General features: G+C 46.1%; 2 protein-coding genes across 2 annotated transcripts; both read right to left on the bottom strand.

Annotated features, from left to right (window-relative positions):
• Nucleotides 1-2730: 2730 nt before the first annotated feature.
• On the bottom strand, nucleotides 2731-35071 carry SYPL1 (synaptophysin like 1). The gene is made up of 5 exons (XM_038741260.1): nucleotides 34915-35071; nucleotides 16191-16309; nucleotides 11115-11319; nucleotides 6699-6881; nucleotides 2731-4291 (listed from the first exon to the last, which is right to left on the bottom strand). Exons 1-5 carry the CDS (start codon nucleotides 34981-34983, stop codon nucleotides 4163-4165), a joined length of 705 nt encoding a protein of 234 aa, XP_038597188.1. The 5' UTR covers nucleotides 34984-35071; the 3' UTR covers nucleotides 2731-4162.
• A 16363-nt stretch (nucleotides 35072-51434) lies between these two features.
• Nucleotides 51435-115142, bottom strand: NAMPT (nicotinamide phosphoribosyltransferase). Its single transcript, XM_038741214.1, has 11 exons — nucleotides 115044-115142; nucleotides 92380-92536; nucleotides 90123-90226; nucleotides 86157-86285; nucleotides 72387-72545; nucleotides 70935-71071; nucleotides 68828-69053; nucleotides 66476-66595; nucleotides 57663-57803; nucleotides 57305-57439; nucleotides 51435-53106 (listed from the first exon to the last, which is right to left on the bottom strand). The coding sequence occupies exons 1-11, from the start codon at nucleotides 115098-115100 to the stop codon at nucleotides 52993-52995; spliced, it is 1479 nt and encodes a 492-aa protein (XP_038597142.1). The 5' UTR covers nucleotides 115101-115142; the 3' UTR covers nucleotides 51435-52992.
• Between the last annotated feature and the right edge of the window lie 29037 nt (nucleotides 115143-144179).

Raw genomic sequence — 144179 nt, 5'->3', positions numbered from 1 at the left:
GTTGTATTTGTTAAGCGTTTACTAAGTACTAAGCGCTGGGATAGATACAGGGCGACAGGATTGGACACAGACTCTGTCAGTCTCACAAATCCTTAGTTTCTTAATCCCCAATTCACGAATGAGGTAACTGAGGCCCAGAAAAGCAAAGTGACTTTCCCAAGACCACCCGGCAGACAAGTGGCAGGGCCGGGATTAGAACCCAGGTCCTTCTGACTCCCGGGTCTGTGTCCTACCCACTAGGCCACGCTGACTGACTGTTTTTAAACCAACGGCGAGGAAGCGGCGCCGCTTCTCCAAGGGGAAGTCACTGCTTGCCGGGGGGATGGAGTAACAACGATGACTGTGGTCAGCCCTCAAAGGAAATGCGGCGTTGTGGAGGAACGGCCCGCCACCCCCAAGCCGGCTCCAAAATGCCATGGAGACCAAGCTGCGGGCTGAGGCCGGCCCCAACGCTGAACCACGGGCTCACGTTTGGCCACCTGAGAGGGGCAAGAGGTCCTTCCCAGGGCTTTATTTCAGGAGGAACGCCGAGTAACCGCACCTTGTCCGTCCTGATGCATCCCTGCCCCACTCGGACTGGAAGCGCTGAAGTCCCACGGTGCTCAGGAGGCCGGTCCGCTTCTGCCGGGTCGGAGAAGCACTGACCTGGATCAGACTCCTCCTTCGGACCGGTTCTGTCGCGAGGAAATGGCCACGGTCCCAGCGTGCGCAACACGGGCCGTGCCACCTCGCAGGCTCAGCTCTGCCCTGGTTCGGGCAGAGGACGGAGGTACTGAGGAAACTGAGGCCCAGAGAAGCGAAGTGACTAGCCCGAGGTCACACAGCAGACAAGTGGTGGAGGGGCAGTGGCGGCCCTGGGGAGTCAGGCCCTCTCCTCTAGACTGTAAGCTCACTGTGGGCAGCGAATGTGTCTTTACTGTTATACTGTAAACTCCACAGCATTTAGTACAGTTATCTGCACACAGTAAGCACTCAATAAATAGGATATTTTGACAAACTCACAGGTTCTGGCGGCCACCAGACGCAGCCTAGCATCCATTTGTATGTTCATTCATTCATTCAATCATATTTACTGAACGCTTACTGTGTGCAAAGCACCGCACTAGGCGTTTGGGAGAGTTTAATACAACAGACACATTCCTGCACACAATGAGCTCTCAGTCTAGAGGGGGAGACAGACATTAATATAAAATAAATAAATTACAGATTTATTGATTTTATATCATTGATAATAGTATATATTATTATAATATTATACATTAGTATATTATATAATATTATATTATTATACTATAATACACTATTATGATGCTATATATTAATATTATATATTAGTATGTGTGTAAATTATAATGATTTATTATTTACAGATTGCTGTGGGGGTGGGAGGGAGGATGAATGAAGGAGCAAGTACGAGTGGCACAGAAGGGAGTGGGAGAAGAGGAGGGAGGGCTTAGTCAGGGAAGGCTTCTTGGAGGAGATGGGCCTTCGATAAGGTTTTGAAGTCGGGGAGAGCAATTATCAGTCTGGTATGAGGAGGAAGGGCATTCAGGCCAAAGGTAGGATGTGGGTGAGAGGTCCGGCTGTGAGGTAAACGAGGTTAGCATTACAGGAAGCAAGTGTGGGGCTGGGTGGTATTTTTTAGTACAGTGCTTAGTACTAAATCTGTATGTTAATGAACGCCTTCCCGGGCTCCACCAATCCGAATTCTGTCTTTTGATCCCTCCCTGGCTGGCTGGTGCCTAAGGAAAATTTCTTCATTAGAATCAGATGTAGATGTAGTGAGATGTAGTGTTAACCCATTATGGGTTGGGGAAAGGTTTTCATTGACTTCCATGGGGCTGATCCCAGGATCAATTTAGGCCTGACTTTCCAATGCCTCTTTCTCCCATGCAGGGGTACTAGATGCCTTGAAAATCTGGCTGTCTCGTGAACAGCTGTATCAAGGGGCATGCTTTTCCACGGCTATCAACAGGGGCCCATTTCCAAACCTCTAGCAAAATACGAAATCCCTCTGTGCGCTGTACATGCTGTTGGTTGAGCAACGCCAAACTACCACTGAATCTTGATGAAACAGACTCCAAGTAAAACACCACAACATTAACCACATGAGGCACTGAAAGTGAAATTATGAAACTTCGCAGGAGGAGGTTAAAGTCGACAGTCGCTCTGCCGACTGTGGTATTCATCCCCCTCTCCCAGCCCCGCATCACTTAGGTACCTATCTGTAATTTGTCTATTGCTGTTAATGTCTGTCTCCCCCTCTAGACTGTAAGCTAGTTGTGGGCGGGGAATGTGTCTGTTCAACTGCATGGTCCGGCTGATTGAAAAACTGCCTTCCAGTCTTTATAGAGAACCTTACAGCAGGCCAATGCCTTCAGAACACCATCACATCTTTAAACTCCTCTCTCTCAGACCGGACTGCCGCCCCGCTACCCTCCCCAAGGCCTCTTGATTCTAACATGCCCTGAGTCTGTGGAGCGGGGAGAGGAATAATTAACAGCAGCAACCTCTACAAATTTTACAACACTGGTAAGGTTCTGGTTGTCCTGGACTTTGGATTATCCTGGCTGGGGGTGGGAGAGGGGAGCCCTCGCTACTGGTTTCCTTTACCACTGGACTCCAAACTTTGTCTCTTATTTCTAAGTAGGGGTGTCTCCAATCCCAGATGCTCCAGGTCATGTGTACAGGCTTCACGTGCTTCAAGAAACCGAGGCTTTAGTCACTGCGCTAATTTTCCTTCAACATTTAATTACGTGGTATGCATAAACGACATCCATTTTTCATTGACAGTCGTCAAGGATAAAGGCAACAAAAACGAAAACAAAGTGAGATGTGCTTCTCCAGATGAACAATCATGGGGGAAGGGAGTGTCATTTTCCTGCACAAACAAGCGTAAAGGTGACCAAAACTCTGAAGGGACGTGTTCATACTCTGGATAACCCCCAAATGAGTTTGCAAAGAATGGGTCCTCCTCATAAGGCTTATCTATTGTGCTCCTGTTTACTTTGAGGCCATAATCGAGGGAAAAAAAAATCTGTTTCTGTAATAAGAATACTAGCATTAAGAAATGTGAAACTTGAATCCCATTCTTCTCTCATAATAAGCGCTAAATTTCTCACAGTAACTTAATTGGCTAGGCTCTGAAATACGCTTAGCGCTTTCAAAGAGCTGTCCACCATTCCTAAAACGATCTGTAATTTCCCCTCCCCACCCCAGGGTTGTGTCAAAAACGGCAGCTTGCCATGCTAAACTAATCTGGAAATCGCATTTCACCCTGCACAAGAGTAGCACACCCAGGACACCACACCAATCAAACTAAGAGTATGCTGGCAGAGTTAGAAAGTGCCCAGTCAAATTATATCCCAATTAAATGGGCTTCTAGAAACCTATCGCTCCCCACGGCACAATGGAACACCCTCCCCAGCCTCAAAGACAGAATTGCTGAACTCACCTTATTCAGAAAGCATACCCACACACACACAAGAAAATTTCCAAACCTCTCTCCCCAAACAGCTTTTTGTACAACTAATGAAGTATTGCAGGCTATTAAGATACCCATCTTTGCATTTCAAGAATTGTCCTCCAGCTCTGCATTTCAAGAATTTTCCTACCACCACATGAACTTTGTTTAGATTAAAGTTGAACCAAATGCTCTGTGGCAAGACTATACATTTATGCGATCAAGCCTTTAAAAAAAAAACCAAAAAACAAAAAAAACCCAAAAACCAAAAAAAAAAAAAAAAACCCCAAACAGGTTTTTAAGGCGAGTGAACTGTACAAACTTACAGTAGTGCTTAATCCAAATGCAGTTTCTCCTTGTGAATATTCCGTTAAGGACAGTACACAACCTCTTCCTGAATCAACATGCTTGTCAAAGCTCAGGAAGTGAACATTTTGCTATGCAAACATCTTGAAGAAACTGCATTTTTAAAAAGGTATACAATCTCAACCGACCCCTGTACTTCCAAGGTTATAAAGTGTGGAACATTTACATCTTGAATTTCTAAGGCACATGCTTTTAAGTAAAAAAAGCAATTTTTTTTTTCCACCAACCAATTTACTGAAAAAGCCAGTTCTTTCATTAGAAACAAATTTGACGCTTCAAGATGTCGGCCCTAGGCTGTAAAGCGGATCCTCCGCCCAGTAGATCTCTCTCACATTACATCCCTGCAGGAGGAACCCCTCCGGATCCATGAGTGGCAGCGTTTGATGGATTATGGAAGCTGGTCTCCTTGTACACGAACCAAGCATTTCCTCCCCAGAGTATCATGTTCAGAAACCCAAAGACCTAGAAGCAAATCAGAAGAGTGGCAGATCTCAGACCGGCATTTTGGGGCATGCAGGCATCTTAATTTCATTTTCGGGCTCACCTTTTCCCTATCCCAGTTGGGTCTGATTGCTTTACTGAGAGTTTGAGAGCATTTATGGAGTCTACTCTCCCCTCTAAAGGATTGGAAACGCTGCTTCTTCCAAAACGCTCGTTCTCGCTGTGGGTTTTGCAGGAGAATGAGGAAAAACAACTCTCCAAAAACACCAGCCTGCCTGGGGAACGGGCACGATGCGGTGTCAGAAGCGAGTCTGGCACTATGGTCTGAGTTTTCCTTCTTCCCCAGGCTTCTCCAAGAAGGTAAACCCCTGGCTCTAGGAGAACTGGGAGTGACCTGCTCCGAAACCACACCCGAGAAGTTTCAGTCCCCCACCTTCCGCCCTGCCAAAATGAGAATGGGGAAATGGAACGGTGACCGCGGATTTCGGCTTTTCCTGCTCTGGGCTTTCTGCAGCATCAGATGTTTTGTTTTGTTGTCTGTCTCCCCCTTCTAGACTGTGAGCCCGTTGTTGGGTAGGGACCGTCTCTATATGCTGCCAACTTGTACTTCCCAAGCGCTTAGTACAGTGCTCTGCACACAGTAAGCGCTCAATAAATGCAATTGAATGAATGCCCTCGTCGGTTACCCTTTAATCAGAAAAGAAAGTCGAGTGGTGCTTTTCCTGATTCGGGGGATGGGGAGGTGGAGGAAGAGTGGATGGAAAGTGGCGGAGATGGAGTCATTCTCTCCCCCTGGGGCGTTAAATGAACTGAAATGCGGATTCTGGAAAAGGCACATCTATTGATCCCCAGCCAGTGGTGTTTACCCCCCAAATGAATCTCTAACAATACCCTTACTAGAGTCTCACAAGACTCAAAAAAAAAAAAATTTGCCAGGCAGTCCGTCTCGTCTAGCTGACAGTGCCCTTTGAGATGCCAGGACAATGGTGGCTTGTGAAGCACCCAGTCGGGAGAGAAGCTGCAACACAACATTCCCCAGTGTCGACACGGGGGGTGGCTGCACCAGTTTCCTCCTGCCCATCCAAGTCGGAGGGGCGACGCTCTCCACAGGGGCACCGCGAACCTCACATCACCTGACGGACGGGAGAAATGTGGAGCGCAAGGAGGATTCCCAAACACTCGGCTCTGAAATCAAAGACGAGGGAAGCGGCGTGGCCTAGTGGAAAGATCACCGGCCTGGCAGAGGACCTGGGTTCTAACCCCGGCTCTGCCACGTGCCTGCTGTGGGACCTTGGGCAAGTCACTTCGCTTCCCTACGCTTCAGATTCCTCAACTGTACAACGGGCATACCTGCTCTCCCTCCTACTGTGAACCCCTTCGGGGACAGGAACTGTGTCCGACCCGGTTAACTTTTATCTACTCCAGCACTTAGAAGAGTGCTTGTCGCTTAACAAGTACCATTACAAAAAACCCACCCAAAATACATAATAGCACCAAGAGGTCCCTTGAAAAAAAAAAAAAACCCATGTCAAGCTGTCCCAAAACGATACAATTCCAGTACAGCTTGGCTACTACTACTACTATTCAGGAGCATTTTCCATTTACTACTTGGACTGACTATGAAACATCAACAATGAAAATACGAACCCCTTATACTGACAACAAAATGGCAGCCAACCCCAGCATGGTAATTTTCAAAATACACTTCCGTCCTATAGTCTTCCAATAAAAGCAGCGATGTCTAGAAATTCAAAAAGATGCAGAAGACACTTTCCCACCTGATTCTGAGGGGCTTTGGGGGGTACAGGGGGGTGGTATAGTGCCTTTCCTACACTAGAGAAGCATCGTAGCCTAGTGGAAAGAGCACAGGCCCGGAAACCAAAGGACCTGGGTTCTAACCCTGGCTCTGCCACTTGCCTGCTTTGGGACGTTGGGCAAGCCCCTCAAATTGGCTCCCTCAACTGTAAAACGGGGAGTCGTTACCTGTTCTCCCTGCCGCTGAGAACGTGAGCCCCGAGTGTACCTGACCTGATTTCTTCTATCTACCCCTACACTTAGGACAGTGATGAATAAATACCATTATTACCATTATTACACGTAACACAGGTTCTTCTTTCTAAAGGGGATCTCGCTACAAGGTGGCTTTACTGACTGTCTACAATACCTTATTCTGCCCGCGCAATTACAAAGCATATTACTGTGACTCAGGACAATACCGAGCTGACGTCGTGGCCGTTGTAGAGCTCCCGGTGTCTTTCTTTTTGTTTTCTTGGCGGCTCAGAGCAACCGTTAAACTTCCACAACTGCACGCAAACAACTATGTTGCCAACTTGTACTTCAAGCGCTTAGTACAGTGCCCTGCACACAGTAAGCGCTCAATAAATACGACTGAATGAATGAATGAACCTTAGAAGTAATCCATACGTACCACGGACACGTTCAGGGATCCCATGCTGGACACCGAGTCGAAGAGACAGACGATTCCCTTACAAGGGTCAAGCTCGTGAAGCACACTTTCCCCCGTGGCTATTTTAATATCCGTGAGCGCCTTAGCCCAGGCGGCAGTGCTCACCAACCACAGAAAGGTAGCGATAAGTGTAATACCAAAGTCCTAAACCAAAAACGATTATTTTAGTAAACACAAGAATACTCTTGAATAGGACATTTTCAAAAGCACAAATCCACAACCTTAAGCGGAATTGATTAAAAAATATGAAAATGGAATGAGAAAATGCCTAGTGAAACCTGTGAGGTGCTTTGTATTGAAAAAAAATTCCCGTGATGCATGACGATCATCCCAGACAAGTAGAAATTTGGGACTCGGGGAAGGAGAAAAACGTATGCATTTCACCCTTGACTGAATTAGATAGATATAGGCAGCTTCGCACGTTTGTCATGAGAAACCCCAAACCAGAAAAGAATCAGGCCTTTATGCACTTTCCTCTTAAACTCTTACAATAAAAGTACCAAAGTCTGGACGTCTGAGTAAGATGCATTAGACACTGATTTCAAGTTGCTTGTGATTTTTAAGTCCAGTGAGGAACCTAGTTCTAGTTGTTAAAATTACAATAATTTACAATATATATATTTTGCTGGTACTTTAGGGCAAGTTGCATCAAGCTACTGGAGGGAAGGGACTGGGACTATTTAAAACAGAGCCCGGCATTGATGCAATCGTATTTATTGAGCGCTTACTGTGTGCAGAGCACTGTATTAAGCGCTTGGGAAGTACAAGTTGGCAACATATGGGGATGGTCCCAACCCACCAACGGGCTCACACACCTTGTATAGTTGGACACTTAGAGAAGCAGTGTGGCCTGATGGAAAGAGCTTGAGCCTGGGAGTTAGAGGACCTGGGTTCTAATCCTGACTCCACCACTTACCTGCTGTGTGACCTTGGGCAAATCACTTCATTGTCCTGAGCCTGTTTCCTCACTTCTGCAAAACTGAGATTCAACCCCTGTTCTCCCTCCTACTTAGTTAGCCCCATGTGAATATCTGGTATCTACCCCAGCGCTTAATACGGTACTTGGCACCCAGTTAGCACTTAATACCAAAATTACTACTTTGATGATTATTAAACGTACCCCACCCTTTCTCTGTGCTGAGAACCAGTTAAAGCGCTAGGGAGAGTGGACAGAGCCTGGATGGGATCCTTGTCCTCAAGGCGTTTTCAATCTAGTTTCTGACTGAGGAGGAAGTGACAATGATTTAACAAGAAGGCTCCTTTCTCTTGGCCAGGTGATCACTACATATGAAAAGGGGAAGGAGGCGGTTATCCTTTAGAGCAGGGCTAGAGAGATGGCAGCATATGTGGCAGGGTAAGGACAGGAGCAGGCCTGGGCCCAGCACGGCAGACATTCCCATCCTATCCCAAAGAAGGCCACCAAGGCCAGGGCACCTGTAGCTTCTCGTCTTCCTTGCTCTTGTCACTGATGCTCCACATTCTGCAGGGCTCAATAATAATAATAATAACAATAATGACGACGATGGTACCTGTTAAGCACTTACTATGTGCCAAGCACTGTTCTAAAAACTGGGGTGGATAGGAGAATCAGGTTGGACACAGTCCCTGTCCCACATGGGGGGGGGGGGGTCACACTCTTAATCCCCACTTTACAGGTGAGGGAACTGAGGCCCAGAGAAGTGAAGTGACTTGACCAAGGTCACACAGCAGCCATGTGGCGGAAACGGGGTTAGAACCCAAATCCTCCTGACTTTCAGGCCTGTGCTGTACCCACTAAGCCACGCTGTTTCCTCCTTCCTTCTTCAGAGTTCTTGCCTTTGCTGGGAAGGTGATTTCATTCCCCTAGAGCCTTTCGCTATTTGCTCCGGAGAAGGCCTGCCTGGGCAGCTCAAGTCATGTGATTTTCAGCGGCGCTTTCACCCCCACCACCTTGGGAGGCAGTGGGGAAAGGAGCAGCCCAGGGGAAAGGGAGGGAGCCCTGTGGCCCCTGCCCACTTCCCGGTGCAGACAAACGGTATTTGAAGCTCAATTCCATTTTGGTACTTAAAAAGAACACTTTGAACTCATTCAGTTAAAATAAGGGACAGAGCTGTTCTTAAAAATGGCAAAATGGCAATCTCAGGGCTGAGCCCTTGGACTAAAATCCCATCTCAACACAATTACCATGCAGGTGCTAAATGCTGGGAAAATGGATTTGAACACTACTTCAAAAACCAGCGTTACGTGCAGGCGGGCAAGGAGTCGACAATAACGAAACAGGCTAGTAGAAAATGTTCAAAGATCGACTTGGCCCCAAATAAAAATGGAGGGAAATTGAGAAAACCATAATGGAATATGTCTGTTTTCACTTTCCCAACACTTAGCATGGTGCCACCCTCAACCTGCCCTACCTAGGAGTCGTTTTCACTAACACAAAACGGGAGGCTTTAATTGGCCCAGGATAAGAAAGGGGAACACAAGGCCAGGCATGTGGGGTTTTAGCTCTGGCCTCCAAAATCCCAGGACCACTTGGGGGGGTCCCACAAAAGCTTCACTTCTTTGAAGCCTTTCTAAATGTGGGAGGCTTAAACTCATCAGAACTGATGAGAAAATTCCAAATTCACTGTTCTTGGCTGAACATCTTTTCCGCCAACTCAAGTTTGAAACGGACATTTTGCGCGCTCCCATCTCTCCCAATCAACAGCCAAGGTGCTGAATTTGTTCAAAAACAGAAAAAAAAGAAGTTGATCCAAAAAGACATCTATGACAGGGTACTTTCCGCATACCCATCATGGAGAAAATGGACAAAGACAGGCAGTGAAGGTTTCACACACTTACCAGAGATATTTGCTTTCAAGATCCTTGCAGCAAAAACACAAAAAGAAGTTTTACTGCCTCGCCCTCACCAACACCTTCAGCTTTCACATTAATTCAACTTCTCCTTCAAAGAAAGGTTTGAGCTAACCAGAGCCTCAAACCTGGTACCTGAACGGAGCTACCAATCCTCCGACTTTCCTATAAGTCGATGATTCTTATGACAAAGCATAGCGATTGCCAGTAGCTGGTGACTTGAGGGGTTCTGAGAATATCAGAGGAGCGTGGCCCCGGCATTGAAAACTGGCCAGCTCTGTTAGTATTTTGGGAGGGAGGGCGAGGGTGAGAGAATCCACTGCCCTTTTCAAGGCCCATCTCACTGGGGCGGTAATTCCTCCAACGTGGACGGCAAGCCCTTTCTGGCCCTGGGAGATGAGACGACGGAACCCATCTCCACAGCGGAAGCAGCAGCCTCTCTGCCTTTCTGTCGTGCAGGGTTCCCAGCCTGTTAGCCTCCTGGGGAGGAGGAGGAGGAGCCCCTGTAGTCTTCCGAAGCTAGTTTAGACGGGAGGGTAAGGCTGAAATCACCGGGGAACAGTGACCCCCCAGAGGTTTGGTCGAGTGGGTGGGTGGGCGGCCCTGCTCTGGCATCCCTAGAGCCATTTCTGGCCTGGAGGACCTAGCACCATGTGAAGACCGACCTAAAGGTGCTCGGCTACCCTGCGAGGCCAAAAACATCCCAAGAGCACTAGACTGGGCCAGCTGGAGAACTTCCTCAGCCCTGGCTTCGGCTCAGGAAGAGCAGGGAGTTCAAGGGCGAAACGGTAGTGAGGCCTCCTGGCAGAGAATTAGGGGGATGCCCAGGCCAGCTCACAGGCTGATTCTGATGAAATTTAAAGAGTCTGGACACCTTTCACCCTGGTCTAATTTTTAGACTTAAAATGTGTTACTTTATTGACAAAAGCAATCCAGACAAGAGATCCACACACAAAGTAGGATGGTCTCTGTCTTTGGGGGACGGGGTCAACTGCGGGGCACCATCTCAGAGCCAGTCACTGTCTGGGAGGCTGGGAGAAGTAGGGACAGGAGCTTGCCTTGCTGGAGCGGGTAGCTGGGGAGGCTGGAGAGCCAGGGACCGCTAAGAAAGGTTGGGGAGAAAAGAACTCCCTGATGTGAGTGAGGGGCCAGGGGAACCAACAGGGACAATGGTAGGTCGAAGGACAAGGATATTCAGGGACTGACGGGGAATTTCTGTGACGTGACACTGGGCCGAATAACAAGATTTGCTCTCTACCAAAAGTAAATACTAAATAAAGGGCTAAGGGCATTGGAAAATTAAGATCAGAACATTTCTGCTTTTAAAAATGTTTACAGGGATGACAGATGCTTTTTTAAAGGATCTGTTTTATAGTGAGCGAGTGACTGGGCAGTTGTCAGACCTCAATAATCACTCCTCACTAGGGGCTTCCATTCAGAGTCTCCAGCATTCCACAAGTAACATCGAAAACCGCTGCTTTATCCCGACAAAATGTACACTTAGCCCCCCTTCTCCACCCCCATAGAGAGAGTGGAAATAGGACTTACGATCATCGGCATCTTGCGATTCTCCCGATAAAGGTTCATGTAACCAACATACAGCACGAGGGCAGCCATGCAGTAGAGGAAAACAAAGACTGCAAAAGTTACAAAGAACTGGGCAGAGGAAGAGAAGTCTCCTATCAGAACAAACTTACTCCAGGTTCTGTTACACAGCATTGTCGGTTCCGAATGAAAGTTGGCCTGATTCAACCTGAAAAAGAAGAGACAACAAGTAGGGTCCCAGAGTTCTTCCGAGGGGCTCTAGGATTTTCCTCCTCTCTCTCCTACGTAAATAGGAATTCAAAGAACCTGCACCCACCTGGTCAAAAATGATTTTCACTACGCTTTTTCCCCCCACAAATCTGCTCCAACTTAAAGAGTCCAATATCTGAACTTGAGAAAAAGCGATTACGCTTCAGCAAGATGGTTCAGAGGAAATTTCCGACTGAAAGACTGATTAAATCCTGTACCGTGTAAGGGTGATTATATCCTATAATATAGGATATTAGGATATAGGATAGGATATAGGATAATATAGGATATCCAGGGCAGAGGCAACCTCCTTCCCCGGGGATTTTTTTACAGTAACTCCAGACGAGGACCTGTCCTGGAGCTTTAGGTTTTCAATTGCTTGAAGACAGCCAAGTCTCTTCCGGCTCTAGATTCTATTAAGGATGTTGAAATAATTTCAAAATGCATTCACGTGAAGCGTTTAAGTGCACTTTTTATTAAGTTGGTTTGGTTAGAATGACTCACGCTTTTGAACTGCTCTGGCCACGTGACGGTGTTCCCGGGTATTCCCCTCCCCCAGCCCCGCCTGGGCCCCTGGGAAAGGGTCTTCTCGGAGCAGGACTTTCGGGGGGTGGGGAGGAGGGACACTCAGTGTTCGTGCTGAGCGCCCACTCCGAACCTTCTCGGCAGCAGGCAGTGGGGAGGTTTCTGGGTTGAACCGAGGGGCTGAGTACTCCAGTCAAATCAGAAATCTGACTGGGACCTGCCCTCTCCTTTCCCCGCCCCGAAATCCTGGCTCTCGACAGGACGCCACCTGAAGCAGAAATCCCCCGGGCCCTCTGGGAACTTGTCGAGTGGGAGTGACTCGAGAGCCACGCTGACACCTGAGGGGAGCACATGAAAACTGGGGTCCAAATGAAAATGTGACTTTCGTACTCTCCCCGCCATCCTTAGGTGACAAAGCACAAACAGATCTGGGGCCATCAGACGAACAGTGTACAATTTGAGAGTGGGGTCAGGGGTTCCGGAGGACAACCACGTCCTGCCTTTGGCCTGGAATGCCGTCCCGCCTCATATCCGACAGACAGTGACTCTTCCCGTCCTCAAAGCCTTATCGAAAGCACATCTCCTCCAAGACATCTTCTTTGACTAACCCCTCCTTTCCGTTCCTCCCATTCCCTTCTGCGCCACTCTGACCTACTCCCTTTATTCATCCCCCTCTCCCAGCCCCACATCACTTGTGTACCTTTCTGTAATTTATTTATTGCTATAAACGTCTGTCTCCAACTCTAGAGTGTATGCTCGTTGTGGGAAGGGAATGTGTCTATTAATTGGTGTACTGTATTCTACCAAGCGCTTAGTACAGTGATCTGCACACATTAAGCATTCAATAAATTTGACTGACCGTCTGACAAGGCACCAGGCTGGGGGTGAGGAGGCGGCTGGAACAACGACTCAAGGTGATTCCGCAAATTAGCCACTCATTCCCCAGACCTAAGTTTCCACATCTGTCAAATGTTGGCCAACAACTCTTGCCCCTAAATGTCTCCTGGCTAGATCCTTTGAGGACCAAATAATGGAAAAGCAATTAATAAGAGCACTCCCCCCAACTGGCTTTTCTGATTAAAAGGACTACTGTATTTCAACATACTCTTTGGAGGGCGGGGAGGGAAGGCAATTAACTCTTGAAACAGGATGAGTGGGAGCCCCCTGAGCCAGGGCAAGCTTAAAGAGAGAGGGTGTCTCTGGGGTTCTGGTGGTGCACTCCTTGCTGCGTGGCCCAGTGGATAGGGTACGGGCCTAAAAGTCAGAAGGACCTGGGTTCTAATCCCGCCACTTGTTTGCTGTGTGATCTTGGACAAGTCACTTCACTTCTCTGGGCTTCAGTTACCTCGTCTGCAAAATGGGGATTAGGACTGCGAGCCCCATGTGGGACAGGGACTTTGTCCAATCTTGATTTACTTGTATCTCCCCCGGCACGTAGTACAGTGCCTGGCACATAATAGATGCTTAATAAATACCACCATTATTATTAAGGCGGCACTCTGGGCAGTTCATGAGTCCACCTCCAGCCAGGGCAGAAGTAGGGCAGGCTGGTAATGGAGCAGCGGTAAAGGAAAAAGTGCCAGATCACCTGGTTCCAAGTGGCACCAGGCTCTGTTCAATGCTGTGGGCCAGGCATAGGCTGCAGTGGGCCGGGAGCTCCCGCGGTGAGGCGGCTTGGGTCCAGCCAGGGTGGGCACTACGGGGGAAGCCGGCCCATGTTCCTGCTCTTTGGTAGGTAGGAATCGGCCTCCGGCCAGGAGATTTGTTGGGGGATGCACAGGGATGCAGTATAAACCACAGTCTGGCCACCTCTGCAGCTTTGAACGCCTCACTCTGCCCCCACTTCCCACCCCAGGCAGAATAAGCCAGACATTAAACCTGCCCCCCTTGGACTTGCCCCCCAAGTCAAATTTGATTTTCATCCCTGCCTCCAGCCTTGGCCTGTATCTGACCTAGGTGGGTTCAAGGACCTCCCAGAGTCAGAATGGGGACCCTAAAACACGCATTATGACTCGCCCCCTCACCTTCCAAATCCCTATTTTTGACGCTTCTCTAGGGTCTCATTGTAGACTACCTCTGCACATATGATAATCAATTTTGTTTGGGGATTAATGCTCAAAAAGAAAAAAAAGTGTCTTTTTTTTATGGCATTTGTTACGTGCTCACTATGTGCCAGGCACTGTACTAAGTGCTGGGTTAGATACGAAGTATTCAGGTTGGACACAGTTCATACCCCCATTTCAGAGATGAAGTAACTGAGGCCTAGAGAAGTGACTTGCCCAAGGTCACGCAGCAGACAAGTGGCAGAGCCACTTAGAAGAAGAAAAAAAATCCCCTTTCTCCCAAAAGGCGAAATCCTGCAAAAAGGAATATGTTCTCAGTTCTTGGGTAAAAAGTAAAAGAATTAGAAATCTTATCCCGTTAGCTGCTGAAACGGAGCAGAAACTTGACTGCAAGATGCAGAAAAGAAAAAACTTAGAAACAGGGCAGTCGCAACATATATTTTGCCAACAGTTTTGGTCTTCAAAACGAAAACAAGAAACCCTGGGACCCATCCAATTTTGATCCAAAATGTTTCCACATCTGGGAAAGCACAGAGCTTTCGAAAGTGTTTTTCCCTTCAGCTTAAAAAGGCCTCACAGAGCAGAGCCCAGTCAGAGACCGCCCTCTTGGGAAGCTCTTCATCGATGAGGGTGACGTCGCTTCTGGGGGACTTAACTGCCTCTCTTCCTGGGGCGTAAATGACTCCCAACCTCACGGGCTCAAGCCCCCGTTGGGTTCTCCATCTTCACACCTTACTGGTCCCCCAACCTCCCCTCCGACGACCTCTCTGATGCCCTGGCCACTTTCCTCCAGGTTTCGTCGCCTCTTCGCCACCGCCTTCCTCGAGAGCTCGGCAAGGGCAAAGAAGAGCCCCATCATGAGGAACTCAGCCTTGCCCTAAACAGCAACGTTGACTTTTCCCTCCCTAGAATGTTTCTACAGAAAGGTGACCAGGAAACTCTTGCTTTAAGGGCTTCAGGGGATCCTAGAATCCACATCTGGTAATCGGAAAATCTGTTAGGCTGCTACGACGCAGAAGGCGTGGCTGAAGAACCCATACAGAAATGCGCGTCTTAAAATTTCATCCAAAACGAAGAGCTTCCCAAGGTTCAAGATGCTAAGGCCACAGCTGGACGGAACGTGGCCCAGTGGATAAAGCACGGGCCTGGGAGCCGAAGGACCACGGTTCCAATCCCACCCCCCACCGCTTGCCTGCTGTGTGACCTTGGGCAAGTCACTTCACGTCTCTGTGTCTCAGTTTCCTCAAGTGCAAAATGGAAACTCAATACCTGTTTTCCCTCCCACTTCACAGTGTGAGCCCTAGGTGAGACAAGGGACCCTGTCTTATCTGATTAGCTTGTAGCTATAATCAATCAATCAATTGTATTTATTGAGCGCTTACTGTGTGCAGAGCAAGCGCCTTACCAGCGCTTAGAACAGTGCTTGACACATAGTAAACGCTTAATAAATACCATTTAAAAAAGAAAAAAACAACTGCTAGCCCAAGAGGGACCAACATACCAAAAACCTTACTTTGGAAAACGCACGATGAAACGTACAAGAAACCGTGCAATTCATGAGCCCATTGTTGGGTAGGGACCGTCTCTATATGCTGCCGACTTGTGCTTCCCAAGCGCTTAGCACAGTGCTCTGCACACAGTAAGCGCTCAATAAATACGATTGAATGAATGAACCAATGCCCTGCGATTCACCTGATGCCCCGAGACTGTGAGCTCACTGCGGGCAGAGAACGTGTCTATCACCTGTGTTGTACTGTTCTCTCGAGTGCTTAGTACAGTGCTCTGCCCACAGTAAGCGCTCAATAAATAACGTCGATGACGATGCTGATGATGTTTCCCCAAGAGCCGACAGATGATAAAATCAGTGAAGGCTGGAGCTCTGGAGGAAGCATCGTAAGAGGAAGGGAAACGGCTGGCAACTGGAGAAGCAGCGTGGCTCAGTGGAAAGAGCACAGGCTTTGGAGTCCCAGGTCATGGGTTCAAATCCCGGCTCCGCCAAATGTCAGCTGTGTGACTTTGGGCAAGTCACTTCACTTCTCTGTGCTTCAGTTACCTCATCTGTAAAATGGGGATGAAGACTGTGAGCCCCCCGTGGGACAACCTGATCACCTTGTATCCTCCCCAGCGCTTAGAACAGTGCTTTGCACATAGTAAGCACTTAATAAATGCCATTATTATTATTATTATTATTATTGTTATTATCAGCAGAGATGAAAACCGAAGGGATGGATCCCATACTCACCTGAACGGATAGGCAAAATCAGCAGAAACAGATCGATTAGCAAAGCCTTGACAGGAAACCAAGATTCTGGTTGAGCCACGAAATCCTCCACAGGTGGCAAAAGCAAAGATGGATGAGACCTATTCAAAAGGGAGACAAAAGCCAGAGTTTGACTTCTTAGACTGGTGCTGCAATAGGCCCAGGGGCTTTAAAAAGAAAAAAGATATTAAGTACCTACTATGTGCCAGGCACTGTACTGAGCGCTGGGGTAGGTACAAGCTAATTAGGTTGGACATAGTCCATGTCCCTCACGGGGCTCAGAGTCTTAAGTTCCATTTTACAGGTGAGGTAACCGAGGCCCAGAGAAGTGAAGTGACTTGCCCGAGGTCACACAGCGAGCATGTGGTGGAGCCGGGACTAGAACCCAGATCCTTCTGACTCCCAAGCCGATGCTCTTTCCACTAGACCACACTGCCTTTCCCCACTTTTTAAATTTGGTTTTGCCCAGTGGATTCTACTGGGGGGCCAGACACACAGATGACCACTTAGGTTAGACTAACAATGCTAAACAATACTTGCACAAAACGCATTCATTCACTCAATCATATTTATTGAGCGCTTACTGTGTGCAGAGCACTGTACTAAGAGCTTGGGAAGTCCAAGTTGGCAACAGACAGAGACGGTCCCGACCCATCAACGGGATCACAGTCTAGAAGGGGGAGACAGACAACAAAACCTGTAGAAAGGTGTCAAAGTTGTCAGAACAAATAGAATTAAAGCTAAATGCATGCTGTTCTAAGAAACGCATATTAATGTTTCCAAAGCATTTGAGTTTAAAGACACACTCGGTTCTGTCTCAGGGGTAGTGCTGTCTTCCTGTACCTGCGCCTTGACCCGGGATGCCTCGTGCGCTTCCAGATAGGGAATGCACTTCCAGATAGGGAATGTTCTTCCGACGGTCCCAGGCAAACCCAGGGCAAAATCCCATGCTGTGGAAGAATGGGGTGAACTCGCTGGGCCCCCACCCTACGATGTAAGCTCGTTGTGGGCAGGGAAAGTGTCTGTTCTATTGTTGTGTGGTACCCTCCCGAGCGCTCAGTACAGTGCTCTGCACACAGTAGGTGCTCAATCAATGACTGATTGCCTCCCACCTGCCACAGAACATTTAAAGGTGGGGCTGGGGGGAGAAGGGCAGTGCTGGCTGCAGGGCAGAGGTTCCCTTCACTCCCTGGCACAAGAGAAGGCACCTCTTTGTCATCAGAGGGCTACAATGACTGCACCTACATGGCCTCCTAAGAACGAGGACACTTAAAGGGGAGATGAAAGCTTAAGGCTGTCCGGGCTGGGAGGACGTCCAGGTAACCGACCAGCAGGTTTTGGAAGACTTTCAAATTTACACTGAATGTCCGGTAATCTGGTTCATCGGCGCATCAAGTTATTTCTCATAACCGTCTTCATCCTGACTCAATCTGGAAGGGCGGCAGTTCATTTTAAAACCGATCTAATCGAGGCACGAGTGACCATAAGACGTTGGCTTCCTTTTTAATACATACAACCACCGAGTTACAAGGACTCCGTTTGGCTCATTTTGGGTGTGAAGTTGGAAAACCTTGGCTGTTGGATCACAGGAAGGGGAAGGATAGGGGTCAAAATTAAATGAGGTCCCCACACTGGAGGCTGCAGCCCCAAAGGGCTTTGTGAGAGGAGAGGTTACCATTTAAACCAATGTGGAAATTCTGCCAAATCAAAATTTTACAATATCTTGATAGCTATCTAGCGTAATAACTTTCAAAAATTAATGGAACTGTTTTTCATTGTTGTAGAATTCCTAAACCACAGTACTATATACATTTGTATTGTGGTACGAATGTGTTGTTTTATTTAAATAAGACTTCCTGAGAAACAGCATATCCAACATGACAAATCTATTCCTGCTGAAAGTTTCTTTCTAAATGAACGTTCAAAATGGAGCAAGCAGCCGCCTGCGAAGCTGGGACAACAATAATAGTAATAATGATGATAATAATATCTGTAACAGTAATTGTGGTTATTTCTTAAGTGCTTAATATGTGCCTAGCATTGCTTGGCTAGATGCGAGAAAACCAGGTCAGATGGAGTCCCTGTCCCAAATGAGGCTCCCAGTCTAAATAGGAAGGAGAAGAGGTATCAAACCCCCATTTTACAGGGAAGTAAACTGAAGCACAGAGAAATGAAGTGATGTGTCCAAGGCCACCCAGGAGGTAAGTGGAGGAGTCAGGATTACAACCCAGGTCCCCTGACTCCTGGTCTGTGCTCTTTCTTTTACATCATGCATACACAATCCCATCAGGTTTTTGTATTATGCACAAAGATAAATTGCAAATCCTAGACTCTGTCCCATGCATGATGTGGAAGGCCTAATCCTTGCTTCCTATTCAGTACTTGCACAACCTTTTATTCCTGTGACCACACAATGCCAGGAATTGGTTGAAAGGCGGGAACTACAAGATGTTACCCTAAATCAAACTTACTAGTAACAAAGTAGCACCTGTTTGTAACAAACATTACTAGATATTAGTGGACTGGGATCCCGACTACGCTGTCAGAGAATACGGCACCATTACACAGAAACACAAGTTGGAACCTCTGGATTCCCTAGATGAGTGGACGGGAAAATCACAAGAAGCGCTCTAATGGTGAGCGCGCGGGCCTGAAGTCGGAAGGATCCAGGTTCTAATCCCAGCTCTGCCACTTGTACACTGGGTGACCTTGGGCAAGTCACTTCACTTCTCTGTGCCTCAGTTACCCCATCTGGAAAATGGGGATTAAGACTGTGAGCCCCATGTGGGTCATGGCCTGTTTCTAATCTGGTTACTTTGTATCTCCCTCAGGGCTTACAACAATGCCTGGCACTTAGTGAGTGCTTAACAAATACTATTAAAAAAAAATCCCGGAGGGGGATGCCACAACTATGTGGCTGTGTACTATCTTTAATAGGACTGAGCTCTTTGCATCAATGAGTAGACACCTGGTACACGCAGGCATTTTTGGAGTGAAGCATCCCTACAGGCTTTGAAACGAATCTTCTAATTCCACTGCTCCCGGATGGTTCCTCTCTAAGAACGGGTGAGCCCCAGATTCATTCATTCATTCAATAGCATTTATTGAGCGCTTACTGTGTGCAGAGCACTGTACTAAGCGCTTGGAAAGATGACAAAGCAGCTCTGATAAACTCTTGGAGGTCAGACATTCTTTAGCTTTTTTCAAAAGTGGGCAAAGGCAACAACCAAAGGGGAAAATGAAACCACAGAAAATCCAGCTACCACTGGTTGGTCATCAATAACGGTGAGGCTTTTAGACTGTGAGCCCACTGTTGGGTAGGGACTGTCTCTATATGTTCCCAATTTGTACTTCCCAAGCGCTTAGTACAGTGCTCTGCACATAGTAAGCGCTCAATAAATACGACTGATGATGATGATGATGAGGCCAAGGAGGAAGTCCACAGTAAGAGACAGCACAGTGCTTTGCTCATATAAACCATTTGGGGAGGGTCTTCTGCTCAGGCTCTTTTTGTATAAAGTTCTCACCAGGTTCTCTAGACTGTGAGTTCGTTGCGGGCAGGGAATGTGTCTGTTTGTTGTTATACTGTACTCTCCCCAGAGCTTAGTACAGTGCTTTGCACACAGCAAGTGCTCAAAATAAATACAATTGAATGAATGAACGAACGATTGAGGAGTCTGGGCCTTTTTTTCAGGGACTGACCAGACAGAGCGGGGGATGTCCCACCCCTTTCTTTTTATGACAATCAATGCACTTGATTGCAATGTACAATGCACAATGCAATGCACGATACAACAGACTTGAGCGAGAAGCAGCGTCGCTTACTGGCTAGAGCATGGTCCCGGGAGTCAGAAGGAACTGGGTTCCAACCCCGGCTCTGCCACACGTCTGCTGTGTGACCTTGGGCAAGTCGCTTCACTTCTCTGGGCCTCAGTCCCTTCATCTGTGAAATGGGGATTAAGACTGTGAGCCCCACGTGGGACAGGGACGGTGTCCAACCTGATTAGCTTGTATCAAACCCAGCACTTAGTGTAGTGGTTGGCGCATAGTAAGCGCTTAACAAGTACCGTTTTTATTATTACTATTAACAGAGTTGGTAGGCGTGATTCCTATCCACGAGGAGTTCACCGGCGGTGGGGGGAGGCAGACAAACAAAATTACAGACAGGGGCAGTGTGCATAAAATCTGAGCAATCTGTGTAGTAACACTTGAAATCAGCACATTCTTCCGGACAACCTCTTCCCTCCAATCTTCCCCAGGGAGACCTCTGCCCTCTCTGTTCCTCTGTGTGCTGACACCTTGGGTCTTTCTCCTGTGAACCCCTCCCCGCAGCCTTTCGGCCGGACCAGATCTGGCCCCCAACAGATACAAAGAGGCCTGCTCTCTGGCTCCCCAGCTGAACCCCCAAACCCTTTCACTCTCCTCCTCGCCCTCTGCACTTCTGCTGTTCTGGGTCTTTTTGACGGGAGGAGGAGAGGAGTATGAAGGGCATGGAAGGCTGTTACTGGGTGAAAAACTGTGAAATAGCTGACAAATAATAATAATGATGGCATTTAAGCACTTACTATGTGCAAAGCACTGTTCTAAGCGCCGGACAAATCCAATCTGGAAGCCTACAGTTTCATCGCAAAACACAGCCAGGCTTACAGTGATAATAGCAACGACGGTATTTGTTAAGCGCTTACTCTGTGCCGGGCACTGTACTATGCGCTGGGGTGGATGCAAGCAAATTGGGTTGGACACAGTCCCTGTCCCACGTGGGGCTCAGTCTCAATCCCCATTCTCCAGACGGGGGAACTGAGGCCCAGAGAAGTGAAGTGACTTGCCCAAGGTCACAGAGCAGACAAGTGGCAGAGCCGGGATTAGAACCCATGACGTTCTGACTCCATCCACTGCACCATGCTGTTTCTCAAAAAAAAAAAAAAAACCTGCCCCAGTAATCCCTCAATTTTTTTTTTTCAGGAACTTTAGCTAGACAAACTGAGGGGAAAAAAATATATTTTTGCTTGTAAAGGGAGAAGTACGGCACAGACTAAATTTAGGTGCTTCCCAAACAGGTCACAGGAATAGAATGCTTTAAAAAAGATACCTAGCAGCTGTCTCAAAGAATTAAACTCCGAGTAGCCACTTTTCCTCCACCCAGTGATCTGTTTCCTAAGGCCCTGGAGCAGGAATTAAAACCGTCTACAGGCACGATGAATTTGAACTGCACAGCCCCAAAACACAAATAATCATTCTAACAAAGGAAAATGCACTCCACTGGCTCAATTACTGCTCCCTTCGTCACTTGGCTTATTCTTTAAAAAGGCTTTTATATTCCCCCCAGCCCCCAGGCTCTGACCAAGCAATTCATTTTTAACTAACTTCAATGGTGACCAAATTCTGATTCCCAGAAAAGTCTGGAAAAAATAATGATCTCTTATTTACTTACATTTCTGAGAGTTCCTGACAACTTTGGGACAACCCAAAGATGGATTGGGGGCGGTGGGGGGGGTGTTTAAGGGAATCAATAGGTGAGCCCAAGATTTGTCTTCTTTTTGGAACAATGTTATAGGGAAAATCCAGGTGGGATACCCCTGCTTTTAACTAAAACATTATGAATTATATTCTTTGGCATCAACTGTCACACATCCACCCCCTTCTTTGAAAGGCTCCAATAGCAAGTTGACCCCTAACTCTAATAAAAGACCAAGGATTTAGTAGTCTCCGTCACAGGCAGGTGGCTGTTTCAAAGAATAGTGTGATGGATGCCCTTCCTCTCTAGTAATGCACTACGGACCCCCTGGCCATGAATCTACCCACACTCCGCATCACTTTCTACACTACAGAATTCTCTGCTCAATGAGTGCTTTCCTTTGTTCACTTTGATGCTAGACCTACGGAGAAGCAGCACGGCCTAGCAGAAAGAGCACAGTCCTGTGGGTCAGAAGACCCAGGTGCTAGTCCCAGTTCTGCCAACTGTTTGCTGCGGGCTCTTGGGCAAGTCACTTAACTTCTCTAGGCCTCGTTTCTCCTGTTCTCCCTCCTATTTAGACCGTGAGCCCCACGTGGGACGGGGACTACGTCCAATCTGATTAACTTGCACTCACCCCGGAGCTTAGAAAAGAGTTTGACACATAGTAAGCTCTTTTCAAATACCTTAAAAAAATAAAAAGAGGTCAACTTGGGAGGACCATGAGAACTTCGGGGTGATACGAAGAGCAGAAAATGAGCATCGCAGCCCACTTGATCTTCGACGACTTCATCATTCTCACCGGGAATCTCAGGTTGAGATTCCAAATTAATTCATGAAGTTCTGTTGTTCAAGGATCCCCATCCTTCCTATTTATCTTTGCCCTACAAATGAAAACCCGGTGGGCCCAAGCCAGTCTCTCTCTCCTCTCTGAGCAGTGGCAAAACAAGGGTGGGATGACAAGAGTCACTGCTCCAGATGCCCTCCTGACTTGCTTGTTTTTGGGTCCCTGGTGCCCTCCCCGGGGCTGTCAGGGAAGGGAGGGTAGGAGATTTTGGGGCATGACTCTTTTGACTGGGAACCCTGCAACTATAGACAGCACCCTCCTCATGGGGCAGGGGTGTTTACTGGACTGTAGTTCCCCAAGTGTTTACTTGGTACTGTCAATCGATGGCATTTATTGAGCACTTACTGTGTGCAGAGCACTGCACTAAGCGCTTAGGAGAGTACAATATAACAGATACATTCCCTGCTCACAGCAGGCTTACAGTCTAGAGGGGGAGACAGACATTAATCCATATAAATGACAGATATGCACGCAAGTGCTGCAGGGCTGGAGGTGATGGTGAATAAAGGGAGCAGTCAGGGTGACGCACAAGGGAGTTGAAAAGGAAAAGAGGGCTTAGTCGGGGAAGGCCTCTTGGAGGAGATGTGCCTTCAATAAGGCTTTGATGAGAGAGTAATTGTCTGTCAGAAATGAGGAGGGGGGGCGTTCCAGGCCAGAGGCAGGACGTGGGCGAGACGCATGAGACTGAGTTACAGTGAGAAGGTTGACAGAGAAGCGAAGTATGTGGGTTGGGTAGGAGTAGCGACGTGAGGTACGCGGGGGCTAGGTGACTGAGTTTTTTTTTTTTTCAGAAAAGCTAATGGTGAAGAGTACTATGCTCTACATCCCGTAAGCACTCAATAAATACCCTTGAAAGACTGACTGAACTGGTGCATCTCCCAAGTGGCGCTACCTGAGAGGCAGCATGGCCTACTGGAAAGAGCACAGGCCGGAGTCAGAAGGACCTGGGTTCTAGTTTTGCCTCCACCACTTGTCTGCTGCAGGACCGTGGGCAAGTCACTTCCCTGGGCCTCAGTTACCTCATCTGGAAATTGGGGATTCAGACTGAGAGCCTCATGAGGTGCAGGGACTGTGTACTTCCCAAGAGCTTAGTACAGTGCGCTGCACACAGTAAGCACTCATCATCATCATCAATCGTATTTACTGAGCGCTTACTATGTGCAGAGCACTGTACTAAGCGCTTGGGAAGTACAAATCGGCAACACATAGAGACAGTCCCTATCCAACAGTGGGCTCACAGTCTAAAAGGGGGAGACAGAGAACAAAACAAAACATACTAACAAAATAAAATAAATAGAATAGAATATGTACAAGTAAAATAAATAGAGTAATAAATATGTACAAACATATATACAATAAATACTCAATACTCAATAAATACGATTGAATGAACATGAGTCAGGGGTCTCCTGCCACACCCCAACTCGCATTCATTCATTCAGCTGTATTTATTAAGCGCTTACTGTGTGCAGAGCACTGTACCAAACGCTTGGGAAAGTACACTACAACAATAAAGAGTGACAGTCCCAGCCCACAAGGAGCTCACAGCCTAGAGCAAACAGCCTCAAGCAAACACAACAGTATTTCCCACCTGATGCTCCCATTTCCAACCCAACATTTTCTGCTGGATGTGTTGCATCACATCCCTCCCCAACTTCCTGAAATCAATCAATCAATCGTATTTATTGAGCGCTTACTATGTGCAGAGCACTGTACTAAGCGCTTGGGAAGTACAAATTGGCAACACATAGAGACAGTCCCTACCCAACAGTGGGCTCACAGTCTAAAAGGGGGAGACAGAGAACAGAACCAAACATACCAACAAAATAAAATAAATAGGATAGAAATGTACAAGTAAAATAAATAAATAAATAAATAAATAAATAGAGTAGTAAATATGTACAACCATAAAAGTGGCTGAAAAAGCCACTACCTCCCTTGACGGCCATCGTCCACGGTACTGTCACCCCAAGGGTGCAAGGCCGTTGTTTCCTCCCCTTGCTGGGGCTCAGCGTCAAATACTAAAATGCTAGTAACAAAATTGGGGAGGCCGCAGAGTAAGCACCAAGCCGTAGGGATCTGCCGATTTGCTGGTGGCGGAAGCAGGACACTCACGGGCCTCCAGCGATGTGAGCCTTTTATGTTACAGAACAACACAACAATGCCTCTTAAATTGGACCAGCGACTGAAATCAAAGGCACAATCTGTTTCTGACCACTAATAAATTAAGGACAGAGAGTTCATTCTACAGCCTCAATTTCCAGACAGTTCTTGAATGCTTTCACCCCCACCATTAACTTAAAACGTAAAAAAAAGGGTTTTAATCTTGGTTGATCTTTGTGATTACTATCATCATCAATCGTATTTATTGAGCGCTTACTGTGTGCAGAGCACTGTACTAAGCGCTTGGGAAGTACAAGCTGGCAACATATAGAGACAGTCCCTACCCAACAGTGGGCTCACAGTCTAAAAGATGAAAGGACTACTTAGAAGAGTCCTATAAGCCTCACGTCTAAAACTATCAAATGCCAATTATTTGGTATTGCTTTACTGCATGTGTGTAATCATTACCACAAAAATTAAAACCCTTGACTGGTAGATTAGAAAATTTTTTAATGGGGGGAGATAACCAACCTACAATCCTTAAGAATCAATCTGAAAGTGAAACTGACTTCAGCTACAGCACACGATTCCACAGATTATGTTACAGGAAAACATAACTGGGATCCATTTTCCCCTACACTTCCAGGATAGAAAGAGAGGAACCGACCCAACAACTTGGAAAAATTAACATGAAATTCCTTTACACTCTATACATTGCAACGATCAAAGTCACTACACCATCCTTTAATTTTCATTTAAGTAATCCAATAACATACTATCTAATATTACTTAAGGAGTTGTAATGTGATTGTGAGCTTGCAGGAAGCCGCAGAAGAGGCTTATTCTGTTGACCATGGTAGCGATTTTCAACTTTGGTGAAGAATGTATCGTGAGTACACTCAAAAGTATACCGTAGCAAGGGGCACTCCTCCTTAGCACCTTCTGACCACTCTGAGCTCCTCTCTCCGTTTAGATCTTCCTTAATCAGTTAGAAATTCACCTGCTTTTCTGGAGATCGGTGCAAGAATTTTAATCCCCAGACTTGGCTGGAGATGCCGTAAACTACTATTGCTTCATCCATTCTGGCATCATACAGTGATGCTCTGGACTGTACAGGTTTAGCAAGTGCCTCAGATGACAATTCCTCTGAACGGGACATCTCCCTCCCCTGTTTCCAAATAATGCCACCTGTTTCCAAATAATGTACTGACTGAAGTACAGAAACGTTTTGATAACTTTGCCCAGAGTTTTGGATTTTTTTGTTTAAGCCTAGGCTCGGTGGGATAGAGAGGAGGAGAGGATTTATGGGCAGAACATCTGCTCCTTAAAACCCCATCATTCCTTCGGAACACAGACAGAGACCCACCTTCCCCTAGAGATACTCCAACCATGCCCAACCCAAGGACACCATTTAGAAAGCTACCATAAACAAAAAACACATCAGATGACCACGAAACGTCCACCCCATCATCATCATCATCAATCGTATTTATTGAGTGCTTAATGTGTGCACAGCACTGCACCAAGTGGTTGGGAAGTACAAATTGGCAACATATAGAGACAGTCCCTACTCAACAGTAGGCTCACAGTCTAAAAGGGGGAGACAGAGAACAAAACCAAACACACTAACAAAATAAAATAAATAGAATAGATATGTACACGTAAAATAGAGCAATAAATATGTACAAACATATATACATATATACAGGTGCTGTGGGGAAGGGAAGGAGGTAATCTGCCTTTAGTTCCTTGTCCATCATACACTTTGGACTGAAGTCACAGAAAACAAAACTACAGAAAGGTCTCCGGACAGCCATACCCGTGCTTTTCGGTTTCTCTTACAAAACTATCTCAGCGCCTGATTTCAAGACATCCTTGACCTTATAACCAAGGCTTCCTGTCACAGCCCACACTATGGAGACAGCAAGTCGTTCCTGGCAACCAAAGTCCATGAGGCATTACTGCCTCTGGGCCACTTACAGCAACCTTCTGGAGAAGACAGAAATGTCCACGCTTGCCTTTTATAGATGGGCACTGCCCAGCTGCCCGACCATGAAGAATGGCAAGGCCAAACTTGGGTCACTTCTCATTGGAAATCGGGCCCATATGGGGACAGAGATAAATCCAAATTAAAACCCTCTTCATACTTCAAACGTTTCCCAGTCCCAGCTCTGAAGGCTTTCCAGTTCCCTTCATCTCCATCAATCAACTCCCCTAAGAGCTGAGGAAATAAAATTAGCACCCAATTCTGTGGGCGCAGTAATTATGCTTTTCTAAGACACTACAACTGGTTAATTTGTGATGTTTCATTGGGGGGGGCGGGGTTTATCATATGCACATCTAAAATCTGGAGCCCAAGATGCAGTCAAGCAAAGGTGCTAAAAATGTCAGACATCGGAAGGAGGAGTTTATGGCCCACTTGACAGCAAACCAAGACAAAAACAGGAGAAATGTTTAGCAATTTACTTACTACTTCATTTCCCCAGTGATTAGGAAAAACAGTATTTTAACTTGAGACAAAGCAAACCTACTTGAGAAGAAGGTTAGAATATGTGTGTGTGTATATATATGTATGTATGTATATATATGTACACACACATACACACAAAGCTTACAGAATTAAACCATTAGGCTAGAAAACAATATGCTGCTACTACAGAACTGGGTGGTTATTTCATTTCCCCTAGGTGAGTTTATGGAAACTTTTGTCACACATATACACACACACGGATCCACAAATACCCAATGCAAACGAGAAACCAAACTAACTGTTCAAGTGGTAAAAGTCTGGTTCCTGCTCTGATGAAATATTATAATTTGGCATCCAAACTGGGCCAAAAGACACTTCAAGTGAAAGATGAGCTCCCTGTGGGGCAGAGATTGGGTCTGAGAGAATTATCCTTTATCTATCCTAGCACTGAATACAGGTTGGGGCTCTTAATAAATATCATAGATGCGGCATGTCAAACTTCAGGATGAAGGAATCTATGGCACACTCTGTAATAAGATAAAAATCTCACCCTTCTAGCACTTAACTAAAATTTCCTTAGGGACTAGGGAAAAACACTTTAAATTTTAGAAGGGATGCAAAAGCAGTGCGGATAAGAATGTGACACTGTAGGGGTTAAATACCTACCTCACGTGGAGAAAATGCTTTTATAATAAATCTACAATATCGATGCTAGCCCAACTAGCAACAGCAATAACAGTCTCTAAAAGACTAATTTCTTCTCAGGCTTCTAATATGGGGCTTGAAGGGAAGGCCCAAGGTAAGGCCCCAACCATCAATCCTTCCAACATCACATTCAAAAATGCACAAACAGCCCAAAACCCACATTTCAGCAGAGAGGCAAAAGTTAATACCTTTGTACTCCCTGGAAAATTTCACGAAAATACACCTGATCTGCCTGGCTTTATGCTCATTCTCTCTCTCTTTCTCTCTCTTTTCCCTTCCTCGCACTCTATTTAGAACCTGTTTTAGGTATATTAAACCCTCTGTTATGGTTACAGTTTGTTCAGATCAATGGCCCCAATGGTCCTTTTGTCCTGAGGACTGCTGACATTTTGACCCTCTGAATTGCTCCAAACTCCTACGCAGCCTTAAATTCAACACCAGCTCCACTTCGTCTTCAAAATGGATTGGGCAGCAAGACATACTCCAAATTTTATGATTTTTTTTTACGCACTAGGGAGAGTGCATTAGGATATTTTTAAGATGTCACACTGGCTCACACCACCACATTCTCCGACAATGTTACTCTCTTCACCACTTTCATAATCTCCATTGTTGTACAATGAAATCTCTCATGTTGCCAGGATCAGGAAATTTTGTCTTCTACAATCCAAAATAGGAAAAAGCACATCACAGTTTAACAGAGCAATTGTTAGTAGCCACTAGCATCCACAGGCAGCCAGCAGTGGAATGCCTTTTAGACTTCCAAGAGTTTAGGAGATTTAAGGACACTGGACAGTTGGACAATAGCTATGAAACTTCCATGCGTGCATATACATTTATGCAATACTTCAAATTCTTAAGACTGAGGATTCTAAATAAATTATACTTATATGGTAAGAATACAACCTTCTATTCTTTTCCTGTTCAAGTCTTCCTATGGTCCCAAAAACATCGACTGGAAACCCAAATTTACAGCTTAATACAAACAGCTTTATTTTCTATTCCACAGGAGATTACGCTAAATACCATTATTTTTCTGACAGTGCTCTCCTCTCTGATATAGGCTAGAGAGCTGGTGCAAGAATGGATTTCTTCTACATTTAGAGGCTTGAAAAACAGTGAGTATAGATGAGTGGGCGAGACAGATGCCAAACCTTTGAAGCCACGCCTAAAAATCAACGTTACTATTTTAGAAGAAAATTTTTTTTTTTTAAAAGTCAGCTGCAAACTGATGCCTGCACAGTTCCGCCTGAATTGGCAACAAAATGACTTGGAAACAATATGAAAACGATGCCCAGGGATGGTCTTCCAAGCATTAGACCAGCTCCAGGCCATGTATTAGTTATCCTGACATGCATCCTTTTGCAACACTTTGCGACTGCAAAATTAATATCCAGAAGCAGTGTGGCCTGGCGCAAAGCGCACGGAGCTGGGTTCTAATTCCGCTTCTCACAGTTGCACGCTGTGCAACCTTGGGCAAGTCGCTTCCCTTTTCTGGTCCTCGACAACCTCATCTGTACAATGGGGATTAAGCCTGCGAGCCCCACGCGGGACACGGACTGCTTCCAACCGGATTATGTTGTGTGTACCCAAGCCTGTAGTACAGGGTCTTGGCATGTAGTAAACGCTTAACGAACACCATAAAACAAACTAAAGAACACCGACTCGGATTGGGGGAGATTCGCAGGTGGTTTCCCAAGGGGGGAAAGCATTGTGGTTTAGTGGCAAGAGCCCGGGCTTGCGAGTCAGAGGATGTGGGTGCTAATCTCTGCCCCTTGTCTGCTGTGTGACCCTGGGCAAGTCGCTTTCACTTTTCTGTGCCTCAGTTACCTCATCTGCAAAACGGGGATTAAGACTGTGAGCCCCACGTGGGGCAATTTGATTACCTTGCATCCACCCCAGTGCTTAGAACTGAGCTTGGCAAGTAGTAAGCGCTTAACAAATACCATCATTATTATTATAACTTCACTTCTCTGGGCCTCGGTTCCCTCATCTGTAAAAAGGGGAGTAAGAGTGTGAACCCTATAATTAGTAGTATTATTATTTCACTGCCTGGGCCTCAGTTCCCTCATCTGTAAGATGGGAAATCGTACTGTGAGCCCTTACTAGTATTATTCCTTTACTTCTCTGGGCCTCAGTTTCCTCATCTGCAAAATAAAAGTGTGAGCCCTATTATTAGTAGTATTATTCCTTCCCTTGCCTGGGCCTCAGTTCCCTCATCTGTAAAATGGCGACTAAGACGGTGAGTCCTATAATTATTAGTATTATTCCTTCACTTGCCTGGGCCTCAGTTCCCTCATCTGTAAAATGAGGACTAAGACGGTGAGCCCTATTATTATTAGTGTTATTCCTTCACTTCTCTGGGCCTCAGTTCCCTCATCTGTAAAATGGGGACTAAAACAGTAAGCCCTGTTATTATTAGTATAATTCCTTCACTTCTCTGGGCCTCAGTTCCCTCATCTGCAAAATGGGAAATAAGACTGTGAGCCCTGTTATCAGCACTTAGAACTGTCCTTTGCACATAGTAAGCGCTTAACAAATACCATCATTACTAGTAGTATTATCCCTTCCCTTGCCTGGGCCTCAGTTCCCTCATCTGTAAAATGGGGACTGAAACAGTGAGCCCTATTATTAGAATTCTTCCTTCTCTTCTCTGGGCCTCAGTTCCCTCATCTGCAAAATGGGAAATAAGAGTGTGAACGCTGTTATTATTAGTATTACTCCTTTACTTCTCTGGGCCTCAGTTCCCTCATCTGCAAAATGGGAAATAAGAGTGTGTTCACTAATTATTAGTAGTATTATTATTTCACTGCCTAGGCCTCAGTTCCCTCATCTATAAAATGGGCACTAAAATGGTGGGCCTTATTATTATTACTATTATTCCTTCCCTTCTCCGGGCCTCGGTTCCCTCATCTGTAAAATGGGGACTAAAATGGTGAGCCCTATTATTGGTAGTATTATTCCTTCCCTTCTCCGTGCCTCAATTCCCTCATCTGTAAAATGGGGACTAAGAGTGAGCCCACGAGTCCAACCTGATTAGCTTAATAACAATGGCATTTATTAAGCACTTACTATGTGCAAAGCACTGTTCTAAGTGCTGGGTTGTATCCAAGCTAACAGAGAAGTAGTGTGGCTCAGCGGAAAGAGCCCGGGCTTTGGATCAGAGGTCATGGGTTCAAATCCCGGCTCTGCCAACTGTCAGCTGGGTGACTTTGGGCAAGTCACTTCACTTCTCTGAGCCTCAGTTCCCTCATCTGTAAAATGGGGATTAAAACTGTGATCCCCCCATGGGACAACCTGATCACCTTGTAACCTCCCCAGCGCTTAGAACAGTGCTTTGCACATAATAAGCGCTAACAAATACCATCATTATTATTATCCAGCCAGTGCTTAGTACAGTGCCCAGACCGTGGTAAGCGCTTAACAGATTCATTCATTTATTCATTCAATCGTATTTATTGAGCGCTTCCTGTGTGCAGAGCACTGTACTAAGCGCTTGGGAAGTACAAGTACATTCATTCATTCATTCAATCGTATTTATTTAGCACTTCCTGTGTGCAGACCACTTTACTACGTGCTTGAGAAGTACAAGTTGGCGACATATAGAGACGGTCCCTACCCAACAGCGGGCTCACAGTCTAGAAGGGGGGGACAGACAACAAAACAAAACATCTTAACAAAATAAAATAAATAGAATATGTACAAATAAAATAAGTACATGGAGTAATAAGTAAATAGAGTAATAAATAAATAAATAAGTTGGCCACATAGAGAGGCGGTCCCTACCCAAACAAAAAACAAACAAAACATATTAACAAAATAAAATAAATATAATATGTACAAATAGAATAAATAAATAGAGTAATAAATAAATAAGTTGGTGACATAGAGAGGTGGTCCCTACCCAACAGTGGGCTCATAGTCTAGAAGGGGGAGACAGACAACAAAACAAAACATATTAACAAAATAAAATAAATAGAATAAATGTGTACAAATAAAATAAATAAATAGAGTAATAAATAAATAGAGTAACAAATAGAGTAATAAATAAATAAATAAGTTGGCGACATATGGAGACGGCCCCTACCCAACAGCGGGCTCACAGTCTAGAAGGGGGAGACAGACAACAAAACAAAACATATTAACAAAATAAAATGAATAGAATAAATGTGAACAAATAAAATAGAGTAACAGAGTAATACATAAATACAGTAATAAATAAATAAATAAATGACTTGGCAACATATAGAGATGGCCCTACCCAACAGTGGGCTCACAGTCTAGAAGGGGGAGACAGACAACAAAACAAAACATAGTAGCAAAATAAAATAGAGTAAGTGTGTACAAATAAAATAGAGGAACAAATAGAGTAATAAGTAAATAAATAAGTTGGCGACATATAGAGACGGTTCCTACCCAACAGCGGGCTCACAGTCTAGGAGGGGGAGACAGACAACAAAACAAAACATATTAACAAAATAAAATAAATAGAATAAATGTGCAAAAATAAATAAATAAATAAATAGAGTAACAAATGGAGTAATAAATAAATAAATAAGTTGGCGACATATGGAGACGGTCCCTACCACACAGTGGGCTCACAGTCTAGAAGGGGGAGACAGACAACAAAACAAAACATATTAACAAAATAAAATAAGTAGAGTAAATGTGTACAGATAAAATAAATAGAGTAACAAATAGAGTAATAAATAAATAAATAAGTTGGCGACATATGGGGACGGTCCCTACCCAACAGCGGGCTCACAGTCTAGGAGGGGGAGACAGACAACAAAACAAAACATAACATATTAACAAAATAAAATAAATAGAATATGTACAAATAAAATAAATACAGGAGTAAATAAAGTAATAAATAAATAAATATGTTGGCGACACATAGAGACGGTCCCTACCCAACAGCGGGCTCACAGTCTAGAAGGGGGAGACAGACAACAAAACAAAGCATATTAAACAAAATAAAACAGATAGAATATGTACAAATAAAATAAATACAGTAGTAAATAAAGTAATAAAATAAAGATGTTGGCGACACATAGAGACGGTCCCTACACAACAGCGGGCTCACAGTCTAGGAGGGGGAGACAGACAACAAAACAAAACATATTAACAAAATAAAATAGATAGAATATGTACAAATAAAATAAATACAGTAGTAAATAAAGTAATAAAATAAATATGTTGGCGACTAAATAAATACAGTAGTAAATAAAGTAATAAAATAAATATGTTGGCGACACATAGAGACGGTCCCTACCCAACCGCGGGCTCACAGTCTAGAAGGGGGAGACAGACAACAAAACATATTAACAAAATAAAATAGATATGTACAAATAAAATAAATAAATATAGAGTAATAAATACATAAATAGAGTAACAAATAAATAAACTGGCGACCTAGAGGTCTCTCTAATAAAATAAATATTTAAATAATAAATAAGTAAATAAATAAATATTTCCCTACCCAACAGCGGGCTCACAGTCTAGAAGGGGGAGACAGACAACAAAACAAAACATACTAACAAAATAAAATAGATCAATCAATCAATCAATCAATCGTATTTATTGAGCGCTTACTATGTGCAGAGCACTGTACTAAGCGCTTGGGAAGTACAAATTGGCATCACATAGAGACAGTCCCTACCCGATAGTGGGCTCACAGTCTAAAAGGGGGAGACAGAGAACAGAACCAAACATACCAACAAAATAAAATAAGTAGGATAGAAATGTACAAGTAAAATAAATAAATAAATAAATAAACAGAGTAATAAATATGTACAACCGTATATACATATATACAGGTGCTGTGGGGAGGGGAAGGCGGTAAGGCGGGGGGATGGAGAGGGGGACGAGGGGGAGAGGAAAGAAGATATGTACAAATAATAAATAAATAAATATTTACAGAGGTCTCTCTAAATAAAATAAATAGAATATGTACAAATAAAATAAATAAATACAGTAGCAAATAAAGTAATAAAATAAATATGTTGGCGACACATAGAGACGGTCCCTACCCAACCGCGGGCTCACAGTCTAGGAGGGGGGAGCCAGACAACAAAACAAAACATATTAACAAAATAAAATAGATATGTACAAATAAAATAAATAAATATAGAGTAATAAATACATAAATAGAGTAACAAATAAATAAATTGGCGACCTAGAGGTCTCTCTAATAAAATAAATATTTAAATAATAAATAAATAAATAACTAAATATTTAGAGAGGTCTCTCTAAATAAAATAAATAGAATATGTACAAATAAAATTAATAAATACAGTAGCAAATAAAGTAATAAAATAAATATGTCGGCGACACATAGAGACGGTCCCTACACAACAGCGGGCTCACAGTCTAGGAAGGGGGAGCCAGACAACAAAACAAAACATATTAACAAAATAAAATAGATATGTACAAATAAAATAAATATAGAGTAGTAAATACATAGAGTAACAAATAAATTGGCGACCTAGAGGTCTCTCTAATAAAATAAATATTTAAATAATAAATAATAAAGAAATATTTAGAGAGGTCTCTCTAAATAAAATAAATAGAATATGTACAAATAAAATAAATAAATACAGTAGCAAATAAAGTAATAAAATAAATATGTTGGCGACACATAGAGACCGTCCCTACACAACAGCGGGCTCAGAGTCTACAAGGGGGAGACAGACAACAAAACAAAACATATTAACAAAATAAAATAGATATGTACAAATAAAATAAATAAATATAGAGTAATAAATACAAAAATAGAGTAACAAATAAATAAATTGGCGACCTAGAGAGACGGTCCCTACCCAACAGCCGGCTCACAGTCTAGGAGGGGGAGGCGGACAACAAAACAAAACCTATTCACAAAATAAAATAAATAGAATAGCAAATATGTACAAGTAAAATAGAGTGATAAATCTGTAGAGATGGGCCAGCTCCCGAGAGCACAGTGCTTGGCGCACAGTGAGCGCGGGATAAAGGCCATCGTTATGAAGAGACGGCCCAGGTCCGACCTGGAGGCTGAGGGAGGGGTCACGGGGTCAGGGGTCAGGGGTCAAGGGGGGCTCCGGGGCCTGGGCGAGGGGCTCGGCGGGCCTCGCGCAGGCGCACTCACCCATTCGAGGAGCTTAATGAAGCCGATGGGCTCCTTGAGCGGGCTGAGGTTGATCTGGGGGCCCGACATCCTCGGTGGGGCGAGCGGGAGGGCGACCGGGCCGCAGGGCGGGCGACCGAGCGAGCGACGGTAGGCTGAGGGGACGCCGGGGGAGGGCCGCGCGCATGCGCAGGCGGGGCCGGAGGGCCGTTGGGCCCCGGGGAGGGGCCTCGCCCTCTCACTGCGCAGGCGCCAGGCCGCGAGCCCGCGTGCGCACGCGCAGACGGGGGCGGGGCGGGCCGCGCACCTGTTCTCCTCACGCGCCTCAGGTTTCCCGCCCACGCAGGCCTCAGGCGTCTCACTGCGCAGGCGCAGACGGGGCGGCCTGTCCTCCTCACGCGCCCCTTCTAGCTCCATTCATCTATCCATCCATTCATTCATATTTAACAATAATAATATTGGTATTTGTTAAACGCTTACTACGTGCAAAGCACTGTCCTAAGCGCTGGGGAGGTTACAGAGTGATCAGGTTGTCCCACCTGGGGCTCACGGTCTTCATCCCCATTTGACAGGTGAGGGAACTGAGGCCCAGAGAAATGAAATGACTTTTTTTTATGGCATTTGTCAAGCGCTTCCTATGTGCAAAACACTGTTCTAAGCGCTGGGGAGGTTGCAAGGTGATCAGGTTGTCCCACGGGGGGCTCACGGTCTTCATCCCCATTTGACAGGTGAGGGAACTGAGGCCCAGAGAAATGAAGTAAATCATTTTTATGGCATTTATCAAGTGCTTACTCTGTGCAAAGCACTGTTCTAAGCGTTGGGGAGGTTACAAAGTGATCAGGTTGTCCCACCTGGGGCTTATAGTCCTCATCCCCATTTGACGGATGAGGGAACAGGCCCAGAGAAATGAAGTAAATTTTTTTTTTGATGCCATTTATCAAGCGCTTACTATGTGCAAAACACTGTTCTAAGCACTGGGGAGGTTACAAAGTGATCAGGTTGTCCCACCTGGGGCTCACGGTCTTCATCCCCATTTGACAGATGAGGGAACTGAGGCCCAGAGAAATAAAGTAAATCATTTTTATGGCATTTATCAAGCGCTTACTCTGTGCAAAGCACTGTTCTAAGCGCTGGGGAGGTTACAAAGTGATCAGGTTGTCCCACCTGGGGCTTATAGTCCTCATCCCCATTTGACGGATGAGGGAACAGGCCCAGAGAAATGAAGTAAATTTTTTTTTTGATGCCATTTATCAAGCGCTTACTATGTGCAAAACACTGTTCTAAGCACTGGGGAGGTTACAAAGTGATCAGGTTGTCCCACCTGGGGCTCACGGTCTTCATCCCCATTTGACAGATGAGGGAACTGAGGCCCAGAGAAATGAAGTAAATTTTTTTATGGCATTTATCAAGCGCTTACTATGTGCAATGCACTGTTCTAAGAGCTGGGGAGGTTACAAAGTGATCAGGTTGTCCCACCTGGGGCTCACAGTTTTCATCCCCATTTGACAGATGAGGGAACTGAGGCCCAGAGAAATGAAGTAAATTTTTTTATGGCATTTATCAAGCACTTACTATGTGCAAAGCACTGTTCTAAGCGCTAGGGAGGTTACAAAGTGATCATATTGTCCCACATGGGGCTCACAGTCTTCATCCCCATTTGACAGATGAGGGAACTGAGGCCCAGAGAAATGAAGTAACTTTTTTTTTTGATGCCGTTTATCAAGCACTTTCTATGTGCAAAGCACTGTTCTAAGTGCTGGGGAGGTTGCAAGGTGATCAGGTTGTCCCACGGGGGGTTCACAGTCTTCATCCCCGTTTGACAAATGAGGGAACTGAGGCCCAGAGAAATGAAATGACTTTTTTTATGGCATTTATCAAGCGCTTACTATGTACAAAGCACTCTTCTAAGCGCTGGGGAGGTTACAAGGTGATCAGATTGCCCACCTGGGGCTCACGGTCTTCATCCCCATTTGACAGATGAGGGAACTGAGGCCCAGAGAAATGAAGTAACTTTTTTTTTATGGCATTGATCAAGCACTTACTATGTGCAAAACACTGTTCTAAGCTCTGGGGAGGTTACAAGGTGATCAGGTTGTCCCACGGGGGGCTCACAGTCTCAATCTCCATTTTACAGATGAGGTAACTGAGGCGCAGAGACGTGAAGTGATTTGCCCAAGGTCACGAAGCGGACAATGGAGTAGCCGTCTGGGCCCTCCTGGCTCCCCAGGTCACGGTAAGCTGGGGCCTCTGACTTTATTACACAGCTATTTTTTTTTAACAAAAACTGTTTCCAACCCGATTTGCTTGTATCCACCCCAGCGCTTAGAACAGTGTTTAACAAATACCACAGTTATTATTATTATTATCATCATTATTAAGCATCTACTACGTGCCAGGCACTGTGTTAAGCGCTGGGGTAGATACAAGTTAGGTTCGATACAATCCCTGTCCAACGTGGGGTTCACAATCGCCATTTTTCAGAGGAGGTAGCTGAGGCACAGAGTAGTTGAGGGAGAACAACGCTTTGCACATAGTAAGCACTTAACAAATACTATTATTATTATTATTATTAGCCCAAGGTCACACAGTGAGTAAATGGTAGACTCAGAATTAGATCCCAGGTTCTTCTTGCCCCCTTAGCAATGCTTTATCCTCTAGACCATGCCACTTCTCGGCACACTTTGGCGCCCAGTACACCACTCCTCATATAGTACTTCCAACTTGGACTTCCCAAGCGCTTAGTACAGTGCTCTGCCCACAGTAAGCGCTCAATAAATACGATTGCATGAATGAATGAATAAATAAACACGATTGAATGGATGAATGAACAGTAGGTACCAGAAGAGGGCTCAGCACATACCATGTGCCCAGTGCAGTACTCTGCACCTACTAGGTGCTCAATAAAACACTCTGCAGTCACACAATTGTATTTATTGAGAGCTTGCTGTGTGCCGAACACTGTACTAAGCGCATGGGAGAATATAATAGGAGAATAAGCAGACACTTTCCCTGCCCACAAAGACCTCAGGATCTAGAGGGAGCTTTCAGGCTGCATAGCAATCAGTCAACAATATTTATTGAGTCCATAGTGGGTATAAAGACGGTACTGAGTTCTTGAGAGAGGATAATACGATTTATTTTGTATATGTGATCTCTGCCCACAAGATGCCCACAGTCTAAAGGGGGAGATGGATGCTAAAATAAGTTACAGAGAGGGAAAAGCTGGGCGTAAGGATAGGCACCTAAGTGCCGTGGGCTAAGGGTGGGGTGAATATTAGGTGTCTAGTGGGGATGGATCTGAATGCAATAGGCAATGCAGAAGGGAGGAGTAGGGGAAATGAGGAATTAATCAGGGAAGGCCTCATGGAGGAGATGTGAATTCAGTAGCGCTTTGAAGGTGGCGAGAGAGGAGAAATGGTGGCTATCAATCAATCAATCAATCGTATTTATTGAGCGCTTACTGTGTGCAGAGCACTGTACTAAGCGCTTGGGAAGTACAAGTTGGCAACATATAGAGACGGTCCCTACCCAACAGTGGGCTCACGGTCTATGCCCAGGGAGCTGGGGATGAGTTGGAGAAGGCCCTTTGAAGGAGGTGGGGATTGCAGCCCACACACTTGGTTCCTCTAATGCAACAGTGCTCTGCACACAGTAAGCGCTCAATAAATATGAATGAATGAAGTACATATTTATTACTCTATTTTGCTTGTACATATTTACTATCGTTTTCATTTTATTTTGTTAATATGTTTTGTTTTGTTGTCTGTCTCCCCCTTCTAGACTGTGAGCCTGCTGTTGGGTCTCTATATGTTGCCAACTTGGACTTCCCAAGTGCTTAGTACAGTGCTCTGCACACAGTAAGCGCTCAAGAAATACGATTGAATGAATAAATGAATGAATGAACCTTCTCACTGTCCCTCCATCTCGTCCATCTCGCCACCGACCTCTCGCCCACGTCCTGCCTCTAGCCTGGAATGCCCTCTCTCCTCATATCCGACCTTATTGAAGGCCCACCTCTTCCTCCAAGAGGCCTTCCCTGACTTCTTTTCCTTTTCTTCAACTCCCTTCTGCGTCCTTGCTCCCTTTATTCATCCCCTTTCCCTACCCCACGGCACTTATGTACATGTGAGCCCATCATTGGCAGGGATTTCACCACTTTTCTGGTTGTGTGTATGACTTCCTCGGTGCCTAAGGAGTACATCCCCTCATTTTTCATTCGTTCTTATGATATTCACTAGGCAGTTACCTTGCGCAAAGACTTTTTATCAATCACTTGTATTTACTGAGCACTTATGGTGTGCAAAGCACTTTATTAAACCCTGGGGGGAGTACGGTATAAGAGAGTTGATAGACATGAGCTTACACAAGGAGCTTACGGTCTAGAGGGGAAGACGGACATTAAAATCAATTATGGATTTGTGCCTTAAGTGCTTTGGGGCTGAGGGTGGGGTGAATAAGGGATATAAAATCATTTGAAGCAGCATGGCTCAGTGGAAAGAGCACGGGCTTTGGAGTCAGAGGTCATGGGTTCAGATCCCGGCTCCGCCACATGTCTGCTGTGTGACCTTGGTCAAGTCACTTAACTTCTCTGAGCCTCAGTTACCTCATGTGTAAAATGGGGATGAAGACTGTGAGCCCCACGTGGGACAACCTGATCACCTTGTATTCCCCCCCCCAGTGCTTAGAACAGTGCTTTGAACATAGTAAGTGCTTAACAAATGCCATTATTATTATTATCATTTGCAAAGTCACTGGTCATCTAGAGCCTTAAAGGAAAAATAACAAAGAAAGAACAATATTATACCCAGCGAAAATGAGGAAAGTTAATAATAATAGTAATAATAATGTTGGTATTTGTTAATCGCTTCCTGTGTGCCAAGAACTGTTCTAAGCACCGGGGTAGATACAAGATAATCAGGTTGTCCCACGTGGGGCTCACAGTCTTCATCCCCATTTTCCAGATGAGGGAACTGAGGCCCAGAGAAGTTAAGTGACTTGCCCAAGGTCACACAGCTGACAGGTGGCTGAGCTGGGATAAGTTAAGGCCAGGATGCCTGGGATGCAGGCTCAAACTGGGAATCAGTGGCATTTCCTGGGCTCCTACTATGTGCAGAACACTGTACTAAGCACTTGGGAGAGTACAGTATCATAGAATTAGCAGACACGTTCCCTGGCCATAACCAGCACACTGTCTACAAAAGCTTTCTTTTCCCAAGCTGCAAATCAGTGGTATTTATTGAGCTCTTACTCTGGGCAAAACACTGTACTAAGCACTTGGGAGAGTGCAATATCAGAGAATTAGCAGACCTGTTCCCTGCCCATAACCAGCATTGCGTCTATAGAAGCTTTCTTTTTTGAAATGTGCATTCGCCGGTCTGTGTAGGAAGAGGAGAAGCACAGTGTGGTCTAGTGGAAAAAGAGCTTGTGAGTCAGAGGACCTGGGTTTTAATCCCAGCTCTGCCACTTGTCTGCTGTGTGACCTCAGACAAGTCACGTAACTTCTCTGTGCTTCAGTCACCTCATTTGTAAAATGGGGATTAAGCCTGTGAGCCCCATGTGGGACAGGGACCGTCGATTGTTTTGTACCTCTGAACCCCACAATCAATCATATTTATTGAGCGCTTACTGTGTGCAGAGCACTGTACTAAGCGCTTGGGAAGTCCAAGTTGTCCCACATGGGACAACCTGATTACCTTGTATCTATCCCAGCGCTTAGAACAGTGCTTTGCACATGGTAAGTGCTTAACAAACACCATTTATTAGTTCTTAGCACATAGTAAGCATGAGCATAGTAAGAGCACGGGCTTGCGAGTCAGAGGACTTGGGTTCTAATCCCACCTCCGCCACTTCTCTGCAGGGTGACCTTGGGCAAGTCACTTCATTTCTCTGTGCCTCTGTTACCTCCCCTGTAAAATGGGGATTAAAAGTGTGAGCCCCACGTGGGACAACCTTTATTACCTTGTATCTCCCCCAGTGCTTAGAACAGTGCTTGGCACATGGTAAGCGCTCAACAAATACCATAATTATTATTACTTAACAAATACCATTAAAAAGAAAAGAGAGGTGAAGGGGCGGGGGGGTATTTTAATTCAAAAGGAGTTATTCCTTTCTTACCTTCCTCCTCCTTTTCCCTTCTGCTTTCTTCTCCTTTTTCTTCAGCTGCTCCTACTGCTCAGCTTAATTCTCCACCTAATGGCCCCTCCCTGGTTTTGGAGTTGCAAAAATCACGCCCCAAACTGGGGCAATTAAACAAATAAATACGGTCATTGTTTTCATTCCTGGATCTCATTCATTCGTATTTATTGAGCGCTTACTGTTAGAGAAGCAGCGTGGCTCAGCGGAAAGAGCCCGGGGTTTGGAGTCAGAGGTCGTGGGTTCGAATCCCGACTCTGCCATAAGTGTGCTGTGTGACCCTGGACAAGTCTATATATCTATTCTATTTATTTTATTTTGTTAGTATGTTTGGTTTTGTTCTCTGTCTCCCCCCTTTTAGACTGTGAGCCCACTGTTGGGTAGGGACTGTCTCTATATGTTGCCAATTTGTACTTCCCAAGCGCTTAGTACAGTGCTCTGCACATAGTAAGCGCTCAATAAATACGATTGATGATAATGACGAAGCCTCATTTACCTCATCTGTAAAAATGGGGATTAGGACTGTGAGCCCCCCGTGAGACAACTTGATCACATTGTATCCCCCCCAGCGCTTAGAACAGTGCTTTGCACATAGTAAGCGCTTAACAAATGCCATCATTATTATTATTAAGCACTTTGGAAAGTACAATATAACAGACACATTCCCTGCTTGCAACGAGCTCACAGTCTAGATAATTATGGTACTTGTTAAGTGCTTACTATGTGCCAAGCACCATGCTAAGCACTGGGAGGAATACGAGGTAATCAGGTTGTCCCACATGGGGCTCACAGTCTCAATCCTCATTTTACAGATGAGGTAACTGAGGCCCAGAGAAGCGAAGTGACTTGCCCGAGGTCACACAGCAGACAAGTGGCAGAGCCGGGATTAGAACCCATGACCTTCTGCCCGTCAGGCCCATCATTCTGCTTCTCGAACTCAGAACGCTTTACCAGCCTAAACTGATACACGCAGCAACAACGTGATTGTGAGCCGGTTGTGGGCGGAGATTGTTGTTGAACTGTACTTCTCAAGCACTTAGTACAGTGCTCTGCGCACAATAAGCTCTCAATAAATACAGTTGAATGAATGAACGACCCTATATGTTGACCTTCCTCTCTTAAGGGAGAAGCTGGAAAGTGGTTGAGTCATTTCCTTAGCTGCGGGCAGCTAGCACAGCAGTATTTATTGAGCACCCCCTGGGTGTGAACCATGTGCTAAATGCCTGGAGACTCTACAAAACGAATGCAATCAATCAATCGATCAATCGTATTTATTGAGCGCTTACTGTGTGCAGAGCACTGGACTAAGCGCTTGGGAAGTAGAAGTTGGCAACATACAGAGCCAGTCCCTACCCAACAGTGGGCTCACAGTCTAAAAAAGTACATGCAAGCCCTGTCCCTACTCTTAGGAAGCCTCGCCTCTAAAGGGAGTGTGGGTTCCCATCACTGTGGCCCTAGAATGGAAATAATAATAATAATAATAATAATAATAGCATTTATTAAGCGCTTACTATGTGCAAAGCACTGTTCTAAGCGCTGGGGAGGTTACAAGGTGATCAGGTGGGGCTCACAGTCTTAATCCCCATTTTACAGATGACTTAACTGAGGCCCAGAGAAGTTAAGTGACTTGCCCAAAGAATTCCCCTTCTCCAATTTTATTTCTCTGTCTCCTTCAGGGATCACTGGGCACAGGGAGTGCATCTGCTTCCTGTTCTATTGTAATCAATCAATCAATCAATCAATGGTATTTATTGAGCGCTTACTGTGTGCTGAGCACTGTACTAAGCGCTTGGGAAGTACAAGTTGGCAACATAGAGAGACAGTCCCTACCCAACAGTGGGCTCACAGTCTTGTACTCACAGTACAGTCTTGTACTCTCCCAAGCGCTTAGTCCAGTGCTTGGCACACAGTTAGCGCTCAGTAAATTCGAATGATTAAGAATACAAATCACCAACCCCAGGACTGTGGGCTACCTCATGATAGACACGGGCCCTGACTCGCATGAGAGGAAACTGAGGTACAGAGAGGTTAAGTGACTTGCCCAGACTCACACTGCAGGCCCATTGTTGGGTAGGGACTGTCTCTAGATGTTGCCAACTTGTACTTCCCAAGCGCTTAGTACAGTGCTCTGCACACAGTAAGCGCTCAATAAATACGATCGATGATGATGACTGTCTCTAGATGTTGCCAAATGGTACTTTCCAAGCGCTTAGTACCGTGCTCTGCACGCATTCAATAAATACGATAAATACCTCCTTCCCTTCCCCACAGCACCTGAATATATGTATATATGTTTGTACATATTTATTACTCTATTTATTTATTTTACTTGTACATATCTATTCTATTTATTTTATTTTGTCAGTATGTTTGCTTTTGTTCTCTGTCTCCCCCTTCTAGACTGTGAGCCCGCTGTTGGGTAGGGGCTGTCTCTATGTGTTGCTGACTTGTACTTCCCAAGCGCTTAGTACAGTGCTCTGCACACAGTAAGTGCTCAATAAATACGATTGATTGGTTGATTGATCGATAAAGTGGCGGGGCCGGGATCGAACGCAGGAGAGTGGATGGTTGCGACGGTTGAGGAGGGTCCAGGCGGGCGATCCGCCCGCCCCAGTCCTCCCGGCGGGGAGGATGCCGTCCTGGACATAGTCAAGCAGAGCGGACTGGACCCATCATGGCATAATGAGAACAGCACAGCTGGGAGTCAGAAGGTCATGGGTTCTAATCCCGGCTCCGCCACTTGTCTGCTGTGTGACCTTGGGCAAATCACGTCACTTGATTAAGACAAGGCAGAGATTCATCCAAAGAATCAGTACAAGTCTCTGGGAGTTAGCCAAACAATCAATCATATTTATTGAGCGCTTACTGTGCACAGAGCACTGTGCTAAGCGCTTGGGAAGTACAAACAGTGTGCTATTGTCCCACGGTGACCTTGGGCAAATCACTTCACTTCCCTGGGCCTCAACTGTGAAATGGGGATTGAGGCTGTGAGCTCCAGGTGGGACAGGAACGGTGTCCAACCTAATTTGCTGGTATCCACTCCAGCGCTTAGTACAGTGCCTGGAACATAGTAAGTGCTTAACAAATACCATAATAATAATAATAATAATAATAATGGCATTTATTAAGCACTTACTACTACTACTAATAATAATGTTGGTATTTGTTAAGCAGCTTGGCTCAGTGGAAAGAGCCCAGGCTTTGGAGTCGGAGGTCATGGGTTCAAATCCCGACTCCGCCACTTGTCAGCTGTGCGACTTTGGGCAAGTCGCTTCACTTCTCTGGGCCTCAGTTCCCTCCTCTGTAAAATGGGGATGAAGACTGTGAGCCCCACGTGAGACAACCTGATTACCTTGTATCTACCCCAGCGCTTAGAACAGTGCTTGGCACATAGTAAGTGTTTAATAAAGGCCAACATTATTATTATTATTATTATTAAGCACTTACTATGTGCCAAGCACTGTTCTAAGCGCTGGGGGGAATACCAGGAGATGAGGTTGTCCCATGTGGGGCTCACAGTCTTAATCCCCATTTTACAGATGAGGGAACTGAGGCACAGAGAAGTGAAGTGACTTGCCCAAGGTCACAAAGCAGACATGTGGGGGAGGCGGGATTCAAACCCATGACCTCTGACTCCCAAGCCCCCGCTCTTTCCACTGAGCCACGCTGCTATGTGCAAAGCACTGTTCTAAGCACTGGGGAGGTTACAAGGTGATCAGCACATAGTAAGCTCTTAACAAATACTATCATCATCATTATTATTATTCTCAGGGCCTCAGTTCCCTCATCCATAAAATAATAATAATAATAATAGCATTTATTAAGCGCTTACTATGTGCAAAGCACTGTTCTAAGTGCCAGGGAGGTAACAAAGTAATCAGTTTGTTCCACGGGGGGCTCACAGTCTTAATACCCATTTTACAGATGAGGTAACTGGGGCACAGAGAAGTAAAGTGGCTTGCCCAAAGTCACACAGCTGACCATTGGTGGAGCCGGAATTTGAACCCATGACCTCTGACTCCAAAGCCCGGGCTCTTTCCACTGAGCCACACTGCGGATTAAGACTGTGAGCTCCACACTGTTGGGTAGGGACCGTCTCTGTATGTTGCCAACTTGTACTTCCCAAGCGCTTAGTACAGTGCTCTGCACACAGTAAGTGCTGAATAAATACGATTGATTGATTGATTGATTGACAGCCTGACTACCTTGTATCTCCCCCATCACTTAGAACAGTGTTCGGCACATAGTAAGCGCTTCACAAATACAAGAGCACGGGCCTGGGAGCCAGAGGTCATGGGTTCTAATCCTGGCTCCACCACTTGTCAGCTGTGTGACTTTGGGCAAGTCACTTCACTTCTCTGGGCCTCAGTTCCCTCATCTGTAAAAAATGGGGATTAAGACTGTGAGCCCCCCGTGGGACAACCTGATCACCTTGGATCCTCCCCAGCGCTTAGAACAGTGCTTGGCACATAGTAAGCGCTTAACAAATGCCATCATTATTATTCTTATTATTACTATCATCGTTATTATTAGAAGAGCCCGGGCTTTGGAGTCAGAGGTCATGGGTTCAAATCCCGGCTCTGCCACTGGTCAGCTGTGTGACTTTGGGCAAGTCACTTAACTTCTCTGTGCTTCAGTGACCTCATCTGTAAAATGGGGATGAAGACTGTGAGACCCCCGTGGGACAACCTGATCACCTTGTAAACTCCCCAGCGCTTAGAACAGTGCTTTGCACATAGTAAGCGCAAAGCAGTTGCCCGAAGTCATGGGTTCTAATCCCGGCTCTGCCACTTGTCTGCTGTGTGACCTCGGGCAAGTCACTTCACTTCTCTGGGCTTCATAGTAAGCGCTTAATAAATGCCAACATTATTATTATTATTATTATTATTATTATTATTATTATTATTATTATTATTATTCTCTGTGCCTCAGGTCCCTCATCTGTCAAATGGGGATTGAGACTGAGCTCCATGTGGGGCAGGGACTGTGTCCAACCCGATTTGTTTGTCAAGCCACCCTAGCGCTTAGTACAGTGCCTGGAACGTTGTAAGCGCTGAATCAATATGATTCAAATAATAATCAAATATTATAATCAACGATTATTATTGATTATTATTATTATTATTATTATTATTACTATTATTGATCAAAGATTATTATTGATTATCTATCAATCTATCGATCTATCACTATCCCACGTGCAGTCGGTTTCCAAGCTGTGGCGTTTAGCTGTTGTACCGCCGTGCGGCCACTGGGTGGCGGTAGGCCTCCTGGTACCCAGAGAGGAGAGTCATTCATTCATTCATTCATTCATTCATTCATTCATTCATTCATTCATTCAGCCAGCCAGCCATTCATCCATTCATTCATTCATTCATCCATCCAGCCAGCCATTCATCCATTCATTCATTCATTCATCCATCCAGCCAGCCATTCATCCATTCATCCATCCATCCATCCATCCATCCATTCATTCATTCAATCGTATTTATTGAGCGCTTATATTCATTGAGCGCTTATATTTATTGAGCGCTTACTGTGTGCAGTGCACTGTACTAAGCGCTTGGGAAGTCCAAGTCGGAAACATCTAGAGCCGGTCCCTGCCCCACAACGGGCTCACAGTCTGGAAGGGGGAGACAGACAACCAAACAATTTATTGAGCGCTTACTGTGTGCAGAGCACTGTACTAAGCGCTTGGAAAGTAAAATTCGGCAACAGGCTCACAGTCTGGAAGGGGGAGACAGACAACCAAACAATTTATTGAGCGCTTACTGTGTGCAGAGCACTGTACTAAACGCTTGGAAAGTAAAATTCGTCAACAGGCTCACAGTCTGGAAGGGGGAGACAGACAACCAAACAATTTATTGAGCGCTTACTGTGTGCAGAGCACTGTACTAAGCGCTTGGAAAGTAAAATTCGGCAACAGAGACAATCCCTATCCAACAACGGGCCCACAGTCTAGAAGGGGGGAGGCAGACAATAAAACAAAACAGGTAGACAGGCATCTACAGCATCAAAAATAGAATGATAGATTCACTCATTCAATCGTATTTATTGAGCGCTTACTGTGTGCAGAGCACTGTAGTAAGCGCTTGGGAAGTCCAAGTTGGCTACATATAGAGACAGTCCCTACCCAACAGCAGGCTCAGTCTAGAAGGGGGAGACAGACAACAAAACATATTAACAAAATTAAATAAATACAATAGTAAATATGGACAAGTAAAATAGAGTAATAAATCTGTACAAACATATATACAGGTGCTGTGGGGAGGGGAAGTAGGGGGAGAGGAAGGAGGGAGCTTAGTATGGTAGTGCCATCTACAGTGATGGGAAAGCCAGGGTACAGATGAGGGAACTGAGGCACAGAGAAGCCGAGTGACTCATCATCATCATCATCAATCGTATTTATTGAGCGCTTACTGTGTGCAGAGCACTGTACTAAGCGCTTGGGAAGTACAAATTGGCAACATCTAGAGACAGTCCCTACCCAACAGTGGGCTCACAGTCTAAAAGGGGGAGACAGAGAACAAAACCAAACATACTAACAAAATAAAATAAATAGAATAGATATGTACAAGTAAAATAGAGTAATAAATATGTACAAACATATATACATATATCCAGGTGCTGTGGGGAAGGGAAGGAGGTAAGATGGGGGGATGGAGAGGGGGGCGAGGGGGAGAGGAAGGAAGGGGCTCAGTCTGGGAAGGCCTCCTGGAGGAGGAGGACTCGCCCGAGGTCACGCAGCAAGAACTGACGGCGACTGGACGTGCCACGTTTGGAGTCCGAGTTGTTTTCCACGCGGGATGATGGCCCAGAGTGTCCAGAGCTGAAGCATGTAACCTAGTTCCCCCCTGGGCCCCAGGGCTCGGGGGATTGTGACACCCCGCATCTCCCTGACATAACGCTATAACAGGCCTGGTAGACACGTTCCCTGCGTGTGCAGAGCACTGGGCTAAGCGCTTGGGAAAGGCCAATACAATTTTCGTCCTGGCCTCCAGCTTCTCTTCCTCCTTCTCGTCCTTCTCTCCCCTTTTTTGTCTTTCTCCTGCTCATTCTTTCCTCCTTCTCCTTCTTGTCTTCCTCCTCCACTCCCTCTCTCTCCCTTCTCTTCCTTCCTTCAAAGCCCTACTGAGAGCTCACCTCCTCCAAGAGGCCTTCCCACACTGAGCCCCATTTTTCCTCTCCCCCTCCCCATCCTCCCGTCTTATCTCCTTCCCAGGTATATAATAATAATAATAATAATAATAATGATGGCATTTATTAAGCGCTTACTATGTGCAAAGCACTGTTCTAAGCGCTGGGCAGTTTACAAGGTGATCAGGTTGTCCCATGTGGGGCCCACAGTCTTAATCCCCATTTTACAGATGAGGGAACTGAGGCGCAGAGAAGTGAAGTGACTTGCCCAAAGTCCCACAGCTGACAAGTGGCGGAGCCGGGATTTGAACCCATGACCTCTGACTCCAAAGCCCGGGCTCCTTCCACTGAGCCACACTTACTGAGCAATATTTGTACAGATTTATTACTCTATTTATTACTTGTACATATTCACTACTTAGAGAAGAAGCGTGGCTCAGTGGAAAGAGCCCAGGCTTTGGAGTCAGAGGTCATGGGTTCAGATCCCGGCTCTGCCATTTGTCAGCTGTGTGACTTTGGGCAAGTCACTTCACTTCTCTGCGCCTCAGTTCCCTCATCTGTAAAACGGGGATGAAGACTGTGAGCCCCCCATGGGACAACCTGATCACACTGTAACCTCCCCAGAGCTTAGAACAGTGCTTTGCACATAGTAAGCGCTTAATAAATGCCATTATTATTATTATTATTTTGGCAGTGATGTATATATGTTTGTACATATTTATTACTCTACTCATTTTACTTGTACATATTTATTCTATTTTATTTTGTTAATATGTTTTCTTTTGTTGTCTCTGTCCCCCTTCTAGACTGTGAGCCCGCTGTTGGGTAGGGACCGTCTCTAAAAGTTGCCAACTTGTACTTCCCGAGCGCTTAGTACAGTGCTCTGCACACAGTAAGCGCTCAATAAATACGATTGATGATGATGATGATAAATACGATTGAATGAATGAATGCCCACAACGTGTTATAATCCAGTACCCTTTTTGGCTCAATTGAAACCGATCCAGAGAAGCAGAGATTGCAGAGAGGCAGCGTGGCATAGTGGAAAGAGCCCGGGCTTGGGACTCAGGAGTCGTGAGTTCTAATTCTGCCACCACTTGTCTGCTATGTGACCTTGGGTAAATCACTTAACTTCTCTGGGACTCAGTTACCTCGTCTGTAAAATGGGGATTAAGACCGTGAGCCCCACGTGGGGTAACCGGATTACCTTCTATCTACCCCAGTGCTTAGAACAGTGCTTGGCACATAGTAAGCACTTAATAAATGTCATTAATTTAGAGAAGCAGCGTGGCTCAGTGGTAAAGAGCCCGGGCTTTGGAGTCAGAGGTCATGGGTTCAAATCCCAGCTCCACCAATTGTCAGCTGTGTGACTCTGGGCAAGTCACTTAACTTCTCTGTGCCTCAGTTACCTCATCTGCAAAATGGGGATTAAGACTTTGAGCCCCCTGTGGGACAACCTGATCACCTTGTAACTTCCCCAGCGCTTAGAACAGTGCTCTGCACATAGTAAGCGCTTAATAAATGTCATTAAAAAATGCCATCGTGATTATTATTGTTAGCACTGTTATTATTATCCATGGGCAGCACTTGGGCTTGCAACTGTCTACTACTAAGAAAGTTGATCCAATCGTTTCTTAAACTTTTTAACTAGTGCTAAAAAGCCCATATTTTTGTCTCCACTGCGATCGATTAGAAAAATTCACGCGGTTCGCATCTGGATTTCTGGCCGCGTGAAAACTCAGATATCCCCGTGATAGAGAGACTCTTGTAAACCTACACACCTAGGGGTTAGCGACACAACCGTAGTTACAACTAGTGCTTTGCACATAGTAAGCGCTTAATAAATGCCATTATTATTATTATAATGGCAGGATTCTCCATCGGTTTATCAGGATCAAGTCTCCTTAGGGGCCAGGAACAAAACCTCAAGGGACGGTGAAGCCGATCTATCTCCCACGGAAACACACAAAATCCACAACTAGTGCTTTGCACATAGTAAGCGCTTAATAAATGCCATTATTATTATTATTATAATGGCAGGATTCTCCATCGGTTTATCAGGATCAAGTCTCCTCTGGGACCAGGAACAAAACCTCAAGGGACGGTGAAGCCGACCTATCTCCCACGGAAACACACAAAATCCACCGAACACCGCTTGTATCGCTAACAGAACTAAATTTATTTCCATGTTCGTTACAGGTTTCATTGATGCAGAGTACACAGTAGGATCGCTTCAACACGTGACTGAGAAGAGTGGACACCCTCCACGGAACAGGTAAAGGAATGTAAAACTACAAAAACTCATTGAAACCGTAGCTCTGGATTTTGGCAGACGGAACGACAAAAACACCTTCCCGGTTGTTCCTCCGACCTTCCACGGTGGATTTTTCTCTACAAAAAGAGCGTGTGTCAATCTCCGAACGATTCGTCTCGGGAAAAGAAATGAGGCGTCCTCATCCATTGCCGGTTCACTTTAAGTTACGTTAAATAAATTAAGGTCCTCAACACAAAGACTCCCACCTCCTATTTCAATACGAATAGCCGACTAGGTGACGAAATGGGAGAGGCCTAATTATTTCCACTAGCTACAGATCTAGAGATTTACAGCCGACCCAAACATGCGGGTGGCTTCTGTTTGGAAGAATGAGGACATCTTAAGGGTCACGCACAGCAGCGAGAGTTCAGTGTCAACCCCCCGGCAGCCTGGGGTGGGAACGCCGACAGGCGCGCTTGGCCGGAAATTGGAGAAACGAAGGATTTCGGGAAAACCATTATGTACATCGATGAGCAGCTTCAAGCATCCGGAGAAAAGTCCAAACCGAACCCAGGCCTAGACTCGCCAACACCGATCGCTCCCGGAATTTGCGGTGCGCGGACCGTGAGAGGGCATTCGCGGCATATTCCCGGCGGTTGAATCAAATACAAAAATATCCGTCACGGGTAGTCGTTAGCTATCAAAATCGTTAGCGCAATAAATGCGGCTTTTTCTTCTTTCCTTAAATCAAGGAACCTGACAAAACGCCTTGGCACACCGAGTGGAAAAATACAAGCTCTTCCCTGCCCCAGAGAATCTTTCTTGAATTGCTTTTGCGAACTAACTTGAAAACCGAAGGGTTACCTGGCCCAGAGTGACGGGGTGGGGAAGCCGTCCTCGGCCGTCTCCGAAGCCACCTGCGATTCGGCGTCCGGGATCGCCAGGAGACGCGGAGAATCAATCAATCAATCGTATTTATTGAGCGCTTACTATGTGCAGAGCACTGTACTAAGCGCTTGGGAAGTACAAATTGGCATCACATAGAGACAGTCCCTACCCAACAGTGGGCTCACAGTCTAAAAGGGGAGAAGCGCGTTCTTTCCCAACCGCCCATCTCGGTATCCCGAGATACCGAGCTCTGCCCGAGGGCCGTGTTTTTATGGCTTTTTGGTTTTAGACCGTTCTCACGGCGATGGTTTGTTCTTTGCTTTTGTCTAGGATCCTCTTCAACCCAGCCTCCTTAGGGGAGCGCACCTAACAGGGAAATACGGGGAAACGCTCCGGAACGGGCCAGAGTCTTCCGGGCCTTAGGCTTGGAAACCTCGGAAACCTCTTCCTCCGGAGAGCGGGACCGGGCCCGGGACTTGGCAGTGCGTTATTAAATTCACGGCTGCCCCATGCGGGCTCGGAACCGCGGCCCCGGGGCAGCCGTCGAGCCCAGACCGGGCCCCGACTCCGGTCAAACGCGCACCGTCGTTCAGATCCAAGACTTCGCTCGGGTCACTACTTTCTACAATGTTGTTTTTTCTTTAAAAAAGAAAAAAAACTCTATTCCAGTTTGACGAGAAAAAAAAAAGACCCGATGGATAAGAAAGTAAAGATCAAAATCAAGTGCACTACCCAGTCCAATGTTTCACGGCAAAGTCATGTCGTCTCTAGAATACGAAAAATAAGCCCAGAAGTGTTATTACTTTAAAATACACCACTTCCACATCTGTCAATATTTTACAGGTATGTATGTATATATATATATATTTATACACATATATATATAACCTACATGGAAGAGGCGTTCCCTTAAAAGCATTATCTCTACAAAATCTTGAGGTGCATAATCGAGTCATAGGCAATAGCTGGCACAATTTGCAGTACAGACAGACTCCCTCGCGATTTGGTATTTCGTGGGTCTCCACCTCACGCCGCGCCCAGGGCGCTGACAGGTGTGACCGGCGCCCTCCACAAGAACCATCGTGTCTTTAGTGCGGAAATAATTAACGGGGGACCGGGAGGTCGGTATTTCCAACGGGACAGTGACACCAATGACTTCGTTAAGGCCATGTTTTATTTGCTGACTGACGGACGGAAGGCGATGAATCTTCTCCGAGTAGTTTCTTGAAACGGTGCTCGTAAAAATCACGAGAAGTCGGAAAGACCGTTGAGTCGCTGAAACCTTAAATATATCTTACACGATCTCGTTTGTACAAAAATACAAGTTAAATATAAACATAAAGCCATCGTGATCACCGCGTGTAAATCCGCTTTATGGGCTGTTCCGTTATATATAAAAAAAAGTTTCTCGGCTGTGTTGTCCGTGGAAAGATCAATACCAGATTGACTCGCTAGCTATTGGCGAAGGGCCCTAAGAAGCGCTGAATCCTTTTCCCCCAGTTGGGTCCTCTCCCCATTTTCGATCTTCTAAACACTGGCAAAAGAAATAGGGCGGTAGATAGGGCGTAAACCGACGGAGAATTGGGCTGTACTGCATCATCCAACACAAAAACCACACAGCTCTGTACAATATATCATGAGTTAGGCCTTCCCCCCTCGACACGCGCCCCGCTCGAGGAGCCGGGAGGCTAGTGGGGGGCGGGTTCGAGCTCGCGGTCTTTCAGCCGGGCGTTTCTCCGCACTTCGTCGAACGAGTAGCACTCCGTCACCTTGCCGTTCCTGAAGACGGTACGGAGGAGGTCCTGCGGGCGAGACAACCGAGGCGGTCACCCCTTAAGGGATTTCGGCCGGGCTTAAAATCTTCAGTCTCCAGTTAGACGGGGACCGCGTCTAACTGGACACTGTGAGCCCACTGGTGGGTAGGGACCGTCTCTATTTGTTGCCAACTTGTCCTTCCCAAGCGCTCAGTCCGGGGCTCTGCACACAGTAAGCGCTCAATAAATACGATCGATTGACTGGAGAAGCAGCGTGGCTCAGGGGAAAGAGCCCGGGCTTTGGAGTCGGAGGTCATGGGTTCAAATCCCAGCTCCGCCAATGGTCAGCTGGGTGACTCTGGGCAAATCACTTCTCTGGGCCTCAGTTACCTCATCTGTAAATTGGGGTTTACTCTATTTATCTAACTTGTACATATCTATTCTATTTAGTTTGTCAGCATGTTTGGTTTTGTTCTCCGTCTCCCCCTTCTAGCCTGTGAGCCCGCTGTTGGGTAGGGACTGTCTCTACATGTGTTGCCGACTTGTACTTCCCAAGCGCTTAGTACAGTGCTCTGCACACAGTAAGCGCTCAATAAATACGATCGATTGATTGGAGAAGCAGCGTGGCTCAGTGGAAAGAGCCCGGGCTTTGGAGTCGGAGGTCATGGGTTCAAATCCCAGCTCCGCCAATGGTCAGCTGGGTGACTCTGGGCAAATCACTTCTCTGGGCCTCAGTTACCTCATCTGTAAATTGGGGTTTACCTATTTTTTTTATCTTACTTGTACATATCTATTCTATTTAGTTTATTTTGTCAGTATGTTTGGTTTTGTTCTCCGTCTCCCCCTTCTAGACTGTGAGCCCGCTGTTGGGTAGGGACTGTCTCTATGTGTTGCCGACTTGTACTTCCCAAGCGCTTAGTACAGTGCTCTGCACACAGTAAGCGCTCAATAAATACGATTGATTGATATCTATTCTATTTATTTTATTTTGTCAGCATGTTTGGTTTTGTTCTCCATCTCCCCCTTCTAGACTGTGAGCCCGCTGTTGGGTAGGGACCGTCTCTATATGTTGCCGACTTGTACTTCCCAAGCGCTTAGTACAGTGCTCTGCACACAGTAAGCGCTCAATAAATACGATTAATTGATTGATTGATTGATTGATATCTATTCTATTTATTTTATTTTGTCAGTATGTTTGGTTTTGTTCTCCGTCTCCCCCTTCTAGACTGTGCACCCGCTGTTGGGTAGGGACTGTCTCTATGTGTTGCCGACTTGTACTGCCCAAGCGCTTAGTACAGTGCTCTGCACGCAGTAAGCGCTCAATAAATACGATTGATTGATTGATTGGGGTTTAGGACTGTGACAACCTGATCACCTTGTACTTGGAACAGTGCTTTGCACACAGCAAGCGCTTAATAAATGGCATCATTATTATTATTATTATTATTAACTCCCTCCTGGGATACTCTCCTGGAGCTTAATCCAGTGCAAGCCTGGTGGAGAGAGAATGGGCCTGGGAGCCAGAAGTGAGTCGATTGTATTTATTGAGCGCGTCGAGTGTGCGGAGCACTGTCCTAAGCGCTTGGGAGAGTCCGCTATAACAATAAACAGACACGTTCCCTGCCCACAACGCTCTTACGGTCCTACCCGCTGTTGGGTGGGGGCCGTCTCTATATGTTGCCAACTTGTACTTCCCAAGCGCTTAGTACAGTGCTCTGCACACAGTAAGCGCTCAATAAATATGACTGACTGAATGAATGAAAGGACCTAAATGCTAATCCGGCTCCACCACTTTGCTGCGTAACCGTGGACAAGTCACTTCACTACTCTGGGCCTCCTGTGTAAAATGGGGATTGAGACAGTGAGCCCCAATTGGGACACCCTGATTACCTTGGTACATAGTAAGCGCTTAACAAATACCATCTTTATTATTACGTAAGATCCTAGTGAGCAGGGAATATATCCAGCAACTCTGTCATCCTGTACTTCCCCAAGGCTTAGTGTAGTGAGTGAGAGCTCACCTCCTCCAGGAGGCCTTCCCAGACTGAGCCCCTTCCTTCCTCTCCCCCTCGTCCCCCTCTCCATCCCCCCACCTTACCTCCTTCCCTTCCCCACAGCACCTGTGTATATGTATATATGGTTGTACATATTTATTACTCTATTTATTTATTTTACTTGTACATATCTATCCTATTTATTTTATTTTGTTGGTATGTTTGGTTTTGTTCTCTGTCTCCCCCTTTTAGACTGTGAGCCCACTGTTGGGTAGGGACTGTCTCTGTGTGTTGCCAATTTGTACTTCCCAAGCGCTTAGTACAGTGCTCTGCACATAGTAAGCGCTCAATAAATACGATTGATGATGATTGATGTAGTGCTACAGTAAGCTCTCAATAAATATTGTTATTATTATAAATAAATATTATTCCATTTTACGTGTACATATTTGCTATTCTATTTATTTTATCTTGTTAATATATTTTGTTTTGTTGTCCGTCTCCCCCTCCTAGACTGTGAGCCCGTTGTTGGGCAGGGACCGTCTATGTTGCCAACATGTACTTCCCAAGCTCTTAGTACAGTGCTCTGCACACAGTGAGCGCTCAATAAATCAGATTGAATGAATGAATAAATACTACCGATTGATTGATATTATGCCCTTTCCATATAAAAGTGGAAAACGGCGCAAAACCCCAAGGCCCAAAGAAACCCCGAGGCACACGGCTGGAAAAACCATCTCATGCCAGCACCCCACGACGGTAGCTGCAAAACGCAAAGTCCGGTTTTAGGGTTTCAGTTAATTCTGACGTGCTTTTTGTTCCTCAAGGAACCCCCAATCCCCCTCCCATCCCCACATATACGCTCTTCGCCCCCTCCATCCCCCAATCTGACAAAGGACAGACCCCGGGACGATCCCGGGACGGATCTCCACGTGCCCCGGTGTGCCCTGCGACTCTGGGGAGATCCCAGTCCGCACAGTCCGGCCTCCTCGAGCCCCCCAAATTCCTTCAAGCTTCCACAACATGGAAGGATCTTCAACGGCGGACTGGATGGGGCATGTGCTAAGAACAACTCAGGGCCTCACTGAAGAGGCCCGGGCCCCCGGGCCTGGAATGCCCTCCCTCTGCCCATCTGCCAAGCTAGCTTTTTTCCTCCCTTCAAGGCCCTGCTGAGAGCTCACCTCCTCCAGGAGGCCTTCCCAGACTGAGCCCCTTCCTTCCTCTCCCCCTCGTCCCCCTCTCCATCCCCCCCATCTTACCTCCTTCCCTTCCCCACAGCACCTGTATATATGGATATATGTTTGTACATATTTATTACTCTATTTATCTTGCACATATCTATTCTATTTATTTTATTTTGTTAGTATGTTTGGTTTTGTTCTCCATCTCCCCCTTTTAGACTGTGAGCCCACTGTTGGGTAGGGACTGTCTCTATGTGTTGCCAACTTGTACTTCCCAAGCGCTTAGTACAGTGCTCTGCACACAGTAAGCGCTCAATAAATACGATTGATGATGATGATGAAGAGGTCCCGGCTGTCTCTCAGGGATAACCAATCCATCAATTACATTTATTGAGCGCTTCCTGTGTGCAGGGCTCTCTATTACATTTTCACCCGTTTTCATTCTTTCAATCTTCCACGAAAGGCCACAGAAGAATTCCCAAGCCCAACATCCTTCCCTCCGGCCAGCCGACCGGCTCCCTTCTTACAACCTCGGCCCGGACAAGACCCTGGAACTGAATCTAACTTGCCAACCGTCTCTCATCTGCCTCTAAGCGCGATTCTACGGGATCGGTGGCCGCTGATTCTGACATTCTCTTTCCTATTGATGTTACCCCTAATAGAGACATCCTATTGATGTCTCTCTGGGGGGGCAGGGGGGCTGGACAGTGGGAGAGACATTTAGGAGAGGCAAGCTGCGGTCAAGTTGGAGGGGCCCAGACTCAGTAGGGGGAAAGGGAGGGAGAAAACGGGAAGAAGGAGGGAAAAGGGGAAGGGGGAAAGGAGGAGGAAATCATGATGATGCGAACTGCCGGTCCAGAAGAAAGACAAGAGCCAGAGAAAGGGAAGGAGGGAGAGAAAACAAAGTGACGAAAACTCCGTTTAAAAACCGGACGTTTCCGCTAACGCGGGTCACCTTAAATTCCTCAGACATCTGACCTTGCTTTATTCTGGCAGGGATCCCTAAACATCCCTACACAGGGAACACAATGGAAACCCGGGCCCGGAGAATCGTCCCGCATGAATACGTACGTGTCCGCATTCCTCGAGGTCTCCCTTTCCTTCTTCGAGCGTGACGAAGTTCCCATTGGGAGTCCGGTGGAGAGACAGACGACCTTTCTTTGACCTTTTGTTTGGATCGGCGACAGGATCCTTAAAGACATTAATCTGGAATTCAAAGGTGGGGGGGGGTTGGCTCATTACCCGGCGGGAAAAGGCCAGACACCAGTCGGTCAACGGTTGTTCGAGCACCGTCCTAAGCCCTTGGGAGAGCACGATCCGACAGAGCTGGCCACACGACGTTCCCTGCCCGCAACGAGCTTCCAGTCCACGGGGGGAGGGACGCCCTTCCAGGTTCCTGCCCTCCGCGGGGGCCAGATCCCAGACTTACCCCGAGCCCATTAGTCACGACGTAACTACATTTGAAGGAGCAATTCAAGAGGTCCCGCGTCAGCTTCTGCAGCAGGGCTCCGCCAGACCCAAAGGAGATGTTCTCAATACTCCACTTCTTCTTCTTCATGCCTTCCACAACCTGCGGGGCAAGGAAGGGAGTTGGAGGGGTGGTGAGGAGGGAGGAATTACTGAAAAAGTAAACAGTGGGAAGCAGCGTGGCCTAGGGGAAACAGCACAGGCCCCGGGAGTCGGAGGACCTACGGCTCCGACTCCTTCTGCGTGACCCTGAGCAAGTCGCTTGACTTCTCTATGCCTCAGTTACCTCATCTGTAAAATGGGGATTAAGGCTGGGAGCCCCACGTGGACTGTGTCCAATCTGATTAGTTTAGGCCCGGGCCTGGGAGTAGGAAGACCTGGGGTTCTGCCACGTGGCCCTGGGCAAGCCACTTCCCTTCTTTGTGCCTCAGTTACCTCCTCTGCAAAATAGGGATGAAGGCTGTGAGCCCCGGGCGGGACGGGGACTGTGTCCAACCCGATCTGCTTGTCTCCACCCCACCGCTTAGTACAGTGCTTGGCATATAGGAAGCGCTTAACAAACACTATTATCATTATTGTTATTATTGTAGTCTCCTCTTGTCCCACGCTGTCGAGTCGTTTCCGACCCATAGCGACTCCACGGACGCATCTCTGCTGGGAAGCAGCCGGGCTCAGTGGAAAGAGCGTGGCCTTTGGAGTCAATCAATCAATCAATCGATCGTATTTATTGGGCGCTTACTGTGTGCGGAGCACTGTACTAAGCGCTTGGGAAGTACAAGTTGGCAACATCTAGAGACGGTCCCTACCCAACAGTGGGCTCACAGTCTAAAAGGGGGAGACGGAGAACAAAGCCAAACATACTAACAAAATAAAATAAATAGAATAGATATGTACAAGTAAAATAAACAGAGTAATAAATATGTACAAACATATACACATATATATGTTGGAGGTCATGGGTTCAAATCTCAGCTCCGCCACTTGTCACTTGGGCAAATCACTTAACTTCTCTGTGCCTCAGTTACCTCATCTGTAAAATGGGGATTAAGACCGTGAGCCCCCCCGTGGGACAACCTGATCACCTTGTAACCTCCCCAGCGCGTAGAACAGTGCTTTGCACATAGTAAGCGCTTAATAAATGCCATTATTATTATTATTATTATCTCTTTCAGAACACCCCACCTCCACCTGCGACCATGCTGGTGGTGTAACCGCAGAGTTTCCTACCCTAGCGCTTAGTTCAGTGCTGGGCACGGAGCGAGAGTTTAACAAATACTATAAAAACAAACATACAAACAGTTAATCACTCGGCAACAGCTGTGAAGAAATTTGGGTAGCCACAGGTCAGGCGGTGGACTGGAGAAGTCACAGAATCATCATCATCATCAATCGTATTTATTGAGCGCTTACTACGTGCAGAGCACTGTACTAAGCGCTTGGGAAGTACAAATTGGCAACATATAGAGACAGTCCCTACCCAACAGTGGGCTCACAGTCTAAAAGGGGGAGACAGAGAACAAAACCAAACATACTAACAAAATAAAATAAATAGAATAGATATGTACAAGCAAAATAAATAGAGTAATAAATATGTACAAACATATATACATATATACAGGTGCTGTGGGGAAGGGAAGGAGGTAAGATGGGGGGGATGGAGAGGGGGACGAGGGGGAGAGGAAGGAAGGGGCTCAGTCTGGGAAGGCCTCCTGGAGGAGGTGAGCTCTCAGCAGGACACTCCCCACTTCAGCCTCGGGCTGTCCACAATTTGGGGGGGATTTAATACAGTACAATAACCATGAGTGGCCAGGGGGCAAAGAAAGCACTCTACTTTTACAACAGTAAGTCTAATGTTATCGGATACAAAGATAATACAGGAGTTTCGTGTCCAGTAACGGCCCGTTTTGCTTTCTTTGGACCACCTAGCCCTACCTTTACGGCATCGGTGGCGACTATAAAGTGATCCCCCCCAAAACGAGGTTTGTTTGTTTTATCCAAGAGCACGACTTCCCCGTTAGAGCAGACGCGACTCCCCTGGAGACCAATGGGTGGGTTATCCGGCCCCGTACAGTTTGGCAAATCCCAAACATTAAAACAAAACCCTAGAGAGAGAGAGTAAATGGCCTCATTTCTCCCCGTCACAAATCTCTCAGGTGACCGTAGGGGATTCTTAGCTAATTTGCAAAGACCCAGGGAAACCCTCCGGGAATGTCTCCCGGAGAAGAATCCCGCAAACAGCTCGGAAACAGGGCCTGCTCTGTCCGTGAGGTCAGTAGTCCGGGACCTTCGGGAAGTGTCCCGGAATGGCTGGGCATCAACAATGCTCTTACGAGCCAGCGCGAGCACGGATCGTTCCTCCAAGATCAACCACACCTCCTCCGAGAGGCCTTCCCCGATTAAGCCCTTACTTCCTCTCATTTTGTCATTTTTCCCTCTCCCTTCCGCGTGTCGCCTGTGCATCTGGATCATTAGGTATGTGGCCCGAACTGATTTATTGATTTATTCTAGACCGTGAACTCCTTGCGGGCAGGGAACGTGCCTACCAACTCTATAGTACTGTACTTTTCCAAGCGCTTAATACAGTGCTCTTCACACAACTTGTACTTCCCAAGCGCCTAGTACAGTGCGCTGAGTACAGTGCTCTGCACATAGTAAGCGCTCAATAAATACGATTGATGATTGATGACTGATGATGATGCACACAGTAAGCGCTCAATAAATACGATTGAACGTATATATACCTGTATATATGTATATATGTTTGTAGGTATTTATTGCTGTATTTACTCATTTATTTTATCTGTACATATTCTATTTATTTTGTTAATATGTTTTGTTTTGTTCTCTGTCTCCCCCTTCTAGACTGTGAGCCCACTGTTGGGTAGGGACCGTCTCTCTATGTTGCCAACGTGTACTTCCCAAGCGCTTAGTACAGTGCTCTGCACACAGTAAGCGCTCAATAAATATGATTGAATGAATGGATGAATGAATAAGTGCTCAAAGATTGACTCATTGATCATTCCCTCAAAGAGTGAGTACCCCCACTGTTGGGTAGGGACTGTCTCTATGTGTTGCCAATTTGTACTTCCCAAGCGCTTAGTACAGTGCTCTGCACATAGTAAGCGCTCAATAAATATGATTGATGAAGATGATGATGATACCCAGCTGCCCTGCTGTTGCTCAGTGTGGGAAGAGCATAGTCCTTAAAATCAGGAAGCCCGGATACCATAAAAGAAAAAAGAAAAGTAAGCTCCTCTGCTTAGACTCGGCTTGCCCATTTAAAATACTCATTTTCACGAAAAAAGCTGCATTGGGTACTCTTTGCACAACTGAAGGGAAAAGTCACTAACTGTTACATTATCAGGTCACTGCGAAAGTCTTGTAACATTTGTAGGGAGCGTGTGGGAAAGTCACTTGAGTTCTCACAGTGACGGTCAAATTGAAGAGTTACTTGAGAAACAGAAAACCCACAAGAGCCCCTTTTTTTGTCTCCTCTTCCCCACCCACCCACCCTACCTCCTTCCCCTCCCCACAGAAACTGTATATGTTTGTATAGATTTATTACTCTATTTACTTGTACATATTTACTCTTCTATTTATTTTGTTAACGATGTGCATCTAGCTTTAATTCGATTTATTCTGACGACTTGACACCTGTCCACGTGTTTTGTTTTGCCGTCTGGCTCCCCCTTCTAGACTGTGAGACCACTGTTGGGTAGGGACCATCTGTAGATAATAATAATAATAATAATGATGGCAATTAGTAAGCACTTACTATGTGCAAAGCACTGTTCTAAGCGCTGGGGAGGTTACAAGGTGATCAGGTTGTCCCACGGGGGGGCTCACAGTCTTAATCCCCATTTTACAGATGAGGTAACTGAGGCACAGAGAAGTTAAGTGACTTGCCCAAAGTCACACTGCTGACAATTGGCGGAGCTGGGATTTGAACCCATGACCTCTGGCTCCAAAGCCCGGGCTCTTTTCCATTGAGCCACGCTGCTTCTCATGTCGCCAGCTTGTACTTCCCAAGCGCTTAGTACAGTGCTCTGCACCCAGCCAGTGCTCAAGAAATACGACCGAATGAACAAATCATGGAACTCAGAGAACCACTTGCTCTGGTTGAATCCCCGCCACCTTTGCAGAAAGGTTAAAAAGTCCTCCCAAATTTCCGTAGCTCCCCCTCCCAGGGCCGCTCATTTTACCCCTCATCGTTTACCACGTGCTCCTGCCATTCCCTTAGGTAAGGGGCAGGGACTGGCACCAATTTTTGAGCGTCAGGGAAGGGAAAGGGGAAGGGGGAAAAGGGAAGAAAGGGGGAAAAGGGGAAGAGGAGACGGAGGGGCATCACTGTGGTGTCTGCCTGGTTTTGTCTTCTTCGGGCCTCAGCCCTGCCCTGTCCACCCAGGGCAAGGCGGGAGGGCAGGGCTGCAAAATACTGATTTCTGGGCACTTGCCAACCCCCCAACTGCCACTGCGTGGGCAGCAATGGAGCAGAAAGTGGAGGTAGGAGATGTTCCCAAGCTGCTCTCCGGAAACCCCCCTCTTGATTCCCTCCCTGCTCACGGGAGCCATCGGCCTGCCGGGCAGTCTAGGGGAGGCGGGCAGATGGCTTGCCCTCAATCAATCAATCGTATTTATTGAGCCCTTACTATGTGCAGAGCACTGTACTAAGCGCTTACTGTACTGTACTTACTGTACTATGTGCAGAGCACTGTACTAAGCGCTCACTGGCCTTTAGGAGTGCGGGGAGAGCTTCCTCTCCCCCCGCTTGGCCCCAAGACTTGTGGGGCACGTAATGGCAACCTTCCTCCTCCTCCTCCTGGCCTGGGACAAAAGGCGGAGGCGACAGCACGGCTCCCATCATCATCAATCGCATTTATTGAGCGCTTACTACGTGCAGAGCACTGTACTAAGCGCTTGGGAAGTCCAAATTGGCAACATATAGAGACAGTCCCTACCCAACAGTGGGCTCACAGTCTAAAAGGGGGACTTTCCAGTTGCAAGAGCCCACCGGTTGCCCACCCTGCCGAAAAACCCCTTCAGGGCCGACTCCCAGCAGTGAAGCGGGCTCCTACGGCCGCCGACCCCCGAGCACCTCCTTGAAATCAGGAGCTCCCGCGCCCAAGAGATGCACTGGAGTCTAGACCCCCTCGTTCTCATATGCAGTTTCCATGTTAACTGCTTTTTCACGGATTATTCAACAGCCGCGTTTTCCCCGAAGGCCTGGCTGGTTTCGACGGAGGGCCGGGCAATCGATGCGTTTGCTGGAAAACTGGAGAGGAAGGGTGGAAAAGAACGGCCGCCCACGAACACCCCTGGTTGTTTGGAAACACAACACTTGAAACCGAAATAGCTCGGCTGGGGCAGGGTACCGCAAAGGCCTGGGGCTTTAAAAGGGCAAATTGAGAACGTGGCAGGGCTTCAAAAGCGTGGGCTCACTCACTCAATCAATGGTACTTATTGAGTGCTTACTGGGTGAACAGCACTTGGGAGAGCATCATCAATCATATTTATTGAGCGCTTACTATGTGCAGAGCACTGTACTAAGCACTTGGGAAGTACAAATTGGCAACACATACAGTCCCTACCCAACAGTGGGCTCACAGTCTAAAAGGGGGAGACAGAGAACAAATCCGAACATACTAACAACATAAAATAAACAGAATAGATATGTACAAATAAAACAAATAAATAAATAAATAGAGTAATAAATATGTACAAACATATATACATATATACAGGTGCTGTGGGGAAGGGAAGGAGGTAAGATGGGGGGGATGGAGAGGGGGGCGAGGGGGAGAGGAAGGAAGGGGCAAAACTACATCAGAGTTGGTAGACACACTCCCTGATCCACAAGGTCTTCAGGGTGAGACAGACATTTACATATAAATAAACTAGGTGCCCAGAGCCCCGTGGCTCTGTTGGAACTGAGCCATAACCTATTTTAAAATAAAGTCAGGTGGCAAGTTGACTTTCGCCCACGATAATTACGGCTGGGGCTGGTCCTCCAGTCCGTGCAAGTTGCATTCAATCAATCGTATTTATTGAGCGCTTACTGTGTGCAGAGCTCTGTACTAAGCGCTTGGGAAGTCCACGTTGGCAACATATAGAGACAGTCCCTACCCAACAGTGGGCTCACAGTCTAGAGGGGGGAGACAGAGAACAAAACCAAACATACTAACAAAATAAAATAAATAGAATAGATATGTACAAGATAAGTAGAGTAATAAATACGTACAAACATATTTACATATATACAGGTGCTGTGGGGAAGGGAAGGAGGTAAGATGGGGGGATGGAGAGGGGGACGAGGGGGAGAGGAAGGAAGGGGCTCAGTCTGGGAAGGCCTCCTGGAGGAGGTGAGCTCTCAGTAGGGCCTTGAAGGGAGGAAGAGAGCTAGCTTGGTGGATGGGCAGAGGGAGGGCATTCCAGGCCCGGGGGATGACGTGGATTCGAAATTCATTCCATCGTATTTATTGAGCGCTTACTGTGTGCACAGCACTGTACGAAACGCCTGGAAAGTACAATACAGCAATGCCTTACGTAATCCTGATTCGTCTCCCAAGGTGCCTAGAAGACTTAGCAGAATGATCGAGTGGCCTAGTGGAGACAGTACGGGCTTGGGAGTCAGGAGGACCTGGGTTCTAATCCTGCCTCTGCCTCTTGTCTCCTATGTGACCCTGGGCCAGTCGCTTCACTTCTCTGGGCCTCGTCGCCTTCGCTAACTACGAACGCTTCCTTCCCTCTCTAGGCAGTAAGCTCACTGTGGGCAAGGAATGTGTCTGTTTATTGTCTATTACACTCTCCCAGGCGCTTAGTACAGTGCTCTGCACACAGTACGCGCTCCTTATATACAACTGAATGAATGAATTTATTTATAGTACTTGCTAAGTGCTATGAGCCAGGCACTGTACTAAGCGCTGGGGAAGATACGAGATATTCAGGTTGGACCCAGTCCCTGTCGCGTACGGGGCTCACAGTCTAAGTCAGAGGGAGGAGGATTTAATCCCTGTTTCACAGACGAGGTAACTGAGGCACAGAGAAGATAAGCAGAGAAGCAGCGTTGCTCAGTGGAAAGAGCCCGGGCTTTGGAGTCACGGGTTCAAATCCCGGCTCCGGCACTTGTCAGCTGTGTGACTTTGGGTAAGCCACTTAACTTCTCTGTGCCTCAGGTCCCTCATCTGTAAAATGGGGATTAAGACTGTGAGCCCCACGTGGGACAACCTGCTCCCCTTGTAACCTCCCCGGTGCTTAGAACAGTGCTTTGCACACAGTAAGCGCTTAATAAATGCCATCATTATTCTTATTATTATTAAGTGACTTGCCCAAGGTCGCGGGTACGCCACAGCAGGCGCGTGGCAGGGCGAGGCTTTGAAGCCAGATTCTCTGACACCCAGGAGCATGCTCATTCCACGAAGCCGCGCTGCTTCCCTGGATGCCTCCTTCTTTAGCTCGAAAGAGACAAAGAGGAATCAATCAATCAATCGTATTTATTGAGCGCTTACTGGGTGCAGAGCACTGTGCTAAGCGCTTGGGAAGTACAAGCTGGCAACATATAGAGACAGTCCCTACCCAACAGTGGGCTCACAGTCTAAAAGGAAGACAGGAAGGAGGAGAGAAATGCAGCACGGCTTAGTGGAGAGACCACTGGGTTCTAACCCCGGCTCTGCCACCATGTCTGCTGTGTGTGACCTTGGGCCAGTCACTCCGCTTCTGGGCCTCATTTCCCTCATCCGTAAAATGGGGATTCAACCTGTTCTTCCTCCTATTTAAACGGATGAGCAGCCCCAAGTGAGACCTGATGGTTCTGTATCTCTCCCAGTGCCTGGCGTAGAGTAAGCACCTCGGGAAACGCCATTAAAAAAAAAGCGCACAGACTTCTCACGAACTGCGTATCAGTGGGGTGTGAATAAATGAGACTTGCTGTGTTTCTGGCTCCAGAAACTGGACGAGGTAGGGGCCCTATACTTGGTAAGAACGGATTCCTTTCTTAACATGCTTTCCCCTTTGGGCTCCCATCTCCCTTTCCTTCTCTTATTTCCTGCCCCTTCCCGTAAGTTCCCCGCCGTTGCAGATCTGTTACCTGGAGACCCCGCTCTCCGCTAAAATATCCGTCCTGGTTTGCTGATGGCACTGATCCCTTCCGTGGTCCACCCTACTCGCACATCACCTGGTCTAGAAACACGAGTCTGGGAGGGTGCTTCCCACTGAGTTTATACTCACCGCTCTCTATTTTTATACTGCAGAGCAGTCGCCGGCCAGAATCTGGCTTTGGGACAACAAATAGACTTCTAATTAGCCTGCCAAACTAGCTAGACCGGTAAAGTAGCTTAGCCGTCGGTCAGAGCAGCGTGGCCTAGTGGGTTAGAACACAAGCCTAGGAGTCAGAAGGAACTGGGTTCTAATCCCGCTGCTGTGTGACCTGGGGCAAGTCACTTAATTTCTCTGGGCCTCAGTTACCTCACCTGTAAAATGGGGATGAAGACTGTGAGCCCCATGTGGGGCAGGGACTGTATCCAACCTGATTAGCTTGTATCTACCCCAGCACTTAGTACAGTGCGTGGCATGCAGTAAGCGCTTAACAAATGCCAGAGGGGACATTAGGGGTAATAATGATAATAATTACGGTATTTCTTAAGCACTTACTGTGGACGTACAGCCCTCTTAGCCCAGCCCTGCCTGGGAGTGGTCTGTCTCCTGGGATTCACAGCAGCGGCACGTGGGCCTATATGACGTCGGAGTTTTTGCTATGAAGGGGAAAAAAAAAATGCTTACCTCTTGCAGGGTGTTGATATCTACTCCATCTCCCTGAATAACTCTGAGATAAGGTGGCAGTAACTTGTAGCCTTTGGAGTTTTCCACAATAGGAAACTTTTTACCTAAGATTTCCAAAACCTGTAGGGGAGAAACACCAAATTCAAAGTAACTAAGATTTGCAAAGTCGCAGGGAAGGAGATTCTGCGATGGTTAACCTTGAAGAGCTCTGCATAAAATCTGTATGGGCTAACTAGGGACTCCGTTCGCCCCTCACGTACTTTCAACCCCCAGTCACATTATTGTTCCCGAGAATCTCACAGGATTCAGGCAAAAACTGCAGGTCTTCATAATTGTCGTGGACGGCTGTTATGGGGATAAATGGGGAGCGTGAAAATACCCAAGTCAAATCTGCAAACATTAATGAACGAATCCACCTCTAGCTATAGATTTCTGTTGGCTTCTCCGTTCATATGAAGCCTACCCAATTACAAGGGGGAAATAAGACTTTCTAAAGTTGCTTTTTCTATGAGAGCCAAAGGTACTTTTTTAAAATCAAAATGGCAACTAGTCAAATAGCCCCCTTTTCTGATCTCCTCTCAAGTTGTCCCATGGGTTTGAAGAAAATGCTGTCGACTGAGAGATTCTAAGCACCAGCCTTTCTACAGTTCACGCCCGTGGCGGCCTGGTTGCATTTACAGCTCAAAATGCCTGGCGCTGTTTTAGTTTCTTCCTCCTTGTTTCGCTGTTTTCTCATTTCTGATTGCTGAACGCCATTTCTGTTGCTCTCTCCCAGCTGCCCACGGTTATGCCACATAATGTGAGGTTTTGCTTCCCGGCGCTGTCAAATGTTTCTTTTGTCCACTTTGTTTAAATTTCCCCACTTCAGGTCACCACAGAGCAACTGACTGGGCATTTGGCTGTTGTCCATCCGCCCCCCATCTCACCCCGGAAAGGTGTGCTGTGATGAGCACTGCTACTTCCAGACCTTATTGTCCAAAATCCTGTCTTTTTTTTTTTTAAGGTACCGATTAAGCATTTACTATGTGGCAGGCACTGTTCTAAGCACTGTGGTAGATACAAGGTTATCATCAATCGTATTTATTGAGCGCTTACTATGTGCAGAGCACTGTACTAAGCGCTTGGGAAGTACAAATTGGCAACATACAGAGACAGTCCCTGTCCCACACGGCGCTCACAGTCTTAACGCCCATTTTACAGATGAGGGAACCGGGGCACAGAGAAGTGACTTGCTCAAGGTCAACCATCCGATGAGTGGAGAAGCCACTAGAAGCCAGTTGAGGTGATCGGACAAGAGCCGGATAAGTGAAATGAGATCAAATAAAAAAAACTAAAAACTGCCCCTCCCCAATCCATTTGGTCTAGGTTCACTTGCCAATTTTCTGTACGTTCACCCTTTTGGGCAACCTAATCTGGTCACTGCCACCATTTTATGCTTTTCTGAGAGAAGCTGTGGTTTCTGAAAAGAGGTCTTAATGCTTCTCCAGGTTTTCATGCTCTGTTAGAGTACACAGAAAAGATCAGATCCAATGCCAACGGGCTTTATTTAGAAGATGGAACATAATTTAAATAACTTAAAAGAAGCCGGAAAGAAATATGACGCTGAACAACGAACTGTGACCCGTTCACATTGACTGCAAGCTCCTTGGGGGCAGGGTCTGGGTTCTTTACCTCCCGTTCTACTCTCCCAAGCACTTGGTAATAATAACAGTAATAGTATTTGTTAAGTGCTTACTATGTTCCAAGCACTGTTCTAAGGGCTGGGGTAAATACAAGGTGATCAGGTTGTCCAACGTGGGGCTCACAGTCTTGATCCCCATTTTACAGATCAGGTAACTGAGGCACAGAGAAGTGAAGTGGCTTGCCCGAAGTCACACAGCTGACGAGTGGCGGAGCCGGGATTAGCTCCTACAACCTCTGACTCCCGAGCCCGGGCTCTTTCCGCTGAGCCACACTGGTGTGCTGCACACACGGGGGACCTGAGAAGCAGTGTGGTCTAGTGGAAAGAGCATGGCCTAGCGAGTCAGAAGGACCTGGGTTCTAATCCCAGCTCTACCACTTTTCTGCTGTGTGACCCTGAGCAAGTCACTTCACTTCTCTGGGCCTCAATGACCTCATCTGTCACATGAGGACTAAGACTGTGAGCCCCGTGTCGGGCATGGACTGTGGCCAACCTGATTAGCGTGTACCTACCCGCAGCGCTTAATACAGTGCCCGGCTTAACAAATACCATTAAAAGTTGGGGGAGAGGGTGCATTCAATTAAACGCTTCTGACCGATTAACAATACGGAAATCTCCATGCGTGAAATGCTTTCCAAATATTAGATTAGTTAGAATACTAGAAAAATTACCTTTAATACTGTGTCAAGAGGATTTCCCGAATCTGGTCTAATTATCAGTGGCGCTTCTGCACTTCTGGATACAATTAAGTGCCTCAGGTCTTCGCCCCAGATTTTTTCACAGGCATTATAAATGTCATAACTATCGCTGACCACGGACACCGGGACTGATGAAAACTGGGTTACTATGTGTTCGAAGGCATCCTTTTCATGATCTTTCCCCCAAGCCGTTATAGTACTAGAAAACAACAGAGTTAGAGAGTGGGGGGGGTGAATATATATATATAGTCTACGTGAGATTTCCTTAAGCAGATGTGAAGCGAACCTCTCACGCACCCTCCAGCCCGTGACTTATTCCTGCCTCTCTCGGCCGGACCGGGGCTCGGAATAACCTCCTTCCTTCCTTCCTTTCAGCTCACCAGGTCCCCATCACTCACTACCTCCTCCGGGATGAACGGGTGAGTTATCAAAAAGATACCCAGTTCAATCGTCCCAAATCCTTACAGGTAAATTTTACTCTGTGGCCAAGATGAGGTAAACTCACACATTTCTTGCTATTCTCTCCTCTATGCCCTCTTTCAACAAAAGGCCAAATAAAGCTCACTAAATCTGAAATCCCGGGAGCTACTTCCCGGGTTAAGCACTGTTATCCGTCTTCCCGAAGAGGAGGAACGAAAATGTAGAATGTAGATTTTAAAACCGTATTTGTGCTGACTAGAAAATGACTTCCAGTCATTAAGTATCAGTAACTGTTGATGAGGTGAAATGAACTATGGCTTTTCTTTGTTTAAGAACATTTTTACAAGCTGGGTGGTTCCCGACCCTTTTTTATCAGAATTAGGGGGAAGATTGCATTGGTGGTGTTTACAGTAATAAACAACCTTTCTGTACAATGGAAAATGTTTGCCAAATGAGAAGGACCAAAGGGTGGTTACTGAGATCTTTAGGAAAGCTTTATGTAAAATAAAAATTGACGTTCTCTGCCAACAGTTTTCCAGTCTATGTAAGATGACTGATGAGAAGGGTTTTTTTGACCTTAGGAAGTCAAGTTGGTTTTAAAATCCTCAAAGGACATCTAGAAAAATCAACTCTATGTTCTTGGGTAGCCACGAACTTTGCCAAGCAGTAAAATACACAGGCAACAAGTCAAGGCCAATTTCAGTCTTCTTTCATTTGCCTGGCTTTTCCCCAAGATTTGAGCGCTTTTAGTTACAGTTTTCCTAAAGAACAAACCCCCAGAGCATCATGCATTATTAGGAACCCTGGGATTATGTCAAATTTACTTTGGCAGCCTTCCCTCTGTATAGAAAGCTATTCGTGATGGATAACGGTAGCTAAGTCCCTCACCAAAGTGAAAAAACAAAACAAAACAAAACTATTGCTGAAGACTTCTCTTACTGCTGTCACACTAACGCTTTGGCTTTAAGAGATACAGTCAGTTCTCTTTTAACTCGGGTTAATGACTGTGCGTTAAATAAACTCACATTTTGATACTCAAGCTTTGCCCACGAGTTAGCTCTGACACATCTGCTGTGTGACCTTGGGCAAGTCCATTCACATCTCTGGTCCTCAGTTATCTCATCTTTAAAATGGGGGTGAAGACTGTGGGCCCCATGTGGGATATGGACAGTGTCCACCCTGATTAGCTTGTGTCTACCCCAGTGCTTAGTACAGTGCCTGGCACATAGTAAGCGCTTAACAAATTCCATACATTAAAAAAAACAAAACAGAAACAAAAAACCCCCGGCTTTTTCCGAACTCAAGCCACATTCCCTCTGGACAGATGCACATTTCAGAGGCCATTCCCTCATTCTTCGACAAGAATCTACCTAATACCCACCAAGAAAGCACAGTTAGGAAAGACCTGACTCCATCCTATATATCTGATGTTTACCCCATGTGAGAGAAGAAAGGTTCTCTGTGACTTCTCAAGCCTCTGCGATCCCATCCCGGAAACCAGCCTCACTTAGGAAACGTAGAGAAAGATGACGCGAGCTATCAGGAATGGCCCCCAACAGTAACAGTTGCTGACACAGAAGGTTTGATCATACACTAAGACATTGGTTCGGGTGCCTGGGTCAATTATTTTAATAGGAAGAGAAAGCAGAAGGCATTTTACCTGTGCTCCGCGGCTGGAATGGAATACCCTGGGACGGGGTCTTTTGTCCCATAGTATTTTTTAATTAAGGCGATTCCTGCTACTGTGTCAGTTCCTTTGAAATTAACCAAATGGGCAGATGCTCCTATTCCAGCAGTCTGCGAAAACAAACAAAAGACACCCGAGGTACGTTACAGATCCTTAGCCTTGACACTAGACGAGGAGTGATTACTTAAGGTGAGAGAAGAGGGTCTTTGACAGGCAAGAGGCCAGTATCCCCAAGTTGTGCTACGGATCCGTTTCTTCCAGGAACGCGATTCAATTCCGGCACGTGCGTTCCTTTTATTTTCCACTCTTAAGGTGCCCTGACGGGAGTCGCTGACTTTAAAATATCATTTAGTAGCAGGCAAAACATGATGTCCTCATTTCCCAGTGTGAATACGCACAACCTCTGCCCATTCCCACTCTGCATTTCCTCCCCACCCCAGACGGAATGGATTCCCTGATCTCCCACAACCAGCGGTCTGAAACCAGGATATTAGAAGGGCAGATTCGTTCTTCCACATTCTAATCTTCGATCTACCCAAGCCCAATCCTCGGTGTCAACTATGCAGTTAGCATCCATTCATTCATTCAATCGTATTTATTGAGCGCTTACTGTGTGCAGAGCACTGTACTAAGCGCTTGGGAAGTACACGTTGGCAACATAGAGAGACGGTCCCTACCCAACAGTGGGCTCACAGTCTAGAAGGGGGAGACGGAGAACAAAACAAAACATATTAACAAAATAAAATAAACAGAATATGTACAGATAAAATAAATGAGTAAATACAGCAATAAATACCTACAAATATATATACAGGTATATATACGGTCAATTGTATTTATTGAGCGCTTACTGCGTGCAGCGCACTGTTCTAGGCGCTTGGGAAGCACAAGCTGGCAACATATAGAGACGGCCCCTACCCAACGGTGGGCTCACAGTCTAGAAGGGGGAGATGGAGAACAAAACAAAACATATTAACAAAATAAAATAAATAGAATATGTACAGAAAAAATAAATAAGTAAATAGAGTAATAAATACCTACAAACATATATACATATATACAGGTACATATACACATATATATTCAATCGTATTTAGTAGCAGTGTACCCCTTTAGCATTCTGAACCTCCCTCCAGCCCCACAGCGCTTCCATATATATCCTTACACTCTACGTCCCTTATTATAACGTCCATCTCTCACTGTAGGCTCTAGGCTCCTTGCGAGCACGGATCACATCTACCAACTCTCCTGTCCTGTACTTTCCCAAGTGTTTAGTATCCATCAATCAATAGTAGTATTTATTGAGCACTAAGTTGGTACAATGCTTGGCACCCAGTAAGCACTCGGTAAATATCACCGCTTCACTGATCGATACACTGCTTCAGAGGTGGTTCTGCGTACATAAGATTACGGTGGATGACTTACCTCTTGGGAGGAAACTCCTCGGTAGCCAAAGTCATGCAGCTTGTATTCTAGACCTTCCAAACTACCAGAGGTCTCCAGCAAATACTTGGCCAAAATTTTCTTCTGCTCCCTGGAGTTTGTGGCCACCGTGATTGGGTACCAGGATTGAACAAGTATTGTCTGGGTATTTATAAAACACAAACAGCCATGCTTATTAACACCGGAAAAGTTCAGGTCAGAAAAGAGACTGGGTATCTTTGACTCAAAACGGGAAGCTTTTCTTGACACCTGAGGGGAAAACACTACAAGAAATACAAAATACATACTAATTAGGTCACGAGAAGAGAAGGAGAGGTTACGAGGAGAGAAGGAAAGAAGGTTATGAGGAGAGAAGCAGTGTGGCCTAGTGGATAGAGTATGGGCCTGGAAGACGGAAGGTCCTGAGTTCTGGTCCCAGCTCTGCCACTTGTCTGCTGGGTGACCCTGGGCAAGTCATTTAACCTCTCAGTTACCTCATCTGTAAAATGGGAATTAAGACTGTGAGACCCACGCAGAACAGGGACCGTGTCCAACCTGATCAGCTTGTATGTACCCCAGCACTTAGAACAGTGCCTGGCACATAGTAAGCGCTTAACAACTACCATAATTATTAATTATTATTAAGACTGACCTGAGATTAGGGAAGCTTCTAGGAAAAGTGGTAAGTAGGTAGGTAGTCCTTAGGAGTGAGAGAGAACCTCAAAGATCACCAATTCATCCCCAGCTCCCAAAGAGAGGCCAAATCAAATTCAACTACCACTGTTGCCCCCAATGCAGGATGGAAAGCCCATTCTCTCCCCCTCCATTCACGCCTCCAACCCTGTTTCCCTTGCACCTTATGAAAACTCTTGCGCCCAACCATCTTTTCTTCCCCTACTTGCTCCTTTCAATTGTTCTTCACCTGCTCTTCACCTCTCTTCAACTACAATGGCTCCTTCCCCTTCTTTTTTCCACACGCCCACGATATCACCTATCCTGACAAACCCTTCCTGCCTTCAGGAATCTCTACTTGGATATCTCAATGACAACTCAAGCTCCACATGTCCAAAACTGAACTCACCTTCCTTTCTTCTCCCTCTCCCTCCCACTGCTTTCCCATCACCAACACCCGGTCTCACAAGCCCGCAACCTTGTTTTTCTCCACTCACCTCTCTTTCAACCTGCTTATTCAAGGAGTCACCAAAACTTACCGGCTCTCTCGTCACACCATCTCCAGAATCCCTGCGTTCCTCTCCATCCAAGCAACCACTACGTGGGTCCAAGCACGTCATACCTGGCCCTGACATCTGTCTCAGCCTCTCCAGTCCATACCTTGCATCTGTACTTCACTCTGCGCCTTACCTCTCTATTCCTCAAAAACCTCTCGTGGTCAACCACTCGTTTTTGTGCCACGAGAGACGCACAACCCCTGGATGGAAAGCACTCAATAAGTTCTCCCCTGCCTCTTATCCTTGCTCCTCTCCCACCACAACCCAGTCGGCACGCTCCAATCCTCCACTGCCAACTTACTCACTGAGCCTCACTCTCGCCTCTCTTGCTGTCGATCTCTTACTCCCTCTCTCCTCACATCTGTCAGACCACCACTCTCCCCATCTTCAAAGACCTTCCAAAATCACGTTGCGGAAGATGTCCCTGACCAAATCCACATCAATTTCCCTCCCTAGTCTGTCACCTATGCACCTGTGTCATCACCCCCAAGTACTTAGGCACTCACTGTTCCCTGAACCCTGCACCCATTGAGTTTATGGCATTTGTTAAGCACATGCCAGGCACTCTACTAAGCACAGGGGTAAATAAATACAAGTTAATCAGGTTGGACAAAGTCCATGTCCTGTACGGGGCTCACAGTTCCAATCCCCGCTTTACAGATGAGATAACTGAGGCACACCGAAGTCAGGACGCTTGTCAAAGGTCAGACAGCAGACAAGTGGCAGACTAGGGATTAGAAAACAAATCCTTCGGACTCCCAGGAACACGCTCTATCCACTAAGCCATGCTGCTTTTCCCACATATATATCTTTATATTTAGATACTTCCCAAGCGCTTAGTACAGTGCTCTGCACACAGTAAGCGCTCAATAAATACGATTGATGATGATGATACTACCTCTACCTACAATTTATTTAATGTCTGTCTTCCCTAAAGATAAACTTCTTGAGGGCAAGGAATGTTTCTACTAACTCTACGGTACTTCTTCCAAGAGCATATAATACAATGCCCTGCACAAAGTCACTAAACATGGACTGATTGGTCTCCTGCAGGAGACGGGAGTGGGCACAAAGGGAGATGATCCACGTGATTCAAGGTGGGAGGGGTGTCCACACCCGGCTAAAGAAGCGCTTAGCGCTGTGAGAATACTAGGGCCGCTTGTCAGCTGTGTGACTTCGGGCAAGTCACTTTTGTTCATTCATTCATTCAATCGTATTTATTGAGCGCTTACTGTGTGCAGAGCACTGTACTAAGCGCTTGGGAAGTACAAGTTGGCAACACATAGAGACGGTCCCTACCCAACAGTGGGCTCACAGTCTAGAAAGGGGAGACAGAGAACAAAACATATTAACAAAATAAAATAAATAGAATAAATATGTACAAATAAAATAGAGTAATAAATACGTACAAACATATATACACTTAACTTCTCTGTGCCTCAGTTACCTCATCTGTAAAATGGGGATTAAGATTGTGAGCCCCACATGGGACAACCTGATCACTTAGTATCCTCCCCAGCGCTCAGAACAGTGCTTTGCACATAGTAAGCGCTTAACAAATACCAAAATTATTATTATTAGGGGTGCCTTTTGGCCTAGAGTCCTGGGGAAGCTCCAGATCTGTCCCCTTCTTATTTCAACTTTATTGTTTAATGTGTCTGTCTCTCCATCAATCGATTACATTTACTGAGAGTTTACTAGGTGCAGAGCCTGTATTACCTTATCACTTGGGAGCAGCATGGCCTAGTTGCAAGAGCATGGGCTTTGGAGTCAGAGGTCATGGGTTCAAATCCCGGCTCCGCCACTTGTCTGCTGTGTGACTTTGGGCAAGTCACTTAACTTCCCTGTGCCTCAATCAAAGGGGGATTAAGACTGTAAGCCCCACGAGGAACAACCTGATCAGCTTGTAACCTCCCCAGCGCTTAGAAAAGTGCTTTGAACATAGTAAGCACTTAATAACTGCCATCATTATTATTATTATTATTACCTTGTATCTAACCTCATCTGTAAAATGGGGATTAATAATAATAATGATTAAAACTGTGAGCCCCACATGGGACAACCTGATTACCTTGTATCTACCCCAGCGCTTAGAAAAGTGCTCTGCACATAGTAAGCACTTAACAAATACCATAATAATAAATTATTATTATCATTACAACGGAGTTGGTAGGCACATTCCCTTCCCACAGTGAGCTTAAAGTCTAGAAGGTGAAACAGACATTAATATATATTAATTACAGAGGTACATAAGTGCTGTGGGGCTAGGAGGGAGATGAATAAAGGGAGCAAGTCAGGGTGAGAGAAGGGAGTGGGAGAAGAGGAAATGAGGGCTTAGTCAGGGAAGGCCTCTTGGAGGAGGGGGGACTTCAATAAGGCTTTAAAGGTGGGGAGAATAATTGTCTGTCGGATATGAAGACAGAGGGAATGGGAAGGATATGGGGAAGAGTTTGCCCACGAGATAAACGAGATCACGGTACAGTCAGTACGTTGGCATTAGAGGAGTGAAGTCTGTGGGCTGGGTTGTAGCAGGAGAGCAATGAGGTGAGTTGGGTGGGGGAAAAGTGATTGAGCACTTTAAAGCCAAGGGTAAATAGTTTCCGTTTGACACGAAGATGGATGGGCAACCGCTGGAGGTTCCTGAGAAGTGGGGAGACACGGACTGAATTTTTTTGTAGAAAAAAGATCTGGGCAGCAGAGAGAAGTAAGGATCAGATGGGGGAAGAGATAGGAGGCAGGGAGGTCAGCAAGGAGGCTGATATAGTAATCAAAGCACAACAGGATAAATCCTTGGATTAACATGTTTGGATGGAAAGGGAAGATTTTAGTGATGCTGTGAATAATAATAATAACTGTGGTATTTGTTAAGCGCTTACTGTGTGCCAGACTCTGTACTAAGCGCTGGGGTGGATACAGGCAAAAAGGCAGAACTGACAGGATTTAGAGATAGACTGAACACGGAGGTTGAATGAGACAGAGGAGTCAAGGATAACGCCCAGGTTACGGGGTTGTGAGACAGAAAGGATGCTAGTGTCGTCTACAGTGAGGGGGGTGAGAAGCAGCGTGGCTCAGTGGGAAGAGCATGGGCTTTGGGGTCAGAGGTCATGGGTTCCAATCCCGGCTCTGCCAATTGTCAGCTCTGTGACTTTGAGCAAGTCACTTCACTTGTCTGGGCCTCAGTTACCTCATCTGTAATATGGGGATTAAGACTGTGAGCCCCCCATGGGACAACCTGATCACCCTGTAACCTCCCCAGCGCTTAGAACAGTGCTTTGCACATAGTAAGCGCTCAATAAATACGACTGATTGATAGTAAGCGCTTAATGAATGCCATTATTAAATCACAGGGGGGTGGGGCAAGGTTTGGGTGGGAAGATGCGGAGCACTGTTTTGGGCATGTTAAAGTTTGAGGTGTCGGGGGGACATCCACATAGATACATCCTGAAGCCAGGAGGGAATGTGAGACTGTAGAGAGGGACAGATGTCAGGGCTGGAGATGCAGATTTGGGAATCATCCGCATACAGGTGGGAGCTGAAGCCATGGGAGCTAATAATAATAATAATAATAATATGATAGCATTTATTAAGCGCTTACTTTGTGCAAAGCACTGCTCTAAGCGCTGGGGAGGTAACAGGGTGATCAGGTTGTCCCACGGGGGGCTCACAATCTTAATCCCATTTTACAGATGAGGGAACTGGGGCACAGAGAAGTGAAGCGACTTGCCCAAAGTCACACAGCTGACAATTGGCGGAGCCGGGATCTGAACCCATGACCTCCGACTCCAAAGCCCGTGCTCTTTTCCACTGAGCCACGCTGTTTCTCATATGGGCAAGTGAGTTCTCCAAGTGCATAGGTGTAGATGGAGAATAGAAGGGGACCCAGGACTGAAGCTCAAGGGCCCCCGCAGAGTTAGGGGGTGGGAAGCAGAGGGCAGGGGCCCGTAAAAGAGATGAGAATGAGAGGCCAGAGAAATAGGAGAGGGCGGCGTCAGTGAAGCCGAGGTTGGATAATGTTTCCAGGAGAAGGGGGTGGTCCACAGTGTCGACAGCAGTTGAAAGGTCCACGAGGATTAGGATGGAGTAGAGGCTGTCTGATCTGACAAGGAGATCACTGGTGACCTTTTAGAGGGAGGTTTCTGTGGAGTGAAGGGGAAGGAAGCCAGACTGGGGGGGATCAAAGAGAGAATTGGAGAGGAACTTGAGACAGCAGACGTAGGTCTCCATAAGAGGAGGATGTTACTGACCGAATTAGCCTCTAGTTACCCTAGCAATTGGTACAATAAACACCTATCACCATTAACCAACTCGTTAGAAAGCCCTTAGTTTCACTGGGTAACAAAGAGAGGTTTCCTGGCCTGGGTCTGCCGACCAGGGATGGCTAATCAACAGTTACTAATGGAATGAGTTTCCTTAAATAGGATTTTGCCTCTTCACGAGATCATAGAGCTGGAAAGGGCTTCATGATGTAGTGGTAAAGCACAGACCCGGGAGTCAGAGGGTCATGGGTTCTAATCCTGGCTCCATCACTTGTCTGTTGTGTGACCTTGGGCAAGTCACTTCACTTGTCTGGGCCTCAGTTACCTCATCTGTAAATAACAGGGAGTAAGAAACTGAGCCCCCTTTTTCCTCTCCTCCTTCCCCTCCCCACAACACCTGTATATATGTTTGTACAGATTTATTAGTCTACTTATTTTACTTGTACATATTGACTATTCTATTTATTTTGTTAATGATGCGCATCTAGCTTTATTTCTATTTATTCTGATGACTTGGCACCTGTCCACGTTTTGTTTTGCTGTCTGTCTCCCTCTTCTACACTGTGAACCCGTTGTTGGGTGGGGACCGTCTCTATATGTTGCCAGCTTGTACTTCCCAAGCGCTTAGTACAGTGCTCTGCACACAGTAAGCATTCAATAAATACGATTGAATGAATGAATGAATGAATGAATGAGTGTGAGCCCAATGTGGGACAAGGACCGTGTCCACCCTGATTAACTCATATCTTCCCCAGCGCGTAGAACAGTGCTTGGGACATAATAAGCTCTTAGCAAGTACCATAATTACTATAAGTAGTAGTATTATAATATTCTGTGGCAATTTCTGGAGCAGTTAAGGTTCTGGAAGGCTAACAGCTCCAAGGAGTGGTTTATCTTATTCTACACATTTTTGAATTGTAGATTTTTACCCTGTTTTTATTAATAGAATTACATAGACTGTGAGCCCGTTGTTGGGTAGGGACCATCTCTGTTGCCGATTTGTACTTCTCAAGCGCTTAGTACAGTTCTCTGCACACAGTAAGCACTCAATAAATACAATTGAATGAATTAATAATTATTATTATGCTTGCTGTTATTGCCATTTTTTTAAAATGGTATTTGTTAAGCACTTACTATGTGCCCGGCCATACAAGGTTGGACACAGTCCCTGTCTCACATGATGATGATGGTATTTGTTAAGCGCTTACTATGCGCCAAGCACTGTCCTAAGAGGTGGAGCAACATGGGGCTCACTCACGGTCTTAATCCCGTTACAGATCTCAGTTACAGATGAGGTAAATGAGACCCAAGGAAGTTGAGTGACTTGGACAAGGTCACAGAGAAGACAAGTGGTGGAGGAAGAATTAGAACCCAGGTCCTCTGATTCCCAGACCCAGGCTCTGAGGGTCACAGAGGTCTGAACTGATTTTCATGCAGTTACCTCCATGCTTAGTAAAGTGCTTTGCCCACTGTAATGTCAAACAATCTGTCAAATTAATTGAGAATTACTGCACTTGGATCTGGGATTTTGGGCACTTGAAATTCATCCCACCCTCAGCCCCATGGCACTTATGGACATATCCGTAGTTTTTAATAAATACTATTGAGTGAATAAATGAATATCCATCTCTGCCGCTAGACTGTAAGCTCCCTGGAGGCAGGGTACGCACCTCCGTTGCCCCAACTCTGTTACACTGCACTCTCAGAAGTGCTTAGTACAACGCTCTGCATCCAATAAGTGCCCAATAAATACCAATGATAATGATTTGGGATTGTACTTCCCCAAGCACTTAGTACAGTGCTCTGCACACAGTAAGCGCTCAATAAATACGATTGATTGATTTATTGCCACCAGCTGAAGAACTCCAAGTGGAATATTAATGTCTGTCTCCTCTAGACTGTGAGCTCACTGTGGGCAGGGAATGTGTCTGGTTATTGTTATATCGTACCCTCCCTAAGTGTTTAGTACAGTGCTCTGCCTAAAGCGCTCAATAAATGACTGAATGAATGGAAGAGGTTTTTCCCCAATAAATCTTCGATCTTGCAGTGAGATCCCTGCTGTACATACATTGAATTCATACCAGAGTCCGTTCACATTAGAGTCAGTGCCGCGGGCTGGACGGCATTTAGACATACCCAATTCTGACTGGGGCCACGGATTCCCACTCGGTAGTAACAGTATTCATTAAGCACTTACTGTGTGGCAGAGCACTGTACTAAGCACTGGGAGAAAATTGCATAAGTGGGAATTACACACCATTCCCGTCCCTCATAATCTCAGTGCTAGATGATAAGCGACTATAAAGTTTGGCCCTACAGGGTACACCACGGAAATATGGGTCACTTGTTGATCCCCAAGCCACGGTAAGTTGATCAATATTTTCAATATTAAAGTCAATGTGTATTTGGCTAGAATCCAGAAGAGATTTCTCAGCCCAGCAGGAGTTCCTGTCACCTTACTCAGCCTGGGGTTGGTCTTGGGAAAAGAGTCAGCTTCCCCCCTCCCTCGTAAACTCTGCATGGGGTGCGTCCTTTATCCTGCCTCAGCCTGCTCTTCTGGCTACCCGAAGGGCTGGGGTTGCCTTTGACTTGGGAGCCAGATGGCCTTTGACTCAGTGGCTGAAGGCAAGATCATCATCATCATCATCAATCGTATTTACTGAGTGCTTACTATGTGCAGAGCGCTGTACTAAGCGCTTGGGAAGTACAAATTGGCAACATCTAGAGACAGTCCCTACCCAACAGTGGGCTGTCAGGAGATCAGGAGAGGGCACCAACCTGCTCTGGACCTCTTGAGGGGAAGGAAAAAGGCTGTGGCCACTGATCATGCTCTCTTCATTAGTGAGCTCCAACTCCTCTCACTTTTAACCTGATTTAGTTGGACTGTCCTGGGTACACAGCTACTATACCTCAAATCTCAAACCACCAGGGCCAGGCTGCGGGGTGGCAGGGGGGTACCCTTGGAAGCTTCAAAACTCAAAGCAGAAGGAAACGTTACTTCGCTCAGCAGGTGGCAAACACGGGGAATTCATTACCACCGAAAGTCTGTGCAAAAGCTGCTTCTAAAGGGGTTTGAAGAAATTCGAGGAAAATAATAATCACCACTATTATTATTAATAATAATAATTGTGGTATTTGTTAAGCACTTAATAATAATTACAATATTTGTTAAGCGCTTACTATGTGCCAGGCATTGTGTGGCAGGCCCTGTTCTAAGTGCTGGGATGGATACGAGCAAATTGGTCTGGACACAGTCCATGCCCCACTTGGGGCTCACAGTCTCCATCCCCATTTTACAGAAGAGGTTGCTAAGGCCCAGAGAAGTGGAGTGACTTGCCCAAGGCCACACAGCATACAAGCTGAAGAGCTGAGATTAGAACCCAGATTAGGCCTTCCCAGACTGAGCCGCCTCCTTCCTCTCCCCCTCCTCCCCCGTCTTACCTCCTTCCCCTCCCCACAGGACCTGTATATATGTTTGTATGTATTTACTACTCTTTTTATTTTATTTGTACATATTTATTCTATTTATTTTATTTTGTTAATATGTTTTGTTTTGTTCTCTGTCTCCCCCTTCTAGACTGTGAGCCCACTGTCGGGTACGGACCGTCTCTGTATGTTGCCAACTTGTACTTCCCAAATGCTTAGTACAGTGCTCTGCACACAGTAAGCGCTCAATAAATACGATTGAATGAATGAATTAATGAATGAATGAACCCAAGTCCTTCTGATTCCCGGGCCTTTCTCTATCCACTAGACCACGCTGCTCCTCCTGCTCAAGGATAAGTGATCCTTGAGGAGAAAGTCAGTGCTGCAAAGAATAAACGCTTTGGGATGGTGGCTAGTCCATCTCTGAGAAAATGGAGGTTCTCTGAGCATCCTGTTGTTGTCCCTGTCGGAGACAGAATCCTGGGCTGAACAGGGTAGGGACTGTCTCTATATGTTGCCAACCTGTACTTCCCAAGCGCTTAGTACAGTGCTCTGCACACAGTAAGCGCTCAATAAATACGATTGATTGATTGATTGACCAGGAAAGGCTCTGCTCGTGGTCTGAAGCTACACCACAATTGCCAGAACATTGTTCTTGTATATTTCCTGTTCAATTTCAGGGGAAAACTTAGAAAGGAGTGACCAGAACTATTGATCCACAGTTCCGGGAGAGTAGGGTGCCCCTGTGCTTTGTTAAGGCGGCAATATGTCCTGTGTCCAGTGGACGGTCGCCCATCTGAACTAGAAGGCCCACCGCCTCCACTTTGGAAATAGTCTGTCTATTTTACGGTTGCTTTCTGATAGTGAATTCAGTCAGGGGCTGGTGCCAATAGCCAGGCAATGTAGAAGATGTTTCAAGCAGCATTGTCTTCCTTAACATATTTGAAATAAATACACAATATATACAATATGATATAAATATACAATATGATATAAATATACAATAGTGGGGGTATTTGTTAACTGTATGCCAAACCCTGAGGTGGAGACAAGAAATCAGATCACACACAGTCCTTGTGCTACGCTGGACTCACAAAGTAAGATTCTGCATTAACATTCTTTTCTATTAAAACAGTTGTTGTCACCACATTTTAATTTATGTGGTGCTGAGCAAACTTGGCTGTGGATCTTCTCCAATGTATAATCTTAGAGAAAATTTTACACGTTTAGAAAGAAATGGAAGCCTTGACTCATTAACCCTGTCACCACAACATGGGATGAATGTCTTTACTCAAGGAGGGGAAAGACGGGAGGAGGAGGCAAGGACGTTGTCTTTGAACTCCTGAATGTTTGACTATTTTAGTCACGGACTCTGAAATTTGTGGAAGTGAAGGGTTATCAGTTAAAGAAAAAACTGTACATCGAAAAGCTGTGATGACCTTCACAGTCACCTACCCTGGGCCTCTAGAGAGAAATTATCCTTAAACCCTCCAGACTCCCAGTACTAGTCTCAATTTCCATTGATCATCCAATTTCGCAGGCCTAATTCAACATCTTTTGGCTCTAGAAGATGCGTGTTTCCTGAATTAGGTCCTCACTGGCAATGGGGAATGGTAGGTCTCACTTCACCGTTGGAAGGTACTAAATTCTTTTTTTTGGATGGTATCTCTCAGAGTGCCCACTATATGTCTTGGCCCTGGGGTAGATAGGAACTAATCAGGTTGGACGGAGTCCCTGTCCCACGTGGGGCTCACATACAAAGCCGGAGGGAGAACAGGTGATGAATTACCATTTGGCAGTTGAGGAAACAGGTCACACAATGGGCAAGTAGTGGAGCGAGAGAAGACCCAAGTCCTCTAGTTCCCAGGCCCACGCTTTCTCCACTGGGCCACGCTGCTTCCCAATGCTTCCTCAGCCTCTTCTGTCATGAAACAATCCCGATTTCTCTCACCGCTCCGCATCGGCCCAATATTCCCGCCTCTTCTGCATGCTGCTGTTCTACTTCTCTCCTCCCGAATATTCCAGCCAAGCTAGCCTGCTTGGAGGCCCTCGTGCCCTGGCGTTCTTCTCCCATCTGTCTCTTCTGCTGCCCCTTCCTAGCATATTGACTGAGTGCTTACTACGTGCAGAGAGCTTCGGAGAGTAGAAGGGAATTAGCGGACACGTTCCTTGCCCATAACGAGCTTACAGTCTAGAAAGGGAGACAGACGTTCATATGAATAAATAGGCAATTTATAATATATAATCTAAAGATATGTACGTAAGTCCTGTGGGGTTGCGGGTGGGGCAAATATCAAGTGTCCAAAGGTCACAGGAGGAAGAGTGATCCAGGGGAAAGAGGGCTTAAGTGGAAAAGGCCTCTTGGAGATTTGACTTCAGTAGTGCTTTGAAAGTGGAGAGAGTCACCACCTCCAGCACAGTCAACGATCCATCGCTCCCCTTTCAATTAACAATCATTATATCCACTGTGTCATTATCTCCATCATTTTCCAGTGAGAGTCCAAGCTCCTTTTTGGGCAGGACCTACTTCTAGCCTTTGACCTCTAACCCAAACTATTTTTATTACAGTTCCTGTTAAGTGCTTTCTATACGCCAGGCACCGTACTAAGCGCTGGGGTAGATCGAAGATAATCAGGTTGGACACAGTTCCTGTCCCACATGGGGTTCCGTCTAAGTAGGAGGGAGTAGCAGTATCAATAGTAGTAGTAAGAGAAGAGGAAAAAAAGGAGAAGGAGGAGAAGATAATGCCCTATAGGCATTCAAATATTTGTTCACTGATTGATTTTGGCCCTTTACAGGGACCATGGTCCAAGAGTCAGGATATACCTTGCTTCTAGTCCTAGGCAAGTCAGTTAACCTTCTCATACCTCAGTTTCCCCACCTACAAAATGGGGGATAAGAAGATCTACCTTTCTCTACCTCACAGGGATGTTGACAGGACAAAAACGAGCTCTGTAAGGTAAAAAAGACTTTGGAAAATTAAAGGGCCATATAAATTCATGGTAGGATTAGAAGACCAGAATAGGCCTGTTCTGGCAGAAATCTGAGCACTGTAATAACTCTTCATATTGCTATGCAGAAGCCCTTCGTGATAGTCTAGCCTTAGAGCAAAGAACGAATGACAACTAATGACCATCACCTGATTATTTCAGCACGAATGCCTTTCCAAGACGGTTTTAGCACTCTTCCCCAGAAGGCATCAACAAATAATCAAGAAACCCCCAAAATTGATTCTGGGGGCCATTTCATTTTCAGTTTAGGAATTTTCCAACTCCCCTCTCTTTACACTTACATGACTAATGAAATACCTCCACAAACCTCCATGAGCCAGGAAAAAAAACAAACAAAAGGAAAGTGGTTTACTGCAGATTAATGAGACTGTCTTTCTGTACTTCACTTACAAATCAGAAACTGAATGAGGCTTCGCTTCTCTAGCGCCAGCTCCCTCACTACACCTCAATCTCATCTATCTTGTTGTCGACTCCTCCTCCCCCTCATTTTTTATGATTTATTTACTACGTTCTTACAATGTGCCAGGCACTGTACTAAGCACTTGGGTAGATAGATGCTTATCAGCCCACATGAGGCTCACAGTCTTAATCCCCATTACAGATGAGGTAACTGAGGCACAGAGAAGTGAAGTGAGTTGCCCAAGTTCACACTGCAGACAGAAGGCAGAACCGGGATTAGAACCCAAGTCCTTCTGACTCTCAAGCCCATGCTCTATCCACTAGACCACACTATCCCTTACCCATGTCCTCTCCTTCCATATATGCCAGACCACCACCTCACTATACTTTCAAAGCCTTAAGGTCCCATCTCCTCCAAGAGGCCTTCCCTGATTAAGTCCTCTTTTCCTGCCAATTCCTTTTCCTTCTGCATCATCTATGCACTTGGAACTGTACCCTTCAGGCATGTAGTATTCTCCCCATCTTCAGCCCCACAGCACTTATGGGCATATCTATAAATTACTTAGATATATAAATATCTGTCGCCGCAATTTCCTCGTGGGCAGGAAATGTATCTACCAGCTCTGTTGGACTCTACCCTTCCAAATGCTTAGAAGGGTGTTCTGCACATAGTTAAGTGCTCAATAAACAGCACTGATGGATGAATCTCCAGGAAAGTATGTGGTGTCGATTAGAAATCTTCCATTGTTAGGAATACAAAAAGTTGGTTTTAGCTGCACCAGCACTAAAATGAAAATGGGAGGGGCCCTGACCTGGAATTTTAGCCTTATCATTTCACTTTGTGATCAATCAATCAATCAATCGTATTTATTGAGCGCTTACTGTGTGCAGAGCACTGTACTAAGCGCTTGGGAAGTACAAGTTGGCAACATATAGAGACAGTCCCTACCCAACAGTGGGCTCACAGTCTAGAAGGGGGAGACAGAGAACAAAACCAAACATATTAACAAAATAAAACAGAATAGAGATAAAGGCACAATAAAGTCAGTGAGAGGGTAAACAATCCAATCCTTGTCCCAGGCTAGGTGTAAAATCCCTGGGCCCAGATAATAATAATAATGATGGCATTTGTTAAGTGCTTACTATGTGCAAAGCACTGTTTTAAGCGCTGAATCTGACTAGGAAGGACACTGGGGATTGCAGTCCTCAGAACCTGGAAAGGTTCATCCCAACTGAAGCTGCCGTGAGATTACAACGGACCCTCTGATGTCTCCGGGCTGGTCTCTGGTTTGGCTGAACCCTCTCTGCCGATGAACGGGTCATCCTAATCCATGTGGTGTCTTCCTGATCCCTCCCAAAGAAGCACACGTTTCCAAAAGCTACTCTCGGAAGTGGCCCTTCCACAAAACTCGCCCGGAAGAGAAATGTGAAGAGAACCAAACCTAAGCTCACCTCGATCCAATTTGTCAGCCAGTAGCACTCGGGATCCGTATTTTCCACCGTAAAGAGAACGTTTCCTCGAGGAATGACAGAGCCCTCGGGAACGGCCTTAACTTCGATAGGAAGATGTCCTTCGTACTTCTGTTGGGAGACAGCGTACCGAATGTTGTCATTATGCTGACCGACGATGAAATCCTTGCACCTTTAATTCACCCCTCCCTTGGCCCCACAGCACTTATGTACAGCTCCACAATTTATTTATAGTAATGCCTGTCTCCCCTTCTAGACTGTAAGATCCTTATGGATAGGGAAACACATCTACCAACTCTATTATACTGCACTCTTCCAAGCACTTAGTACAGTGCTCTGCAGACAATAAATGCTCAATAAATACGGTTGACTGATTGAAGTCCATCTTTGGGAACACAGCCTTTTCTCTAAACAACTGCAAGTCCACAGCTTCTAGTAGTAGTAGTAGTAATAATAATAATACTAGTATCCTAAGGCAAACACTATACTGGACTAGCAAATGGTGAGAAAACAGTGAAGGCACAAGCCAATGAACTGAAATTTATACTTTCATGTCACGCATTCAAAAGATGCTTCAGTCTTCTGTGCTACGCAAAACACCTGATCCGTAAACACAGTACCTAAGCTCAACAATATCTAGCTGTTTTGGCTTCCTTGTTGTGGGCAGGTAATGTGTTATATTGTACCCACCCAAGCGCTTACTACAGTGCTCTGCACTCATTTAAGACAACCTCTCTCCCTTCCTTTAGGAGAGGGAAAGATCTTTCTTATCCCAAAATCATCAAAAGATTTCTCAGTAATATGTATAAAACTAGGCTTCAGTGGACTCCATCATGTTGACCACCCCCATCTATTGGCTATGAAAAATAAGCAATACTACCCTGAGGGGAAAATATGCAACATTTAGTCTCACAAGGAAAAAGGAGAGCCATATGAACACAAGCACACCAATTGTGGATTCTTTTAAAGGGAAAATTTCTGTGATTTTAAAAGGGCTCATTTTATTCGGTTTTCAATCTCCAAGGACGCTCTCTGACTTGGATAACTAGCCCGGCCCAGATCAACCATAAGGTCTTCCTTGTAGACCAATGCTAATTTTCTTTCTTTTACTGGTAATGGTGAAGTATGGTGGGATTCTCAGAGGGAACAAAGGAATGGCGGGGGTAGGGGGTGGTGTCCATCTGGTTTTAGTTCCTAGCTTCACTCTAGCTTGGCTGGGTGATGGAGGCAAATACAATCTCACTCTGCCTTAGTTTACCGACCCACAAAAGATAATAATCTTTCTATTTGTTCTTCACATGGGTATATTACGAGGATTAAAAACAGAGGCTTAAGAACACAACTCAATATTACTCAGAGGGCTGTGACCAGGTGTATAATACACATAGAGTAGTAGTGACAGCATTCACGAAATGCTTACTGTGTAGAGTACAGCTGTAAGCACTGGGAGAGTCTATGTTGGGGGGGGATTAGGCACTGTCCCTGTGAAGTTCCTCTGAAGAACAACTGAGGAACTTGTTGGTAGATACAAGATAGTCAAGTTGGGCACAGCTCCTGTCCCACATGGAGCTCACAAAGAGCTACGCTTCATGCTCAAAAATGGCATTACGGGTGATGAGATCCTCACCACATGAGCAGCTGTGGCTGAAAGGACCATTCTGTGTGACTTACACTCTATTCCACATTGTCTAGTCATAAAAGATGGGTTTTTCGCCACTTGTGACTGTTTTGTGTTCTAATTTACTCCTTGAAATCCCCATCGTCTGTTCAAGGAAAGCAAACCCTCTCCTGAAAGCCACATGCCAGGCTGGTTTGCCTGCTGGGGTCTTCTGTTAGACCTTCTTTCTTGAGACTGTGCTTCTTTATGCCTGTAAAATGCTTTTTAGAGTCGCCTTCCTTGTGAAAGTCCCATTTCAGATCGCTGTATAGTAGCCATTTAAGTATCACGCTGCCATTCATTTTCTTCTCCGTGATGAGAACTGCGATGAGCACTGATTTACTTTTTTATGGTTTTACTTTATGGTACTGATTAAAGAGATTATTATGTGTCAGGCACTGTAAGGAGCACTGGAGTAGATCCAGCTTGTTTTGATGTGTATGTATATCTATAATTCTATTTATTTATATTGATGCCTGGTTACTACTTGTTTTGATATCTAACTCCCCCTTTCTTAACCGTAAGCCCAGTGTGGGCAGGGACTGTCTCTCTTTATTGCTGAATTGTACTTTCCAAGCGCGTAGTACAGTGCTCTGCACACAGTAAGCGCTCAATAAATACAACTGAATGAATGAATGAACCCAAGCTAATCAGGTTGGACACAGTCCATGTCCACATGGGGCTCAGTTTTAAACCCCATTATATAGAGTAGGTAACTGAGGCCAGTGAAGTTAAGTGATTTGCCAAGGTCACACAGCAGACAAGTGGTAGAGCTGGGATTAGAACTCAGGAAATTGTTGGTTAATCAGATCCTCGGCCCTTCCTTGCTGTTACTGTTATTGTCCTGCTGTTTGACTGAGCCTCCTTTTTCCTCTCCTCCTCCCCATCCCCACAACCCTACCTCCTTCCCCTCCCCACAACACCTGTATATATATTTGCACAGATTTATTACTCTATTTATTTTATTTGTACATATTTACTATTCTATTTATTTTGTTAATGATGTGCACCTAGCTTTACTTCTATTTATTCTGACAACTTGACACCTGTCCACATGTTTTGTTTTGTTGTCTGTCTCCCCCTTCTAGACTGTGAGCCCGTTATTGGGTAAGGACCGTCTCTATATGTTGCCAACTTGTACTTCCCAAGCGCTTAGTACAGTGCTCTGCACACAGGAAGCGCTCAATAAATATGATTGAATGAATGAATGAACGAATGAACCCTGACAAAACTGTTCCAAGAAGTCAGATGAGCCTTCTGTGATCGGTCCAGATCTTACAGCCACAATGCTGGATCTTTTGTGCTCAATACCACTGACTGTTTAGTAAAAATAAAACTTGGCATCTCGCTAGCCTCAGATTCCTTGTCATCTTCCCAAAGGGCAACGGGCTTTCTTAATTTAGTTTTCTAATTCTTCGTCTAGTTGTGTGTTTGGGGATAGCGTGACAACAACAATGAAGATGGACTTTCCCATCAGGACCCTGGGAGAGCCTTGGTGAGGTGGAGGAAATGATTTGAGTCGTGATGGTTTGGGCAGTGTCATTTGGCTCTCTCCTCCCGTCACTCACGTTCCTCCTGAGGAAGGAAGAGCATCGGTGGGAAGGGGTGTAGCACCTTGAGAAGTGCACACCAAAGTCTGTTGTTGGTTCTTTTTTTTTTATGAAAAAGATCATTACAACTAAAGTGACACAGCCCAGGGCCAATGTGCTGCTCTAGCACCACGGCTCTGCAAGTGATTGAATTGGTAACTGCCACATTTGCCACCCATGTCAGCCAGATAGTTCTCAGGATTCCTGCCCTTGGAAGCTCCTCCACCAGGAAACTTCACCACTGATGAAAAAATCCCAGCAGGCGGAACTGAAACTGGAATTTAGATCTGCTGATTCCTGGAGCAATGCTTTTCCACTAGAACAGCAGCAGGACTTGGTACTGCCTTTGTAACAGAATTCAGTGACAGCACTTACCTGAGTTGCTGACGAGAGTCTGGCTGTGAGAAACTTCCCCATTACATCTGTTTGCATAATGACAGGCCATTTGAAATTACTTTCCAAGAGCATGACATCTGGATACACCAAAAAGTTCAGCCCACTCTCTCAGGCTAAAACCACAGTAACCTGGAGCATCAGCTCTGGAGTCCGTATATTTGGAACCAAGACAATTTCTTCTTGAAGGGGGAAAGATGATGACTACAGAAACTGCAAGATTAGTTTCTTGCCCCAGCCCCTTGTTCCGAAGCATCCACTTCTAGAGGCCCACCGGAAAAAATACAAAAACGTGTGCACCAAATTTACCTCAAGAATATAGTTCCAACCCTTCTCGTTAAAGACATCATCTTGAAAATGCTCTTTGTAGACCTCTTTGGCTTCCTGGATTTTCTCTTTGGTCACGACTTTCCCTGTGATGAGAGATGGCTTCCATTACCACACTTGTACGTCAAACCCTGGGAAATAGGACCCCAGTTTTCTGCATAAGAAGGCAGGAACTGAGGGGTCAGGAGGCCCCTCCAAAGCCAACAGAAGACCATGAAGGGAGCTCAAATTCCCAGCTCCCAGCCCCAACTCCAATTCTTTTCTAAAAAGGATACAGCTAGAGGGGATGGCTATCTATTACCCTAGCAGTATGTTTTTACATTTTTACAGCAACAGAACCCTGAGTTCATTTCCAAGGCTTCCTGTCACTATGAAGTTACCTGGTCATCCTGTTTCCACCGGGGAATGTTCCTCAGATGGCTTCCACATTTGGGTGCATTTCCCCACCCCCAACCTAATTCAAAGTGGGTAGAGGGTACTGTATTCATGAGGGAGGCTGGTATTATACTTGTAACACCTGTCCTCACTCTAAGTCACCAATTCATGTGCCAGTAGAGTCACGGGAGACTGCATGGCATGATCATATGATGATGTACGGTGGTGGTCTATGTGATGGGAGTTGTTGGATTCAGTCCCGTTCTTAGAGGACAGATGTCCACAACAAATCCACAATCACAACTAGCACCCTGGCTGGGACTCGGAAGAGAAGATAAGGATCGCGGTCTTTCCAGACCAATGGTGAGGTACGCTGGCAGGGCCATGTGGGGAAATGCTTGCATTGCTACTACCTACAGGCATGGGAGTCAGAAGGACCTGGGTTCTAATCCCGGCTCCGGCACTAGTCTGCTGGTGGGCAAGTTGCTTCACTTCTCCGGGCCTCAGTTACCTCATCTGTAAAACCGGGATCGAGACTGTGAGCCCCACGTGGGACATGGACTGTGTCCAACCTGATTAGCATGTACCTCCCCAGTGCTTAGAACAGAGCTTGACACATAGTAAGTGCTTAACAAATACCACCATTATTATATTATTATTATTAAAGCAACAGGATTGCACTTGCTCTAACGAGTCTCAAAAGTGCTGGAAATTGGATATAAGGAAACAACTCTATCAGTTGCTTAGATGGAAGGCGACTCACTTCCTACAGCACTTAGTACAGTGCTTTGCACACAGTAAGTGCTCAAATACGATTGATTGACAGACTGAATGACAGAACCCCAGCATTTGTGTGATTAGCTTTTTATAAAACTAAAAGCTAGGTCTGAACTGTCTGGGCATAAACTGGGGGTGAGGGTGGGGATGGTTATTTGTCCACAACTGAGATTATATATCATCTCAAATAATTCTTAAGGTATTACCAGAAAAGGTGGCTGGAGATGAGATTTCATGAGTTGTGAAGATCTTGGAGAAGAAATGCTAAGGGCACTCAGCATTCTAGCATTTGTGACTAAACTGGCACCATCAGTTGAAATGAAAAAAAGGGTAAAACTTGCATGAGTTTTGATGACTTAAGAAAAAACCCTTTAAAATGTCATCCTGCTCTATACTGAGAATACGGTTACAATAATTGCACATTAAAATCCTTCTAATTAGTACAATAAAAATAAACATTTGAAATTGGACTTAAAGCATGAGTTTGAGGTAACAGAATCTTTTAAAATATATAGCAAACGTTAATGTTAAAAACATAGGCTCTAGAGTGAACTATGCTATGAAGTTTTCTTAAATTAAACCCTCTCAGGATTAGTGTATAAATCCCTTGGCAAAAAACCAAAATATTAATGATTAAATTTATGTATCAGCAAATACATTTAACAACTTTTTTCTCCAAATCATGACTGAATTTTGAATTTCCAAATACATCCCCAAATGAATCCAAATACAACCCCAATTTCTACATTAAATTTTGTGGGTAACAATTTCAATGGAATAAAAGGCTTGTTTTAAGATAAAATCAACTTTGGTCGTTTCCTACTTCCCTCTTCATTCAAGCAACTTTTATATACTGGAACAAGCCTATTGATGATAAAGAATTTAACAGAGGGACACTGCACAGTTTTAAGTGGTTTTGCTGGATTTTTTTTCCCCATTCCAAATATTTTGGAATGAGAGAAAATGTACTTCAAGATATAAAAAAATAGACCCTCCAGAACATTATGTTAATTGGCCGAATTTAGCAAGACTGGAGAAAAACGTTTAGGCACAAACAGTGGATTTACGCTGGGGAAAAAAATAATACCTTTTAAGTATTTATTAAGAATGTACTGCAACCCATAAAATACGGTTTCCTCATATTTCACCTTCCTTACTTTGGAGTTTTCAGTCTTCTTCTCTCGGCATTCAAAGTAGGAATAAACTTTGCTTGTATTGGGCGGATATTGCCTATAATGAGTAACCTACGTAAAGAAAAACCCAGTGAGAGAAATGACACAGGTCAGAATCAACCAGAACTTGAGAAGGCACAAAAATTTGCTTTAAGATTTCAGAGAAGAAATAAAAACTAAATTTTACTGCATCAACCATGTTCGGAGAAGAATAGCAAGTAACGAACGGTGTCTACCAACTCTGTTGCAGTTCCCTAAGCGCTTAGTGCAGCGTTCTGCACACAGTAAGGGCTCTATACCATTGATGATGATGCTGATCAGTACAGTGCGCTGCACATTATAAGCACTCAATGAATACGACTGAATGAATATTTAGGCGAGACTTCAGTACAACTCTGGAGGAAAAGTGGCTCATAGTCTTTAGAATTTGAAGCACATATGAAGGTTGTAGAGTATCTAGAATCATGTTTTTAGTCTAAAGCATGTGTTTTCTCCACCGCGCAAACCAACACAGGACCCTCTCTGAGAGGTAATGTGTTCAGCCATAGTTATTGGTATCGCGGGTCGGTATCTACTTAACTTCCACGCATTCCAAATCACTGAGCTTTTTGCTGTGGTTCTCTCGCTCACTCTACACAACTGCAGCCTTTACTAAGAGAGCCTGAGAGTAAATTCACAGACTATTCCTGCAAATCCTTATTCCTTACAATAATCCCCATTTCCCAGATGAGGGAACTGAGGCCCAGAGAAGTGAAGTGACTTGCCCAAAGTCACACAGCTGACAAGTGGCGGAGCCGGGATTTGAATCCATGACCTCTGACTCCAAAGCCCGGGCTCTTTCCACTGAGCCACGCTTCCTTCTCACCTTCCCAATGGAAGTAGCTCCCAAATCCCTGCAGGTGTGCTTGCTGGCAACCTTATTCCCCCCCTTTAGAATGCGGTTTCTTAATACTGTACATCATATTTGCAGTCACCTCTACCGTAACAAGAGGGATCGTATTCCTGGAGAACTTTGCGTTACAGAAAATTTGCATTGTAGTATTCCCACCCTACCTTTTGCATACACGCAAAAGGACTTGCTCACACGAAGCCACATGACATCATATCCAAATTAGGCGCCTGCTGTTGGAAGAAAGTTCCCAGGACTGCTTTCAGAGGCCTGAGCACCCTGAGGTGGAAAAACAATCAGCTGCCCCGCCTGACATGAAGTCATGATGCTACACTGCATACCCTGAGCGACAGGAGTCTGCTCAGCCCCCCTAAATCTAGAGCATCTCCCCAGAGCTACTTTGTTCCCCTCCAAATCAGGCGGAGAAAGCAGTGTGGCCAAGTCACTTCACTTCTCCGGGCCTCAGTTACCTCATCTCTGAAGTGGGGATTAGGACTCTGAGCACCACATGGGACATAGACTGGATCCAACCTAACTTGCACCTACCCCAGTGCCTAATACAGTGCCTGGAACGCAGGAAGCGCTTAACAAATACCATAATACCATAAAATTTAAAAAAAGGGCCAGGAGCTTCCAAAATTTTAAACCGTGGGTGGGCAACCTCTCAGACCTGGTCAAGCGACTGCTTCACTTCAGCCCCGAAAGCTGCTTAAGTCAACAAAAATGTTTTATCCCACGGTGGCTGTACGGCTATTTGAAACCGACAGTCTTTCTTCTTTGCTTGCTTTAGCTTCCTGTTAACTGCTGTAAAAAAATTGGCGATGCCCTCTAAGTGTGGTTTGAATTCACCATTCTGGGTCTCTCCAAAATTCCCCCTCCTACCTGGGGGGGTCTCTTGGGATAAAGGACAGGGTGCAAGGACGGCCTCGTGATTCTTATCCGACCCCACCCACCCCTCCAAAAAACAAAAGTTTGAAAAATCCCCACTCCCACAAAACACTTTGTGTTCACTGATGTGGAGTAAATTCGGCTTATGAAACTAGGCCCTTTCAGTGGAATCAGAAATGTGCAGAAAATCTCCTACTGGCAACAGCCACTGCAGCATTACCGGGGGGGTGGGGGGAAAAGCATTCCTAGGGCTCGCTGTTCCATTGCTAATATCCTCTGAACTGGGAAATGTGGCAAGTCAACGGTACACCAAATCCTGCCGAAGACTGAAAACAGAGGTACAACTTAAAAGCTTGATTTCAACCTGGGGTAAGAGCTCAAGGCTTCTCCGCTGCAAGAAGAGCGGCTTGTGTTTTAGAGAGTTCTGGGCAGGGCGTTTGGCCAGAACTCGGGTGTTCCCCAAAGCCCCGAACATAGAAGGGCAAGCCTGTGGAGGCTGTAAACTCGCCGTGGGCAGGGAATTGTACCCTCCCAAGTGCTGAGTACAGTGCTCTGCAAACAATAAGCGCTCAATAAATACAGCCGACTGAAAATCAGGCCCTTGGTTAGCCATGTCTCCCGCTAGTCCAGTCCGGGCCCGATCCGGCTGGTCAGATCCGAGTCTTGGGCCCGTCAGATCCCAGGGTGAGTCCCGACCACAGAGGTAGGTAGGTGAATCTTCAGCCATCCCGAGGTCCTAGTGAGTTTCTGGGTCATGAGTTTCACTGCACAGAAGGGAAGAGGCCTATCGGACACCTCGTCCACCCACCCAGGCCGATACCCCCTGGTATTGAGCAGAGGGCAGAAAAAGCGGAGCGTGTGGCCGCCCCGGGAGGCTAATGAGAAGCTGGACAGGACTTACATCATCATCATCATCAATCGTATTTATTGAGCGCTTACTATGTGCAGAGCACTGTACTAAGCGCTTGGGAAGTACAAATTGGCAACATATAGAGACACGGCCCAGATGCTAGCAGCCCTCCAAACTGTGGGCTGGGACTGATCGAGGGGCAGGGCTCTCACTGGAGGGAATCTAGAGGGATGAGGTGGTTTAGACCCTCCCTAAATCATCCCAAGCAATGGCTAGCAATAACAACAATAATAGTAATGACACGGCGCTAAGCATTGGTATAACTATAGGACAACAATAATTATAATAACGATAGATGCGGTTGATTGATTGATTGCCCAAGGTCATACAGCAGACTACTGGCAGAACTGGACTTAGAACCCAGGTCCAGTGATTCTCGGCTCCATGCTTTTTTCACTGGGCCATGCTGCAAAGGCCTGGAAAGGGTGGGATTTGGGAACACTACCCTGGCAGTGGCAAGGCATGACGGGCCTGATCATCACTGCCGAAACAGCAGGAGAGTCAGCCAGGATAGCTCGACTTGCCATCGTCTGGCACCGTCTGGCATAAGAGCTGGTTTCTGCCTGCCTCTGTTTCGTTAGGGAGAGTTGGATTGAAAGCATCTATACAGATACATATCTATTCTATTTTATTTATTTTATTTTATTTTATTTCTTCTATTTATTTTGTTAATATGTTTGGTTTTGTTCTCTGTCTCCCCCTTCTAGACTATGAGCCCACTGTTGGGTAGGGACTGTCTCTATATGTTGCCAACTTGGACTTCCCAAGCGCTTAGTACAGTGCTCTGCACACAGTAAAAGCTCAATAAATATGATTGATTGATTGATTAAGCACTATATGCCACACACTGGTCTTAACGCCAGGATAGGTTACAGGATCATCACGTTGGACATAGCTCCTGTCCCACTTAGGGCTCATAGTCTCAATCCCCATTTTACAGATGAGGGAACTGAGGCCCAGAGAAGTGAAGTGACTTGCCAATCCAGCGCTTACAACAGTGCTTTTGCACATAGTAAGCGCTTAATAAATTATATTAAAATAAAAAGGTCACACAGCAGACAAGTGGTGGAGCCAGGATTAGAACCCACGATCTGTGCTTTATTTACTATGCCAAGCTGCCATCTCTGCCACTTGTCTGCTGTGTGACCCTGGCCAAGTAACTTCATTTCTCTGACGTCTGTAAGCTGGTTGTGGGGAGGGTTTGTGTCTGTGATATTGTTTAAACATATTGTTATACTGTTAAATGTTGTCACGTATTGTTGCGACCCCCTATCTAAAGGGGGGACGTGGGGACCTTGCTCTTTTCCTAGAAATCCCCAGGGTTAGAGATCCCACACCTCCTCTAGCATTGCTCAACTTTGTCCTGGCCAAGAAAGGATTCCCCTGTCCAGATCTCTCTAAGCCTGCACTTGAGCCCATTCTTCTAGTGGCTGCATGGGATAAGTCTCAAGAAAAGTCACCCACGGGCAAAACCAGCCTGCTGCTGATCAATCAATCAATCAATCGTATTTATTGAGCGCTTACTGTGTGCAGAGCACTGTACTAAGAGCTTGGGAAGTACAAGATGGAAACATATAGAGACAGTCCCTACCCAACAGTGGGCACTGCCCTGGAGACCTGGCCCTATTGCCCTCTGGATTGAGAATCCCTCGGGACACTGTTGGGTAGGGACTGTCTCTATATGTTGCCAATTTGTACTTCCCAAGCGCTTAGTACAGTGTTCTGCACATAGTAAGCGCTCAATAAATACGATTGATGAGATGATGATGACTCTATTGCACCTTACTCTCCACAGCTCTTAGTACAGCCCTCTGCACGCCATAAGTACTTAATAAATACCACAGACTGTTAAGCAAGTGGCTTAACTTCTCTGTGCCTCAGTTACCTCATCTGTAAAATGGGGATTAAGACTGTGAGCACCACGTGGAACAACCTGACCACTCTGTATCCTCCCCAGCGCTTAGAACAGTGCCTGGCACATAGTAAGCACTTAACAAATGCCATCATTATTATTATTACAACTCATACACAGTGGTATACCCTTCGCATTTGAACCCTGGCACTCTGACTGATCCCACACAGACCATAATGTAGCAGGTCTTAGTTCGTTAGCATTAACAAAGAAATCTAATTGTAACCACTTAAGTTCAATGTTACAATTAGGAGCTTAAGTAATGTTAATGAAGGACTGATACAAAAGCTCCAAGAGGTATCAAGCCCCACAGCACAATACCAGAGCCCCAGAGACACAGCACTGAGCTGATGGTAACACTAAACTTTAACGTGACCGTTAATATAATAATGATGGCATTTGTTAAGCGCTTACTATGTGCGAAGCACTGTTCTAACCGCTATGTTACAGTAACTAATTAACATGATTTTCTTTGTAACTCGAATGCCATTGGAACTGGAGTTAGAATGCCCCCCCTTTTGGGGGGGGGGGGAGATCAATCAATCAATCAATCGTATTTATTGAGCGCTTACTGTGTGCAGAGCACCGTACTAAGCGCTTGGGAAGTACAAGCTGGAAATACATAGAGACAGTCCCTACCCAACAGTGGGCTCACAGTCTACAAGGGGGAGACAGAGAACAAAACAAAACATACTAACAAAATAAAATAAATAGAATAGATATGTACAAGTAAAATAAAGAGTAATAAATATGTACAAACATATATACAGAGATCAAAAACCTTGTTGAATTTCACGCCTTTCCGTTTACCGCTTAGCTTTTCGTTTCATTAACTTCGGTATTGGTCAAAGGGGACCTTTAATAACCTAGTCACCACAGATAAAAAGGGAAACCTATACTTATGACAGCTACTGAGTACTTGTCATCTTCTCTTCACAATGTCCCTCTATAGACTGTAAGCTCCTTGTGGGACGGGAACATGTAATAATAACAATAATAATAATAATAATAATTCTGGTATTTAAGTGTTTATTGTGTGCCAGGCACAGAACTAAGTGCTGGGGTGGATCACAATCCCTGGGGGCTCACAGTCTTAATCCCCATTTCACAGATGAGGTAACAGGCACAGAGAAGTGAAGTGACTTGCCCACAGTCACACAGCAGACAAACGGCAGAGCCGGAATTAAAACCCACGATCTTCTGACTCCAAGGCCCGTGAAGCCATGCTGCTTCAACTCCGTTATAGTCTACTCTCCCAAGCGCTTCGTACAGTACGCGGCACCTGGTAAGCACTCAATAAATAGCATTGATTGATTTCCCAGAAGGACCAGTTGTCCATTCTGACAGCCAGATGTCATTCCCTGGCTCCTTAAAGATGGGATCAGTAACCAGGATGCCCTTGAAAATTCCAAGGGTGGGCTTCAGGGAAAAGCTGATCGGGAAATGCTTTTTCTGGGTGGCTTGGGTTCTGAGTTCAAGCAAATCCCAACCATTATACACACACACACACACACACACACACTTGTGCTGAGGAGAAGCATATATACATAAATGTTCAAGGGACCTAAAGTGTAGATCAGATTTGGGGTAGCACTTAGTTGGGGAAGACCTATTGCAAGGAGGACTTTGAAGGGGGAGAGAGTTGAGGTATGGGGGATTTGGGGTGGGGGAATGACCAGAAGGGAGGAATGAGTTCCAGCCCTGGGGACAACGTGAGCAAGGTTTTATTTCTCTGGGCCTCAGTTACCTCATCTGTAAAATGGGGATTAAGCCTGGGAGCTCCTCGTGGGTCATGGACTGTGTCCAACCTAATTAGCTTAGAGCTTAGGATGTAGTAGCTGCCTGAATAATAATAGTAATAATGGCATTTATTAAGCGCTTACTATGTGCAAAGCACTGTTCTAAGCACTGGGGAGGTTACAAGGTGATCAGGTTGTCCCATGGGGGGCTCCCAGTCTTCATCCCCGTTTTACAGATGAGGTAACTGAGGCACAGAGAAGTGACTTGCCCGAAGTCACACAGCTGACAACTGGCGGAGCCGAGATTTGAAACCATGACCTCTGACTCCAAAGCCCGGGCTCTTTCCTTTGAGCCACGCTGCTAATAAATATCACATTTATTATGACCGCAGCACTTAGAACACTGCCTGGTACACAGTTAAGTGCTTAACAAATACCATTTAAAAAGAATAAATGAAAGGAAATAAGGTAGAGGGCTGGTTAAGAGCCCTGAAGTCAATGGGAAGGAGAATTTGCTTGACGAGGAAGAAGACAAGCAAACTTTGGAGGGCTCAGAGGACGGAAGATGTGTGCCGAGGGGCATTTCAGGAAGAGCACTGGGAAGCAGGCATGGAGAATGGACTGAAAGGAGGAGAATTTGGAAGAAGGGAGTCTATCCAGTAGTCCCTTCGTGATACGCTTAGGACTGCAGTCCTTGAGCTAGGCTAGTAAAGGTGGAGGGATTAAGACAGACCTGTGAGATGTTTTTGAGGAAATATGGCCAGGCACCAGTAACTGACTGGATGTAAGAGTAGAGTGGTAGGGAGACGGTGACGAGGAAACTCAGTGTGGCCTAGTGGATAGAGCACGGTCCAGGGATTCAGGGGGACCTGGGTTCTAACGCCGGCTCTGCCACTGGTCTGCTGTGTGACCTCGGGCAAGTTGCTTAACTTCTCTACGCCTCAGTCACCTCACCTGTAAAATGGGGACAGACTGTGAGTCCCACCTGGGACATGGACCCTATCCAAGCTAATTAGCTTGTACCTTCCCCAGCGCTTAGTACAGTGCCCGCCCCATAGTAATAGCTTAACAAATACCACACAAGCACACACACACACAAAAAGCTGTGGGCGTGGGCCACAGGAAAGATGGCGAGGCCAACTGTGATGAGGAAGCTGGGAGAGGGGGAGGGCTTAGGAGGGAAAATGAGAGTTCCCATTTTTGAAACAGCCACGTTTGCTTTTGTAGAAATGTAGAGGTTGAAAAGACACCAGAAAGGTTTTTTCTGTGATGCCAGTCCCTCAAACAGTCGGCGATCATTAGGGGTTAGAGGGGAATGGCAGAGAAGAACAAAACTGGAGAGTTACGAATAGGACAACGATCACAGTGTTTCATTTCCAAACAGTTGGGAAAGGGAAAAACCAAAAAGAAACTTTTCTGATACAACTTGCTTACTAGTACCTCACTGAGCTGTGCACCTTTTGGGAATGAATGTCTAGTTTGAGACAGACAAAGTTAATTTTTTTTTAATAGGAGTTGCCAAATGGAGACTTCCCAGAAGATAACTTCCACGGTCTGCTGGTTTCTTCCTGAGTTTCTGAACTCCCCAGACCCTTCTCCATATAAGCTTTGCCCTGGTCCCGGACTGCAATATCCCAGAAGGGCAATCAATAGTATTTATCAAGCAATTACTAAGTGCAAAGGACTGTATTAAGCGCATGGGAGAGTATGAATGAATTTGCAGACACATTCCCTGCCCATAATGAGCAAAGGCCATTATAGGCAGGACTTCACTCATTCAATCGTATTTACTGAGCGCTTACTGTGTGCATGCGAAGCAGTGCGGGTCCAGGGGATACAGCTCGGGCCTGGGGGTCAGAAGGACCTGGGTTCTAATCCCAGCTTTGCCATTTCTCCGCTGTGTGACCTTGGGCAAGTCCCTTCACTTCTCCGTACCTTGGTTGCCTCATGTGTAAAATGGAGATCAAGTCTGGGTCCAACCAGAATAGCTTGTATCTATGCCAGCATTTAGTAAAACCTGGCAAATAGTAAGCGCTTAACTACCATTAAAAAAAAAAGTATGTTCACAGTTCTGATCAGGTTACTTAACACAAATGTGTCTTCTTAAATAGCATTACACATTAACTGCCATGAGGAAATCACACTTTTTTGCTGCCTCGCCAACTTTGGAGTACCACAAACTATTCTGTGGGTGGTTTGCACCAAGAATTTAGTACGGTGCTCTTCCCAAAATACATGACAAACACACCATGTGCTCCAAAAAGGCTGAAGAGATTTCATTCAAGAACGGCAACAGTGTATGCCAACCAATATTTCAATATGCAACATCTTCCCCCGTTTCAACAGACTGTAAAGCATTGAGACCTAGTGGAAAGAGCCTCTTCCTCCCAGACTTGGATTCTAACCCTGGCTCTGCCACCAGCCTGCCGAGTGACCCTGGGCAAGTCATTTCACTTCTTTTGGGCTTCGGTTTCCTCTGTCGCCCTTCTAGACGGTAAGCTCCTTGTGACAGGGGAGTGTGTCTACCAACTCTTGCACTGTCCTCTCCCGAGGGCTTACTACAATGCTCTCTTCACACAGTAAGGGCTCAATAAATACCACTGACTGAATAATCTGTGAAATGAGGGGGTTCGATACCTGTTCGCGCCCCCCCCCCCCGAGACTATACCTGTCCTGATCAGCTCAAATCTGCCCCGTTGCTTAGTACAGTGCTCAACACATACTGTTTAACAAATATTATTATTATTAGCGACCCTGAACTTATTAATGTATTTTTTTTTGACGGAAAGAATAGCTTACTTTTCATATTCTGTTTCACACGCACGGCGGCTGGCTCTAACTAGTTGTGGGCACGTAGCCAATTCTCAACACGCAAGGGGAGACTGACTGTCCAATATTACTGATCCAGGTCTTTGAATTCCTCTCCTCCCTTCAGCTTTCTACCCGGCGGGCGTTTCCCTGACTCGTTGCACTTGAACCTGAAAGAAGTAACTCAGATCATCATCATCATCAATCGTATTTATTGAGCGCTTACTATGTGCAGAGCACTGTACTAAGCGCTTGGGAAGTACAAATTGGCAACATAGAGAGACAGTCCCTACCCAACAGTGGGCTCACAGTCTAAAAGGGGGAGACAGAGAACAAAACCAAACATACTAACAAAATAAAATAGAATAGATATGTACAAATAAATTAAATAAATAGAGTAAAAAAATATGTACAAACATATATACATATATACAGGTGCTGTGGGGAAGGGAGGGAAGATGGGGGGATGGAGAGGGGGATGAGGGGGAGAGGAAGGAAGGGGCTTCTCAGCAACTCGAGCTAATGCGGGGATTGGGGAGAGAAGAGAGATTTAACGTACGAGCTAAAAGAAATACAGGGTTCGGGGCCGATTAGTGGATCTCAACTCCCGGCCCATCGGACGGAGCAGAAGCCGTGGGCACCCCGGCTGCCTTAATTCACACAGGGTGAACGTGGATGCCCTTGAATCCTTCTTCTACAGCCATGAAAGGAGCGGTGGTGTGTTGTTTTCCTCAGATTCTCTGGGTGTGGGCCTTGGGGCCCAATTGGGAAAGGCCTCCTGGCTCCGGAGATCCCTACGCCAGCAGGGACTGAAGTTCCCCTTCCCGCCCACTTCGGAAGCCGTTGGCCCGCTTCTCGCTGGGCAGAGGCCAGGTCGCCAGGGAATCTGGCCAGGAGTGGAGGAGCGGCGGTTCGGGTGAGCGAGCCACTGAGGCTACAAGCTAGTAGCCGGAGAAGCAGCGTGGCTCGGTGGAAAGAGCCCGGGCTTTGGAGTCAGGGGTCAGGGGTTCAAATCCCAGCTCCACCAGTTCTCCGCTGTGTGACTTTGGGCCAGTCACTTCACTGGGCCTCAGTTACTTCATCTGTCAAATGGGGATTAAGACTGTGAGCCCCCCGTGGGACAGCCTGATCACCTTGCAACCTCTCCAGTGCTTTGCACATAGTAAGCGCTTAGTAAATGCCATCATTATTTTTATTATTATTAACTCCATCTCCGGCTTTCCCCATGGGGTGGCTGGTTGCCCCCCTCCTGGCATTCCCTGCTCAGACCACTGCTGCTCCGCTTCACGCTAAGGCCAGGAGGTTGGGACTAGTCAGGAGAAGGGGTGGCTGAGAAAACGGCGGGGAGGGCCACGGCTCAGTGGAAAGAGCAAGGGCTGGGAAGCCAGAGGTCGTGGGTTCTAATCCCGGCTCCGCCACTTGTCAGCTGTGTGACCCTGGGCAAGCCACTTAACTTCTCTGGGCCTCAGTTCCCTCATCTGTAAAATGGGGATGAAGACTCTGAGCCCCACATGGGATAACCTGATTATCTTGTATCTACCCCAGTGCTTAAAACAGTGCTTGGCACATAGTAAGTGCTTAACAAATGCCAATATTATTATTATTATTATTATCTCTCACTGGCTGCCGCTTCCTAACTCTGAACCAAGCTCGGAGCATTCCACCAGACAATCAACACGGGTCTGAGTGTCAGAAGGTCATGGATCTAATCACGGCTCTGCCACTGGCCTGCTGTGTGACTCTGGGCAAGTTGCTTCACGTCTCTGGGCCTCGGTTACCTCATCTGAAAAATGGGGATTGAGGCTGGGAGCCCCAAGTGGGACGGACTGTGTCCACCCCGATTCACTTGTAACCACCCCAGAGTTCAGTACAGCGCCTGGCACATAGTAAACGCTTAATAATAATCATAATAATAATGGCATTTATTAAGCACTTACTACGTGCAAAGCACTGTTCTAAGCGCTGACAAATACCACAGTTATTACTAACGGGGCTAAGTTGTTTCCAGAACGATTCCAGTTGGACTTTGTGTCAACTGAAACTTCGTGTTGTTCCCTGTTGCAAATAAATGAAACACAACTACGTGACAGCAATGTAGAAAATTTTACGATCACACTATATGCATTTGTCTTTAGGTAGCTAGTTTTAAACGTTCTGTATTTGGTTTCCCTCTACTTACGGATGCTTAATGAGTGGGAAGCCGGGAAAACAAAGGAAAGGCTCTTCAGCGGGGCGCTTTTCTGAAAGCCCTGAGCCAGAGAGCCAAAGGCTCGGACTAGTTCCGTGGGTCACGGAACTGATCTGCCATTTTTGCAGGGTTGGGTTTGGGAATCTGATCTGGAGGCTGGCACTTTATCCCCCAAACAACATGTAACCATGCATCCCTTTACAAAAGGAGTAGAACAGAACACGGCAGTGCTCTGCACATAGCAGTCAATAAACACCACCGACTGAACACAGAGGACAACTAAGTTGCCCAAAGTAAGAAAGCAAATAAGGAAGGTTCAGCTTTATTCTTGTGAAGTCTTGCTTTAAGTCTCGGGCTTGGAACTGGGGCTGGGGAGGTGACTCAGTTAATCCTTTTGCTAGCTGGCAGCTTCTGCTTTTCCAAAAAAAGCCACTTATCTGCTGTGTGACTCTGGGCAGGCCACTTCACTCCTCTGGGCCTCGGATACCTCACCTGTAAAACGGGGATTAAGACCGGGAGTTCCGTGTGGGACACGGACTGTGGTCCAATCTGACTAGAGTTTATCTACCCCAGCACTCGGTGAAGTGCCTGGCACGTAGAAAGCATTTAAATACCATTAAAAAAATTGGAAAAGATTTGGTTCCTTTCCTAAAGGACCTTATGATATAACAGGAGTAGAAGAGGCAAACAGAAATACATGAACATTCTTTCAGAAGTGTGTCAGGGGTGTGAAGCTTAAAGGAGTTAGAGGGGTGTCCAATTTAGAGCTGGACATAAATACTGGCACAGCCAGAGTGGATGGCAAGAATAGGAGAGGAAGCTGGCTCTAGGACAGCATCGGACAGGATGAAGTGCTCAGAAAAAGTGCTCAATAATTACCACTGTTGAGTATTTTAAAGCACCCAATCACTCTGCCCCTCCTACCTTATCTCACCGCTCTCCCACTACATCCCAGCCTGTGCACAATGCTCCTCTAATGCTAACTTTCTCGCTCTACCTCGATCTCATCTATCTCATCATCGACTGCTTGTTCACGTCCTGCCTCTGGCATGGATCGCCGTACTTGAAAGACGATCACACTCCCCACCTTCAAAGCCTTATTGAAGGTACATCTCCTCCAAGAGGCCTTCCCTAAGCCCTCATTTTTCCTCTTCTCATGCTCCCTTCTGCATCGCCCTTGGATTTGCTCCCTTTATCCACCCTTCCCTCAGCCCCACAGCATTTACCTACATATCCACAAAGTATTTACTTATATTAATGTCTGTCTCCCTCTCTAGACTGTAAGCTCGTTGCAGGCAGGGAAAGTGTCTACCACCCCTGTTATACTGTACTCTCCCAAGTGCTTAGTACTGTACTCCAGAAAGTAAGTGTTCAATAAATACAACTGATTGGTGTATGGTGGAGATGGGGGGAGGTAAAGGAGGGCCAGAGAATGGGCTCTCCTTCCATTGGGACACAAGAGTTCACTTGGCACCCAAACTAGCTTCCCAGGAGGGTTCGTACACCACCCATTCATTCAATCGTATTTATTGAGTGCTTACTGTGTGCACAGCACTGTACTAAGCGCTTGGGAAGTACAAGTCGGCAACTTATAGAGACAGACCCTACCCACCAATGGCCTCACAGTCTAGAAGGGGGAAACAGACAACGAATCAAGACATGTAGAAAGGTGTCAAAATCGTCAGAACAAATAGAATAAAAGCTATATGCACATCAATGAAATAATAAACAGAATAGTAAATATGTACAAGTAAAATAGAGTAATAAATCTGTACAAATATATACAAGTGCTATAGGGAGGTAGGGCAGCATGGCCTAGTGGATACAGCCACTGGCCTGAGAGTTAGAAGGATTTCTCTGCTTCGTGATCTTGGGTAAATCACTTCACTTTTCTAGGCCCCAGTTCCCTCATCTGTAAAATGGGGATTCTATCGTGAGCCCCTTGTGGGACAGGGGCTGCCTCACTAGGTTGCAACTACCCCAGTGCTTAGAACAAATGTATAGCACATAAAAAGCTCTCCACAAATACCATTTTAAAAAGCCATTTCTACACAATTGGAGATCTGGGGTCAGTCAATCTATCAATGGTATTTATTGAGCACTTACTATTTGCAGAGCACTGTACTAAGCACTCGGGAGAGGACAATCCGACAGAATTAGCAGATACATTCCCTGCCCAGGACTCACACTGGCCTCTTGGCTGCTGTCAACACTTGCAGGGGCAAAACCTTACTTCCTAACATTTACGACGCTGGCGAGGCTGAGGAGGTTTGGAACCCATGACTGCCTCGCCAGATTCATCATAATCTGTTATTAAGTCTCTTTCTTGGCTCTACTTCTGGCTCTGCCGCCTGACAGCTGCGTGACCTTGGCCGAGTCACTTCACCCAGCCCGCACACTTTGTTCCTCTAATGCTAACCTTCTCACTGTACCTTGATCTTGTCTATCTCACTGCCAACCTCTTGCCCACATCCCATCTCTGGCCAGGAACACCCTCCCTCCTCATATCAGACAGATACTCGCTCTCCCCCACTTCAAAGCCTTACTGAAGGCACATCTCCTCCATGAAGCCTTCCCTGACTAAGCCCTCCTCTCCTCCCACTCCCTTCTGTGCCGCTTACTTGCTCCTTCATTCAACCAATCAATCAATCAATCGTATTTATTGAGCACTTACTGTGTGCAGAGCACTGTACTAAGCGCTTGGGAAGTACAAGTTGGCAACATACAGAGACAGTCCCTACATTCATCCTCCCTCCCACCCCCACAGCACATGTATAAATCTGTAATTTATTTATCTATTTATTTTTAACTAATATCTGTCTCCCACTCTAGATTGCGAGCTCATTGTGGGCAGGAATGTGTCTGCTTGTTGTTATATTGTACCCTTCCAAGCACTTAGTACACTGATTTGCACACAGTAAACACTCAATAAATATGATTGAAAGAATGAATGAACTTCCCTGGGCCTCAGACAGCTCATCTGTAAAATGGGGATTGAGACTGTAAGCCCCACTTGGTATAGGGATTATGTCCAACCCAATTTGCTTATATCCACCCCAGCACTTAGAACAGGGCCTGGCACGTAGTAAGTGCTTAAATACCATTATTATTATTATTTCCCCACCTGGATGGTGAGCCCTTGGTGGGGATGATGTCTTCTCTGATTACCCTGTCACCACCTCAGCATAAAGTTTATGGCATTTATTGGCCAAGCAGTATGCTAACAGGGGACAGAGTCAGGAGGAAGGGAGGATACCGTGGCTTGGAGGTGCATCAGAGGTAGGAATGGCTAGGAGGGAAGGGGCTCATCTGGTTTACTTGGGTTCTAACCTGACAGGAATGCGTGACAACTGGAATCGCGGTAGGCTTTTTCGAGGGGAGTGATTTGATCCGATTAACACTTGAGGAAGACGATTCCTGCTACTGGGTTTAAGACACACTCGAGTGGGGAGGGGCTGGAGAGAGGGAGACCTGCACGAAGCCAGCTACAGTACTGGGAGAAGTGACCTAGGGCTGTGACTGAAAGGGTGGAAAGGGGCAGATTCCTAAATTCTGCAAGATTTGGGATGGGGCTGGTCGTGGGCAGTCAATGTGACCGAGGAATCAAAGGTGATTCCAAGCTGATGAACCTGCGGGTTGGAAGATGAGGGTTCAGGGGGGAAAATGAGCTCAGATGCCTGGGTTCTAATCCCAGCTCGGCTACCTGCCCGCTGTGGGACCCAGGACAAGCTCCTCACCTTCTCTGTGCCCCGGTTTCCTCATCTGTTAAATAGGGATTCAAGTAAGTTCGTTGGGGCAGGGAATGTGTCCGTTCATTGTTCTATTACACTCTCCCAAATGCTTTGTACAGTGCTCTGAACACAGTCAGCGCTCAATAAATATAAGTGAATGAATCGTTCCCCCGATCTCCCTCTCCCTAGAACGAGCCCCACGTGGGGCAGGGAGACTGTGTCCTTGAATCTAATTATCCCGTATCCACCGCGCCACTTGGCACAGTGCTTGGCGAAGAGTAAGTGCTTAGCAAATATCACAGTTCATTATGAGATTCTGATTCGCTATATTTGAGCAAGTCTAACCGAAATATCCTGACAACAGGAAGGCAGGCGAACTGGAGACAAAAAGTCAGGGCTGGAGACATAGATCTGGCAATTCCCAACCCCTTCTCCCTCTAATTAGTTCACAGCTTTGCGATTTAATAAGCAGTTCGTAAATGTTGCATGTTTATTTAGCAGCTATAAATTTAAATGATTTATAATTCATTTGTCATCCTTCTGTTTCCCTGGGAGTGTTTACCAGATGGCAATGGACCCCGGTTTTCTGGCATTTGGTTCAGCCAGTTCCTAAATGTTTTCAGCCTCTGAACAGTAACAGACTCAGTTTTTGATGGATAAATTGAAGTTTTTGTTACTAGATGATCTTTATACTGTTTAAAGGGGGGGAAAAAAACACAAAACAACAACAAAAAAACCCACCCAAGAACCATCCCGACTCCACCACATGTCTGCTGTGTGACCTTGGGCAAGTCACTTAACTTCTCTGCGCCTCAGTTACCTCATCTGTAAAATGGGGATTAAGACTGTGAGCCCCACGTGGGACAACTTGATCACCTTGTATCCCCCCAGCGCTTAGAATAGTGCTCTGCACATAGTAAGCGCTTAATAAATGCCATCATTATTATTATTATTATTATTATTATTATCTCACCAGCAGGCTGAAAGGGGTGTCCTTCAGTAGGGGGGGAAGGGAAGGCTCGAAAAGTGTAATCCAGTCTTGAGGAGAGTCATTTGCAAATTTGCGTCCAGCAACAAGCTCAAACTTCAACGTCAATTCCCCTTTCCCTTAATGGATTTAGTAAATTATGCACTGTCAACGTGACAGATTTTATTAAGTATAACATATTAATGTTTATTATATTATACTTCTGATAAAGCATGGATCTGAGAATCAGAGGACCTGGGTGCTAATGTGATCTTGGGCAAGTCACTTCACTGGGCCTCACTGCCTCATCTGTAAAATGGGGATTAAGACTGGGAGCCCCATGTGGGGGACAGTCTGTGTCTGACCTCGTTAGCTTGTATCTACCCCAGTACTTTGTACAATGCCTGGCATATAGGGTTGTTGGGTAGGGATTGTCTCTGTCGCCAAATTGTACTTTCCAAGCGCTTAGTACAGTGCTCTGCACACAGTAAGCGCTCAATAAATACGACTGAATGAATGAAGCACTTAATAAATAGCATTAAAAAAAAGAAAGGTATTTATTTAGTGGAACCTGAGCCAAATCTACTAAAAACGGTGGAAACGGTGGGGGCATATACCGGGTCACAGTCTGAAGACACTGTACCTAAAATCACCCTATCCCCCTTTTCCTTCTTCTTCTGATCTGAAATTTTATTTTAGTGCCCCCTCCCCTGCTAGACTGAAAGCTCTTTGGAGGCAGGGATGGGATGACTTTGGGCACGTCTCTTCACTTCTCTGTGCCTCAGTTACCTCATCTGTAAAATGGGGATCAAGACTGTGAGCTCCAAGTGGGACAACCTAATAACCTTGTATCTATCCCAGCGTTTAGAACAGTGCTTGGCACGTAGTAAGCACTTAACAAGTACCAACATTATTATTATTATCAAGGAAATGCTACTACTTCTGTTCTTTTCTCAAGCGCTTCATACAGTGCTGCTACTACTACTACTACTAAGTTCTTTTCTCAAGAACTTTATACAGTATCCTGCAATACCAACACTATTATTATTATTATTATTATTATCAAGGAAATACTACTACTACTGTTCTTTTCTCAAGCGCTTCATACAGTGTTGCTACTACTACTGTTCTTTTCTCAAGAACTTTATACAGTGTCCTGCAATACCAACATTATTATTATTATTATCAAGGAAATGCTACTACTACTGTTCTTTTCTCAAGCGTTTCATACAGTGTTGCTACTACTACTGTTCTTTTCTCAAGAACTTTATACAGTGTCCTGCAATACCAACATTATTATTATTATCAAGGAAATGCTACTACTTCTGTTCTTTTCTCAAGCGCTTCATACAGTGCTGCTACTACTACTACTAAGTTCTTTTCTCAAGAACTTTATACAGTGTCCTGCAATACCAACATTATTATTATTATCATCATCATCAAGGTAATGCTACTACTACTGTTCTTTTCTCAAGCGCTTCATAGTGTTGCTACTACTACTGTTCTTTTCTCAAGAACTTTATACAGTGTCCTGCAATACCAACATTATTATTATTATCAAGGAAATACTACTACTACTGTTCTTTTCTCAAGCGTTTCATACAGTGTTGCAACTACTACTGCTCTTTTCTCAAGAACTTTATACAGTGTCCAGCAATACCAACATTATTATTATTATCAAGGAAATGCTACTACTTCTGTTCTTTTCTCAAGCGCTTCATACAGTGTTGCTACTACTACTGTTCTTTCCTCAAGCGCTTCATACAGTGTCCTGCACAGAGTAGGCAATCGATATCACTGATGAAGATGTGTGTTTGCCTACCTTAAGTGCCTGGATTCTGGATAGATTCTAACTTATCTCTGAATACTGTGATATTAATTATAACTTGTCGGGAGACCAGTCATGGGACATCTGACAGCTCACCACTATCCGGAAAATAGGCAGTAAATGTGATTTTAAGAGGAAAAGTCCTCCATAAATCTAGAGAGGCTACTCCCAGCACTGCTTGGGAGTCAAAGGCCCTGGGTTCTAATCACAGCTGTACCACTTGCCTGTTCATTCATTCATTCAATTGTATTTATTGAGCGCTTACTGTGTGCAGAGCACTGTACTAAGCGCTTGGGAAGTACAAGCTGGCAACATATAGAGGCGGTCCCTACCCAACAGAGGGCTCACAGTCTAGAAGGGGGCGATGGACAACAAAACAAAACATATTAAAATAAAATAAATGGAATAGTAAATATGTACATGTAAAATAGAGTAATAAATATTTACGAACATATATATAGGTGCTGTGGGGAGGGAAGGAGGGGGCTCAGTCTTGGAAGGCCTCCTGGAGGAGGTGAGCTCTCAGTAGGGCTTTGAAGGGAGGAAGAGATGAACTTGGGCAAGACGTATGTCTACGTGTTTTGTTGTCTGTCTCCCCCTTCTAGACTGTGAGTCCATTGTTGGGTAGGGACCATCTCTATACGTTGCTGACTTGTACTTCCAAGCGCTTAGCACAGTGCACTGCACACAGTAAGCGCTCAATAAATACAACTGAATGAATGAATTTAACTTTTCTGGGTCTGTTTCCTTATCTGTAAAACAGGGAGCAAATAAATATCTTCTCCCCCGGCCCACGTGGGTTAGGAGCCGAAAGAGGGACTGTGTCTAACCCATCTTGCATCCACCCCAGTGCCTAATACAGTGCTTTGCACATACTAAACGCTAAACAATCAATCAACCGTATTTATTGAGCGCTTACTGTGTGCAGCGCACTGTACTAAGCGCTTGGGAAGTACAAGTTGGCAACATATAGAGACAGTCCCTACCCAACGGTGGGCTCACAGTCTAAAACAAACAAATGCCACGATCATTACTACTTAAGCCATCCCAAGTTCTAGGAAAAAGACAAAACTCCGGGTCATCAGCATGGTGCTCTATAAAGCTATATATCTTGGTGGCTATATTAAAGGCAATGCCAAAGGGTTCCAGAAGTCTCTTGAAACACACCAAACTGGTTCACAGGGTTTCCATGGGTTCCACAAACCCGTGGGTTCCACCCACTTGCACGGACACGGCCAAGTCACACCACTGAAGAGACATTAATACGGCCGCACGAATGCTTTTTACTGGAAATAACCACCGGCAGCTTTTTTGAACACTCCTCTTAGGATTACAGGCTCCGAGACGCTGGAAGTAACCGGACTGGTCTCCGAATGACAACCGGACCGAACCTAGTCACGCTAAGGGAAATGTGAAAAAGCAACAGCCCAAACGAAGAGAAAAAGCTGACTTGTTAAGATTTTTAGGCTCCGTAGTGGACTGCTGTGGGCTCCGGATTGGGTCTCTGATCGGACATTACTACTACCCATGAAGCACATCCCGGCTCGTCGGAAGAAAAAGGGGTGCAGTTTGTCCCAATGCGGTAAAATTTAGAAGTTACTCTGGCCCTTTACTATACTCTATCCCCACAAAAGGGCCACTTGTCTGCTGTGTGACCCTAATCAAGTCACTTCACTGGGCCTCAGTTCCCTCATCTGTAAAATGGACATGAAGAGTGTGAGCTCCATGTGGGACAGGGACTGTGTCCAACCGGATTGACTTGTATCTACCCCACCGCTTGGAACAGTGCTTGGTAATGTATTTATTTATAGTAATATCAATGTCCCCCTGTAGACTGTAAGTCCACTGTAAGGAGGGAATGTGATGTTATACTGTACTCTCCCAACCGCTTAGTACAGCACCATGTACAAAGTAAGCGTTCAATAAATACGATTAATAATAAGTAACAACTATTATTACTCCCTCCCCTGTAGTCACTTCACTGGGCCTCAGTTCCCTCATCTGTAAAATGGGGATTAAGAGTGTGAGCCCCATGTGGGACAGTCACTGTGTCCAACCCGACTGACTTGTATCTTCCCCCAGCAGTTAGAACAGTGCTTGGCATATAATAAGCGCTTAATAAGTACCATGATTATTATTAGAGAGGCAGCGTGGCTCAGTGGAAAGAGCATGGGCTTGGGAGTCAGAGGTCATGGGTTCTAATCCCGACTCCACCACTTGTCACCTGTGTGACTCTGGGCAAGTCACTACACGTCTCTGGGCCTCAGTTACCTCATCTGGAAAATGGGGACTATGACTGCGAGCCCCATGTGGGACGACCTGATTACCTTGTATCCCCCCAGTGCTTAGAACAGTGCTTGGCACAAAGTAAGCGCTTAACAAATGCCATTATTATTATTATTATTACTCCCTCCCCTATAGTTCCTTCACTGGGCCTCAGTTCCCTCATCTGTAAAATGGGGATAAGCAGGGTGAGTCCCCTGCAGAACAAATCCCGGGTCCAACCCGACTAACTTGTATCTTCCCCTGATGCTCAAAAAAGTGCTTGGCCCATAGTAAGTACTTAACGAGTACCATAATTATTATTATCCCTCCCTCCCCTACAGTCACTTCACTGGGCCTCAGTTCTCTCACCTGTAAAATGGGGATAAAGGGTGGGAGTCCCCTGTGGCCCAACCTGATTAACTTGTTTCTATCAAGGGGCTCAGTACATAGTAAGTTCTTATCTGTGGCTCAGTGGAAAGAGCCCGGGCTTGGGAGTCAGAGGCCGTGGGTTCTAATCCCGGCTCTGCCACTTGTCTGCTGTGTGACTTTGGGCAAGTCACTTAGCTTCTCTGGGCCTCAGTTCCCTCATCTGTAAAATGGGGATTCAGAATGCGAGCCCCACGTGGGACAACCTGATGACTTTGTATCCACCCAAGCGCTTAGAACAGTGTTTGGCACATAGTAAGCGCTTACCAAATACCATCATCATCATCAATGCCGCGAAGAAACCAAAAAAGTCGGCCGGGGGGCGGTGGTAGTTTGGCCCTGCCTTGGCGAGGGCTCCCAAACTGGTTTCGGGAAGGGGGAAATTGAGAAGAAATGGAAAGTGAAACCCTGTGGGAGGTTGAGGGTTGTTTCATTCATTCAATCGTATTTATTGAGCGCTTGCTGTGTGCAGAACACTGTACTAAGCGCTTGGGGAGTACAAATCGGCAACCGGCTCCGCCACTTGTCACCTGAGTCTGGGCAAGTCACTTCACTTCTCTGGGCTTCAGTTCCCTCATCTGGAAAATGGGGATGAAGACTGGGAGTGCCCCTTGGGACAACCTGATCACCTTTTAACCTCCCCAGCGCTTAGAACAGTGCTTGGCACATAGAGAAGCAGTGAGGCTCAGTGGAAAGAGCCCGGGCTTTGGAGTCAGAGGGCATGGGTTCAAATCCTGGCTCCAACAATTGTCAGCTGGGTGACTCTGGGCAAGTCACTTTGCTTCTCTGGGCCTCAGTTCTCTCATCTGTAAAATGGGGATGAAGACTGGGAGCCCCCCCCGTGGGACAACCTGATCACCTTCTAACCTCCCCAGCGCTTATAACAGGGCTTGGCAGATAAACAGGGTGGCCCAGTGAAAAGAGCCCGGGCTTTGGAGTCAGAAGACATGGGTTCAAATCCCGACTCCACCAATTGTCAGCTGGGTGACTCTGGGCAAGTCACTTCGCTTCTCTGGACCTCAGTTACCTCATCTGGAAAATGGGGATGAAGACTGGGAGCGCCCCGTGAGACAACCTGATCAAAATACCATCATCATCACCTTGTAACCACCCCAGCGCTTAGAACAGGGCTTGGCACACAGAGAAGCAGCGTGGCTCAGTGGAAAGAGCCCGGGCTTTGGAGTCAGAGGGCATGGGTTCAAATCCCGTCTCTGCCCACTGTCAGCTGGGTGACTCTGGGCAAGTCACTTCCCTTCTCTGGGCCTCGGTTACCTCATCTGTAAAATGGGGATTAATGTGGGCCCCCCGTGGGGACAACCTGATCACCTTGTAACCCCCCCCCCGCGCTTAGAACGGGGCTTAGCACATAGAGAAGCAGCGTGGCTCAGTAGAAAGAGCCTGGGCTTTGGAGTCAGAGGACGTGGGTTCAAATCCCGACTCCGCCAATTGTCAGCTGGGTGACTCTGGGCAAGTCACTTCCCTTCTCTGGGCCTCGGTTACCTCATCTGTAAAATGGGGATTAATGTGGGCCCCCCGTGGGGCCAACCTGATCACCTTGTAACCCCCCCACCCCCGAGAACGGTGCTTGGCACATAGTAAGCGCTTAATAAACGCCACCATCATTATGATTATCATCATCAAGAGACGGCCCCGACCCCACAACGGGCTCTGTCAGGCCAGGGTTGCCTCCAGCCGCGGAGGGTGTCGGGTAAGGTCAAGGGGGGCCATCCTGAGGATGGGGGAGGGGAAGTGTCCGGCCTTGGGGTGACTGGCAGGGCTGGACTGACCAATCAATCAATCAATTGTATTTATTGAGCGCTTACTGTGTGCAGAGCACTGTACTAAGCGCTTGACCAAGGCCTAACTGACCCCCCTCAATTAGAAGTAGGCTGAGGGCAGGCTCGCGCGCCATGAGGGCCAGGCCGCGCGCGCGCGCGCAGTCCGCCCCCCTCAGGCGCGCACGCGCACGCTCCCCCTCAGCCTGCGCGCGCGCCCCCCCCCCGTCCACGAGCCCCCCCCCCCCCGGACCTTGTACGAATCGGTCGCCAGGAGGATGTTGAACTCGGCTTCGGCCGCGCAGTCCATGGCGAGGGGCTGCGAGAAGCGACAGAAATGGGCTTCGCCGCGCTCCGTCGCTTAAATCACCTCCCCCCGCCTCGCGGAGGGGAGGGGGCTCCGGCTCGGGGCCGGTGACGTCAGGCGGGGGAAAGGGGGCGGGGCCGCTCGAGCACGCGCGCACACGCGCGCGCGCGCCAGGGACCGCCCGAGGCACGAGCGCTCGACGGGGGCGAGCCGCCGTGCCGCACGTGACTGGCCCCAGGGGGCGCCAGCCCGCGCCTGCGCACTGCGGGGGCGACGCTCCCCGCCTCAGGCCCGCGGGCTGGGCGAGGCCCTCCCTACCCTCAGGCGATCAATCAATCGATAAGGGAGGGGGCTGAGGGGCGTTCATTCATTCATTCAATCATTTACTGAGCAATTACTGTGTGCAGAACACTGTACTAAGCGCTTGGGAAGGACAACTTGGCATCAAAGAGGGACAGTGCTCTCCCTACCCTCAGGCGATCAATCAATCGATAAGGGAGGGGGCTGAGGAGCATTCATTCATTCATTCGCACTGTACTAAGCGCTTGGGAAGGACAACTCGGCCTCAAAGAGAGACAGTGCTCTCCATAAACTCAGGCGATCAATCAATCGATGAGGGAAGGGCCTGAGGAGCATTCATTCATTCATTCAATCGTCTTTATTGAGCAATTACTGTGTGCAGAACACTGTACTAAGCGCTTGGGTAGGACAATTCAGCATCAAAGAGAGACAGTGCTCTCCCTGCCCTCAGGCGATCAATCAATCGATGAGGGAGGGGGCTGAGGAGCATTCATTCATTCATTCGCACTGTACTAAGCGCTTGGGAAGGACAACTCGACCTCAAAGAGAGACAGTGCTCTCCCTACCCTCAGGCGATCAATCAATCGATGAGGGAGGGGGCTGAGATTCATTCATTCATTCACACTGTACTAAGCGCTTGGGAAGGACAACTCGACATCAGAGACAGTGCTCTCCCTACCCTCAGGCGATCAATCAATCGATGAGGGAGGGGGATGAGAGGCATTCATTCATTCAATCGTCTTTATTGAGCAATCACCGTGTGCAGAACACTGTACTAAGCGCTTGGGAAGGACAATTCAGCATCAAAGAGAGACAGTGCTCTCCCTACCCTCAGGCGATCAATCAATCGATAAGGAAGGGGGCTGAGGGGCGTTCATTCACACATTCAGTCGTATCTATTGAGCAACTACTGTGTGCAGAACACTGTACTAAGCGCTTGGGAAGGACAACTTGGCATCAAGGAGGGACAGTGCTCTCCCTACCCTCAGGCAATCAAGCAATCGATGAGGGAGGGGGCTGAGGAGCATTCATTCATTCATTCGCACTGTACTAAGCGCTTGGGAAGGACAACTCGGCCTCAAAGAGAGACAGTGCTCTCCCTACCCTCAGGCGATCAATCAATCGATGAGGGAAGGGCCTGAGGAGCGTTCCTTCATTCATTCAATCGTCTTTATTGAGCAATTACTGTGTGCAGAACACTGTACTAAGCGCTTGGGAAGGACAATTCAGCATCAAAGAGAGACAGTGCTCTCCCTACCCTCAGGCGATCAATCAATCGATAAGGAAGGGGGCTGAGGGGCGTTCATTCACACATTCAGTCGTATCTATTGAGCAACTACTGTGTGCAGAACACTGTACTAAGCGCTTGGGAAGGACAACTTGGCATCAAAGAGGGACAGTGCTCTCCCTACCCTCAGGCGATCAATCAATCGATAAGGGAGGGGGCTGAGGAGCATTCATTCATTCATTCGCACTGTACTAAGCGCTTGGGAAGGACAACTCGGCCTCAAAGAGAGACAGTGCTCTCCATAAACTCAGGCGATCAATCAATCGATGAGGGAAGGGCCTGAGGAGCATTCATTCATTCATTCAATCGTCTTTATTGAGCAATTACTGTGTGCAGAACACTGTACTAAGCGCTTGGGTAGGACAAGTCAGCATCAAAGAGAGACAGTGCTCTCCCTGCCCTCAGGCGATCAATCAATCGATAAGGGAGGGGGCTGAGGAGCATTCATTCATTCATTCGCACTGTACTAAGCGCTTGGGAAGGACAACTCGACATCAAAGAGAGACAGTGCTCTCCCTACCCTCAGGCGATCAATCAATCGATGAGGGAGGGGGCTGAGATTCATTCATTCATTCACACTGTACTAAGCGCTTGGGAAGGACAACTCGACATCAGAGACAGTGCTCTCCCTACCCTCAGGCGATCAATCAATCGATGAGGGAGGGGGATGAGAGGCATTCATTCATTCAATCGTCTTTATTGAGCAATCACCGTGTGCAGAACACTGTACTAAGCGCTTGGGAAGGACAATTCAGCATCAAAGAGAGACAGTGCTCTCCCTACCCTCAGGCGATCAATCAATCGATAAGGAAGGGGACTGAGGGGCGTTCATTCACACATTCAGTCGTATCTATTGAGCAACTACTGTGTGCAGAACACTGTACTAAGCGCTTGGGAAGGACAACTTGGCATCAAGGAGGGACAGTGCTCTCCCTACCCTCAGGCGATCAATCAATCGATAAGGGAGGGGGCTGAGGAGCATTCATTCATTCATTCGCACTGTACTAAGCGCTTGGGAAGGACAACTCGGCCTCAAAGAGAGACAGTGCTCTCCCTACCCTCAGGCGATCAATCAATCGATGAGGGAAGGGCCTGAGGAGCGTTCCTTCATTCATTCAATCGTCTTTATTGAGCAATTACTGTGTGCAGAACACTGTACTAAGCGCTTGGGAAGGACAACTCGGCATCAAAGAGGGACAGTGCTCTCCCTACCCTCAGGCGATCAATCAATCGATTAGGGAGGGGGCTGAGGAGCATTCATTCATTCGTACTGTACTAAGCGCTTGGGAAGGACAACTCGGCCTCAAAGAGAGACAGTGCTCTCCCTAGCCTCAGGCGATCAATCAATCGATGAGGGAAGGGCTGAGGAGCATTCATTCAATCGTCTTTATTGAGCAATGACCGTGTGCAGAACACTGTACTAAGCGCTTGGGAAGGACAACTCGGCATCAAAGAGAGACAGTGCTCTCCCTACCCGCAGGCGATCAATCAATCGATGAGGGAAGGGGCTGAGGAGCATTCATTCAATCGTCTTTATTGAGCAATTACTGTGTGCAGAACACTGTACTAAGCGCTTGGGAAGGACAACTCGGCATCAAAGAGAGACAGTGCTCTCCCTACCCTCAGGAGATCAATCAATCGATGAGGGAGGGGGCTGAGGAGCATTCATTCATTCATTCATTCAATCGTCTTTGTTGAGCAATCACCGTGTGCAGAACACTGTACTAAGCGCTTGGGAAGGACAACTTGGCATCAAAGAGAGACAGTGCTCTCCCTACCCTCAGGCGATCAATCAATCGATGAGGGAGGGGGCTGAGGGGTGTTCATTCACTCATTCAACCGTATTTATTGAGCAATTACTGTGTGCAGAACACTGTACTAAGCGCTTGGGTAGGACAACTCGGCATCAAAGAGAGACAGTGCTCTCCCTACCCTCAGGAGATCAATCAATCGATGAGGGAAGGGGCTGAGGAGCATTCATTCAATCGTCTTTATTGAGCAATTACTGTGTGCAGAACACTGTACTAAGCGCTTGGGAAGGACAACTTGGCCTCAAAGAGAGACAGTGCTCTCCCTACCCTCAGGCGATCAATCAATTGATGAGGGAAGGGGCTGAGGAGCATTCATTCAATCGTCTTTATTGAGCAATTACTGTGTGCAGAACACTGTACTAAGCGCTTGGGAAGGACAACTCGGCATCAAAGAGAGACAGTGCTCTCCCTACCCTCAGGAGATCAATCAATCGATGAGGGAGGGGGCTGAGGAGCATTCATTCATTCATTCATTCAATCGTCTTTGTTGAGCAATCACCGTGTGCAGAACACTGTACTAAGCGCTTGGGAAGGACAACTTGGCATCAAAGAGAGACAGTGCTCTCCCTACCCTCAGGCGATCAATCAATCGATGAGGGAGGGGGCTGAGGGGCGTTCATTCACTCATTCAATCGTATCTATTGAGCAATTACCGTGTGCAGAACACTGTACTAAGCGCTTGGGAAGGACAACTCGGCATCAAAGAGAGACAGTCCCTACCCAACAACGGGCTCAGTCTACAAGGCGGAGACAACAAAACAAGTAGGCAATTAATTAATTAATGATGGCATTTGTTAAGCGCTTACTATGTGCAAAGCCCTGTTCTAAGCTCTGAGGGGATACGAGGTGATCAGGTTGTCCCACGTGGGGCTCACAGTCTTCATCCCCATTTTACAGATGAGGTAACTAAGGCACAGAGAAGTTAAGTGGCTTGCCCAAGGTCACACAGCTGACAAGTGGCTGAGGCGGGATCAATACCATTAAAATACATAAATAGAATTATAGCTATATACACATCATTAGTAAATATGTACAAATATACACAAGTGCTGTGGGGAGGGGAAGGAGGTAGGACGGAGGGAGGAAGTATATAATTATTAATAATAATAATGGTATTTGTTAAGCACTATGTGCCATGCACTGTTCTAAGCGCTGGGGTAGATGCAAGGTAATTGGGTTGTCTCGTGTGGGGCTCACAGTCTTAATCCCCATTTTACAGATCAGGTAACTGAGGCACAGGGAAGTTAAGTGACTTGACCAAAGTCACACAGCTGACAAGTAGCGGAGCCAGGATTAGAACCCATGACCTCTGACTCCCAAGAGCGGGCTCTTTCCACTAAGCCGCACTGCTTCTCAAGGCATATTGAAGACATATCTCCTCCAAGAGGCCTTCCCAGATTAAGCCCCCCTTTCCTCCTCTTCCACCCACTTCTGCATTGCCCTGATTTGCTCCCTTTGCTCTTCCCCCCCGATAATTTATATATTTCTATTAATGTCTGTCTCTGTCCCCCCAGATTGTAAAATAACGTGGGCAGGGAATGTGTCTGTTTAGTGTACTCTCCCAAGTGCTTAGTACAGTGCTCTGCACACAGTAAGCGCTCAGTAAATCGATCAACCAATCAATCGTATTTATTGAGCGCTTACTGTGTGCAGAGCACTGTACTAAGCGCTTGGGAAGTACAAGTTGGCAACGTATAGAGACGGTCCCTACCCAACAGTGGGCTCACAGTCTAGAAGGGGGAGACAGAGAACAAAACTAAACATATTCACAAAATATGGTGAGCCTCACTGTGATGACCCATGGTCTGCAGCCCCGCACAGAGAATATAATAATGATGGCATTTATTAAGCGCTTACTATGTGCAAGGCACTGTTCTAAGCGCTGGGGGAGGTTGCAAGGTGATCAGGTTGTCCTACGTGGGGCTCACAGTCTTCATCCCCATTTTCCAGATGAGGGAACTGAGGCCCAGAGAAGTGAAGCGACTTGCCCAATGTCACCCAGCTGCCAAGTGGTGGAGCTGGGATTTGAACCCATGACCTCTGACTCCAAAGCCCGGGCTCTTTCCACTGGGCCACGCTGCTTTGATAGGAATAATGATTCGGAGACCTGAGTTCGGATAAAACAGGAGAGGTAGGAAAACTGTTCGCCCTCGGGACGAACAGCCCCGAATCCAGCCATTTCTTCCCTTTCCTTTGGTTCCTTATCCAAGTTACCCAAAGAATTCCCTGGGCCGTGAAATTTTGGCAGCCTGTTTTGAGGAGATGTTAGCAGGAGACATCGCCCACACAGGATGGGTCGTCTCAGACATTGCCCACACGTAATAACAATAATAATGATAATGATAGTAATGTATTACTCTATTTATTTATTTATTACTCTATTTATTTATTTATTACTCTATTTATTTATCTTACTTGTACATCGCCCACACAGGATGGGGTCGTCTCAGACATTGCCCACACACAATAAGAATAATAATGATAATGATAGTAATGTATTACTCTATTTATGTATTTATTACTCTATTTATTTATTACTCTATTTATTTATTTATCTAACGTACATATCTATTCTATTTATTTTATTTTGTTAATATGTTTTGTTTTGCTGTCTGTCTCCCCCTTCTAGACTGTGAGCCCGCTGTTGGGTAGGGACTGTCTGTATGTGTTGCCTACCTGTACTTCCTGAGCGCTTAGTACAGTGCTCTGCACACAGTAAGCGCTCAATAAATACGATTGATTGATTGATTGATAATATTTATTAAGCGCTTACTATGTGCAAAGCACTGTTCTAAGCGCTGGAGGGCACGGACAGCCCGCCTTCTGCAGGAGGGAAATACGAATGACGAACCTGGTGCTTTTCATTCCTTCATTCAATCGTATTTATTGAGCGCTTACTGTGTGGAGAGCACTGTGCTAAGCGCTTGGGAAGGACAAGGTGCTTGTACTGCACCTTGTAGTAATAATAATGATATTATTATCACTAACCAACTAATAATCGACTAATAATTACTTAACTAATAATAATGATAATGATAGTATTTATTAAGCGCTTACTATGTGCAAAGCACTGTTCTAAGCGCTGGAGGGCAGGGACAGCCCGCCTTCTGCAGGCGGGAAATACGAATGATGAACCTGATGCTTTTCATTCATTAATTCAATCGTATTTATTGAGCGCTTACTGTGTGCAGAGCACTGCGCTAAGCACTTGGTAAGGACAAGGTACTTGTACTGCGCCTTGTAGTAATACTAATGATATTATTATCATTAACCAACTAATAATCGACTAATAATCACTTATCAACTAATAATATTGATAATGATAGCATTTATTAAGCGCTTACTATGTGCAAAGCACTGTTCTAAGCGCTGGAGGGCAGGGACAGCCCACCTTCTGCAGGCGGGAAATACGAATGACGAACCTGGTGCTTTTCATTCCTTCATTCAATCGTATTTATTGAGCGCTTACTGTGTGCAGAGCGCTTGGGAAGGACAAGGTGCTTGTACTGAACCTTGTAGTAATAATAATGATATTATTATCATTAACCAACTAATAATCGACTAATAATCACTTATCAACTAATAATAATGATAATGATAGTATTTATTAAGCGCTTACTATGTACAAAGCACTGTTCTAAGCGCTGGAGGGCACGGATAACCCACCTTCTGCAGGCGGGAAATACAAATGATGAACCTGGTGCTTTTCATTGCTTCATTCAATCGTATTTATTGAGCGCTTACTGTGTGCAGAGCAGAGTGCACACATGATGGGGTCGCCTCAGACGGGGCCTAGCGCTCAGTTCAGTGTCAGCCCTCCTCGATTCCGGAATCTTCCGCCTATTCCTCACCTCCCCTGCCGTTGATCTCTGTCCACAATGGAGTCGGTTATGCTAAGCCTTTAGGGAAAATGCAGTCAATGCCGCTTCTGCCAATTTGTACTTCCCAAGCGCTTAGTACAGTGCTCTGCACATAGTAAGCGCTCAATAAATACGATTGATTGATTGATTGATTGATTCTGCGTGGGAGGGTGGACAACCGGTGAATATTTTGAGAATAACATATTTACAAAATCATGATAGGGAAGAACGCGGCCCAGAAGAAAGAACACAGGCCCGGGGGGCAGAAGGACCTGGGTTCTAATCCCGGCTCGGCCCCTTGTCTACTGTGTGATCTTGGGCACATCACTTCGAGAAGCGGCGTGGCTCGGTGGAAAGAGCCCGGGCTTTGGAGTCAGAGGTCATGGGTTCGAATCCCGGCTCTGCCAATCGTGTGTGACTTTGGGCGAGTCACTTCACTTCTCTGGGCCTCAGTTACCTCAGCTGTAAAATGGGGATGAAGACTGGGAGCCCCTCGTGGGACAACCTGACCACCTTGTATCCCCCCAGTGCTTCGCACACAGTAAGCGCTTCACAAATGCCATTATTATTACTATTATTATTATTACTTACGTCTCTGCCTCAGTTGCCTCATCTTTAAATGGAAATTAAGACTGTGAACCCCATGTGGGACATATACTGTGTCTAACCTGATGAGCTTTTGTCTACCCCAGTGATCAATACAGTGTTTCTAGACTGTGAGCCCACTGTTGGGTAGGGACCGTCTCTATATGTTGTCAACTTGTACTTCCCAAGCGCTTAGTACACTGCTCTGCACACAGTAAGTGCTCAATAAATACGATCGATTGATTGATTGTCACATAGAAAGTTCTTAACAAAAACCAAATACAAATACAAATGCCATTTCTTCACCAAAGCCACCGACGGGGCCGGCCGTGGTCAAAGCTTTTCCAATGTGAACGGCAGTCCCTGAATCGTGGGTCCGAATCCACAAGAAGCAGCATGGCTCAGTGGAAAGAGCATGAGCTTTGGAGTCAGAGGTCCTGGGTTCAAATCCCGGCCGCGTGACTTTGGGCAAGTCACTTAACTTCTCTGTGCCTCAGTTACCTCATCTGTAAAATGGGGATTTACACTGTGAGCCCTCCTTGGGAGAGCCTGATCACCTTGTAATCTCCCCAGCGCTTAGAACAGTGCTTTGCACATAGTAAGAGCTTAACAAATATCATTATAAGCGCTTAGTACAGTGCTCTGCACACAGTAAGCGCTCAATAAATACGATTGATTGATTGATTGATCCGGCTTCATGCAGGCCACGGAGCAGCAGCTGGCTACTGTTTAGAACAGTTTACAGCCCTCCTGAGAACGTGATCAACCTCTTCCTCCCGTCTTTTACGAAAGGATGATTTTCCTGCAAATGAGCTCTCAAGCTCTCAGTTTCTGGACTCTGGGCCTGCGGAATAGTGGATTTTATTAGGAATGGACTTGAATCGACAGTTAAAAATAATAATAATAATAATAATAATAATAATGGTATTTGTTAAGCGCTTACTATGTGCAAAGCACTGTTCTAAGTGTTGGGGAGTATCTCCAAGCTAGCTCTCTTCCTCCCTTCAAGGCCCTACTGAGAGCTCACCTCCTCCAGGAGGCCTTCCCAGACTGAGCCCCCTCCTTCCTCTCCCCCTCGTCCCCCTCTCCATCCCCCCATCTTGCCTCCTTCCCTTCCTCACAGCACCTGTATATATGTATATATGTTTGTACATATTACTCTATTTATTTATTTATTTTACTTGTACATATCTATTCTATTTATTTTATTTTGTTAGTGTGTTTGGTTTTGTTGTCTGTCTCCCCCCTTTTAGACTGTGAGCCCGCTGTTGGGTAGGGACTGTCTCTATATGTTGCCAACTTGTACTTCCCAAGCGCTTAGTACAGTGCTCTGCACACAGTAAGCGCTCAATAAATACGATTGGTTGATTGATTGATTTCCTGCAAATGAGCTCTCAAGCTCTCAGTTTCTGTACTCTGGGCCTGCGGAATAGTGGATTTTATTAGGAATGGACTTGAATCACCAGTTAAAAAAAAATTATAATAATAATGATGGTATTTGTTAAGCACTTACTATGTGCAAAGCACTGTTCTAAGCGCTGGGGAGGTTACAAGGTGATCAGGTTGTCCCACGGGGGGCTCACAGTCTTCATCCCCATTTTACAGATGAGGTAACTGAGTCACAGAGAAGTTAAGTGACCTGCCCAAAGTCACACAGTTGACAAGTGGCGGAACTGGGATTTGAACCCATGACCTTCTAGACTGTGAGCCCACTGTTGGGTAGGGACCGTCTCTATATGTTGCCAACTTGGACTTCCCAAGCGCTTAGTACAGTGCTCTGCACACAGTAAGCGCTCAATAAATACGATTGGTCGATTGATTGACCTCTGACTCCAAAGACCGTGCTCTTTCCACTGAGCTACAATGCTTCTCCTAAATAATATTTAGGAGATGGAACTGACATTAGAGCGATGGTATGTCTCCCTTCCCAAGTATGTGCTGTACTCTCTTGGGTAGTCAGTCACTCAAGTACTGACCTTTCCAATATTACTCTATTTATTTTATTATTCCTCTATTTATTTTATTTGTATATATTTATTCTATTTATTTTATTTTGTTAGTATGTCTTGTTTCGTTCTCCGTTTCCCCCTTCTAGACTGTGAGCCCACTGTTGGGTAGGGACCGTCTGTATATGTTGCCAACTTGTACTTCCCAAGCGCTTAGTACAGTGCTCTGCACACAGTAAGCGCTCAATAAATACGATTGAATGAATGAATGAGAGCACTCTTGGGGTTATAACATTTACTTCTACAAACCATAATTATTCTCTAAGTCCTCTCTGAGAGAACTAATTAGACAGTTGAGGAAATTAAGGGAAAAAAAAAAGTCCCACAGGAACTCGTTCATTGTGGCTGAATATGCTCAGAGTAAAACAGACAGCTTTTTGGTCAAAAACTTCAAAATCCACGTATTTCACTCTTTTGATCGTATTATTGAGCGCTTACTGTGTGCAAATCATTGTACTAAGCACTTGGGAGATTACAGTAGACCAACAAAGAGATACCTTCCTGCCCACAACGAGCTCACAGTCTAGAGGGGGAGACAGACATTAATATAAATAAATAGATATAAATAAATATTTTAATTTAAGTATTACTTAAGTATTTCTTAAAAGCACAAACATATGCTGGCTTGGCTTCACATGCATTAATGGGAAGCTTTAGGACTGGGGTTTTTGTCTGTTTTACGGATCAGTGAAAATCCTTTGGTGGAGGTGAACTTGGTTCACCAAATAAATAATAATAATTGTGGTGCTTGCTCAGCGCTTACTATGTTTCCTCAACGCTTAGAACAGTGCTTGGCACATAGTAAGCGCTTAACAAATGCCATAATTACTATTATTATTATGTGCCAAGCACCATTCTAAGTGGGGAAGCAGTGTGGCTCAGTGGAAAGAGCCCGGGCTTGGGAGTCAGAGGTCATGGGTTCTAATCCCGGCTCCGCCATTTGTTAGCTGTGTGACTTTGGGCAAGTCACTTCACTTCTCTGTGTCTCAGTTACCTCATCTGTACAACGGGGATTAAGACTGTGGGCCCCACGTGGGACAACCTGATCACCTTGTGTGCTCCCCAGCATTTAGAACAGTGCTTTGCACATAGTAAGCGCTTAACAAATGCCATTATTATTATTATTATTATGGAATTGTTAACTTTGGGGTAATTTTATCTTCTCCAGGAGCATCCTGTTAAGAGGAAATCTATTAAGCTTCGTACAGGATTTAAACATTTCTACCATTTTCCCTGTGCGTGATGCGAAGCTGCTCATAATCGAATCCAAAGCCCGGGCTTTGGAGTCAGTGGTCAGGGGGTTCAAATCCCAGCTCCGCCAATTGTCAGCTGTGTGTCTTTGGGCAAGTCACTTCACTTCTCTGTGCCTCAGTTCCCTCATCTGTAAAATGGGGATGAAGACTGTGAGCCCCACGTGGGACAACCTGATCACCTTGTATCCTCCCCAGCACTTAGAACAGTGCTTTGCACATAGTAAGCGCTTAACAAATGCCATCATCATCATCTTCTGTAAAGTGGTGATACAATAGCGGATCTCCCGCCCAGTTTGGCGATGAGCCCCTGAACCTGACCTCTTTGTCTTGTTTCTACCCCATCATTTAGTGCTTGACAACAGATCAGAAATAATCCCAGATGAGAAGAAGAGGTATTTTATCCCCTCTACAAATGAGGTAACTGAGGCCCCGAGGAGTAAAGTGACTTGCTCAAGATCACACAAGAGGTGTCCAATCTCATTAGTTCGTGTCTACCCCAGCACTCAGTACAGTGCCCGGTACATAGTAAACGCTTAACCAATACCATAATAAAAAAAGAGACTCCCTTAGCGTGGCACCACTCCCCCGGTGGGGTCTTCCCGGCCTTGGGGGATTCTGCCCACCCAGAGGTGTCCGAGATGAAGGATGTGTTGTGGAGAAGGATGTGAGACAATGGTAGCAAGCTCAACCTCAGGAGAGATTTCCCCCTGTGCCCCCCTCGCCTCCCTGGGCATGGTGGAATCTCTCAGGAGGGTGGTCCTGGTGGTCTCACCCAGCTGTTCATTCATTCATTCAGTTGTATTTATTGAGCGCTGACTGTGGGCAAAGCACTGTACTAAGCACTTGGGAGAGTACGACATAGCAACAGACACATTCCTGCCCACATCGAGCTCACAGTCTAGAGGGGGAGAAAGACATTAATAGAAATAAATAAACTACAGATATATAATATGTGCTGTGGCGATGGGAGGGAGGATGACTGTAGGAACAAGAGCATCGAGCTCACAATCTAGAGGGGGAGAAAGACATTAATAGAAATAAACTACAGATATATAATATGTGCTGTGGCGATGGGAGGGAGGATGACTGTAGGAACAAGAGCGGCGCAAAAGGAAGTGGGAGAAGAGGAGAGGAGGGCTCAGTCAGGGAAGGCTTCTTGGAGGAGATGGGCCTTTGATAATGTTTTGAAGTGAGGGAGCGCAATTATCCGATATGAGGAGGGAAGGCGTTCCAGGCCAGAGGGAGAATGTGGGCGAGAAGTCGGCGGTGAGCTGGATGAGACTGAGGTACGGTGAGAAGGTTAGCTGTGTGCCCAAGAGGTTGCCAGGGAAGACTTCCCCGCAGCAGGAGGAAGAAAACCAGGGAAACCGGGATTCCAAATAAGAAAACCAGGAAAACCAGGATTACAAATAAACCTCTATCTAGTCTCTGATTGCATCACTCCAACTGAGCTGCACAGGGGTCACTTGTGCGGTCCGGACTTTGTTTTCAGTGATTGAAAACTTACCCTGCATACGTACATGGCGTCCTTGGTTGGAAGCCCTAACCTCTCTTCTGACAGCAATTCTCATGTGGAAATTGGATTTGCTTAATGTGGTTTCAGTCGAGCATATTTAGATAACCTGACTCTCAGGTAATAATAATAATAATGTGCAAAGCACTGTTCTAAGCTCTGGGGAGGTTACAAGGTAATAATAATAATAATAATAATAATGGTATTTATTAAGCACTTACTGTGTGCAAAGCACTGTTCTAAGAGCTGGGGAGGTTACAGGGTGATCAGGTTGTCCCACGTGGGGCTCACAGTCTTCAACCCCAGTTTACAGATGAGGTAACTGAGGCTCAGAGAAGTGAAGTGACTTGCCCAAGGTCACACAGCAGGCATGTGGCGGAGCCGGGATTCGAACCCACGACCTCTGACTCCAAAGCCCGTGCTCTTTCCACTGAGCCACGCTGCTTTAATAATGGCATTTATTAAGCGCTTACTATGTGCAAAGCACTGTTCTAAGCGCGGCGGAGGTTACAAGGTGATCAGGTTGTCCCACGTGGGGCTCACAGTCTTAAACCCCAATTTACAGATGAGGTAACTGAGGCACAGAGAAGTTAAGCGACTTGCCCAAAGTCACACAGCTGACAACTGGCAGAGAGAGGATTCGAACCCATGACCTCTGACTTCAGAGCCCAAAGCCCGTGCTCTTTCCACTGAGCCAGGCTGCTTCTCTGTAAATGACGAGTGCGTTCATTAAGTTGGCTCCTGAGACGCAGGTCTTTATCCAACAGACTGATCAATCGATGGTATTTCTTGAGCTCACTGAGAGCATTTAAGAAAGGGCACAGGACCAGAAAGCAGGAGACCTGGGTTCTAATCGCGACACTGCCATTCATTTACCTGCTGTGGGAGACCTTGGGCAGTTCACTTCCCTTCTCTGAGCCTCGGTTTCCCCATCTGTCAAATGGGGATTTAATACCTGTTCTCCCTCCCCCTTGGACCGTGGGCCCCATACTGGACAGGGACCGAGTCTGAGCTGATTATCCTGTGTCTAACCAGCGTTTTTTTATTAATGGTAATTTTTAGCGCTTACTTCGTGCCCAGCACTGTCCTAAGCGCTGGGATTTATTGAGCGCTTACTGAGTGCAGAGCACAGTACTAAGTGCTCGGGAGAGTACAATACAACAACAGACATATTCCCTGCCTACAGTGAAGTCACAGTTTAAAGGGGGAGAAGGGGGAGATACAAGCTAATCAGGTTGGACACAGTCCACGTCCCAAAGGGGGCTCACGGTCTTAATCCCCATTTTACAGATGAGGAAACTGAGGCCCAGAGAAGTGAAGCGACTTGCCCAAGATCACACAGCAGGGTAGTGGCGGAGCTGGGATTAGAACCCAGCTCCTTCTGACTCCCAGGGTCTTGCTCTGTCCATTAGGTTACACTGGTTCTCCCCACTCAGTGCGGTGCATTGACATATAAAAAACCACTCAATACCACGGTTATGATCATTTTTGTCGTTATTATTATTGAATACTTGGGCCCTTTCCTTACCCAGTATGTAGGCGATTTTGTGAAAACTCTTTTGGAGTTTTGGTTGCGTATATTTGTGTCCCTGAGAGGACTGCTGAGTGGCCAGGAAAACAGCCTTGTTTCAAGACTATTGGGCTACTGACCTCTCCAAAGGGGCTTCTAGATCAAGGTTGTGGACACAGCCAAATTTTCTGATTCAAAACAACCAGGCTTTTGTGCTTTTATCTCTCAAGGGCTCGTAATTTATGGATAAGAAGAGCCTTTCTCCTCCCCTTTCTTCCACTCCTTTCCCTCTCCTCCTTGAGCTTTAATAATAATAATAATGGCATTTATTAAGCACTTACTATGTGCAAAGCACCGTTCTAAGCGCTGGGGAGGTTACAAGGTGATCAGGTTGTCCCACGGGGGGCTCACAGTCTTCATCCCCATTTTACAGATGAGGGAACTGAGGCGCAGAGAAGTGAAGTGACTCACCCGCAGTCACACAGCTGACAAGTGGCGGAGCCGGGATTTGAACCCATGACCTCTGACTCCCAAGCCCGGGCTCTTTCCATTGAGCCACGCTGCTTCTCCTGAGCTTAGTCTCTGAGCCTGTTACCTCATCTGTAAAATGGGGATGAAGACTGTGAGCCCCGCGTGGGACAACCCGATCACCTTGTATCCCCCTCAGCGCTTAGAACAGTGCTTCGCACATAGTAAGCGCTTAACAAATGCCGTCATTATTCTTATTTAGAGAAGCAGCGTGGCTCAGTGGAAAGAGCCCGGGCTTCGGAGTCAGAGGTCATGGGTTCGAATCCCGGCTCCGCCACATGCCTGCTGTGTGACCTTGGGCAAGTCACCTAACTCCTCTGAGCCTCAGTTATCTCATCCGTAAAATAGGGATTAAAGCTGTGAGCCGCCCGTGGGACAACCTGATCACCTTGTAACCTCCCCGGCGCTTAGAACAGTGCTTTGCACATAGTAAGTGCTTAACAAATACCATCATTATTATTATATTGAGCTTTCTCTTCTCATCCTGTCCCTCCTTCCTTCCTTTTTAAAATGTTATTTGTTAAGCACTTACTGTTGTCCACCCTCGCCGAGCACTCCAGCACTGACTGCATTTTCCCTAAAGTTTTAGCATAACCGACTCCATTGCATGCAGAGGTCAACGGCAGGGTATGGGAGGAATAGGCGGAAGATTCTGGAATCGAGGAGGGCTAACCTCTGCTAACATCTCTTTTTAGACTGTGAGCCCACTGTTGGGTAGGGACTGTCTCTATATGTTGCCAATTTGTACTTCCCAAGTGCTTAGTACAGTGCTCTGCACATAGTAAGCGCTTAATAAATACGATTGATGATGATGATCTCTTTCCACCAAGGTGCCCTTGTGTAGCTCGGATGGGGAACCAAAGAAAAGGGAAGAAGCGGCTGGAATCGGGAGGTGAACGGGCGAGCAGTCATTTTTCCTACCTCTACTACTCTATCTGAACTCAATTTTTCCTATCTGCGTCACCCCCTTGGGCTCTCCAACCCTGTGGCCGATTTACACTGGTTAACTTATTTTTCCCCCCTACTTGTCGATGACACTATGTGCGAGGCGCTGCGGTGGATAGAAGGTAATCAAGTTGGACGTCATCCATTTCTCACATGGTGCTGTGATCCCCATTTTACAGATGAGGGAACTGAGGCACTGAGAAGTGAAGTGACTTGCCCGTAGTCCTACAGCAGAGAAGTGGCAGGGCGTGGATTAGAACCCAGGTCCTTCTGTCTCCCCAGGCTCATGCTCTAACCACTAGACCACACTGCTTTCCTCCTCCCCATCCCCTTCACTGGCACCTTTCCATCTCCCACTGAGTCTGTCTCTGCAGAGGAGCCATTCATTCATTCATTCAATTCAATCATAATTAGTGACCGCTTACTGAGTGCAGAGCACTATACTAAGCGCTTGGGAGAGTGCAATACAACAACGGACACATTCCCTGCCTCCAACAAGCTCACAGTCTAGAGGGGGAGAAAGACATTAATATTTATAAATAAATATAATCATTCATTCAGTCGCATTTATTGAGTGCTTACTGAGTGCAGAGCACAGTACTGAGTGCTCGGGAGAGTACAATACAACAACAAACGGACATATTCCCTGCCTACAATGAAGTCACAGTCTAAAGGGGGAGACGGATATTAATATACATAAATAAAGGGAAGCAGCATGGCTCAGTGGAAAGAGCCCGGGCTTTGGAGTCAGAGGTCATGGGTTCAAATCCCAGCTCTGCCAATTGTCAGCTGGGTGACTTTGGGCAAGTCACTTCACTTCTCTGGGGCTCAGTTACCTCATCTGGAAAATGGGGATTAAGACTGTGAGCCCCCCGGGGGACAACCTGATCACCTTGTAACCTCCCCAGCGCTTAGAACAGTGCTTTGCACATAGTAAGCGCTTAATAAATACCACTATATATATATATATATATATATATATATATATATATATATATATAAATAAAAACACGTCACAACTTGCTCCTTTCCTCCGCAAGCCAGCTGGTGGTTTCCTCAGGCCAGATGGGGGCCTTGGGGGTGACGCTGACCATCTCATCAGATCCTTCCCCTTTCCCCTTTCCGATCCCGGTTTTCCAAGCATTAGAAGCCCACTGCAGAGTATCCTTTGGGGATGTCAGAAGTACTTTCATGTCTGTCTCTCTGGTTAGTGTTAGCTCCTTAACGATAATAATAACAATAATAGTGATGATTATGATAATAATATTTATAAATCACTTATGTGCCGAGCACTGTACTAAGCACTTGGGTAGATCTACAATTATAAGATTGGACATGGTCCCTGTCCCACATGGGGCCCACAGTCCGAGCAGGAAGAAAACAGTATTGAATCCCTCTGAAGGAACGAGAAATGAAGTGCCATGCCCAAGGCAAGTGGGAGTGGGATTAGAACCCACGTCCTGAGACTCTCAAGCCCATTCTCTCTCCACCAGGCCATGCTGCTTCTCCTTGTAGTCAGGGAGTGTGCCACTTATTCCGTTTGCACTTCCCACGTGCTTAATACAGTGCATTGCGTCCAGTGGGTGCTCAACAAATACTACGACTGCCACCAGTCCTTGGGATTCTTTATTACCAGAATGGGACCCTGCACATTTTTGTACATATGACGACTTCATTCTTTCATTCAATCGTATTTATTGAGCGCTTACTGTGTGTAGAGCACTGTACTAAGCGCTTGGGAAGTACAAGTTGGCAACATCTAGAGGCGGTCCGTACCCAACAGCGGGCTCGCAGTCTAGAAGGGGGAGACAGACAACAAAACTAAACATATTAACAAAATAAAATGAATAGAATAGTAAATATGTACAAGAGTAAATATGCACAAGGAAGCAATGTGGTCTAGTGGATAGAGAATAGGCCTGGAAATCGGAAGAATCGGGATTCTAATCCCGGCTCCACCGCTTGTCTACGGTGTGTGTGACCTTGGGTAAGTATCTATCCCTGAACTTAGTTCAGTCCTTGGCACATAGTAAGCGACTAATAATAATAATAATGATGGCATTTATGAAACGCTTACTATGTGCAAAGCACTGTTCTAAGCGCTGGGGAGGTTACAAGGTAATCGGGTTGTCCCACGGGGGGCTCACAGTCTTCATCCCCATTTTACAGATGAGGGAACTGAGGTCCAGAGAAATGAAGTGAGAATAGCAAATAACACAGAAAAAGGAAATCCCTATGTGGCCTGGGAAAATTTGCACCCTGAAAAAGATGGAAAGAAGACTGAAAAACAAACATTCAGAATTAGGAAATAGCAAAGAGGAACCCCACACAATAAAAGCCATTGAATGCCTCTGTTTCGGTCATTCATTCATTCATTCGTATTTATTCATTCATTCAATCGTATTTATTGAGCGCTTACTGTGTGCAGAGCACTGGACTAACCGCTTAGGAAGTACAAATCGGCAACGTATAGGGACGGTCTCTACCCAACAACGGTCCTGGCTAAGCTAATGAGAACAGATGAGCAACTGGATATAAATTGCTTTCATTTCTGATTAGAGCAAAATTCCCTGCTGTTTCAGACTGCGATTATAGAAATAAATCTTACAGATCGTTTGGATTGGGAATTCTGGGCCAAATTTAAGTCTGTTAAGTATGTCACAGTTGTGTAGTTGATGCTTCTCTAATGATTTCTTTTTCTTGTTATTAAAATAATTTATACCAATTTTGAGTTTTCTCTGCATTAAAGAGTATACAACAAGGGGTTTAGAGAATATTATTAATGCCTTTAGACGGCCTTTATTTCCACGCTCAATGGCTGTATTCTTTGAAGGGGAATGGGGAAAGACGGTGAAATAAAGAGCCTATAAAAATTGTCTGCCCTGGCAGATTGCTAAAATGTTGCTGTAGAACCTCTTGCAGTTATTAGCTAGTTCTTTGGCTCAGTCAGATCCATCCTCTGCTGCCAGGGCCTAGATCACAGTTTCAAAATCATGATCTGGGTTGCCAGCATGAAAGATAAGGATATCTTGCATAACCCCCACAAACGATGAAGAATATTAGGGCCGAAACTGACATCAAGAAGATTATGTTGCAACTGACATCCCCAAATATTGGCTTTTTGTTTCATTTCATTCCCTGACCGCTTCCTACCCCTAACTCCTTTTCTTCAGCGTGGGCATCCCCTGGCCTTGACTAGTTGACTGGCTCTTCTAACCTGGAAATCCTCCGCCGGGCCCCAAGTGTCTACCCCGGAGTTTAGAAGAGTGCTTAGCACATAGCACGTGCTTAATTACCATTAAAAAAAAATCATGACTCACTTTTTCAAGAAGAAAATGTCAATCCCGCTTAGCGGCAGCTCTCCTCCCACTCTCTGCTCCTTAGTCTCTGTCTCAGATTTGGAGACCCCATCTCTGATCCTACTCAGCTTTCTTTCCCCTTCATCTATCTTCATCATCGATCGTATTTATTGAGCGCTTACTGTGTGCAGAGCACTGTACTAAGCGCTTGGGAAGTCCTTTCCCCCAAACTCTCATCCATGTCCTGCCTCTGGCCTGGCAGGCCCTCCCTTTTCGTATCCGACAAACAGCTATTCTCTCCGTCTTCAAAGCCCTATTGAAGGCCCGTCTCCTCCGAGAAGCCTTCCCTGACTAAGCCCTCTTTTCCTCTTCTCCCACTCCCTTGTAGGGCATCCTGACTTGCTCCCTTTATTTGTCCCCCCCTCCCAGCCCCACAGCACTTATGTACATAGCTGTAATTTATTTATTTTTATTTCTATTGTCCGCCTCTCCCTCTAGGCTTTAAGCTCATCGTGGGCAGGGAATGTGTCTGTTATGTTGTACTCTCCCAAGCGCTTAGTACAGTGCTCTGCATTCCATAAGCACTTAATAAGTTCCATTACTTGATTTCACCTAACTCCTCTTTCTGACTTTGCCACTGAAAGGGTCCTAATGAAGGGTCTGGAAGCCAGAGGATCCAGGTTCTAATCTCAGCTCCATCGCTTGTCTGCTGTGTGATCTCGGGCAAGTCACTTCACTGGACTATGTCCAGTCTGATCAGCTTGTAACTGCCCCAGCATTTATTACAGAGCCTGGCAGTTTGTGCTTACCCAATATCATTTAAAAACAACAACAAAGAGATGGAAAGGCTGCGCTGGAGGATTTGCCTGGGTGCCAAAAGGCAGGAAATCCCCTGAGGATGATTCACGCTAATGTAGTTCCTTTTTAAAATGGTGTTTGTTAAGCGCTGACTATCCGCCAGGCACTGATCTAATGGCAGGGGTAGATACAGAATAATCTGATCGGACCCAATCCATGTCCCACAGTCTGTCAATGGTATCAGAAACTAGGCAGTCAAGGTCAGCCTTCTGGGGGGCTGCCTGATCCCCATCATCCCATAAAGGTTCCTACCCCTAGATCAGGGGATTGAAATAAGATAATTCCCCCTCCTGAAGAGCAATGTCTCAATCTTTGAAATGAGGTTTGCTGAGCCAGGGGGGAAACAGGAACCTTGTGGCTTTGGCTGTGAGAAGATGAGCTCCAGGAAATGAGATGGTCTTTCTGCGGGGCACCAAAGATTTTGAGACACCACCCCGAGAATGAGACCCACCAATCGTCCTGCTTCCCAACACTAGCATCACGGAGTGGCCTTTGGTCAAGCATTTCTGCCTTCCCGTGAAGGTGTTTAATGCCTTCGTGGGAATGTGGCTTAGCCTGACCATTCAGCCACCTGTAGGATTAACCTTCCTTCCTTCCTCCTGAACAAATGCCAACATTATTATTATTATTATATGCTCTCCCTACTTCTCAGATCTACCTCTGAAGCTTGGGTTCTCGTGTCTGTAATGTCAGTTTATAGTTTCCTCTTGTGCAAAGACTAGCTGGGAAAGACTTGAACCCACAGTAAGCGCTAAATAAATACTATTGGTTAATTTATTGATCCTGTTTGTCCTGACAGCTTTCTGGGTGGATTTCCAGGTTGTTCACCTCTGGCCTCCAGCCCGTACACAGAAGTAAGAAGGATGAACAAGAGGAAACATTTTGGCCTAAAGAAACATGCGTTCATCCCAAACTTTCTCTCCTAATTAATAGAATAGATATAGGAGGAAGGGCATTCTAGGCCAGGGGCAGGACGTGGGCGAGAGGTCAGCGGCGAGATAGAGGAGACTGAGGTTTAATGAGGAGCTACTAGAGCCAAAAGTTTTGGACTGTGAGCCCACTGTTGGGTAGGGACTGTCTCTATATGTTGCCAACTTGTACTTCCCAAGCGCTTAGTACAGTGCTCTGCACACCGTAAGCGCTCAATAAATACGACTGATTGATTGACTGAGACTGATTTTTACAGAGTCTGTCACGAGTCCATCTGGCTGCTTCTGTGTGTAAAGCCGCCAACACCACCCCAGTCATCATCATCATCATCATCAATCGTATTTATTGAGCACTTACTATGTGCAGAGCACTGTACTAAGCGCTTGGGAAGTACAAATTGGCAACATCTAGAGACAGTCCCTACCCAACAGTGGGCTCACAGTCTAAAAGCAGGAGACAGAGAACAAAACCAAACATACTAACAAAATAAAATAAATAGAATAGAAATGTACAAATAAATTAGAGTAAGAAAAAATAGAGTAAAAAAAATAGAGTAAAAAAAATAGTAAAAAAAATAGAGTCCCTCATGATGGCATTTGTTGGCATTTGTTAAGCGCTTACTATGTGCAAAGCACTGTTCTAAGCGCCGGGGGGTGGGGGGAGGGATCTAACGTGATCAGGTTGTCCCACGTGGGGCTCACAGTCAATTCCCATTTTACAGATGAGGTAGCTGAGGCTCAGAGAAGTTAAGTGACTTGCCCAAGGTCACACAGCAGACATGTGGTGGAGCCGGGATTCGAACCGGGATTATTACTCTATTTATTTATTTCTTACTCTATTTATTATTTATTTATTTTACTTGTACATATCTATTCTGTTTATTTTGTTAATATGTTTGGTTTTGTTCTCTGTCTCCCCCCTCTAGACCGTGAGCCCGCTGTTGGGTAGGGACCGTCTCTAGATGTTGCCAACTTGTACTTCCCAAGCGCTTAGTACAGTGCTCTGCACACAGTAAGCGCTCAATAAATACGATTGATTGATTGATTGATTGATTGAACCCAAGACCTCTGACTCCAAAGCCCGGGCTCTTTCCACTGAGCCACGCTGCTTCTGCAGTCCCTTAAGGATGCCTGCTCTCTCCCACTTTTTATCTGGCCTCAATCGAGTTTTAAAGTCGGTAGTTCAAATTTGGTCCCGGCCGTTGGTGATCCCTCGGCCCACTCCTAGATACGAAGTTTCCGGCAGACCCAAAACTGCTGCAAAATTGCGCTCACTTCCTTAGATACAAGATAACAAGAGCGTGTCCCTGCACGAAGGAGAGAGACGAAGATAGGGATTGATTTTAGCAGCACCTTTCTTAGAAATTCAGCGCTTAGAACAGTGCTCTGCACATAGTAAGCGCTTAACAAATGCCATTATTATTATTATTATTATAAATGAAGTCCAAAGGGAAGTAGCGTGGCCCAGTGGAGAGAGCACGGGCCTGGAAATCAGGGGACCTGGCTCTGCCAACTGCTTGCTGCGTGACCTTGGGCAAGTCACTTAACTCCTCTGTGCCTCAGTTTCCCCAGCTGTAAAAGAGAGATTTAATACCCGTTCGCCCTCCCTCTGAAGGCTGGGGGACAGAGACTGCGTCCAACCGATTTGACCTGCACCTGCCTCAACGCTTCGGAGAAGCATCGCGGCGTAGGGGATAGAGCACCGGCCTGGAAATCGGAAGGTCTTGGGTTCTAATCTCCACTCTGCCACTTGTCTGCTGTGTGACCTTGGTCAAGTCACTTTATCTTACTTTTAAAGCCAAGATTACGGGCTTGTGAGACAGGGAGGATGGTGCTCTCTGCTTCTTGTCTCTTCTCTCCTCTGCTTCATTCCTTTTCTCCCTTTTTTCCCCCTCTCCTCTCCTCTTTTCTCTTTTCTCCTCGTCCCACCTGCCACCTGATGCCCACGTGCGGAAGGCACCCCTGTCCTCGGCCTGTTCCCAGGGAAGGTGCCCCCCAATTTCGGATTTGGGGGGCATCCCTGGGGACGTTGCCGACAGGCAGCCGAAAGCGGAGCCGGGAGCGAAGGCATCACGCTGCACGAGTCCAATGCTTAGTTTGGTGCTTAGCACACAACAAGCGCTTAACAAATAGCACTGTTAGTATTTATTGAGCACCCACTGGATGTAAGGCACTGTACACAAGAAGCAGTGTGGCTCAGTGGAAAGAGCCCGGGCTTTGGAGTCAGAGGTCGGGGTTCAAATCCCCACTCCGCCAATTCTCAGCTGTGTGACTTTGGGCAAGTCACTTCACTTCTCTGTGCCTGAGTTCCCTCATCTGTAAAATGGGGATGAAGACTGTGAGCCCCCGTGGGACAACCTGATCACCTTGTAACTTCCCCAGCGCTTAGAACAGTGCTTTGCACATAGTAAGTGCTTAATAAATGCCATTATTATTATTATTATTATTATTTGGTGCTTAGCAAACAACAAGCACTTAACAAATACCACTGTTAGTATTTATTGAGCACCCACTGGATGTAAGGCACTGTACACGAGAAGCAGCGTGGCTCAGTGGAAAGAGCCCGGGCTTTGGAGTCAGAGGTAAGGGGTTCAAATTCCGACTCCGCCAATTGTCAGTTGTGTGACTTTGGGCAAGTCACTTCACTTCTCTGGGCCTCAGTTCCCTCATCTGTAAAATGGGGATTAAGACCATGAGCCCCCCTTGGGACAACCTGATCACCTTGTAACCTCCCCCAGCGCTTAGAACAGTGCCTTGCACATAGTAAGCACTTAATAAATGCCATCATTATTATATTCTCTATGCGGGGCTGCAGACCATGGGTCATTACAGTGAGGCTCACCAACCATCATCAACAGCTCTACCTACTAGGTGCCTATTGCGGGCAGAGCACTGTACTGAGCACCTCCTTCTGCAGGGCGGAACACTGAACCGAATGCACGCCTAAGCACTGAATTGAGTCCCTACTCATAATAATAATTATGGTATTTGTTAAGTGCTTACTATGTGCCAAGCACTGTTCTAAGCGCTGGGGGAGTACAAGGTAATCAGGTCATCCTGTGTGTGGCTCACAGTCTTCATCCCCATTTTCCAGATGAGGGAACTGAGGCCCAGAGAAGAGACTTGCCCAAAATCACACAGCTGATAAGTGGCGGAGCCGGGATTAGAACCCACGACCTCTGACTCCCAAACCCGGGCTCTTTCCACTAATCCACGTTGTTTCTCTCTCACAGCACTTAGGTGCGTAGCTTCAAAATTTTAAAATTAAAAATGTTACTTATTTATCTATATTAATGTTTGTCTCCGCCTCTAGACTGCAAGCTCACTAGGGGCAGGGAACATGTCCGCTAATTTTTTTTAAATCGTATTTATTGAGCGCTTACTGTGTGCAGAGCACTGTACTAAGCACTTCTGTTGTATTGTACTCTCCCAAGCACTGAGTGCAGTGCTCTGCTTGTGAAAAGCGCTCAATAAATACCATCAGTTGATTGATTGATTGATGCACCAGTTAGCAGGCCTGATTGCTTGCAGGATAATAGAATATTGAGTGGAAGAGTGGTAAACCAAGTAGTTTCTCACTGAACTGTAGACGGCACCACTGCCCTTCCAGCCTCACAAGCCCGTTACCATGGCGATATCCTTGATTCCCCTCTCTTTCAACCAATATATTCAATCTGTCACCAAATCCTGTCAGTTCAACCTTCACAGCGTCTCTAAAATCCACCCTTTCCTCTCCATCCAAACTGCTACCACAGCGGTCCAAACACTTATCCTATCCTAAAGAACAGTGCTTTGCACATAGTAAGCGCTTACTAAATGCCATCATTATTATTGTTATTATTCCGCCTTGATTACCGTATCAGCCTCCTTCTCTCCCCACTCCAGTCCATCCTTCGCTCTGCTGACCGGGTGATTTTTCTACGAAAGCATTCAGACCACGTTTCCCCACTCCTCAAGAATCAATCAATCAATCAATCGTATTTATTGAGCGCTTACTGTGTGCAGAGCACTGTACTAAGTGCTGGGAAGTATACGTTGGCAACATATAGAGACAGTCCCTACCCAACAGTGGGCTCACAGTCTAGAAGACACGCAGTTGGATCCCTAATAATAATGTTGGTATTTGTTAAGCGCTTACTATGTGCCAAGCACTGTTCTAAGCGCTGGGGAGGATACAAGGTGATCAGGTTGTCCCATGCAGGGGGGCTCATACAATTTTAATCCCCGTTTTACAGATGAGGGAGCTGAGGCCCAGAGAAGTGGAGTGACTTGCCCAAAGTCACACAGCTGACAATTGGATTTGAACCCATGACCTCTGACTCCAAAGCCCCAGCTCTTTCCACTGAGCCACGCTGCTTCTCCCAATCTGCAAGCACCTGATGGATACCCCACCCTCTGCCTCACGGCACTATCAATCAATCAATCAATCGTATTTATTGAGCGCTTACTGTGTGCAGAGCACTGTACTAAGCGCTTGGGAAGTACAAGTTGGCAACATATAGAGACAGTCCCGACCCAACAGTGGGCTCACAGTCTAGAAGGGGGAGACAGAGAACAAAACCAAACAGAGGAACAAAATAAAATAGATATGTACAACTAAAATAGAGTAATAAATATGTGCAAACATATATACAGGTGCTATGGGGAAGGGAAGGAGGTAAGATGGGGGGATGGAGAGGGGGACGCTTAGAACAGTGCTTTGCACATAGTCAGCACTTAATAAATGCCATCATTATTATTATTACATCCGTATCCCTAATTTATTTTAATATATTTTCCCCCGCCCCTCAGACCGTCAGCTCCTTGCGGACATGGAGTCTGTCAACCAACTTTGTTGCATTGTCCACTCCCAAGCGCTTAGTACTGTGCTCTGCACATAGTAAGCATGGCTCAGTGGAAAGAGCCCGGGCTTTGGAGTCAGGCGTCATGGGTTCAAATCCCGGCTCCGCCGACTGTCAGCTGCGTGACTTTGGGCAAGTCACTTCACTTCTCTGGGCCTTAGTAACCTCATCTGTAAAATGGGGATTAAGACTGTGAGCCCCCCGTGGGACAACCTGATCACCTTGTGACCTCCCCAGTGCTCTTTTAGACTGTGAGCCCACTGTTGGGCAGGGACTGTCTCTATATGTTGCCAACTTGTACTTCCCAAGCGCTTAGTACAGTGCTCTGCACACAGTAAGCGCTCAATAAATACGATTGATTGATTGATTAGTAAGGGCTCAATAAATACCACTGATTGATTAACTGATTACCCCTGAGGTGTAAACTTATTTTAGGCCTGAGATTGCAAGACCACAGTGTAAGAAGTCTATAGGGGGCAGCAAGAAACTAGCAAATGTGCAAACCCCGTAGAAAAGCTACCTAATCTGAGACATAAGGGGTGAATTATCATTATTATTATTATTATTTGATTTTTATTAATGTGTCAAGCACTGTACTAAGTGTTGAGGTCGGTGGACAAGTTAATCAGGTCAGATATAGCCTCTCTCCCACATGGGACTCACAGACTAAGTAGGAGGGAAAAGAAGTAAGAGTTCTCACTTTCCCGACGAGGTAACTGAAGCACGGAGAAGTGACGTGACTTGCCCAAGGTCACACAGCAGGCAAGTGGCGGAGCAGGGATTAGAACCCAGGTCCTCTGACTCCGAGGCCCGGGATCTTTCTCTCACGCTACGCCGCTTCTCAGGGATGACGGGTTACCGCCCTTTCATCCCTCTACCAAACAGGAGCTCGTGACTCACGGCACTATCAGCGCTTAGAACAGTGCTTTGCACATAGTAAGCGCTTAATAAATGCCATTATTATTATTATTACATCCGTATCCCCAATTTGTTTTAATATATTTTCCCCCGCCCCTCAGACTGTCAGCTCCTTGCGGACATGGAGTCTGTCAACCAACTTTGTTGCATTGTCCACTCCCAAGCGGCTTCAGCTCTCTTCCTCTTAAAGCGCTCAATAAATACGATTGATGATGATGATGATCCACATTTTTGCCCTACCCTATCCCACTTCATCCTCTCCATTCCTCCCAAATTTAGCTCACCGAGCCTCACTCTCATCATTCTCACCTGAATTATGCCCTTCTTCTTTCCTGGTCCTCTTAAAAATCTATCGGACCTCAGCTCTCTCTTGCCTTCAAATCCTTTAATAATAATGATAATAATTGTACAAATTGTTGCCAATTTGTACTTCCCAAACGCTTAGTACAGTGCTCTGCACACAGTAAGCGCTCAATAAATACGATTGATGATGATGATGATAATAATCACAGTATTCGTTGAGCACTTAATATGTGCCAAGTCATGTACTGTAATATACGGTAGAAGCAGATTGGATACAGCCCCTCTCTCACATGGGGCTTATAGTCCAAGTGGGAGGGGGAACAAGCATTAAATCCTCATTTCCTCAATCTTTAAGAGAGGAATTCTCTCTTCCTCCCTTCAAGGCCCTACTGAGAGCTCACCTCCTCCAAGAGGCCTTCCCAGACTGAGCCCCTTCCTTCCTCTCCCCCTCTCCATCCCCCCATCTTACCCCCTTCCCTTCCCCACAGCACCTGTATATATGTATATATGTTTGTACATATTTATTACTCTATTTATTTTACTTGTACCTATCTATACTATTTATTTTATTGGTATGTTTGGTTTTGTTCTCCGTCTCCCCCTTTTAGACTGTGAGCCCACTGTTGGGTAGTGACCGTCTCTATATGGTGCCAACTTGTACTTCCCAAGCGCTTAGTACAGTGCTCTGCACACAGTAAGTGCTCAATAAATACGATTGATTGATTGATTTTACAGATGAGGAAACCAAGGCACAGAGAAGTGAGAGGATTTGCCCAAGGTCACACAGCTGGCAAGCATTGGAGCTATTAGAACCCAGGTCTCCTGACTCTGAGCGGGCGCTAATCCCTAGCTTTACCTTCAGTGAAATGCCTCTTCTCTCTTCCAATCAATCAATCAATCGTATTTATTGAGCGCTTACTGTGTGCAGAGCACTGTACTAAGCGCTTGGGAAGTACAAGTTGGCAACATCTAGAGACGGTCCCTACCCAACAGTGGGCTCACAGTCTAGAAGGGGGAGACAGAGAACAAAACCAAACATATTAACAAAATAAAATAAATAGAATAGATATGTACAAGTAAAATAAATAGAGTAATAAATATGTACAAACATATATACATATATACAGGTGCAGTGGGGAAGGGAAGGAGGTAAGGCAGGGGGATGGAGACGGGGATGAGGGGGAGAGGAAGGAGGGGGCTCAGTTTGGGAAGGCCTCCTGGAGGAGGCCTTTTCCTTTTCCAGAAAAGGAAATATCCCATACAGATCCTGGTCAATCAATCAATCAATCAATCGTATTTATTGAGCGCTTACTATGTGCAGAGCACTGTACTAAGCGCTTGGGAAGTACAAGTTGGCAACACATAGAGACAGTCCCTACCCAACAGCGGGCTCACAGTCTAGAAGGGGGAGACAGAGAACAAAACCAAACATACTAACAAAATAAAATAAATAGAATAGATATGTACAAGATAAATAAAGAGTAATAAATATGTACAAACATATATACATATATCCAGGTGCTGTGGGGAAGGGAAGGAGGTAAGATGGGGGGGATGGAGAGGGAGGTGAGGGGGAGAGGAAGGAGGGGGCTCAGTCTGGGAAGGCCTCCTGGAGGAGGCCTTTTCCTTTTCCAGAAAAGGAAATATCCCATACAGATCCAGGTCCTCCCGGGGACCTTAGAGAGCTGAGGGGGAGACCAGCAAAGTCCTCAGAAAGCAGGTCTGGGCCCCCAATTCTCCCGGCTCCAAAGATACGTGGGAAACTAAAGTTTCGGGGGATGAGAAGCAGGTGGGGCGTTGAGAAAAGAATCCGGGCACGGGAGGTAGAGCCACTTGCCTGCTATGGGACCCTGGGCAAGTCACTTCACTTCCCTGGGCCTCAGTTACCTCATCTGTCAAATGGGGATTCGATACCCCGTTCTGCTGCCTCTTTAGTCTGTGAGCTCCACATGGTGCCTGATTATCCTGACTCTACCCCAGTGCTTATTACTTGGTATGTAATAAGCGCTTAACCAATACCACGGTAATTATTATTATTATTTTGGTTCCTGGGTGGTGGCGGCCTTTACCAGGTAATTGCAGGGTGTCTAGCTGGGAATCATCCCTCGATAATAACGATGGTATTGGATTTGGGGGGTGAGAAAGGCTGGGAACCGGCTCCAGAAAACTCGGAACCTGGGCAGATTCGGCTGAGGCCTTCAGGGGGTTCAACTGAGCTATCATTCATTCATTCAGTCGTATTCATTGAGCATTTACTGTGTGCAAAGCACTGTACTAAGCGCTTGGGAGGGTACAGACAAGAGAAGCAGCGTGGCGCAGTGGAAAGAGCTCGGGC

This window comes from Tachyglossus aculeatus (assembly GCF_015852505.1).
Source record: "Tachyglossus aculeatus isolate mTacAcu1 chromosome 12 unlocalized genomic scaffold, mTacAcu1.pri SUPER_6_unloc_1, whole genome shotgun sequence".
NCBI classification, from domain to species: domain Eukaryota; kingdom Metazoa; phylum Chordata; class Mammalia; order Monotremata; family Tachyglossidae; genus Tachyglossus; species Tachyglossus aculeatus.
Note: the sequence above shows the minus strand (reverse complement) of the source record. Positions and strands in the feature narration are given on the sequence as shown.

Excerpts from the sequence above, each read along its gene's own strand:
- SYPL1 (XM_038741260.1), bottom strand. The coding sequence starts at position 34,983 with ATGTCGGGCCCCCAGATCAACCTCAGCCCGCTCAAGGAGCCCATCGGC. Across the intron at positions 11,320-16,190 it reads GATTTTGCCTATCCGTTCAG|GTTGAATCAGGCCAACTTTC; the intron begins GTGAGTATGGGA and ends CTTCTTTTTCAG. Across the intron at positions 6,882-11,114 it reads ATCGCAAGATGCCGATGATC|GACTTTGGTATTACACTTAT; the intron begins GTAAGTCCTATT and ends TTTTTGGTTTAG.
- NAMPT (XM_038741214.1), bottom strand. The coding sequence starts at position 115,100 with ATGGACTGCGCGGCCGAAGCCGAGTTCAACATCCTCCTGGCGACCGAT. Across the intron at positions 86,286-90,122 it reads GTTGGAACTATATTCTTGAG|AAGTACGAAGGACATCTTCC; the intron begins GTAAATTTGGTG and ends GTCTCCCAACAG. Across the intron at positions 53,107-57,304 it reads ACCTCGAGGAATGCGGACAC|GACCTCCTCCGTACCGTCTT; the intron begins GTACGTATTCAT and ends TCTCGCCCGCAG.